At 44.2% G+C, this 144,179-nt stretch overlaps 1 protein-coding gene across 1 annotated transcript; it reads right to left on the bottom strand.

Annotated features, from left to right (window-relative positions):
- Positions 1-8,897: 8,897 nt before the first annotated feature.
- Positions 8,898-96,952, bottom strand: LOC120945468 (cytochrome P450 2D6). Its single transcript, XM_040359627.1, has 9 exons — positions 96,637-96,952; positions 74,406-74,577; positions 62,273-62,425; positions 45,170-45,330; positions 24,366-24,539; positions 16,973-17,111; positions 12,347-12,534; positions 9,720-9,861; positions 8,898-9,202 (listed from the first exon to the last, which is right to left on the bottom strand). The coding sequence occupies exons 1-9, from the start codon at positions 96,832-96,834 to the stop codon at positions 9,021-9,023; spliced, it is 1,509 nt and encodes a 502-aa protein (XP_040215561.1). The 5' UTR covers positions 96,835-96,952; the 3' UTR covers positions 8,898-9,020.
- Between the last annotated feature and the right edge of the window lie 47,227 nt (positions 96,953-144,179).

Below are 144,179 nucleotides of genomic sequence, written 5' to 3' on the forward strand. Positions count from 1 at the left end.
TGGCTGGAAGGACAAAGAGAGGCAGAGAGTCACGAGGGCAAGCAGGCTCTGCATCTAGAGGTAACGCTGGTGGTGGATGTGGTGCATCCTCTTCAGCACGTGGCCGTGGCCGCTCGTCCTTTTCGGGAGCTGGCCGCGTTGAGCCTCAACATGCAGAGAAATTAGTTGAGTGGATGACCAAGCCGTCCTCATCCTCCTCATCCTCTCTCACACAGACTGATCATAGTTTGTCTGGCAAAGCATCACACAATCCTTCCCTAGTCCCACCGTGTCCTCCTGAGGAGTCCCCCGAACTGTTTCAACACAGTGTTGGTTACATGCTACATGAAGATGCGCAGCGTTTTGAAGACTCCGATGACGGAACACAGATAGAGGAAGGGACAACAATCTGGAAGTGATGTTCCCCCAGCTGGAGCATACTGCCAGGTTTTCGACAGTGATGATGAGGAGGGAGGGGATGATGAGGTCATTGACTCTACCTGGGTGCCTGATAGGAGAGAGGAGGAGGAGGAGGAGGAGGACGAGGCACAGGCACATCTCCAAAGAGGCAGGATGCCCTCCAGGGGTCAGCTTAATGGCAGCACACCAACTGCATTACGTGGCGCTGCTGTGTCTCAACGGTACAGCAAAAGTTCTTTGGTGTGGGCCTTTTTTGAAACATGTCCATCAGATCGTACCTTTGCTGTTTGCAACATATGTCTCAAGCATATCTCGCGTGGCCAAAACATCACCCGCTTGGGCACCACATGTTTGTCCAGACATATGTCGAGCTGCCATGCAGCTCGTTGGCAAGCATACCAGAAAGACCCACACCAAAGACCAAAGCGGACCTCCCCTTGCCCTTCTGTGACCTCCAACCCCACTAGACCCCCAGTCCTCTCTGAAGCCTGCACCGAAGGTGTAGAAATAGGTGTGTCACAACGTAGTAGTGGTAGTACATGCGGGCAATCTACTGATAGTACCAGACAAATTTCCCTGCCCCAGCTGCTGCAGCGCCGGAAGAAGTACGCTCCCAGCCATCCACATGCCCAGCGGTTGAATGCTAGCTTAGCAAAATTGCTAGCACTTCAACTGCTACCTTTTCAGTTGGTAGATTCTGCCCCCTTCCGTGAGTTTGTGGAATGTGCAGTACCTCAGTGGCAAGTACCCAAACGCCACTTTTTCTCACGGAAGGCGATTCTGGCTCTCTACCGGCATGTGGAAGGCAATGTCCATGCCTCGCTGGACAGGGCGGTCAGTGGTAAGGTTCATCTTACCGCTGACTCATGGTCCAGCAGGCATGGACAGGGATGTTACCTGTCTTTTACGGCCCATTGGTTGACTCTGCTGGCAGCTGGGAAGGACGCAGGGCAAGGTACAGTAGTTTTGGAGGTTGTTCCGCCACCACGCCTCCAAAACACTACTATTGCTTGTGACACACCTCTCTCCTCCACCCCCTCCTCTTCTTCTTCCTCTGTGGCCTCTTCCTGTGGTGATGTTTGCTCAGAACCAGCCGTGCTTCGTAGGCGTACGAGGGGCTACGCAGTAATGCAGGCCAAGAGATCCCATGCGGTGCTAGAGCTGGTGTGCTTGGGAGACAGGAGCCACACTGGGGAAGAGGTTCCCTGGGGCAGGCTCAGAGGTGGTTGACGCCACGCCAGCTGAAGCCTGGAATGGTGGTCAGCGATAATGGCACCAACCTCTTCTCTGCCCTGCGACAGGGAAAACTCACCCATGTGCCCTGTTTTGCGCATGTTCTCAATTTGGTGGTGCAGCGGTTCTTGGGCAGGTACCCGGGCTTACAGGATGTCCTAAAGCAGGCCAGGAAAGTCTGTGTGCATTTCCGTAGGTCATATAATGCCACTGCTCGGCTGACAGACCTCCAGAGGGAATACAACCTGCCCAAGAACCGCCTAATCTGTGACATGCCCACCAGATGGAACTCTACGTTGGCCATGCTGCAGCGGCTGCACACACAGCAGAGGGCCAGCAATGAGTACCTGTGCCAATATGGCAGCAGAACTGGCTCAGGGGAGCTTGGGTTTTTTTCACCACGCCAGTGGGCCTTGATCAGGGATGCATGCACTGTCCTGTCACCATTTGAGGAGGCCACGAGGATGGTGAGCAGTGACAGTGCATGCATCAGTGAGACTGTCCCGCTTATTCACATGTTGGAGCACACCCTACGTGGAATAATGGACAGGGCCCTTGAGGCAGAACAGAGGGAGGAAGAGGAGGACTTCCTTACCTCTCAAGGCCCCCTTTATCCAGACACTGTTCCTGCTTGCCCACCTGGAACACAGGAAGAGGAGGAGGAGGAGGAGGAGGAGGAGGATTGTATCAGCAGCATGGAGGTGGAGCCTAGCACTCAGCATCAACAGCAGCAGTCTTCAAGGGATCATTTACAGTCCCAAGGAACACGTGGACTTTTACGTGGCTGGGATGAGGTGGCTACGGATCCTGTCGTCCTCAGTGACCCAGAGGACTGTGCCCCGAATGCCTCTGCAAACCTACGCTGCATGGCCTCCCTGATCCTGCAAAGCCTGCGTAAGGATCCTCGTGTACGTGCTATCAAGGAGAGGGATCATTACTGGCTGGCAACTCTCCTTGATCCACGTTACAAGAGTAAGGTAGCGGACCTTATGTTGCCATCGCAGAGGGAGCAGAAGATGAAACTTCTGCGGGAGGCCTTGCAGAAGGGTCTGTGCAATGCGTTTCCAAAACCGGGGGGATTACCAAAACCTGGCCCTGGACAATGTCTTGCTGAGGCTTCGGTGAGTCAGAGAAGGAGCGGTGGAGAAGGTGGCCGTCTGACCGATGCGTTCAAACAATTTTTTAGTCTGCAGCCCCAAGGTCTGACCGGTTCCAGCAACCATCGCCAGCGTCTGGTTTACATGGTCCGGAAATACCTAGCGGCAAGATCCGACTTAGACACCTTCCCCACCGAAAATCCTCTGGCTTACTGGGTCTTAAGGATGGATCACTGGGCAGAGCTTGCACAGTACGCAATTGAGCTACTGGCTTGCCCTGCATCCAGTGTTCTTTCAGAACGCACATTCAGTGCTGCTGGAGGCTTTGTGACCGATCACAGGGTGCGCCTCTCCACCGACTCTGTTGATCGACTGACCTTCATCAAAATGAATCAGGCTTGGATCAACACCAGCTACCAAGCACCTGATGCTGATGTTACTGAATAATATTTTTTTGTTGAAATGTCAGATCCCTTTAAGACTGCATATGCTGATGCTGAGTGACTGTCCTGTTATGATGCTGATGGAATATCCTTCTCCTCCTCACTTTTCTTGCTGATAGCTAGTAAGAAATGTTGTTTTTCTGGGCTCCGCCACCAGTGCCTAAGGCCTAATTTTTATGCCCCTGTTTAACAGGGGCACCTAATAAAAAATGTTGATGCAATACTTTGCACATGTCTCCTTGTTGCGCTCCAATTAAAGATATTGGGAGGGGTTGTAGTGTTGTGTTGTGCCTAAGGCCTAATTTTTCTGCCCCTGTGTAACAGGGGCGTCTGATACCATTTTTTGATGCAATACTTTGCACGTGGCGCCTTGTTGTGCTCCAATTACAGATATTGGGAGGGGTTGCAGTGTTGTGTTGTGCCTACGGACCAATTTTTGTGCCCCTGTGTAACTGGGGCGTCTAATAACTATTTTTGATGCAATACTTTGCATGTGGCTCTTTTCGGCGGTTCAATTACAGTATCTGTGAGGGGTTGCAGTGTTGCCACCGGTGCCTAAGGTCCAAATTTTATGCCCCTGTATTTTTCTTGGTTTGATTCTTTTATAATTTGAATTCATTCTAGCTTTCTCCTACGTTATCATAGTGTCATGTTTATTTTCCTTTACTAAATACTCATCATTGTCAATGTAAACACTGTTTGCATCAACACGCATCTCATTTAAAGTCCCAACCCTTTCTTTCTTTGAATTCTTTCTAAGGGAAGACATATTACTAAGCAAAAAGCAGAGGTACCACAACGCATATACTACTGTGCTTAGTTTAGCAATCTATATAAAGTATGCAACTTAAAAACACAGTTTCATGTATAGAGTAGGTGTCTCTCTTGGGAGTGCCCCACCAACCACAGAGCTTATGTGCCCCCTGTAATGCTGCTGTGTCCAAAGGAAAGAGCTGCTGGCCTTTGAGTCCCTTTATGGCTCCTGTATTGAGCACCATCTTTCAAATCAAGGTGCCTGCGCACGTGCACGCTCGTGACCCCGCTACTCCCCCGCGATAAAGAACGCCCCCTAGGGCTAATGGCAGCTGTCCTGGGGCGAGGGGAGCCTCCTCCTGCCTTATATCCCTGTCCATGTCTGTGGCGTCCTTACTAGTGTTGCTCACGAATATTCGCATTTCGAATATTCATTACGAATATGGCATATTCGAATATTCGCGAATAACTCGAATTTCGCAGCCAAAATTCGCTATTCCGAATATTCGTATTTTTTCAAATTTATTTTTAAAACAGATCACATCCTATCGACGTCTAAAAGCATTGCTGGTATGATTAGAGACCCTGGGCCGAGTAGCTATTCGGCGCCGGTGCGCAGGCGCCGAATAGAGCCGAGCCAACCCGAGCTTCCTTCGGGAAGTCGTGACACGCTGTGTGCGCCGTCGTTTAGCATGTCAATCAATTGGCATGTCAATTGGAACGCCCACTCCCGCGGGATTCCCTACCCGGAAGCCGCGGTGAATTCTAAGGCTAAACGTTATCTACGGCAAAAAAAAAAAAAGGTCAGTGTCATTTTATATGCAGAACTGGGCTGGATGTAGTGTTAGAAATGTTTTATAGGGTGAACCTCCCCTTTAAGATTACTCTTAGGATTCATTTCCCTGTTACCTTTATCCTCACCACAGGTTTTTCTGCTAAAATTCAGACAGCACCAATCTTCACCTATCACGGCGGGTTTCTTCAGGGATATGGGTTCCTTTTTAAAGGAAACCTCTCCCCTGGGCTTTGTAAAAGACTCTTACCAGGACTTTTAGCTTAAGTAGCGAAAGTGCTGGACCCTAGAGCCCAGTCCTCCGAAGAGAGACATTACAGGTGATGCCTCATTCATGAGGCCCGGATCCTATCAAGTTTTGGCGTAAAGGGTCTCTTTGGCAGAGCTTTCCTTTAGCACATCCTACTCGTGTCCAACACCTTAGACACTGTCGAAAAAACTTAGGGGTACTAACCTGATGGGAGGTGTTATATGGAGGGGAACTGTCTTCAATTGGTTGTGCCAGTGTCCAATCATCGCTGGTGACCCTTAACCCATTATGTAATGACTGGCTCTGTGTCCCGTGGTGTACGATAAAGAAAATACATTTTCTATTTCAACACTCGTTAATACATTTATCATGAAGTAGGTTTACAGTGTTAGCTTTAAGCATGGTCAACCTTCTGATAAGGCCATCAGGCCATCAAATTCAGCAACAAACAGGGTGAAAGATTGGTTCTTGGGATAACAATTCTGGCTGATTTAATAGAGACCACAGAGTGTCAGCTAATAGATAATAGGCCAATTTGGAACAATGAAAATTACTTGAATGCCTTAGCTTTCAATCCTTTGAAGTATATGAGGTAAAGGTTTCAGCAAAGGAAATGCATAGATCAGGGCATACTGATCCCATGCCACTACCAGGGCATCATCTGTATGTATCTGCTATTGGGTGTTGAGTCCTGGAGACAAATTCCTCCAGTTTCTTAATAAAATAATTTTTACTGGTGTAAGTCTCTCTTTCCTTCAGTTGTTAGTAGAACAACATTTGGCCTTCTGTTCATTTTCAACATCCTCTTTCTAATAATTATCATTCAAGGGACTGCACACAGAGCTTCCTCTGTTCAGCCCTCACTTGAGCCGAGAGATTTAAATCTAGTTTTGTCAGCATTACAAAGACCCATTGTAAGACTCTAGCTCTGAGGAAGGGGGTGCACCCCCAAAACGCGTTAGCTGTACCCCACATTCTGTGCATGCCCATATACTGTGTTTATGTCTTTTTGTCAGTTGCATTTTGTGATTACCTACTTTTATACAAAAATGTCTTATTATTAAATTATCTCTGGTAATGCACTAGGTGTGCACACCTTTCATTTCTCTTTTTCTTGTAGTTACAAATACCCTTGTTTGAAACAATTTGGGACATTTGATTGACTTTGTTTACCTGTAAGATATGCTTTACTGTGGCCATCACTTTTATTGACTTGATGTGATGATGGCTGTCAGGGTTTACCTTTTATTTACTGTTTTTTAAGTAGACTGATCAGTATGTTTGTTATTCCAGTATTCCAGAAGCTTCTAAAAGAGGTTCTCTGGCTTCCATATCCACTATTTCTAAGTGAATTTGACAGGTTTCTGTACAGTCCTATGATTTGCAAGGTGAAGTGCTTCCTTTTCCTCTTAAAGTCTATCTGTAAGACCGAGACTGTTCTTCTGTTTACAAATGCCCCTGATTACCTTTTGTTTTGAGTTATTTTGTTGGGCTGGTTCACCTGCGTTTTTAGATGTGTCACTGCCCACCCCTCAGTTTATATTACTTTTGTATGGTCTTTTCATCAAGGCTGTGTTCCTCAATGGATGATAGAGAAAATATAATTTTTGTAATCACTGTAAAAATCTCAGGGTCCCATCATATGTCAGTGCTTTCTCTTTGGACTGCTTACTATAACTGAGAAGATTTGAAATGGGAAGGGTTATAGTCTCAAGGCAGTTTTCTATGTGCCTAGTGTTGCTTTTCTCCTGTGGGTGAAAGTATAACCCTAACAAACAGTCACTTCCAGTCTTATGAGGTCCTTTGTAGTTGGATGAAGTGAACAACAGTAGACATGTGCACACTGAAATATTTTGTTTCGGAATTTCGTTTTCGTCCGAAAAATACATTTATTTAGTTACTGCTGAAATTCGTTTTTATTTATTTTGTTTCTTCGTTAAAAAAATGCATTCGTCAGAAAAACCAAATTAATAAAGGTCGAATCTGTCATTGGAGGCTTCTGGTGTCTGTCGAATGTTCTAAGAAGATTCAACGGAATCTTTAAAAAAAAAAAAAAAGATTTGACGGAATCTTAGAAAAAATAAAAAAAAATTGACGGAGCAACAAAACTGTACGATAACGCAATCGTACATTTCCAGTGGAATGTTCCGCCTACAAGCTATAGAAGAATTCTAATGTTGTATGACTAATAATAATTATATGTATTCATTATTATTACTAGTCAACCAACATTAGAATTCTTCTATAGCCTATGGGCAGAGCATTTCCCCATAAATGTCCGCTTGCTGGGATCGTATGTTTTTAGCTACTGTACTTCGTCAAATCTTCATGTCTCTCTATGTCGAATAATTTCTCTCTATGTCGAATCTTTTCTCTCTGTCGACTCTTCTTCATGTCTCTATAATGTGGAATCTTTTCTCTCATCGTCAAATCTTTTCTCTTTATGTAGAATAATATTGGACTAATAGAGTTAAGGTTAGGCACATTCGACCGCAACGAAAACTAAAATAAAGCATTTGTTTATGTCGGATCTTATGGTTTTCGTTTTCTGTGCGTTCGTTATCGTTTGTTAAAACAATAACGAAAATTCCTGAAATTCGAACGAAAATGTATTCGGACGAAAATGAATGCACATGTCTAAACAACAGCAAATCCAAATGCTTGGCGGATGCAGCCCTCCTCAGACGGGGTAATCCAATTTGAATGCTACAAAACAAATAGACAAGAAAGAAGGCACACGCACCTACTGCATTATCAAAAACATTTATAAGCGTTTAAATAAAACTGCTGTCAAGCTGATGTGTTTCAGGGGAGTAACCCCTTACTTAGAAATAGGTAACCTTGCTCTGAAGAAGGGGGTATGCCCCCAAAACGCATCAGCTTGATACCCCTACATGGTGTAATTGGAGTATGTGCATCTGCACTGTATGGTATCTTGTGTTTCATTGGCCTTTATCAGTTGCTACTTTGTGAGTATCCATTTGTAGTAGTTTTTTTTATATCGCTAATAAATGTTTTTGGTAATACACTAGGTGCATGCGACTTCTTGTCTGTTTGTTTTATAACAGGTTGCTTATTATCTAGGTTGCTTATTATCATCAAAGAAGTGACCCTCAATCTACTTTGGGAAAAGGAATTTACCGTGAGTACAAAAAATCTATTACACTAACCTGCAATTAATTCTTCTTACTGTCAGTGTCTAAGACCAATATAAAGATCTCTCCAAACATCCCATATAAACTTTAGGCGGCATTCACATCTGCACGTTCCGCATACGCAGAAACATGCGGTAAAAAATGTGTCGAGCTCTGCACCTGAAAAAGGTGCAATAGCTTCTTTAACACATGTGTTGAGCGTAGGGCAACTCTTTTAAATGAATTGGCTGTCTGATGCTGTTGTGTAAACAACGTGGAAAATTTGCCCAGGCCAGTAAAACAAATGGTTTAGCTAAAAAGCACAGCCTATCACAAGTGTAACTTGAGTTTAAATGAGTCATCAGTAAAAATAATGAAACGTTTTTTGAATATGATTGCTTGTTGAGCAGGAGTTAAAGGGGTTGTAAAGGAATTTTTTTTTTCATAATAAGCATCCTTTACCTGCAGACATTCCTCTTTTCACTTCCTCATTGTTCGTTTTTGCTCAGAAGTTGCTCTATTTCTTCTCTGTTCTGTTCACTTCCTGCTTGTCTGATTTTACTGACCACCGTGATGGGAGGCTTTACTGCGGTGGTCAGTAACATGCTCGCCCCCTCCTGGGAACTACATATGTGTGGCAGGACGCTCTCTACGTGTTAGACTTCAAGGAGGTGTGAATTACTGGGTGTGCCGCAATGCAAACCAGGAAGTGAATGAGAGAACAGAAACTAGAATGCCGGAGATGATATAGATGAAGGAATTTAATAGGTATTTACTCGTTTTTTGACAGAATCATTACATTATTCTGTCTGTCTACCTTGCATACATTAATTTTAGGCAACATTTTTTTTCCTCTAGTGACCCTTTAAGAGCTAAGGTACAATTATTGTAACTTGTTTTACTGTATATTACAGAGTTTTATACTCTTGATATAGCACAGATCGTGTAAGGGTGTGGAAACTGTATAAATGCATAGATAGGATCATCGCTTGGACGAGGCAGATTATTTGGTATCTCAAAAGTAAATTGCTGTAGGAGAGTTGTAAAGAAAAGGAAAAGTTCCATTCTGGCTAGCTGTTCTCCCAGACAAGCCCGTCGACCTACAAAAATAAATAAAATTATAACAGGGATAGTATTGCTGGTTATATCTTCTTTTACTTTTTACATAATAAGCTATAAAAGCTCACATGATCGTACAGACAATTTTATAAAACATTTTTGCAGAAAAGTGTAATTAGGAAGATGCTGCCTATTTTGCTAGATCCTTTTCTTTCTCAGAATGCCTTTTAAACACCTGCTTTAATAGGCAGGGTTAAAATACAGTAGTAGATCACTATGTACAAAGCACAATAGGCTGCTAACACCTGGATCTAAGCAGATTCCCCTGCCATTGCGCTTTTGATGTGCATACGTTTTTTGATGAAATATTGAGATTCAAATGCATTAACATTGCAGATAACATGACATGAAATACGCCATTATCTTTAGAGAATTTGGGAGCTTAAACTTTCTGGTTAATTATAGTATGATTCATTCATGACTTGCTGAAGTGCACATACGTTTACTGGTCTCCCATAAAGTAAAAAAAAAACTTGCCCTGTTTAATGTATACAGTACCTGCTGAAAATGGAATGAAGGCCTCTCGCTTTACAAACTTGCCATTTTCATCAAGGAAATGCTTTGGAGAAAACTGGTATGGCTTTTCCCAGACCTGCTTATCTTTCAGCACAGAGGATAAGTTGGTGAAGATAGTAGTTCCCTTAAAAAAATAAAACAATAAGCAGATTTGGAATAATTATTTCACCTAACCTGCTACAGGTGTATATATTAACACAATTCTGTAGTTTGAGGCTAGTGAATATGAATGTGTTCAGCTTTCGACCATTTGTGGTACTCATCAAGTCTGAAAATTGTAAACTTGGGGTGAATCTGGAAAAATAATTCTGCCCATATTTAATGCTAACAGGCAAGGGATTCACAAAGGAAACGGGATGTATGAATGCAAAATTACATTTTAAAAAATACCATTAAGCAGGGGGAAAGAGGGTAAACTGTATGGCATGTGGTGTTATTGAACAGTACAATTTTAACAGACAGTGTCAGTGACAATGCAATTCTAGCAGAAAATAAACCCTGCAGTTGACTAAGCTGAGATGCTAGCTGCGTTTATGTTGCCTGATCATGGGCGAATTTAAGCTTTGTGACTAAAGCTGGCCATAGATGGAGTGATTTTCTTTCCTTGAACCACAGTCAGTGTTAATGGAGGAAACCCTCCTGTGGAGCCATTGTGTTCTCCCTGCGAAACTGGTCAAAATTCAAACCATTTACGGCCTGCTTTAGTCCGAGAGCAACTGAGCCTTGGGCAAGTCCATAATTAGTAGGCAGTTGAACATTCTGTACTCTGAGAAATTCACTCCTCCCCTCAACATCTCTCCCTTGCTCTCCCTTTTCTCCCACATCTCTCTCTTTCCTCTCACTCCCCCTCTTTCCCTTCTCTCTCTTTACCCCTCCCTCCTCACTTCCCCCTCCACCCCCCCCCCCCCACCCTCAACTTCCCCCTCTCCCCACCTCTACTATTCCTGACTAAAGTGTTTATTGTTTAAACAGCTGCTGTTAAAGAAGATGTTCTTCTTTACCACTCGCCGACCAGCCCCAGTAATATTGTGGCAGTGTGGCTCTATTGCGGCTCTACTGCATACCAGTACAGCACTTTGTGTATTAGATACAGTGGGGGTGCACGCGGCGCCGGAGCCACCCGCAATCGCTCCACAGAGAGGCCAAACGGGATCTGCCTGTGTAAACAAAGCAGATCCCTGGTCTGACAGGGGTGTACAAGGAGATCATCTGTTCGTAGTGATTAGGAACAGCGAACCCTCTGTACTCCCAGTCAGTACACTCGCCTCACAGTTAGAAACACCTCCCTAGGACACACTTAACCCCTTTATCGGCCCCTAGTGTTCCCTGCCAGTGTCATTTATACAGTAATCAGTGCATTTTTATAGCACTGATCACTGTATAAATGTCAATGGTCTCAAAAAAGTCTCAAAAGTGTCGGATCTGTCCGCTGCTTGTTGAAGTCCTGCCAAAAATCACTGATCACCGCCATTACTAAAAAAAATTATAATAATTAAAATGCCATAAATCTATCCCCTATTTTGTACACAATATACATTTTGCGCAAACCAAACAATATACGCTTATTGCGATTTTTTTCTTTATACTGAAAATATGTAGCAGAATACATACAGGCCCAAACTGATAAAGAAATTTGTTGTTTTACATTTTTTGGGGATATTTATTATAGCAAAAAGTTTTTTTTTTTTCAAAATTATCAGTCTGTTTTTGTTTATAGCACAAAAAAACAAAAAACTGCAGAGGTAATCAAATACCACAAAAAGAAAGCTCTATTTGTGGGAAAAAAAGGCCATCAATTTTGTCTGAGTACAACGTCACACGACTGCGCAATTGTCAGTTAAATCAACGCAGTGTCGTATCGCAAAAAATGGCTTGGTCATTAAGGGGGTAAATCCTTCCGGGGCTCAAGTGGTTAAAGCGGGGCTACAGGCTTCTTTAGATAAAAAAATAAAAAATAAAAGTCAGCAGCTACAAATACTGTACCTGCTGACTCTTAATATTAGGACACTTACCTGTCCACTAATCCAGCGGTGTCTTCACCCAAGCCGAATTTTTAAGTTTGCAGTGGCGAGATCAGCCGGAAGTGGGAGCAGGTACTGTCAAAACAAGGTACCCGCTCCCCCCCCCAAAAAAAGATGTCAAATGTGGCAGCGGAGGGGGGGAGGAGGCAAACAAGTGGAGCTTCCCCTTTTGGGTGGAGCTCCACTTTAAAGTAGTCTCAGATAAAGTTAGACAAAGAAAAAGTTAGATGAAGTGAGACTGTCAGTTGTAGCAGAGTAATTAGGAGTATTTTGTGAGTATTATGATGGTGACATATGTGTGCATTGTTGGCCTGCATCCCACTAATGAATAGAAAAATGAATGAACATTCTTTTCCTAAGAATTCTCATTTGAATTTTTTTTCTATACCTCTGTCAGCTCCTCCCACTGTTAGTTTGAATTGGTTACACCCACTATTCACCATGACATGCTACACAAGACGCATTATTTTTTACCTTGGGCTGCTCAAGTGTGCATTGGTTCCTTCACAGTCCTAGTTACATACCTGTAGGACATGCTATAAAAAAATGTAAGTTGTAAAGCATTTATAATATACAATTTAAGATTACCTTTGGAATGAAATATCCATGAATTTCCATGTCTCTGTAGGTCATGTGTGGAAAGGCTAAAGGAACAATATCACTAAAGCGCTGTATTTCATGGATCACAGCATTGGTATATGGCATTTCCAGGATATCCGCCATTGTTGGTTTTCTATCCCTTCCAATTACTTGATCAATTTCTTCATGGACTTTTTCTAAACCAAAATGCACATCACTATATAAATACTAAGCCAGCCTCACAGATGGATTCCAGTCTCTGACCGATGTAGCTGTTACTTATGGATTACATAGCATTTATTATTGATTATAGCCTCCCCATTATATCTTTACTGAGAAGAATTTTAGGTTCACCTAGGTTTACACAGCAGACTTGTCTCTAGCCATGTCATTGTATCAACTCCAGGTAAACTTAAATATTCACCCTTGCAATGGGCGACCCCACCCCCACTGCAAGGGGTAAAAATGTGTTTTGTCTAGGAACAGGGGCATTGAGTGTAAATATTTCTCTCATTCTTCTTTCCAGCAGGCTCCCTCCAGCGCTTCAACCAATCCCTTGCAGCTGTCTCTGTAAGCTGCAGTCCAGCCTCCTTAGTGTATAACTCAGGGTGAAAAGGTCCTGTATCGTACATGATGATGCCAAGGCTCTGCCCACAGACCAGAGATCTGGGCAGAGGGGGAGAGGGCTGGAGCCAGTGTCCTTTTAGAATACTACCGCTACCCATCAGATAATGCAACTGAAGTGACGTTGCAAACAAAATTGCTTATTGCGCATGAACTATGCGTTCCAACATGGCCGCTATGCGTTTCAATAGGTTTCCTAATCTGACAGAACACAAAGGCAGCAGCGGGCAATTCTTGAATTTCACACTTATTTTAGCAGTAAGCTCATCTTATATACTGAAATAGACTATTTCACCACAACCTAGTGTGGATGTTGAAAAATGTCCCTCGGCGCCAAATGACTTTCAGTATGGCGCTGAGCAGTGTGGGGTGTACCAAGATGGCCGTCGCCACCTTCAAACTGCAGGCTTGTTGCTGCTTTTTAAATGCAACATAAAAACAGTGTCACAGATTTAAAACTACTATATTTCAGTATATAAGGCGAGTTTACTGCTAAAATAAGTGTAAAATTGAAAAAACTTGCCTGTGTATAACAAGATGTCCACTGCTGCCTTTGTGTTCTGTCAGATTAGGAAACCTAAGTATTGGAACACAAAGCGGCCATGTTGGAACACATGGCCTATGCGCAGTAAGCATTTTTTTGCTCAGAACGTCACTTCTGTTACATTTTTTGATAGGTAGCAGTATTATAATAGAACACTGGCCTCAATAGGGGTGCAAGGTAAACCCCTGCACATAATGAGCAATTCACCCTTGCATTGTAGGACTGCATGGGTGGATTTTTTTTATTTTCCCGGAGTAGGGGGCTTTAATACTTTTGTTTATACTGGTACTAGTTGTCAGCTGCAAAAACATATCAGCGTAATACAGTAGTGCTTTATCAACTCAAAGGATTATTCCATTATGTGGTTTGTTAGATTCCTCCGGTTGTATTGAACTGGCGGATGCTGAAAACTTGAAAACATTTTAGTTTTGTCTATTTTCTAAACGGCATGTTTTTTTTTTTACCGAAGTCCATATTTACTGTATATAGTTGTATACTATCTATTTTGTGAGATACACAATGAATAAACAAATATTTTTATAAAGCACCGAATTCACCAGGTTTTCATTTTGTGCTAGTTTTATAAATGTGTTGCAGAGGAGTGGACAAAGATAATCATGAAAACACTCATCCAGTGGGGTTGATTTACTAAAGGCAAATAGGCTGTTCATTTTGCAAGGGAATTTTCACCAAAGCTTAGTGAATGAGGTGAAACTCTACTGACATCAACCATACAATCATGTGCAAAAATAAAAAAAATTTAATTTCTCCTGGAAGTGATTTGGTTAGTAAATTGTCACCAAATTCACTAAGCTAAGGGAACATTTCCATGCAAATTGAACGGTCTGTTTGCTTTAGCAAATAAACTCCAGAATCCCTTTGGCCGGCCATGCACAGAGCAAATTTCTTTCCTGCCGCCACAGGTTACAGGAAAGAAATTTGCTTGATTCCCCCATCAACACAGACAGCGTTGATGCAGGAATCCCTCCTGCCGGGCCATGGTCTTCTCCCGTCGGGAGGGTGGGGGAAGCCGTTCCCACTGGGAGAATACAGTGACTATTGCTATCGGCTATAGTAGCTGCTAGCAAAAATCGCAGGTAAAACCTGGCAAGCTGGTTGTACCAAACTTGATAGATAGATCAACTTGGTACATTCAGCCTGCCCATTCCTACTGAACCAGCTGAGATTCTAACCGTGTATGGCCTACGTTAGAATCGTAGAATCTCCTACATAATGTAGTTAATTTGGTTGTAATTGAGAGACCATCTCTGCATGTATGTAGCGAGTATGATCCTGTTCGGGCTTTAGTATCATTGTCTGGGTATAGGGTACTTGGGTCTAAGGTCCCCGAACCAAAGAGCCAAAAAGGGGAAAAACTATTCTGACACTGACTATCCACTATTCTGACACTGACGCTTGACGCAACATGCGCATCCGTGCTGACGTCACTCTTCCCAGTGACGCTGCAGCATGGCTTCTGCCTGTTTGGATCAGCGTCACTGGGTATCTGGACACATAAATAGGACCTCCTACTTCCAGTGACTACCATCGCTGGACCCCGGGACTGCTGTGGCTCTACCCAGCCCAGTGTACAGTAAGTTTCCCCTTCTCTATGTACTTTATTTCCTCTCTAGCCAGCCTTACCTTTACCCCCCCTCCCCCCCTTTCTTTTACCCCATTCACACGTTTTTCAATCCCTTTACAGGCACTGCAGGTTAGCATTATTACCCTGATGCTCCGTCAGGACAAGGTTTGGTCCCTCTCAAGAACATACACACCCACCAATTTGGCACAGTTGTATCCCAATATGTGCCACTACTGGGTTCCTGCTCCCGGAACTCTCCTATTCACTATTATCTCTTTTGTCACCAAGGTATTTATATACCACAATTTTCATTTTGTGTTCACTCATCCACCCCGCTTACCCCTTTACCAATCTTTCCATTCATTCCCTTCCCCCTCCCCTTCCTTCCTCGTCTTCCTCTCCCTTCCTCCCTCCCTTGCCCTTCCTGTCCCCATCTGGGCCCCCCTCCCTTTTTGTCCCCCGTCTTATCGTTTTTCACTCACCCATTTCACATTCACACTTTACTCTCTACCTTTCCATCACCTTATTGCCATGTTCACGCGTGTTACCACCCCCCCCCCTGTTTGCCCTAGGTTCGGTTCTATTGATGACAAATTATTTGTTTACATTAGACAAGCAGGAACCCCCACACTTTTGTCCCTTTTGGCCACTGCGGGGGTTCTTGTCTGGTCCCGCCCGCTGTACCCCACCGGCGGACCTTTTTTAGGTGAGCAATCTAACCTGTGGTTTTCCCCTTGTTTGTTTATACTGTTGTTTTTTAACCTATCATTGATGTACTGTTTAATTATTCCTAGATCTTCTCCTGATGAAGCAGTATAATCCGCGAAACTAGTTGAGATACTGTTACAACCCTCAACTCATCGCAATGTCTTCCCCTTTTGGGGACCTCTGTTTTGGTGCCATTGGATGGTTGTCACACTTTTAATTCTGTAACTGTCTTGCCTGTGCTTTGAAATAAAAATGTATACATTTTTTATATATTCTTATTTTATTTTGCAATTCTGTACCGGTACCGCGATAGTCCTAACTGGCCCCTTTTTCCCCTTCTTGGCTCTTTGGTTCGGGGACCTTAGACCCAAGTACCCTATATCTTCATCTCAAGGATGATGGTACCTCCCACTATAATATTAACTTATTTTACCCCTGAGGCTCTTTTCAAATCATTGTCTGGGTGTTCGTGTTTTCACTGATCTAGCAGAGATAAGCTGGCTTTACATGATACGGTATAAACATTACTGTTTTGGCAATAATGGTGGATAAATTAACTGAAAAAGCTGAGCAAGTGCTCAATGGAATTGCTGGTTTGTCTTTCAGCTTCCTGTGTTTCTGCTTCAGTACCCTACTATCTTGTGATTACCTGTTGTGACCCGGATTGTTCTTGACCTACTCTGCCTGCTTCCTGTGTTTGACCCCCAGCTTGCCTAAGGACTTCTCTACTCTGCCTGCTTCCTGTGTTTGACCCTCGGCCTGCTTATAGGACTACCTTGCTTGCCATCTCATGTTTAAGGTCCCAGCCTAGCCTCTCACACCGGATTGGTACCCAGCTGACCCCGACACGGTGCTCCAGTTTCCTTCCAGCGGTCACCACTCAAGTCACCTAAACCTGCTGGCGACCCGTGCCTCTCCGTGCCCTCCACCTACTGTATCACCTCCAGGGGTGGAGTGCGCTCAGCTGCAAGGAGAGCTGCTCTCAGCATCTCGGCCTCGGTGAGCACTCCTGACACATGTGTGTTATATGAATTCACATATGAAGGACAACTACTATTTTATTAACCAAAAAAACAAAGCCATGATTGGTATAGTTTGCTTGTCATTATCACTCTGTATGAAACATGGTGTTTGACCCCTTGTTGTTCCTGTATTACTAAGCACTGTTACTTACCTTGGATGTTGGGGTACAGTAGCATGTATAATAGTGCCCATCTCAAGGTGGTACTTGAAGTCCCTGTCCCGGCAGCAAATAAATCATATGTTGAATACAAGAGATTCTTTTCAGTAAAACTAGAATCACTCTCCTTTTCCTAAAATAAGAGAATATTAGAGATAAAAACATGAGCTTGTTTGGATTGTACGCAGCATCCTCTTGTTTTATATTATGTTTAAAATTACCAATAGACTCAATGTAAATTGTTAGACATGTGCAATTCGTTTAGTCCTGAATTAGTTTAACGAATTTTGACAAATTTCTGAAATTTCACATTTCCAAGGGTTAGGGTTAGTGGGTTAGGGTTAGGGCTTGGGGTTAGGGTTTAGGGTTAGAGGGTTAGGGTTTTAGGGTTAGGGTTGGGGTTAGAGGGTTAAGGTTAGGGTTTGTGTTAGAGCAGGGGTGTCAAATTCAAATTCATTGTGGGCCGCATCAGCATTATGATTGCCCTCAAAAGGGCCTTGTAAGATTAAATGTCCAGCGCATCCCCTCCCCATATATTGGCTGTCAAGAGCCACCCCACCATCAGAAGTTGAGCCCCCCACCCTCCCTTACATCACAGTGAATCCCCTTTCCTTATGCTGCTGCTGGGAAGAAGCCAGTTGCATTGCTTGAAAGCAGAAAGTAAGGGTCTGGAGGAGGACCAGAGGAGGGCTGGAGGTGTGAGGGCTACATAAAATGGCCCGGAGGGCTGGATTCGGCCCACAGGCCTTGTGTTTGACACCTGTGTGTTAGAAGGTTTGGGGTTAGGGGTTAGTGGTTAATTCCAAATTCGGAAATTCTAACATTTTGAATTTCGGAAATTTGAAAATTTGAACATTCGGAAATTTCAGAATTCCTGAGATTTAGAATATTATAGGGTTAGAAGGTTACAGTTGGGGTTAGAGGGTTAGGGTTAGAGGGTTCGGGTGAGGGTTATGGGTTAGGGCTAGGGTTAGGGTTAGGGTTAGTGGTTATTGGTTAATTCCAAATTCGGAAATTTAAAAATTCGAAATTCGAAATTTCGGGAATTTGGAAATTCTAAATTTTCAAGCGTTATGCGGCGTACCCACGGTCGTTTTTCGGCATGAAAAAACCCCCGAAATTTTTCAGCATGTCCAAAAAACAAAGTTTTTCCAACTTCATCATTAAAAACGATGTTGCCCACACACCATTGTTTAAAAAAAATGATGAACAAAGCGCAGTGACGTACAACATGTACGACGGCACTCTGAAGGGGAAGTTCTATTCGCCTTTGGGCTGCTTTTAGCTGATTCCTTGTTAGTAAAAGACGATTCGCGCTTTTTTGTCTGTTACAGCGTGATGAATGTGCTTACTCCATTATGAATGGTAGTTTTACCTGAACGAGTCGTTTTAGCCCACACACGTCGTTTTAGCCCACACACGATTATTTTTTACAACCCGAAAAACTTGATTTTAAAAAACAACGTTAAAAAATTCGATTATTTTTTTTTTGGTCATTTTTCAGAAGCCGAAAAACGATGTGAAGCCCACACACGATGATTTTAAATGACGTTTTTAAAAACTTTGTTTTTTTTCATGACGAAAAACGACCGTGTGTACGCGGCATGAGGGTTAGAGGGTCAGAGGGTTAGGGTTAGAGGGTTAAGTCTAGGGTTAGGGTTAGTGTGTTAGGGTTAGAGGGTCAGGGGTTAAGGGTTAATTCCAAATTCGATAATTCAAAAATTTGGAATTTTGGAAATTTAGAAATTTGAAAATTCGGGAATTTGGAAATTTCGAATTTTCAAGGGTTAGGGTTAGAGGGTTAGGGCTTAGGGTTATGGTTAAGGTTATAAAGGGTTAGGATTATAGGGTTAGGGGGTTAGGGTTAGAGTTATAGGGTTATGGATTAGTGGAATTAAGGGTTTCCGAATTCTGAATTTTTTGAATTTCCGAATTTCCATATTTTCACCTTTCCCGAATTTCCAAAAAAAGCAAAAAACGAATGAAACGAAAACGAAAACAAACAAACTTTTTCGACAGTGCACGTGTCTACAAATTGTATTAACATTTAGATTTTGTCATTTTTGCAGTCATACATTTTTTGGAAAAGTAGGCTTTAACCACTTCCCTACCCGCACATAGTCATATGATGTCCACATATGAGATCTGCCATCCTGGGTGGAAGTAATATGACGTCCTGGGCTTCCCGGCCATCTAGGGGGTGCACGTGCGCCCAAGGCATTGCTGGGGACCCGGTGCGCGTGCAAACACACAAATTTATGTCCTGTCAGCGGTAAGGAGACTGATTTGTGTTCCCAGTACAGAGGAACACAGATCGGTCTTCTCCCCTTGTGAGTCCCCTCCCCATACAGTTAGAATCACTCACTTGGGAACATTCTTAACCCCTTCAGCGCCCCCTAGTGTTAACCCCTTCCCTGCCAGTCACAGTCATACAGTAATCAGTGCAGTTTTATAGCACTAATCGATGTATAAATGTGAATGGTCCCAAAAATGTGTCATAAGTGTCCGATATGTCTGTCGCAATGTCACGGTCACAATAAAAATCACAATAAAAATCGCAGATCGCCACCATTACTAGTAAAAAAATAAAAATGCAATAAATCTATCCCCTATTTTGTAGACGCTATAACTTTTTTTGCGCAAACCAATCAATATACACTTATTGCGATTTTTTTTTTTTTTTTTACCAAAAATATGTAGAAGAATACGTATTGGCCTAAACTGTGGAAAAAAAAATTTTTATAGATTTTTTGGGGATATTTATTATAGCAAAAAGTAAAAAATTTTGTTTTTTTTCAAAATTGTCGCTCTATTTTTGTTTATAGCGCAAAAAATAAAAACCGCAGAGGTGATAAAATACCACCAAAAGAAAGCTCTCGTTGTGGGAACAAAAGAGAGTCAATTTTGTTTGAAAGCCATGTTGCACGACTGCGCAATTGTCAGTTAACCACTTCCGGACCGCCTCCTGCACATATACGTCGGCAGAATGGCACGGCTGGGCACAAGCACGTATATATACGCTCGAGTGCGGCGATCGGTCCCCGGAGCTGAAGAACGGGGAGAGCCGTGTGTAAACACGGCTTCCCCCGTGCTTCACTGTGGCGGCGTATCGATCGCGTCATCCCCTTTATAGGGGAGACACGATCGATGACGTCACACCTACAGCCACACCCCCCTACAGTTGTAAACACTCACAAAGTGAACCCTAACTCCTACAGCGCCCCCTGTGGTTAACTCCCAAACTGCAACTGTCATTTTCACAATAAAGAATGCAATTTAAATGCATTCTGAAAATGACAATGGTCCCAAAAATGTGTCAAAATTGTCTGAAGTGTCCGCCATAATGTCGCAGTCACGAAAAAAATCGCTGATCGCCGCCATTAGTAGTGTTGCTCACGAATATTCGTATTGCGAATATTCGGCTCGAATATGGCATATTCGAGTATTCGCGATATATTTCGAATTTCGTGGTGAATATTCGCAATTCCGAATATTCGCATTTTTTCAATTTTATTTTTAAAACAGATCACATCCTATCGACGTCTAAAAGCATTGCTGGTATGATTAGAGACCCTGGGCCGAGTAGCTAAGCTGAGGCGATCCTTTTATGTTGCCGAATTGAAAAAAAAAAAATTGCGAATTTTCGCTAATGCAAATGCGAAAATGATTGCGAATTTTCGATAACTGTGGTAGGAGAACTCTGATTGTCTCTGATGCAAAAGGGGGGGGCTTTGTGTATGTTTCTGTTATGAATATTTGTATGTTTGATATTATTTTTTTTTGTAAGAAGGAAAAAATTGCGCATACCTTAAAAAAAGGGGAGAATACAGCAGCAACTCAAAAATGTTATACAACATAAATTAATACAAGACAGAAAATGGAGTCGCTCTACAAGAATAAAAAATATGTCTAGTGACAAGACATGTGGGCAAATTATAAAATAAGCAAGCGCAAATAACTTGTGAAATACACAGTGAAAAAAATATATAAAGAAATATAGTCCCAATAATAGAAAAATAATCTTTCATAAAAATGTCTTTGATATGTGAAGTGAAAAAAAATCCAAAGCATGTAGCATGAACGTGTTCAATCTTCAAGGTGTTTGATTGACGAACGGCTGTGACAGATGGATAGAGTAAAGAATCACCACCAATGCAAAACACTTTTTATTTTCTATTGTAAAATATCAAGAATATTCTGAGCCAATCAGAGTGCTCCTTCCGCATTTGCCGAATATTCGCAATTATTTTGTATTGTAAAATATCAAGAATATTCTGAGCCAATCAGAGTGCTCCTTCCGCATTTGCCGAATATTCGCAATTATTTTGTATTGTAAAATATCAAGAATATTCTGAGCCAATCAGAGTGCTCCTTCCACATTTGCCGAATATTCGCAATTATTTTGTATTGTAAAATATCAAGAATATTCTGAGCCAATCAGAGTGCTCCTTCCGCATTTGCCGAATATTCGCAATTATTTTGTATTGTAAAATATCACGAATATTCTGAGCCAATCAGAGTGCTCCTACAGCATTTGTCGAAATTGCGCAGTAAATATCGCATTCGCATTTTGCGAAATTTCGAAAAAATATCAAGAATATTCTGAGCCAATCAGAGTGCTCCTACCGCAGTTATCGAAAATTCGCAATTATTTTCGCATTCGCAATAGCGAAAATTCGCAATCATTTCATTTCGATAAAATATCACGAATATTCAAATTTAGCGAATATATCTCGAATATTCGACTATATATTCGAGATATATCGCGAAATCGAATATGGCGTATTCTGCTCAACACTAGCCATTAGTAGTAAAAAAAAAAAAAATATGCAATAAAACTATCCCCTATTTTGTAAACGCTATAAATTTTGCGCAAACCAACCGATAAACGATTATTGCGATTTTTTTTACCAAAAATAAGTAGAAGAATACGTATCGGCCTAAACTGAGGAAAAAAAATATATATATGTTTTTGGGGGATATTTATTATAGCAAAAAGTAAAAAATATTGCATTTTTTTCAAAATTGTCGCTCTATTTTTGTTTATAGCGCAAAAACTAAAAACCGCAGATGTGATCAAATACCACCAAAAGAAAGCTCTATTTGTGGGGAAAAAAGGACGCCAATTTTGTTTGGGAGCCACGTCGCACGACCGTGCAATTGTCTGTTAAAGCGACGCAGTCCCGAACTGTAAAAACACCTTGGGTCTTTAGCCAGCATATTGGTCCGGGGCTTCAGTGGTTAAAGCAACGCAGTGCCGAATCGCAAAAAGTGCTCTGGTAAGGAAGGGGGTAAATTCTTCCGGGGCTGAAGTGGTTAATGATTTAATAATTAAAATATACATATTACATACTTCAATAAATCTGTAAGGAAATAAGAAAAGGATCAATCTTTTCACATTGTAGACCTCTAAAAAAACGTAACAAAACTCATCTTTTTTATATCAAATGCACTTATATATTATACATGGTTCTGTTTTGTTTTTTTACTTTTTTTCTCTTGTTTTCAGACTTCTTTTTTATCTTGTATATGCTCCCTATCTTCTAATGGTGCACCTCACGGCTACTAGTGCAGATCGAGCAGTGCCATTTTTCTGGTCACATGCTCTGCTCTGTGTACTACAGTTCCCGTAAAGCTGAATTTGTCTGCAGGTAGATGTGTTGTCCATTTCGGGGGCAAGCAGAAAAGGACGGCTACATTCACATATACATAGGGGCATGAAGGACAATTGTAACAATCTTAGAACAGGAGGTCAGAAAACAGCAGAAAAAAGCTTGCATTAGAGAGAAACAAGAGAGAAGAGCGATAGAAGGTACAGGCGGTCCCCTACTTACAAACATCCGACTTACAAATGACTCCTAATTACAAACGAAGGGAGACAACAGGAAGTGAGAGGAAATCTACACCTAGGAAGGAAAATTCTATATTGTAATGCGGCGTACACACGATCAATGGATTTTTTCATCGGAAAGCTGTCTTGCATACACACTGTCAGACTAAATTCCGACCGTCCAAAACGCGGTGACGTAAAACACAACGACGAGCCGAGAAAAATTAAGTTCAATGCTTCCGAGCATGCGTCAACTTTATTCTGAGCATGCGTGGAATTTTCTCTGACGGAATTTCACACAGACGATCGAAATTTCCCATCGGATTTTTTTCCATCGGCAGAATTTAAAACATGTTCTCTTTTTTTACTCTGATGGAAAAAAGTCAGATAGGGCCCACACACGATCGGAATTTCCGATGAAACAAGTCCATCTGACTTTTTTCATCGGAAAATCCGATCGTACTAATATGGGAAAAGGGCGTCTTCTCTCCACTGATGCTTTATCGCCAATCCTTGTTTCCCTAATAACCCAACATTTTCTGCATACACACAATCGAAAATTCCGACAACAAAACCGTGGATTTTTTTCCGACGGAATGTTGGTTCAAACTTGTCAGACGGTCAGACAAATGTTGTCGGAAATTCCGACCGTCAAGAACGCGGTCACAAACAACACTACAACGAGCTGAGAAAAATTAAGTTCAATGATTCCGAGCATGCATAGGATTTTTGTGCGTAGGAATTGCATACAGACGACTGGACTTTCCGACAAGAACTTTTGCCATCGGAAAAAATTTGAGAACCAGCTCTCAAATTTTTGCTGTCGGAAATTCCGACAGAAAATGTCCAATGGGGCCTACAGACAGTCAGAATTTCCAACCAAAAGCTCACATCGAACATTTTTTTTTTAACAAGAGAACACATCGAACATTTCTTGTCAAAAATTCCGACCGTGTGTACGCGGCATAACTCTACCCCCCTCCCCTCTCCAACGAGAGAACATCCCTTATGGAAATGGTGGGATGGAGTGGTGTTATGCAGTTCAATTTAGGAGGGAGCAGTCAGTAATAACACACATGGAATGCCTGGGTATAGACAGCTACGGGGGGCACTGAGAATGGAAGCAACACTGGCGAATTGAGTTGATATCCCACTGGAAGTATTTTTGGCACTGAACAGGGCCAGTGGCGCTGGTGCAGCAGATGATGGAATTTTCTGTTTCTCACAGGTAAGCAATGCCACTGCATTTTACCACTGATCACCAATGTACCCTATGTCTGGAGGATCACTATGGCACCCTGTGAACAATTGTATCATGTGAATATGTCCTTAGTACAATGTGATAAAATGAGAAGAGAAAAGAAAATGCCTGGTAGTCCAAATATATAAAGAATTATTAGAAGATTCCCCACTGTAAAGGCTATAATGTGGTTAGCTGTGTCTTCCCTTCCCTCCTACCGGATTATGTATGGTAATACTTGCAGCATCCACTTCTCCTGGTTAATCTGCACTGTGCATGTACACTTTTTTTTCCTTATGTTGTACCAGTTATTTTACCTTTTCCATCTCTAGTAAATAAGCATCAATAAAATCGCGAATATAATTGGGGTTATAGCTTTTCTTGTGTTCTGAAATGATTTCCTTTAAGAATTCCATTGCATCATGATCTGGTTTAACAACATAGTCAGCAAGCCATGGAATGTTCAACAGCCAAGGAATTTCATTTATAACCTAAAAAATAAAATCAAGAAAATTATTCTACAAACCTGTTCTTGCTTAATATTTCACTCATTGAAGCAATCATAGCATTTGGGGTCTTTTGTTGGAGCATTTGGAAATCAGTCTCTTGTTTATTGTAATTATCTAGCAAGCTGACTTCTTCCAGGTTGGTGATTCACCAAGTTGAGAATAAAAATCAAATATAACACCCAAGGAGCTTAGAAAATAGGTAATGGCAGCTCTCCTATTTCTGACCTAATCGGGCAGAGGTAACATCAACTCCTGTAGGGAAGAAGGTGCTGTATGCATTGCATTCCACTTTTGAGGTTGGACCCACTAACCAAAGCATAAAGGTATTACTCTGTGTGGCGTGATAACATCTTGCACCATGAAGGCTATGTTGATAAAGGAACATCTTCCCTCTCCTTTCTGTACACACTATGCTACTGGATGCTAGCCCTGCTGCTACTAATGGCTGACGGAGAGTGAACACTTGAACCCTATTTGTAGAGTGCCAGTACCATCTTAGGAGGCAGTTGGGTGTTGTATTGTGAGAGCATAGAGATTGGGATCTAATCTTAACCTTTTAAAGGGGCTTCTATTTAAGGTGAACATGGCAAAACTCCTAATGTCCTTTTTCCTTTCTCCCTTTCCCAAACAATACTAACTACCCTGCTTGGGTGGAGGGGGATTATGGTGTGGGGTTGTTTTTCAAGGGTTGGGCTTGGCCCCTTTTTTCTAGTGAAGGGAACTTTTAAGGCGTCAGCATAACAGGGATTGCATCATACCCCCCCCCCCACTTTACACTGTAATCAGACTACATTTCCCATCATGCTTTGCAAATTATAATTAATGTGGGAGGTACACTAGGCCTCTACATGTAAATGTGAACAAGCCCACTTTAACATAAATCACAACCCTCATTCTGCAGCCAGCAAGCTATACATAACACACGGTATGATAGGTTATAGCCCCTTATAAATGTAAAGCATGTCTGTTCTCTCCCCTCCAGCCACAACAGGAGATAATCATATTGCCTTTACTTACTTCATGTAACCATTACTGAACTGTAGACCCATCCCATAACTATATATTATACACTGTACTCTGCTGTAATTCAGTATTCAAAATATTGCTCCTGCTGCAGCTTTGCAGCAATCAGTGGCCCCCAGTGCAGCTCATCAGTGGCCCCCCGCTGCAGCTCATCAGTGGCCCCCAGTGCAGCTCATCAGTGATCTACCAGTGCATAGTGGGATCGTTATCACAAAACACCAGATGACACAACACGGATCTCTGGCCGTGACAGGTATTGAATGCGAGAACACAGACGACTGTAATCTCCCGCCGGATTGGCATAGTGCGCTGTTAATCACAATTCCGGCAGGAGATTACAGTGATCGGTGTTCTCGCATACAATACCTGTCACAACCAGAGATCCATGCTGTGTCATTCGGTCATCTGATAATGATCAGGCTATGCATTAAGGTAGCATGCGGCAGGGGGGGGGGCGCAGAGTGGAGAGGTGGAAAATGGCAGGGAGCAGAGGAGGAGGAGGAAGGGAGGAGAGAGGAAGAGGAGAACATCACCTCCATGGGCGGCACAGACTGGGGGCTGTGAAACCCCTCCGCCCACTACAGGAAATAAAAATACCTGCTCGCTGTGGATTGAATTACAAGTGGGAGTGTCAGACCACTGGCTGAGCTTAGGAGAGGGATAGAAGCCAGCAGTCTTACAAACAGGATGTCAGCAGGCAATAACGGTTTTTCAGCAAGTTCAGCAGCCTATTACAGAGGAACTACAAAGCTCCGTACAAAATGGATGGCAAAGTTGGTGAAGGTAGGAGATCAGCAACAAGGACATGGAAAAAAGTTTTTGTCCAGAGTTTTGCTTTAAGTGCATGACATAAACTTCAATTGTTTTTTGAAAGTAATACAAAGTCTATACAATTTATTTGGGGTTAAAGTTTTATTTTGGTAAAAACATGTTACTGTACTTATACTCTTGTAGATACTGAATATAGCCTTCAGAAAAAGCTTAACCTCCTTAGCGGTAATCCCGAGTCTGGCTGGGGGTGAATTTTATATACCAAAAGCGGTATCCCCGAGCCAGACTCGGCATTGCATTGCAGGATACAGGGGGAAGTTACTTACCTTGTCCCTGTATCCTGCGATGTGTCCCCACTGTGTGTGCAGGTTCCTCCGCTGTGTCTCCTCGCTCGATTCACAGTGCCGCCGAGCTCCGTTCCCTGCGACGTTATGACGCACGGGGACGGAGCTCGGTGCCAAATTCAAAAAGTGAAACACACAATACACATACAGTATACTGTAATCTTGCATATTAAAGTACTGTATGAAATAAATACACACCCCCTTTGTCCCTAGTTTTCTGCCCAGTGTTCTGCATGCAGTTTTATATAATAAAAACTGTTCTTTCTGCCTGGAAACTGGAGATTGTCCATAGCCACCAAAAAGTGTCCCTTTACATCAAAAGTGGTTTTAGAAAACAGCGATAATAAATTAGAATCACTTGCAGAATTGAGCGATAGCGATTTGTGGGGAAATTCGTCATCAAACAATAAAAATAATGACAGCGATAATTCTGCAACTGAGCAAATTTCAGTGTTTTTGATTTGATTACATTATTGAATCATTTTTATTATGATTACATTATTATTTATTATAATTATTTATATTTATTTATTATATTATAATTTATGATTTTGTGTTTCAAACTTTATTATACCTGGGATGTCTACTAGACTCTTGTTTGGACAGATTTAAGTGAGTTATTCCTAAAAATTGCAGGCCTACAATATAAAACGCCAAATTTCCATGCAAAAAATTGTACTGCTTTTGGTACAAAATTCCAGACATAATCATACCGCCAGGGAGGTTAAAGTGGAAGTCCAGGCTCTAATTAACTAAGCTTTAAATGGCTCCCACCCCCTTCTAACTCCTATACTACATACCCTGTAGAAAGAAGATGCATATTCTTACCTATTCTCAGAGGGCTATGATCGGGTCACGTGATCTCCACAGCGGGCAACTTCATGGAAGAGGAGAGAGCGCTGGAAAGGCTGAAATGCCTGGGTGGTGACATCACCCATTGGCATACTATGTGGCATCCGTTGCCTACTCTCCCCTGAAGCCACCACTGGGCACCAATCACGTGACCAGACCAGAGTGCTTTAACAATAGTTCTGTATAAACATCTTTCATCTACAGGGTAGTTAGTATAGACATTAGAAGGAGGTAGGCAGAGGCGGCTCTCTAAATAGGCGGTCACCTTAGGCCTCGTCCCCACAGGGGCTTTGCGGCTGCCTAATTTGCCCATACTGCAACCTCGGCTCGATGATTCCCCGGGACCGTCATGCAATATCCATTCTCGTCCCGGCAAATCAGAGTCCCACGATGCCCACGGCATACGAGAACGGAGACACCCCGGGTGTGCACTGTGCATTGCAGCCCAGCATCTCTCCCCAGCTGCCTGGCACACACACAGCATGCACTGTGGAGTGGAGCAAACTGAACCCGCCCCTCGTCCTCCTCCTGTGCTGTGATGTTTTCCTGCGTACAGGGGTCAGAGGAGGAGGAGGGAAGGAGGCACACCACCAGTACCGAGAGCGCCCTGATCTGAGGTCTGTGTAATCTAAAAGTGAGTCTTGGAGAGGAGGGGGGACAAGCAAGAGTGGTGGAGTGATTTGGAGGAGAGGATATCAATCCACCCCCATCCCATCCCAGCTCCATCCACCCAACCCCATCCACCCCATCCCAGCTCCATCCACCCCCTGTCCCACCCCAATTCCATCTATTCCCCGATCCCATCCTGGCTCCATCCACCCCACCTCAATCCCATCCCAGGTCCATCCACCCCAACCCCCCAATACCATCCCGGGTCAATCCGTCCCCCCGATCCAATCCCAGCACCATCCCATACCACCTCCATCCACCCCCAACTCATCCCACCTCCATCCACCCCACCCCAATCCTATCCCGGCTCCAGCCACCCCCCGATCCAATCCCAGCTCCATCCATTCCCCCGATCCCATTCTGGCTCCATCCACCCCATTCCAATCCCATCCCAGCTCCATTCATTCCTTGGTCCCATCCCGCATCCATCCATCCTTCCGATCCAATTCCAGCTCCATCCATCCCCCATTCCTATCCCGGCTCCATCTATCACACCGATCCCATCCCAGCTCTATCCATCCCCGATCCCATTCTGGTTACATCCATTCCCCTGATCCCATTCCAGCTCTATTCCCCCCCCTCACTCCCATCCCAGCCACAAAGGGGGTGGCTCTAGGCACCCCACAAGAGATGTGGATAAATGCTCCCACAAATTAGTGCCCCCCCTACCAGGCAAGTTAGTGGAGCAAAGTGTGGGTTCAAAGACACAGGGCCGGTTCACACCATGAATCAATGAGGAACGCACTGTGCAATTCACATGTGACCCAAGTGCAGTGCAAATTCAGCCCATTCATGTCTGCAGTCTCTGACCATCTCTTGCAGTGGCAGCCCGTCTATTAGCCTAGGTTCACACTGATGTGATGAGGGAACCAGTGCGATTACAGCGCTGGTTTCCGCATCGCATCTCCCCGCAGGCAGTTCACACTGTCTTCTGCGAACTGCTGCGGGTATCAATACATTGTTAATGACACACACAGATCAGTTCACAGATTGCAGTGCGAACTGTGAACTCGCAAAAGAATCAGATCGCATAGGTGAGAACATCCATGAAAACCGATTCCAGTGCGAAGGGGAAAAAGTCCCTGCACTTTTTTTTCCTGTGAATCTAATGCGAGTTCAACCATACAACTGTATGGCTGAACTCGCATCTCACAGACATTGCATGTTTTTGCCACTGCGGGTGCGAGACCCATGCAATGTCTGCGATCACACTAGTGTGAACCTGGGCACACAGGCACCGCTCTCTCTATCACGCCACCCCCCTACATGTATAACGTAGAGAGTCATGCATAGCATGACTCTATCCACGGCCGCTGCCTTTGCCACCCCCTATTCAGGCACCAAGCACCTTTTAGGACGCCGGGTGCCTGAATTACAGCGGTGGGGGTGTTTTTTGAAGCACCCGATTAGAGTCATAGGCTCTAATAAATGTGTTAAAAATGCAGATAGATGCGCAACCAAATAATTATGCAACCAAAGTACAAATGAATAAATGCTATGTGTGTACACAAAAACCTAACAAAATAGGTATAAAAATATAATTTCAAATCAGCTACAAGAGTTTTGCTGTAATCAAAGAGGCAGAGATGCAAATCTTCATCCTATGCTTCCACACGGCAGATGAGAAATAATAGGTATACAAAAGGGCCGCTTATCGGATCTGTTGGATCTCTGTCACAGAGATCAAATGAGCTCAGCACATGTGGGATCACTCAGGTAACAGCAACAGCTGATCACACATTCCTCCAGATCCTCTCCTCCACTAGCCGTCTGGGGACTACAACCGATCTCCTTCAGAGTCTTAGTATGGATGGGATCGCTTATAGAGCATTATGGGGAAGCATTTTTAAAAGAGGAAAAGAATGCTTCATGGTGCAGTAAGTTCTTTAAAACCAATACCCTTTATTCCAAGTGCTGGGTAACTGAAATCATAAAGCTTTTGACAAAAATGTTTCAAACGCACAAGTAAAAATAGCCAGCCGTAACAGAGATTTAACAGATCCAGTAAGCGACCCTTTTGTATACCTACTATTTCTCATCTGCCATGTGGTAGCATAGGATGAAGATTTGCATCTCTGCCCCTTTGATTACAGCAAAACTCTTGTAGCTGATTTGAAATGGACACTGTTTTTGCTTTCTATTGAATTTGAAATTATATTTTTATACCTATTTTGTTAGGTTTTTGTGTACACACATAGGGCCAGATTCTCGTACAGCGGCGTATCTATAGGCGGACGTAACGTATCCGATTTACGTTACGCCTCCGCAACTTAGACGGGCAAGTGCAGTATTCTCAAAGCACTTGCTCCGTAAGTTGCGGCGGCGTAGCGTAAATCGTCTGGCGTAAGCCTGCCTAATTCAAATGTGGAACAGGGGGGCGTGTTTTATGTAAAATATCCATGACCCGGCGTGATTGATGTTTTCCACGAATGGCGCATGCGCCGTCCGTGGACATATCCCAGTGTGCGTTGCTCCAAATACGCCGCAAGGACGTATTGGTTTTGACGTGAACGTAAATGACATCCAGCCCCATTCACGGACGACTTCCGCAAACGACGTAAAATATTCAAAATTCGACGCGGGAACGACGTCCATACTTAACATTGGTACGCCGCATGTACGCCACCATATAGCAGGGGTAACTTTACGCCAGGAAAAGCCTAACGTAAACGGCGTATTTGTACTGCGTCGGCCAGGCGTACGTTCGTGAATTCGCGTATCTAGCTGATTTACATATTTCTAGGCGTAAATCAGCGTACACGCCCCTAGCGGCCAGCGTAAATATGCAGTTACGATCCGACTGCGTAAGAGACTTACACCGGTCGGATCTAATAGAAATCTATGCGTAACTCATTCTATGAATCAGGCGCATAGATACGACGGCACAACTCAGAGATACGACGGCGTATCTGGAGATACGTCGTCGTATCTCCTTTGTGAATCTGGGCCATAGCATTTATTAATTTGCACTTTGGTTGTATAATTATTTGCGCATCTATCTCCATTTTTAACACATTTATTTTAGATGATTATGCAAGCTACATAGTAGTTGCAGCACTGTCACTCACTTTATTCAGTTTCAGATACCAATTTCTCTTTAGGAAAAAGTACTAAAGGTTTTTTGCACAATTGCATTTTTTTGCACTTTGGCCACGTCACCTGCCACATGTTGCGGATTGTCACTTGCCACCTCACCTGCCACATGTTGTAGATTGTCACTTGTCACATGTTGCGGATTTTCACTTGCCACGTCACCTGCCACAAGTTGTGGAATGTTACTTGCCTGCCACCAGATGCAGATTGTTACTTGCCCCCTCATCTGCCACACCTTGCGGATTGTCACTTGCTATGGTGGTGTTTTGCTTGTCAGGCAGCAGAGAGATGATGTAATCACTCTGCTGCCTGCACAGTGAGGGCGGAAGTTACTGCAGGGATGCACGGCGGGCGCGGGGCGGTAAGAGATGATGCAGGGCGGCCGCCGGCTTGTTGATTGCCCAGCCGCCCGCTCACCCACAGAGCCGACCAGCTAAACCGCCCACTCTCTGACTCTCACTCGCAGCCTGCCCACATACCGAGGCACCCGGCAGCTCACGCTGCTCAGACTAATTTCTCGGGGTGGCAATTGCCCCGTTGCCTCCCCTGGATCCGCTCCTGATTGGAAATGGTCTGGAGGTGATGACATCATGCAAGCCACTTTCCAGCGGTCGTGTAAGAGCTGACAGCTGGCCGGTAGTCCTATTAATGTTATATTGTATCTGTGCTGAATACAAGCCATGCCATAATTTTTACAACGTTAAATACAAATTTGAATACTTGATGAGCTTCACTATGGTAGTCTATTCTTTTAAAGTTTACGAGTCACATATTGGGATCAGTTGCCGATTGACCATCGCTCCTCATTGGATGATTAGCTCTCCATGTTATTTATGGTCCTACATATTCAGTAAGAGGCGAATGCCAAGAGGGTGTTGCTGGATCCCCCTTTTTATTTGAATCACACAGTGCACTTTTTGGATGGTTGATTTAACCCACCTAAGGACTGTTAACCATTTATAAACTCTTGATGATTGATTTGTGGATTTAAGCTCTCTCGCAAGCTGTTATTAGGCACAATATATTCATGCATGTTTGTAAGTCATATAATTATTTATGCATTTTTTTAAGGATGTTATTTAAGGAGGCCTGGCCGGGATGTGAGCCAGAGAGGACGTGTGCCTGAAGAGCTCAGTGCAAATCCTGCAGTTTTGTCCTGATAAACCGCTCGTTTTCCGTTGTGGGGACCACTAGCGGCTTCTCCTTCCACCCTGGATCCCTCTGCAGCAGCAATTATGTCCGCAAAAGGCCGGGGAAAGGCACACATCGTCGCAAAGCCACAGAGACAGGGTAAGGGGCGGGCCGCATGCTCTCCGGGCGCCATCTTAGGCTCTGCTTCTGGAGCACAGCGTGGAGGGAGGAAGGAACAGAGCCCAGTGAGTCCTCCTGTGGCCATGGCGTCTCCAGCGGAGGAGATTGAGGCTCCTCTGTGCCCTACATTGTTAGAGGCAACTCTGGAGGCAATCACAAAGCCCATCCTGGCAGCAATTGAGGGATTTAAATCCATGCTCATAATAAGGGTGGAACAGCTAGCATCTGAATGCACCCTCATCCGCCATGACTTCAGAGGGAGACTCACCGAAGCTGAGGGTTGGATAAGCAATGTGGAGGATCAGTAGGGCACCCACTCCTCGCAGATCACTGAATTGCAGTACCTGGTGAACACGCTAGTCCATAAATTGGACAACGCTGAGAACAGACAGAGGCGTAATAATATACGCATGGTGGGACTACCTGATGGGGCAGAGGGCTCCTGCCCAGCAATCTTTGCTAAATCCCTGTTTAAAAATATACTGAACTTACCTGACATGCCACCCACCTATGTGGTTGAAAGAGCCCATAGGGTCCCTACAGACTGCCGCCCAAAGGGTGCCCCATTGCGGCAATTCTTAGTCCGGTTCCTAAATTACCAAGACAGGTATATGATCTTAGCCGAGGCTCAGAAGCATCCAGAATTACCATATGAAAATACTAAAGTAATGTTCTTTCTGGATTCCTCGGCTGAGATACAGAAACGATTCAGATGGTTTAATGAGGTGAGACGCCGGCTGAGTGAAAAAGACATCAAATACAGTATGCTATACCCCAGCAGACAAAGGCATCGTGCAATTCTTTGACACACCTATGGAAGCCAGTGATTGGATCAATGGACTGTGAGTAAAGGGCCGCAAGCCTGAGGATGAAGTTGTTTTGTTTCCTTTCATTTGTTTTAACTGTTCTGTATTTTCCGGTTCAAGGGGTGGGGCAGAGATGGGGGGACTGTGGACTGTGTCCTGCACCTGCAACTACAACATGAGCAGATGTCGTTATTGGACTTGGTATTTGTTTAAAGCCCTGCACATCTCCCCCAGTAGGTTTACCACAAATCCTGGAGGACGGAGGAGGGCGTGTTCCCCCCAAACGGGCTCCAATCCAGGTGCCCTGTTTCCCCCAGCCTCTCACCTCTGGCTGGCTTACAATTAAGCCTCTTATATAAACCCAATGGCAGCAGCTCCTCTATAGCAATGCGATTTTCACCACAGGCAGGTCCCTTTAAGTCCACAGCAGCAGCGTCTATGACCCCTTTCCCTTGGACCAGCAGAGTACATAGAGGAAGGAACATGCTCCAATAGTGTAAAAACATACAGCAACTTTATTTTAAAAGAACGTAAAAGAACTTACATTTAAAAAGATGACACAGGCATCAAACAGTAACGATACCCTATGATTAAGTGGCGTGTACAGCCACTTAACGCGTGAGAGAGTGGAGCCGGTGGTGACGTGACTGACGTTATCTCCGCTCTCAGCCGGGAGCGGAGAAGTTACTGTTTGATGCCTGTGTCATCTTTTTAAATGTGAGTGCTTTTACGTTCTTTTAAAATTAAGTTGCTGTATGTTTTTACACTATTAGAGCGTGTTCCTTCCTCTATGTACTCTGCTGGGAGCCATTGGTCCAAGGGAAAGGGGTCATAGACGCTGCTGCTGTGGACTTGAAGGGACCTGCCTGTGGTGAAAATCGCATTGCTATAGAGGAGCTGCTGCCAGCTAGAGGTGAGAGGCTGGGGGAAACAGGGCACCTGGATTGGAGCACCTTGTGATATTGTTTTGGAGCACCTTGGAAATAATTTTGGACATTATTTTTGGACTGCATCATATTGGAGTTTGGCCATATTGCTATTTGCATAGAGACTTTAATTTTCACATTGCATGAAGACTGCTTTATTTATAATTATTTATTAATTTTCACTTACTATATTTATATATGAGTTATTTTTACACTTATATATATTTTTTTCACGTATATTTTATTAATTTTTATTGATTGGAATTATTTGCACCATTTCCACAAAGCTTTTACAGCATTATTTTGCTGCCTATTGTGTGTTTACTACCACTGGATTATATGCACTATATTTATTATTTGTTATATTAATTATCGTGTTATTAGTAAGCGCCCCAACACCCTACCTTTTTACAGTTTTTGCATCAGTGTGTGAACACTATTTTAGTTGTGGCTGCTGCTATAGATTATTTATTCATATTTATTAATAGTGTGGTTTGCGCAGTAGTTCCCCCCTTTTTTATTATTTGGTTGGTAAAGCAGGACACCCCGCTAAGAACCACTTTGTCGCTGATAGAGGAGCTGATGGCAACCTGAAAAGATTGCCATATCCTCACTATCCATGACTAAGGACTAATGTCTGAAACGCGTAGGCTGTTTTACAGCTTTGTATATGGATTTAATAAAGAAATACCATTTTGGATGTCATCCTGTATGACCATCCCTTTCCAAATCCTCACTATTACCTGTGAAGAACTGATGTGAAGTGTTCAGCAGACAAAAAAAATTACATGGACAGCTGGGAAGATTGCTGCCTGTGTTCTTTGTTGTTCACAGACTAGGCCGGCCTAACACCCTTACCTGTCTTACATGGATGTTCCATTCCCAACTGAAGAACTTTGGGTGAGACCTAATGCTGTTGGCTAAATTTGTAAGGGCTCCTCCTACCAGAGACTCTTGAAAAAAAATGACTTTGATTGTCTCTGTCATGCAGGCTCATAACCCTCTGCTGACAGACTATACAGATTAGATAGCAAGGTAGAGATAGGAATGTGTTGTTTTTTTTCGTTGCTGTGTTTACAGGTAACGTTGTGGACGGCCGTTTACCCTGCTGTGTGATGGACTCAACATTTTCAAGCTTTCTGAGAGGGCTTTCATTTAGTGGGAGCAGGGTCAGATTAAGAACATCATGGGCCTGGTGCTGAGGATTTTGGTGGACCTTTTATAAATAATAAATATACAAAAAAAAATGTGTTATAACAAATTAAATTAAAGAGAGAGAGGGAGGATGAGAAAGAGAGAGAGAGGATGAGAGAGGGGTGAGGGGTAAGGGAGGGAGGATGAGATAGAAAGGGGGGATGAGAGAAAGAGGATGCGCATGAGCATGTATGGGAATGACATCAATGCAGCCCAGCCAAGGCAAGTGACCGAAGGCACAGAGCCCAGAAGGAAGACCGGGTGAAGATGGAAGCGCCCAGGACCTGCCGGACAGATCACAGATCGAAGCACTGGAAGGCTCAGTCTGACAATTTAAGTGTACCCTAATGTGCTAATATGCTGTGCATATTTGTACCCTATGGCATAACCTACCACAGGGCCTCTAAAAAGTAGTAATCTTAGCAAAGTTTACTACCGCTTTATTATCACAGGAACCCAGGAGCCTCTCATGGGGCCCCCTACTGACCCGGTGGCCCTTGGGCAGTGCCTAAGTGCATAGTTGCCAACATTTCAAAAATATTTTTAAGGGACACTTTTTTTTACAAGTGCTATATTTAGAGTAGCTGAGATCTCCTGTGTTCCTCTATACATCACAGTAGAAATCACAAAATTAAATGAGTACTAATAATGGGCAAAACAAATATGAGGACTGAGAAGATTTCCTTAAAGTGGAGGTTCCATCAAAAAAACAATTTTGCTTTAAACTGTAGCTTACGACTAAATTTTTTTTTTTTACTCATCTGGAAATGCCTGTTGCTATGCGGTCCCACAAAATCTGCCTTTGAAACCACCTAGGATTCTGACATCATCTCCCTCTAATGCTCCTGGGAAATGTGTGTCATCATTTCCCAGGATGCAATGCGCTGTCCAATTATCACTCCCCATCCAAGACTTCCAGGAAGTAAGTGCCTGTAGGCTTCACAATGCCCACAATCAAAATGACAACTGTGTAGACATAGTTTTATAAACTATCTTTTTTGAATATCTATGCGGATCGGCGGCAGATTGTAAAATAGTAAGTGACCAGATTTATATTATAAAAACACAGGATGAAAGGACATACATTTAAAAAATGCTAATTGTGGTTGGAACTCTGCTTTAAGTTGAACTAACAAAAGTGTGCCCATTCTAAAGCTGGTAATATTAAGGATATTCAGTATTATTTTAAAGAACTGTTTTTGTGGGTAAGAGGCGTAGGAGAGGAGTAGGGACGGTATAAAACTGGAAAGTATGTGCATGTGATGGAGAGGAATGTGGAGGGTCTAACAGTGGGCACTATGTACAGGAGAGGAGTGTGGAGGGTATGACAGTGGGCAGTATGTACAGAAGAGGAGTGTGGAGGGTATGACAGTGGGCAGTATGCACAGGAGAGGAGTGCGGGGGGTATGACAGTGGGCAGTATGCACAGCAGAGGAGTGTGGAGGGTATGACAGAGGTTGGTATGTACCATAGAGGAGTGTAGAGGGTATGGAAGTGGGCAGTATGTACAGGAGAGAAGTGTGGAGAGTATGACAGTGGGCTTTATGTACAGGAGAGGAGTGTGGAGGGTATGATGGGAGGCGGTATGTACAGGAGAGGAATGTGGAGAGAAAGATAGTTGGCAGTATGTGTGAAGGGTAAGGTTGTGTTACAGTATGTACAGGAGAGGAGTGTGGAGGGTATGACAGTGAGCAGTATGTACAGGAGAGGAGTGTGGAGGGTATCACAGTGGGCGGTATGTACAGGAGAGGAGTGTTGATGGTATGATAGTGGGCAGTATGTACAGGAGAGGAGTGTAGAGGGTATGATGGGGGCAGCATCTACAGGAGAGGAGTGTGTAGGGTATGATAGTGGGCAGTATGCACAGGAGAGGAGTGTGGAGGGTATGACAGTGAGCAGTATGTACAGGAGAGGAGTGTAGATGGTATGATACTGAGCAGTATGTACATTGAATGAGTGTGGAGGGTAAGACAGTGAACAGTATGTACAGGAGAAGAGTGCGGAGGATATGACAGTGGGCAGTATGTACAGGAGAGGAGTGTAGACAGGGATGGACTGGCCATTGGGACTACAGGGAGTTTCCCGGTGGGCCGATGGCTCAGTGGGCCGGCTTCAGTGACAGCGGACCGCCGCCCCCCTCTGCTCCTCTGTCTCTCCCTTCCCACAGCGCTCACCTCCTCTCCCTTCCCACAGCGCTCACCTGGGGGGAACAAAGGAGCAGGGGGAGGACCAGAGGAGCATGGGGGAAGGGGACAGACAGCTGACTCAACAGCTATGGCCTGGGAGTTTCTCACTTCTGCCTAATCTTGTCCCATAAGGGGGGGCACCAAACTGATTCTTTGCCCCGGGTGAAATAATGTCTAGCTTCCCCACTGGTACTGCCTATAAGAGTACCGGTACCAGCCGTTCTACTCTGATGAAGTAAAACAGCTAGCGGCTAGTGAAGGGGGGAGAGTGGCTTGGGTGGCCAGGGGGGGTGCGGGTGGCCAGGGGGGTGTCCAGCCACTGTGGGAGAGACCTGTCAAAGTGGGCCAGTCTGGATGAAGTCCAAGGCCAAATTTTTTTCCCAGTCCAGCCCTGAGTGTAGATGGTATGATACTGAGCAGTATGTACATTAAACGAGTGTGGAGGGTAAGACAGTGAGCAGTAGGTACAGGAGAAAAATGTGGAGGGTATGACAGTGGGCAGTATGTACAGGAGAGGAGTGTGGAGGGTATGACAATAAGCAGTATGCAGAGGAGAGGAATGTGGAGGGTATGAGAGCGAGCAGTATGTACAGGAGAGGAGTGTAGATGGTCTGATACTGAGCAGTATGTACATTAAAGGAGTTGTAAATAAATAAATAAAATTTGCTGAAATGACTGGCCCAGATTCACGTAGAATCGGGCAAATCTGCGCGGCGTAACGTATGACATTTACGTTACGCCGCCGCAAGTTTTACGGGCAAGTGCTTGATTCACAAAGCACTTGCCTGTAAAGTTGCGGTGGCGTAGCGTAAATCCCCCGGCGCAAGCCCGCCTAATTCAAATGATCTGGGTAGGGGCCGTCCCTAAAATTTCCCGACGTGCATTGTGCTAAATGACGTCGCAAGGACGTCATTGGTTTCGACGTGAACGTAAATGGCGTCCAGCCCCATTCACGGACGAGTTACGCAAACGACGTAAAATTTTCAAATTTCCACGCAGGAACGACGTCCATACTTAACACTCCTAAATAGCAGGAGCAACGTTACGACGAAAACGACTTACGCAAACGACGTAAAAAACTACCGCCGGGCGCACGTACGTTTGTGAATCGGCGTAAGTAGGTAATTTGCATACTCTACGCTGAAAACTACGGGAGCGCCACCTAGCGGCCAGCGTGAGAATGCACCCTAAGATACGACGGCGTAAGAGACTTATTATGCCAGTCGTATCTTAGGCTAATGTCGGCGTATCTAGTTTTCTGAATACAGAATGTAGATACGCCGGCGCAGCTTAGCAATTACGCGGCGTATCTATGGATACGCCGGTGTATTGTTCTCTGAATCTACCCCACTGTTTACAGGGTATAGAGACATAATAATTAACTGATTCCTTTTAAAAACGATTAAAAATAGATAAAAATCAATCCTATTGGATGAAACGTTGGGAGGAGGCGTGTTTGACGTCACCGCTTGTGAGGAGCAGTTCCGTACCGGTCGGAACTCTGTTTTTGCTGATATTCATCTACTAACCTGTAAGTGAGATATTATATTTATTAAATCTTTAAAACGATATCACACCATTGTGGCCCTTTTTTCTTTGATGGTTGGATCATTGCCCTGAGTGCTTCTCTGAGGATCGCTGGATGTGAAGTTTCCCTTCAGCAGCTGCACAGTCATCTTTCACAATTTCTTTGCTCTTTATTCACATGAATCTGGTAAGGACCAGTGTGTTCTGAGGTGGAGGTTTATGTCACACTGTCCGTTTGCCAGTCACTTGGGGTTGTTATTTACCTGTATACCATACAATATCACATTTTTTTGGTTCACTATTGCTGGATCATCGGGTGACTGTGTCTGGCTGTGGATCTGGTTTCCTGTCTAGCCCAGGTGTATGGCTATCTGCTCGTTTTGATCCTTTGGATCATTAACTCTGGTAAGGGTCTGCAACACCAGGCAGCCTGGACTATTTTGGTTTCTACATTTCTTTGCTGGAACACGTTCTCAAAAGCTGTCTCTACACTGAACTGTTTACCATATCACCTTTTTCACATTTTTATGCACATCTGAAGAAATCCTTTAGACTGTTCATTGGACTTCTTCTTTTGTTATTGTTATTTTTTCACTGGTGATCTGCATAAGACACAATTTTTTAGCGCAACTCCATCTTTTACCTATATTATTATTGTTTGTATAAACATTTTGAGTTTGCAGCTTTCACTTATTGTATTAGATAAGCGCACTTTTTTTCTTTTACCAATCATATAATGCACCTGTAGTTTCTAGTTTAGTTTTTGCATGTTGTTTCCTGCCTCTGCTGTACAGAGCCACAGAGCCAATACAGGGCAGTGATGGTTTGGAAAACTAAACTGATTGGTGCTGAGGGGTTTTAGACACACAGTAATCACACCTCCTTGATTAGTGACCACAGAGAGAAAGCTCCCAGTACCGTGGTTTTCAGGAAAAAGACAACCAGGAAGTGTGGAGGTCAGAGAAGAATTACAGCAACTTAAGAGCAAAAACTAACAATGAGGACATGAAAACAGCACTGCATTAAGGTAAAGGAAGCTATTAAGATAAAAAAAATGTGTGGAGGGTATGACAGTGGGTCCTATGTATAGAAGAGAAGTGTAGAGGGTATGACAGTGGGCACTATGTATAGGAGAGAAGTTTGGAGGGTATGATAGTGAACAGTATGTACAGGAGAAGAGTGTGGAGGGTATGATGGTGGGCACTATGTATAGGAGAGAAGTGTGGAGGGTATGACAGTGGGCACTATGTATAGGAGAGGAGTGTGGAGGGTATGACAGTGAACAGTATGCACAGGAGAGGAGTGTGGAGAGTATGACGTTGGGCACTATGTATAGGCCAATAGAAGGAGCAGTGGCTCCGAGCACGTAGCCCAGTCAGCCTTTGTTCTCCCTGTCTGACCCTCCTTCCGGGAGTGTACCTCGGAAGTAATTAATTGACCTGTCACGCTGGAACAGGCCTCATCCTGATGGCCACAGGACAAGCCTGAAGACTCCACACATTCAGCTATCTTCACATCTAAGCAGCCCATGGATCCGGGACGAGGACTACAGGATGTTACAGATGAGCCTTCATTCCTACCTTCTTGTAAGTGTGTTTTGTACAATGTGTCATTAAAAGAACCTCTTTAATACTGCACTTAGGTGGTGCTTCCTTTCTCTACACCTCTTTTGTTTACCACAGAGTCAGCTCTCTGAGGACAGCAGCTGCCATTGAACAGCCAAATCACCTGCATTTTTAACTATAACCCTACCTATACATGTACTTTGTATCTGCGCTGACAGTTACCTCTCCTAGAATTGGCCTGGGTGGCAAGGGGTTAATTACCATAAGTAATATACAAATAATTATTATAAGCCCTGTGATCTCATCCTCTCAGTCTGCTGCTGCAGAGAGTGTCAGCTTGTATTTAAACTGGTTGCTTTGTATGTAGCTTCTGACAGGCTGTGCAAGCAGCCCCTTATCTCCGGAACCATTAATGATATCAGCCAGGGGTCAAGTCCTGGGGAAAAAAGTGTGGGAACTCCCACCCAAGATCCTCTCCCCCACCAAAAATAAATAAATGATACGCTCATATGCATAATTACTAAACCGCATGTTTTTTTTTTTTTTCGATCCACTGTACCTTAGTAATCCTTTATGTTACTGGCCGCTTCCTGTATATGGATTCATCGGGTAGTGTGTGGGTATACTTGCGAAAGCAAGTTCTTTCTAAATCCCACGATAACTCGCGGCAGACCTCTGCAATGTCTCCTGGGAACAATGACAAAAGCTCCCAGGAGACATAGAATCAGTTACGCATAAATATCCATAAGATCCGAAAGGTGTAATTGTTTTACACTGTCGGATCTTAGGATGCAATACCGCGGCCACCGCTGGGGGGAGTTTGCGTCGTAAACCAGCGTCGGGTATGCAAATTAGGAGTTACGGCGATTCACGACGGATTTTCGCGTTCGCTACGTCGCCGCTAGTCTAGTTTCCCGTCTAGTTTCCCGTCGCAAAGTTAGTCGTCGTTTTAGCTGCCCTAACTTTAGTCAGCAAGTGTATTGCTGTCTAAAGTATGGCCGTCGTTCCCGCGTCGAAATTTAAAAATCAACGTCGTTTGCGTAAGCCGTCCGGGAATACGGAATTACGCTACGCATGTCGCCGTTCGAAAAAATGACATCACGGCGCGCAATGCACGACGGGAGTTCGGAAACGGAACATGCGCGGTAGGTCCGGCGCGGGAGCGCGCCTAATTTAAATGGCACACGCCCATTTAAATTGGCCCGCCTTGCGCCGGAGGCCGCCAGCGTAGGTTGGTGAATCAGGCACTTGCGATGAAAAATTGCGGCGGTGTAACGTATCTACGATACGTTACGCCGCCGCTCTCCTATGTGAATCTGGCCCTGAGTTCCTGCTGTGAAAATAGTGCAGGAACTCCGTTCCCACGCGTTCCCGCAGGACTTGAGCCCTGATATCAGCCCCATATTTTGAACAGTTGTGTTATGGGTCTTCAGGTACATACCCCCCAAATGTGTAGTCTCTGTGACCCCTGGTCGCCGAGCTACAATCCTCGAAGTCGATCTTTTTTTTTTTGGGCAAATGGGCCTATCTTGAAGAAGGGGCCTGGAGCTGCAGCTCCATCAGCCCCTATGTTAATCTGGCCCTGAGTGGGAGGTGCTCCAGCTAAATTTGATGTGCCTTATTACTGTGGTAGAGTTAACTGCAGAGACCTGTAGCTAGGGTATGTAAATACTGTTATTAATGATATGTAATGTACATATGTGTAGGGCTGGGACAAGGGGTGGGCAGGAGGGGTGGCTGCCCTGGGCACTGTGGTATCATGTAAGGTGGAAGGGCACCTGGAGGAGATTGGAGGGGATTTGTGTTGGAAGGGGGTATTTGGTGATTTACGGCATCTGTGTTGGGAGGGGGATGGGGAAAGAGGATTTGTGCTAGAAGGGGGGATTGAGAGGTTTTGTGCTATAAGAGGTGAAATGGTAGAGGGTGGGGGGTGGAGTGTAATTGTGCTCAGAGGGGATTTTTTTGGGGGGAGGGGGATTTGTGCTAGTAGGGATTATTGGGGGTGATTCATGCTGGGGGAAAATAATTTGGAATGGGGGAAGAGGATGTGTACTTGGAGGCAAAATACATTTGTAGGCATGGCATAGGAGTAAAAGAAAAACATGGCGAAGTGCGAAAATGGGCGTGGTTTAAGTGAACTATTGGGTGTGGCTCAAAGGGTGTGTGGTTAGACTCTGAGATAAACGAGGGATGGAGGGAGAAAGAGAGAGGGAGAGAGAGAGAAATGGAGGGACAGCAGGCCCGGATCCTACACCACAATAGAATACAGTGGAACCTCGGATTACGAGCATAATCTGTTCCAGGAGAATGCTTGTGATCCAAACTACTCGCATATCAAGGCGAGTTTCCCCATTGATGTGAATGAACGAAAATAATTTGTTCCGCATCGACTTCAATGGCATGCAATACCGCATGTGGCCAGAGGTGGGGAGGCGCCAGAGAGCCTCGGAAACACACAGAAAGGCCCAAGGACAGCTCGGCTGACCTCATCAAATCTCAGAAAGGCTCTGGAACGGAGTATTTCCTAGTCTTTCTAAGCATTTCCGAACGGCGCCGATCGGCTCCGGTCTGCGCCGTTCAGCTCCACTCAGCTCCGGTGCCCCCCACCACAGGCCAAACACGGTGCTGCACACCGCTGTGGCTTGAATCCTGCTCATTTTGCGAGAAAACACTGGCAAACCGAGTGAGGAATTTAAAAAATATAGTGCTCGTTTTGCGAAACGCTCATTAACCGCGTTACTCGCAATCCGAGGTTCCACTGTATGTGTAGTCCAGAAAGTTTAACAATCAGCAGATAAAGGTACTCCAAACACCTGGTGTTAGCGCTTCAAGCATCCCGACACCATGGTTGTTATGTTGTCAGGATTATTGAAGCGCTTTTTTTATATTATTACATTGTAATATAAAATGAAATCATTACATAATGCAGAATCAGTGGGAGCCCTGAGCGTGTCACCTGCCAAACATTAGTGTCCCCATTAGCGGATCCCCTCCTTACATCAGTGACCCCATTAGTTGAGCCCCTCCTTACATCAGTGCCCCATCAGCCGAGCCCTCCTTACATTTGGTGTCCCCGGCAGCGGAGCCCCTCCTTACATCTGTTTCCCCATTAGCGGAGCCCTCCTTACATGCGTCTGTCTCCATCAGCAACAGCTACAGTTCCTGACTTTCTCGTGTGTTCAGTGGAGAGGGGAGGGGCCTCTGAGCCGTGCAACCAATCGGCCTAAGTGTACAAGAGAATTATCTACTTGTACACTGAAGAGAGAAGCCGATTGGCTGCCCCTCCCCTCTCCACTGAACAGAGGGGGAAATAGTCCTCTCAGCGGCTGCCCCTTTTTTTTTTTTAGCCCACCGACCATTTTTGCCTAAAACATTCCCAATTTCCTGGGAAAAAGGCAAAATCCTGGGAATTTAATCGGGACATGCTCCGATTGGGATGTCCTGGAAAAATTGGGACTGTTGACAAGTATGGTTCCCCTGGGGCAGGACCCGGGTCCCCATAGACTTTTTAACTTGCTGGTGCAGAATCAAGCAGCCAGGCTTATCTACAATCTCCAAAAGCAAGATCACATCAGGACTGTGCTCAGAGAACTCCACAAGGCTCCCTGTTATAAAACGTGCCGACTTTAAAATCCTCTGCCTGATCTACAGGGGCTACCATCAGCTGGGCCCACAGTTCCTATCAGATCTGACTCCACACTATTTACCTAGACGCTGTCTCCGCTCAGCCGACAAAGCCCTAATCATGGGCAACACCGACAGGCTAATTTCTATAGGAGGAAAACGGATTGGCTCCGCGTGGGGCTACTCTCTGAAGCCTTTTATGTTTGGGAAGAAGCTGAAGACTTGGTTATTCTGCCAAGCATTTCAATCATAGGCCTATTTTTCTACGCTCATCCACTCACTGATCTCTGTCTCTTTCTCACTCCTCTTTTTCCTTTTTGCCACCTCTCTTTTCTCCTTTATCTCACCTCCTACTCCGCCGCAGTTTCTTTTATTTATACTACCCTCGCCAGAACATCCGGGCTATCTGTCACAAAGCGCTTTGGCACCACCGAATGGTGGTATATGTGCGCTTCACAAACAAATAGTAATAAATAATAAATAATAATAAAAGCCTTTAAAATTAGCACTTTTGATTTTTCATGTTCGTGTCCCGTAGGCTTTAACGGTGGTCGCTTGTTCGGACAAATTGTTTGCCTGTTCATGTTCTGCGAACTGAACCGGGGGGGTGTGTTTGGCTCATCCCTACCTTTAACTATCATTAGAATAAATATAAGGTAGCAGTATTAGGGACTTACTTAACCCCCTCTCGCCCAGCCCTGGCATCCCTTCAACATAGTACCTGAGCCAGAAATCCAGAATCAGACTCTAAGGCTGCATCCAGAAGATGTAGAAGTTTTTGAAATGTTGCATCATCATATTCAAATCGATCTCCAAAAGTTATGGAACAGATGACATTGCTAACTGCATTGTCAATGAGATAATGAGGATCAAATAGCTGATCTAAGAAACAAATAACATAGGGCCGTTAAATATGTTATAGTAAAGATATAGTATAAAGTCATATGCATCAAAATATACTGCCGTGAAAAGTACTATCATATGTGTACATATTCAGCAACATGGCGTGCACTGGGTCCAAGATCCAGAACAGTAGGAAAATTATCCACCCACTTCCTAGTCAGTTGACTAGAATATATCCAGTGGAAGGGATTTTCTGTTATGGCAGTCACCAGCCACAATTAGGATGGTTTGCACAGGTTGCAAATGCAGAGGCTTCAAAAAGTGAAAGAAAATTTTAGACATGACAGATTCTAATATTTCAAATATGACAGGTGTAAGGAATGTCAGACAGTGAGGTCAATATCAAATGTGCAAACGCTATAACAGAGGAATTAAACAGGATTTGGTTGTAGATAAACCTAAAGTCAAAGCCAGGAGGTACCAAAAGAGCACTGTGAGTCATGGTCAGAAGGAATACCAATTGTCAGATTTAGAGAATAGAGGTCAGGAGAAAATTAGCATATTAGGTCCAGGAAAGGACTAGTTACTTTTGGCATCTGGCTGTAAATACAACCAACTATCCATCTCATGGCTAAGACTGGTTTCTGTGAGCTAAATAAAGTGCACCACGAAAGGTGTACAGTGATGCCACATTGGTGGCCATGGATGGTAAAAGGTGGGTGTTGACTTATATATTATATACAGTATATGTCACAAAGGTAGATTTCAACCGATGAGTTTAACCAATGAATGTGGTATGTGAATTGCGCTCCCCTGGTTGTTCATCTTTCGCCACCTACTCCTGGGCAATAGTTTTAGTTATTAACCCCAATACATATCACCTCCATTTGACAATACACCAAATAAATATAAATGTGTATAAATATGTGCCAAGTGCTTATATACAGATATTCTTCTCAGAAAAAACACAAAAAAACACAAAAAAACATACATATATATGCTATACACTTATAAAATAGTGCTCTTATAAAGCATGTGTTCCCCTATGCCAGATTCAAAGGATCACTACCTCAAAAACAAACAAATATTATAGTAACCACCAAGAAATTTAAAATATATACAAGGAAAAAAATGAAAAAAAAAAAATGAAAAAATTATACATGAAAAAAAATAATAATATATATATATACTGTATATGTATATATATATGTGTGTGTGTGACAATTAGAGGATTTCTAAATTGGTCCTCTTCTCATTAAAGTCCCAATATGCTAGTCAAGTGCTTATATAAATACTTCTCCCGTGAGATGTTATAACACAACGAAATTTCACCACTTCAGTGATATTCCCGTCACCGCTAGAAATGGCCACTCACCAGATCTCATTCAATAAATGCCTTTGGTTCATTCCCAGGATAACCACTCCTCTTATAAGTATTTTCACCAACTGCCAGATGCCTTGGATGTACTAGTGGGGTCTCTTTCCCTCCTACAACGGTTTACAAAAACAGAGGAGTGCCCCTCATGGTGTAGTACGTAAAAAAATGTATTGGTTACTTAAAAACAGGTAAGTATTGCACTCACTTGGGAATGAACCAAAGGCATTTATTGAATGAGATCTGGTGAGTGGCCATTTCTAGCGGTGACGGGAATATCACTGAAGTGGTGAAATTTCGTTGTGTTATAACATCTCAAGGGAGAAGCATTCATATAAGCACTTGACTAACATATTGGGACTTTAATGAGAAGAGTAACAATTTAGAAATCCTCTATCTAATTGTCACATATATATATATATATATATATATATATATATATATATATATATATATATATATATATATTTTTTTTTTCCATATATATATTTTACATTTCTTGGTGGTTACTATAGTATTTATTTGTTTTTGAGGTAGTGATCCTTTGAATCTGGCATCTGGCATAGGGGAACACATGCTTTATAAGAGTACTATTTTATAAGTGTATAGCATATATATGTATGTTTTTTTGTGTTTTTTTGCATTTTTTCTGAGAAGAATATCTGTATATAAGCACTTGGCACTTGGCACATATTTATACACATTTATATTTATTCGGTGTATTGTCAAATGGAGGTGATATGTATTGGGGTTAGGGATGAGCTTCGCGTTCGACTCAAACCCATGTTCGACTCGAACATTGCCTGTTCGATTGTTCATCGAAATTCAAACAAAACGGGTCGTTCGCGCCAAATTCGAGTGACGCGTCACGGCCCATAATTCACTGCGGCATTGCGCGCTGATGATTGGCCAAGCATGCACTATGACCCGAATGCTTGGCCAATCACAGCGTGTTAAAAAACGGAGAGCCATAATTGGCCAAAGCCAGGGTGGCTTTGGGCAATTATGGCTCAGGGCTTTAGCACACGCCCCACACTATAAAAGGCAGCCTGCAAGGCGGCCTCGTGTAGTGTGTTGCGGCATTGTTAATGAGAAGATCAGTCCTATAGAGAGAGAGACAGTGTCTTTTTTACTAGATAGATAGAGCAGGCAGGCTAGTCGGTTTAGTTAAATTTACAGTGTGTAGAGGATATATATACATCTCAGGTGTTGTACATATATTTATACACTGTATAGTTTAGCTAGATGAGCTATTCCTATTTGTCAGGCAGTTGATTGTGCTAGCTGCAGTCTTCTAACGTGTTGTATTGCCCGTGTGCTGTATAGGTTGCACCTAAACGTACTTGGGCCCAGATTCTCAAAGGGCTTACGACGGCGCAACGCCATGTACGCCGTCGTAAGTCCTAATCTGGGCCGTCGTATCTATGCGACTGATTCTTAGAATCAGTTACGCATAGATATCCATTAGATCCGACAGGCGTAAGGCTCTTACGCTGTCGGATCTTAAATGCAATTTTTTTTTTGCCGCTAGGTGTCGCCTCCGTCGTTCGTTAAAAACGTCAATCACGTCGGGTCATGGTTTATTTACATAAAACACGCCCACCTCTTCACAATTTAAATTAGGCGCGCTTACGCTGGCCCATTTACGCTACGCCGCCGTAACTTAGGAGGCAAGTGCTTTGTGAATACAGCACTTGCCTCTCTGACTTACGGCGGCGTAGCATAAATACGATACGCTACGCCGGCTCAAAAATACGCCGCCCTACGTTAATCCAACAGTTTTTTTTTTCATTTAATTCGGGTTTTTTTGCTTTTTTCTGAAATTTAGAATTCGGAAATTCAAAAAATTCAGAATTTAAAAATTTGGAATTTCGGAAAATCAAAAATTCGGAAATTTTAAAACTCGGAAATCCAATTTTCCAAATTTCTCATTTTCGATTTTCGAATTTTTGAATTTTGAAAATCTGAAAAAAAAGAAAGAGAAAATCAGTAAAATTCAAAATAATAACTAACTAATAATAACTATTAAATTACAGTTATTGGAATGTCCTTTCAAATTTGGCTGTTAGTGAATGTAACGAATACACATTTATCTGAAGTTATTAATTATCTGAAATAACAAATGGAACATCTAAACAAATGGAATGGAACAAATTAATAATAAAACGTTTTTATTATTATTTATTATTAATTATTATTTATTATTATTAGATCGTTACGTTCCATTCGTCTAGATTCGGCATTAGTTATTTTGGATAATTCGTAACTTCGGATGAATCTGTATTCGTTACATTCACTAACAGCCAAATTTGAAAGGAAATTCCAATACCTAATCTCTAAACTTCCAAAATATAGAATTTAAAATGTTCTAGTTTTCGAAATATCCGAAATTTCGGTATTCCGACTTGTTCATTCCTGACTTAGTTGGGGTAGGCGGAACACTTTGGTGGGAGGTGGGTCAGCCATTCCTTGTGACCATTGACCTCTGAGAACCTGCCTTCTGACCTTTGACCTCTGGGGGAGGTCCCTTTTCCAATTCCTAGCCTTATTCTTCAAGAGGACACCCTAACACCCTCACACTAACCCTCTAAAGCTAACATCCTAACCCTAAACTCCTAACACTAAGGCCCCGTACACACGACCAAACATGTATGCTGAAACTGGTCCGCGGACCAGTTTCAGCATACATGTTCGGTCGTGTGTAGGCGCGAGCGGGCCGAATTCCAGCAAACATTTGCCCGCCGGGCCTTTTCCCAGCAGACAAATATTCCTGGACGTGTTTTAAAACCGTCCGCTGGAATCCTGCCCGCTCGGACATGTACGGTCGTCAGTACAGACCTACCGTACATGTCCGAGCGCCCGCCGTCCCTCGCATGCGTCGAATGACTTCGACGCATGTGTGGAAGCCTTTAAATGGCAGGCCCGCCCACGTCGCCGCGTCATCGTCGCGGCGACGACGCGGACACGCCCCGCGTATTGTTTACGCGCGGACTTCTGTACGATGGTTAGTACAGCCATCGTACAGAAGCCCTCTGGCAGACATGTACGGTGAAAACGGTCCGACGGACCGGTTTCATCGTACATGTTTGCTCGTTAGTACCTGGCCTAACCCTTAACCTCTAAACCTAACCCCTAGTTCTAACCCTTTACCCTAACACCCTAAACCCTAACACCCTAACCCTACGAATTTCCTAACTTTGAATTTTCCAATTTTCAAATTTCGATTTCTCAAATTTTCGAAATTCGATTTCTCAAATTTTCAAATTTAGATTTCTCAAATTTCCAAACTTCAAATTTCTCGAGTTTCTGAATTTGGAATGTTCAATTTTCGAATTTTGCAATTTCGAATTTTTGAATCTCTAATTTTCGAATTTCCGCTTCTTGAATTTTCACATTTTTGAATTTCCAAAATTTTCAATTTCCTAACTTCGAATTTCCGAAATCTGAAATTCCGAATTTTTGAAATTCGGAAATTGAAAAATTCGGAAATTTCAGAATTAACAAATTTGTCCAAATTCATTGAAAAACGAATTTGGCACATATCTACCCTGTACAAAATCAATCTCGACACTTTCCTCTTTTGACCTTGCTGCTACCAAAGAGGTTGCTAAAGTTTTCTCAGAAGCCCGCCTTGCCACCTGTCCCCTGGATCCTGTTCCCTCACAAATACTACGGTCACCCTCTTCTTAGACTTCTCTTCTATTAGAAAATTCGGAATCCGGAAATTCGGTAATTTGAAAATTCAGAGATTCAAAAATTTGGAAATTAGAAAATCCAATTTTCCAAATTTCAAATTTTTCTAATTTTGGAATTTCGAATTTTCGGAAATCTGAATAAAAAGAAAGAAAATCAGTAAGATTTCAAATAATAACTACCAGTAACTATTAAATTACAGTTATTAGAATTTCCTTTCAAATGTAGCTGTTAGTGAATGTAACGAATACAAATTTATCTGAATAATCTGAAATAACGAATGGAACATCTAAACAAATGGAATGGAACAAATTAATAATAATAATAAAACCTTTTTATTATTATTATTATTTATTATTATTAGATTGTTACGTTCCATTTGTCTAGATCCGGAATTCGTTATTTTGGATAATTCATAACTTCGGATGAATTTGTATTTGTTACGTTCACCGACAGCCAGATTTGAAAGGAAGTTCCAATACCTAATCTCCAAATTTCCAAAATATAGAATTAAACATTTCCGAATTTTTGGTATTCTGACTTGTTTATTCCTGAATCAGTTGGGGTAGGCGGTACACTTTGGGGGGTGGGTCAGCCATTCCTTGTGACCACTGACCTCTGAGAACCAGCCTTCTGACCTTTGACCTCTGGGGGAGTTCCCTTTTCCAATTCTTGAGTCCTAGCCTTATTCTTCAAGGGGAACCCTAACCCTAACTCTAACCCTCTAACCCTAACCTCCTACCCCATACCTCTAACCCCTAACCCTAACCATCTAAACCTAACACTCTAACCCTTAACCCTAACCGTAAACCCTCACACTAACCCCTAAACCTAACCCTCTAACTGTAACCCTTCGAATTTCCGAACTTCAAACTTCCGAATTTTGCAATTTTTTATTTTTGAATCTCAAATTTTAGATTTTTTTTTCTAATTTTCTAATTTCCACTTTTCGAATTTCAGCTTTTTAAATTTTCGAGTTTCCAAAATGTAGAATTTCTGACATTTCGAACTTTCGAATTACCGGAATTTCCAATTTTCGAATTCCCGAAATTTTGAATTTTCGATCTTCCGAAATACCGTATTTTCAAAATTCGAACATTTTGGAATTCAAAAATTCAGAAATCCGATATTTCGGAAATCCAAAAATTCAGAAATTGATAGATTCGGAAATTTCGGAATTAACAAATTTGTCCAAATTCGTTAAACGGATTCGGAACTAAACAAATTGCACATGTCTACCCTGTACAAAATCACTCTCAACACTTTCCTCTTTTGACCTTGCTGCTACCAAAGAGGTCGCTAAAGTTTTCTCAGAAGCCCGCCTTACCACCTGTCCCCTGGATCCTGTTCCCTCACAAATACTACGGTCACCCTCTTCTTCTATTCTATGCTCCCCACTCACATCTTCAATCTCTCCCACTTTACTGGCATCTTCCCTACCCCTCTAATACATGCACTGAATACCCCCATACTTAAAAAGACCTCACCGGACCCCACCAGTCTGAACAACTTAAGACCCATCTCCTTGCTCCCATTTGTACCAATACTTTTAGAACGCTTATGCCGCGTACAGACGGTCGTTTTTTGTGATGAAATAAAACAACGTTTTAAATCATGAAATAAAACGACATTTTTGAAACTTCATTTTCAAAAACGACGTTACCTACACACCATCGTTTTTTCAAAATGCTCTAGCAAAGCGCGTTTACGTTCAGCACTCTTTTCCATTGAAGCTAGCTTCATAACTTGCTTCTGAGCATGCGCGGGTTTAAAAACTTCGTTTTAAACGTCGTTTTGCCCACACACTATCATTTTAATTGACACAAAAAACGACGTTTTGAAAAACGACACAAAAAATTCAAGCATGTTCGAATTTTTTTTTGTCGTTTTTCAGAAGACATAAAACAACGTTTTGACCACACACGGTCATTTTAAATGACGTTTTTAAAAACGACGTTTTTTTTCATCACAAAAAACGACCGTCCGTACGCGGCATTAGTCTAACTCTGGATTGGGCTCCTACCTCACTAACAACCTTCTTGACCCCTTACAGTCTGGCTTTCGCTTACTACAGTCCACTGAAACTGTCCTACTGAAACTCACTAATGATCTACTAACTACTAAAACCAATCGCCAATACTCCATACTAGACCTCTCTGCAGTCTTTGCTACTGTTGACTAGAGTTGCACCGATACCAATACCAGATGGTATCGGTGCTGATACTAAGCATTTGCACGAGTATCAGTACTTGTGCAAATACTCATATACCTGAAACCAATAGTTTCTGGCTTGGTTTTTTCATCTGCAATTGTTAAGGAGCGGGGCCGCTGTATCCATAACAATCGATGACTCATTCAGCTGTCAGTGGGGTTCACCAGTTGACAGCTGAAGTGTAACGAAGTCCCGGAAGTTTCCCCGAAAATAAGACCTACCCCGATAATAAGACCTAGCAGGATTTTTGGGGAGGGCTGCAATATAAGACCTACCCCGAAAATATGCCCTAGTAACGTTCGTTAAAAAAATAATAATCCACCTTGCAGAACGATTACACCGCTATATGGTGTGTGTGTGCGTGTCTCCCTTTGTAACTGCATTGTGCAAATACTTTATTTACAGACTCGCCGGAGGTCTTCTCCTCTCCTCCTGGCTGATGTCTGCAGCGGGGATATCGGCTTTTCGCTCTTCTGCTCTCCTCACGGCTGACGTCTGCGGCCCCTCCCTCTTCAGTGCATGGGGCGGGCTGATGACAGCGGGGATCTTGGAGCAGAGAAGAGCTCAGGCAGATCATGTGTCACCCAGGGGAGCTGTAACAATAGGTATTTCCCATAAAACAATTACAAAGGGAGACGTGCTGCACCCCATGCCTACACAATTCCTACAACACGGATTACATAATTTTATAAGTATAAGTATGTCAAAATACTGACTCCTGACCTGACGGGAGAGGGAGGGGGAAGACAGGGGACACAGGACATGGATAAATAACACAGCACAAGCACTATGGAATCTTTCATGCTTTAGGAACAGGATTTTTTTCTTAGGGTGACAACCACTTTAAGATCACTGTACCGGAACATACCTTAAATAAATAAGACATCCACCGAAAAATAAGCCCTAGTGGGTTTTTGGTTGCCAAAATAAATATAAGACCCAGGATTATTTTAGGGGAAACGAAGTATCTTTTTGTTTATACATTCAATTTTTTTTATAAAAATTGTTCCTCTATTTAACCCCTTTTTAATTTACTCTAATCAGCCTTATTAACCACTTAAGGACCTTGCCTGTTTTTCAGACTTGGTGTTTACAAGATTAAAACGTTTTTTTGCTAGAAAATTACTTAAAACCCCAAAACATTATATAATTTTTTTCCAACACCCTAGAGAATAAAATGGCGGTCATTGCAATACTTTTTGTCACAACGTATTTGCGCAGCGGTCTTACAAGCACACTATTTTTGGAAAAAAATCACTTTTTTTTAATTAAAAAATAAGACAACAGTAAAGTTAGCCCAATTTTTTTTATATTGTGAAAGATAATGTTACGCCGAGTAAACTGATACCCAACATGTCACGCTTCAAAATTGCACCCGCTCGTGGAATGGCGTCAAACTTTTAAAAAATTCTATAGGTTGCATCTTTTGAGGTACAGAGGAGGTCTAGGGCTAGAATTATTGCTCACACACTAACGATCGCGGTGATACCTCCCTTGTGTAGTTTGAACACCGTTTTCATATGCGGGCACTACTCACATATGCGTTCGCTTCTGCACGCAAGCTCGTGGGGACGGGGCGCTTAAAAAAAAAATTGTTTTCTTATTTATTTTTATTTTTATTAATTTTTACACACAAAAAAAATGTGTCACTTTTATTCCTATTACAAGGAATGTAAACATCCCTTGTAATAGAAAAAAGCATGACAGGTCCTCTTAAATATGAGATCTGGGGTCAAAAAGACCTCAGATCTCATATTTAGACTAAAATGCAAAAAATAATTAAATACCTTCGGTGGTGGTGGAAAATCTAAAACATCTTCCCATTCTTTTTTTTCTTTCTGGATTGAATTCTTTAATTATTCCACATGGACTTTCCCACATTTATGTCCAACAATTTATGTGAGTTCTGGCACCCCTGTCACCAGAACTGGTGCCAGTAGGCCTATCTAAATGAAGCTGTAAGGCTGACTGATGGCTGCTTGGTCTACAGCGTTTACCTGAATCCTGATACTTGTGTGTGTGTGTGACTTCTGATACCGATCCGGCTTGCTCCTGACTACCTCTGCCTGCTTCCTGCCCTGACCTATGGCTTCCTATGGACTGTTTTTTGCCTCCTGTTCCCGTTACTCAGCACCTGTTGCCTAAACATGCCTGTGACCCGACTACGCTTCTGCCTGCTGCTTTTGCCTGATCTGACCGTCTGTTGCCAAAACTTGCCTGTGATCCGACTACATCTCTGCCTGCTGTTGTCTGTGCCTGATCTGCCTGTCTGTTGTCTATCCAGCTTGTCTAACCCTGTTTCAAGCCGTCCAGCCCCCTGCAGTTCCTGCTCCTTGCGGTGAACCTTTGCTGGTCTCCTGCCAAGTCTGCCAGTCTATCAACCACCTCGCTTGCCTGCCACCTGCTGAGTCCGGCTTCCTGCTTGTGGGTTCCTGGCTTCTACTTGCACAGACTTCTGAACTGATTATAGGCACTCTTACCCCACCGTGCTCCTGCTGTCTCACTATCAGTGGTCCATGAGCCACAGCTGTATGAGAGGCCTTCCTCTACATGTCAGGCTCACCCATCAGGTATGTTACAGTTTGTTTCACTACACTATTATTTAGAGTTTTTTTAGGCTCTAATCCTGTTTACACAAAAAAAATTCAATACAGAGTGATTGAAAAGAGAAGGGGGCTAAAAGAACACCAAGACATGATACACAAGGACACACGACACACATGTAACGATTAACATTGTCCGGATGCCAGGTAATGTGTGAATCCCATAAGGCACAAAGGTGCTGTATAGAGTGTAAGACCTGGCTCAGGTACATCAACGACATATTTATGATCTGGAAGGGGGATGAGGCATCCCTAGAGATGTTTTTGCGTGATTTGAATTACAATGATCGCAATATCAGACTCAGACTCGTGCCCTGAGACGACGTGGCCTATCACGAAACGCGTAGGGCGGAACGAGCGGCGTGCTGATGTCACCCCCCATCTGCTGAATCTCTATACAGGACAGGTTTGCCTGTTTGCGTCCGGCCGGCGCAACAGGCTTAAGGCTTATCTTACTGCATAGAAATGTGAGTTTTACTATTTTTGTTTAATAAATTACCGTTGGTTTTTCACTATGAGAGGCATCCTTTCCTTACATGTTAACAACGCTACACGGGTATGAGAGTTGTGGAGTCTGTTTGAGGTCTGCTACATCACGAGAGATCGTGGGCTGTGGTTCATCGGAATCTACCCTTATGCTGTCTGTATTAGGTCCCTTTGGACCAATGCTTCTGGTAAGCAGTATACCTATCTATGGTGGCAGATGTTCTTTGTTTGGCTAGACCTCTTCACAGAATCTAGATTTTGGATCTCACACAGGTGTTTCTGCACCACATCTTGGATGAACTTTATTCACATGAACTTTATTATGTTAATTATTTAATACCTATGCACATCTATGGACTTTTTGCAGATCTCATCATATGCATGGTTCATTGTTATATGCTACCCTTATATGTTTCACTTATGCACATGCTGATGCTCCTTCATTGGTAGCGTTCACAAATGTACTTGATTCAGCGCAGCTATTATTTTTTCTATGTTATTCACTGTTTGTTCGCAGGTTAGCTGCTGCTTCAACTATCAGCCGTAGGCTATCTATTATATCTTAGCGCAGTTGTTTTCCAATTTTCCACAGACTCACACATATGTTCGATCGTGAATGCATTGCCTTTTTGGATCTTTCTATTGGTGTGAAGGACCTAGCCCTGGTAATCAAAACATATCGTAAGGAGACGGCAGCCAAAACCCTCCTAAGAGCGGACAGCCATCATCCTAAGTGGCTGAAAGATGGGATACCTATAGGGCAGTTCCTATGTATCAAGAAAAATTGCTCCAATAAAAAGGACTTAAAAAATGAGAGCGATGCCCTATACCTCAGATTCAGAGAAAGGGGATATTCCCATAAACAGCTTAGGAGAGCCAAGAGCAAGGCAGCAACACGTGATCGCAGGGACCTTCTAACTAGCACTCTGAAAGAGGATACTCTAGCACCTGGGCCCATCAGGATCATCACACAGTTTGGCACACAATGGGAAACGGTCAGGAAGATCCTTGGTAAACATTGGGATGTGCTGACTAATACACCTGGTATAGCCAAAATAGTCAGACCCTCTCCCCTAATGGTGGCAAAGAGAGCAAAAAATCTGGGTGACATGTTGATACACTTCGAATTTACAAGAACTATAGAAACCACATGGTTGTCAGACTACCCGAGAAGTAAATGGATGTTCCCTTGTGGACATTGTCAGTTAATATATACCTGCCTTGTTCATTATCAGTGATCAGTGACTGCCCTGCCATCCCCTCACCAGTGTGAATGAATCACGTTGTGATTCGAAAGTTCTTTTTATATTCTTGAAGGACTTAAACAACTGTGTGTCTCACACATACTTGTTTTTTTCCTTTTTTTCTTAATAACTATACCAATAAAGGCAGACAGTGTCGAGGGAAGGATACTATAAAAGGAACCCTTGCATCCCGTCATCACGTCCAGACGAAGCTACGCAATCTCAATGCGAAACTAGTTGACATCATTCTGCCCGGCTGTCATGTTGTCACGTGATTACACGACGTCTATCTCCCCTTAGTGATGACGAGCCTCTAATGGAGGAAGTGGTATACCACAAACCTAACTACGGAGACGGATTCTCCTGTTCAGTTTGCCCTGCAGGATCTCTTTCTTTCTTTGGACTTCGGACCAGGATTGTCCATAGAGATGATGTGCTTCATCACCTCAGTTCCCACAATGGTCGGAGCCTCCCTGTAACATCTATACAGCCGTGGAGCACACCTCCCCAAGTATTATAGCTGAGAAAAAAAACAGCCAGCCCTGTTTTCTGTGAGCTCCACGATATCCATGGGAGTGGTAAAGTACCAGTGATGAGATCCTGTGATGATAGTACCCTCACTTACACCAACATTTGATGAACTATATTCATCCACATTGAGATTACCTGCCTTTAGAGGCTCATTTAAGATGGAGTTTTGAATAGATAAGTGGACTTAGCGGATCGTTGGATGAGTTTAATTGATGGACTGTGGTCCCCGTTACTCCCTGATCTTTGTCTGTTCTACCATCCATAGCCAATTCAATAGTGGGCCGTTTAGGTTTCTTTCCCTTCCTCCTTTCTTTGTGGCTCGAGCCTCCAGGGGATTTGTTTGTGGGTCTTACACTCTATACAGCACCTTTGTGCCTTATGGGATTCACCCACTGAAAGTGGACCCCCTTCCAAAATTACCTGGCTTCCGGACAATGTTAATCGTTACATGTGTGTCATGTGTGTCCGTGTTATATGTAAGTCATCATGTTCTGTGTAATCTTACAGCTCCGTTGATACTCTTTTTTTAGTCTCCCAGTATTTATCCACCGATCATGTATACAATTCTATTAAACTATTTTTGAATTTGTGATACATCATATCACGTCTTGGTGTTCTTTTAGCCCTCTTCTCTTTTCAATCACTCTGTATTGAAAAAATGTTGTGTATGCAGTTTGGGGTTGAACAACAATTGACCTCTATAGTATTACATGGTATGCATCTAGCCTAGGGGTGTTGAATATAATCGTCGAATCGGTGCATCGCGATTCGGGGGCCCCCGATGCGGCATCGATGCATGCAACCCCAAATAATCGATGTCCGTGACGTCATCCGACATGCCCCGCCCCTCCCGGGAGATCGTTCCGAGCGTGTCTTTTAAAATAGCCGTTTTGTAATAAATGCGCGTTAGAATCCATTAAGTGGCCGCGGCTGTATGTGCTTTTTTTAAATATCTGCAGATTCATACCTCATAGCTCCGTGTGTATATAACTGTACATGCGATCATGTGACTCCATGGTCCGGCCTTCCTCTCTCCTCCCTCCTCTCACATTCCTCGTCTCAAGTCTCTTCTGACATCAGCCCCGCCCGCCTCTCTTGTGATCTGATACTTGTTTAGCTACAGACGGTGGGCGGGGCTGAGAACAGACATCAGGAAAGATGTTAGACTTCAGAGGAGAGAGGCAGGCCGGACCATGTAGTCACATGAGGGGCATATACAGTTATATACACACGGAGCTATGAGGTATGAATCTGCATATGTTTTAAAAAGCACATTCCAGCAGTGGCCACTTAATGGATTATAACGGCATATATTACCACAGGTATTTTATCAGCAGTGTGTGACTGTACTCCTACACGTGCTCTGTCTGTGCCGGCATTTCTCTGGCACTTTGCACATTCCACTGTGTTAACTCCTAGTGTGCTGGAATGTGCAAAGCCCAGAGAAATGTCACACAGACAGTGCAGTGAAACTCACAGGGCTGTTTGTCAGTTGTGGATTCTAACCACTCCTGACCTCCCAGCAGCCACATGCCTGAATTGCTGTACCCTGTAGTGCACCTTTTAAAGGGGAGTTCCACCCTATTTTTAGTTTATTAAAAATCAGCAGCTACAAAAAGTGTATCTGCTGACTTTTATTAAACCAACACTCGCCTGGCCCACTGTCCATCGATGCGGCCGCACGGAGCCCCCCTCCTCTCCGCCGTCAAATCTACTGTGGGCACCCGGCCATGACAGTTACGGCTTCATGGCCGAGCATGCACTGCGTTCTGTCATTGGCCAGCCAATCTTCTGGGACCTGTGTTGTGTCCCAGAAGATCGCTGGCACAGAGGGGTCGCCTAGGGCAAGAGGAGTCGCCTTCTAGGTGGCCGGGACAGTGGGACAGGAAGTCCAACTATAAAAAGAGGCCCCCCCCTCTAAAAAATAACATGCCAAATGTGGCATGTGAGGGGGCAAGGAGTGCTTAAAGCTAAAGTTCCACTGGGTGGAACTCCGCTTTAAAAAAGTGAGGTTATTTTTAATTTAAAGCAGTTCCAGTAAATGTTTTGTTTATTAAAAGTCAGCAGCTACAAAAAAAGTGTATCTTATGACTTTTAATAAAAAGACACTCATCTGTCCCACAATCCAGCGACGTGGCCACCCGAACACTCCATGCTCTCCCCTGCCTGCCCACGGCGCTGGCAATGCTACTGTGGGCATCCGGCTGTGACAGCTTGCACCTTCACAGCCGGGTGCGCATGTCTCACTAAGCTGTCCTGCATAGCCGGGCAATCTTCTGGGGCCTGTGATGTGTCCCAGAAGATTGCTTTGAGGAAGGGCGGCCCAAGCGGAAGCGCATCAGCAATCGTGATGCATCGCGGAATCGAATCGAATCGTGGACTTGATAATCGTAATTGCATCGAATCGTGAGACTGGTGAAGATGCGCAGCCCTAATTTAGCCTCTACTGTTTTTTTGTTTTCATCTAATCCTGTTTAGTAGCGCGACCATTTCCCATTATAAATAAGGGCATTAGCCAGTGCATCCCATTGGTAAATAAATTTAAAAGAGCAAATAAAAGTCCTGGGGGGTTTAACTCCAATGTAAAAATGCATTATGCAATGTAAAAGCAAAGGAGAAGGCCTTCAAAGAATGCAATGCTGAGGGATCATCAGCATTCAAACTTTACAAAGAATGCAACAAGAAGTAATGTAAGGGTGCAATTAGGGCGGCTAAGATAGAACACAAAGGACACATAGCAGAGGAGAGAAAAAAAACCAAGAAATTATTTAAGTATATAAACAGTAAAAGAGGGAGGACAGACAATATTGGCCCCATAAAGAATGAGGAAGGGAACTTAACTTAACAAGTCACAGGGACCAGACGGCTTGTACCCGAGGGTCCTTAGGAAACTCAGTCAAGTAATTGCCAGACCATTGTTCCTAATTTTTACTGACAGTCTACTGACTGGAATAGTACCAGCTGATTGGAGAAAATTGGGAATTACAGACCAGTTAGCCTAACATCAATAGTATGCAAGCTCGTGGAGGGGATGATAAGGTGACTATATACAAGATTTTAGTAATGAAAACTGTATCATTAGTAGTAATCAGCATGGATTCATGAAAAATCATTCTTGCCAAACCAATCTATTAACCTTCTATGAGGAGGTGAGCTGCCATCTAGATAAAGGAAGGCCCGTAGAGATGCTGTATCTGGATTTTGCAAAAGTTCCCCATAAACTTTTACTGTACAAGGTAAGGTCCGTTGCCATGGACCATAGGGTGAGTACATGGATTAAAAACTGGCTACAAGGGCGAGTTCAGAGGGTAGTGATAAATAGGGAGTACTCTGAATGGTCAGGGGTGGGTAGTGGGGTCCCCCAGTGTTCTGTTCTGGGACCAATCCTATTTAATTTGTTCATAAATGACCTGGAGGATGGGGTAAACAGTTTAATCTCTGTATTTGCAGACGATACTAAGCTATACAGGGCAATAACTTCTCTGCAGGATGTGCAAACCTTGCAAGTAGATCTGAACAAATTAATGGGGTGCACATCTACATGGAAAATTAGGTTTAATGTGGTAAAATAATGCCTCTGGGTGGCAAAAATATGAATAATACACACTGGGGGAGAACCTTTGGGGGAATCAAGGATGGATAAGGGCCTGGGGGTCCTAGTAGATGATAGGCTCAGTAATAACATGCAATGCAAAGCAGCTGCAAACAAAGCAAACAGAATATTGGCATGCATTAACCACTTCACTTCAATACAGGGCATTTTCACCCCCTTCCTGCCCAGGCCAATTTTGGGGGGGCTGGGGGGCCAATGACAGTGAGGTGCTTTTTCACCTTAATGCATAGGATGCATTAAAGTGAAAAAAAAAAAACCTTTACAACCCCTTTTAACCTCTCCAGAATGTGCACCTTTGAAACCACTAAACAACCAATTCACTTCCTTGTTATGTCTCACCTTGACTACTTTAACTCCCTCCTCATTGGCCTACCTCTCCGCAAGCTATCCCCTTTTCAGTCTATTATGAATGCTGCTGCTAGAATTATCCACCTTACCAACCGTTTAGTGTCTTCCGCCCCTCTCTGCCAATCCCTTCACTGGTTACCTAGTGCCCAACTAATAAAATTCAAAACACTATCAATAACATACAAAGCCATTTACAACTCTGGCCCAAGCTACATTACCAAACTTATCCCCAAATATCACCCAAACCGTGCTCTCCACTCCTCCCAAGACCTTCTGCTCTCTAGCTCCCTTGTCTTCTCCTCCCATGCTCATTTCCATTTTTCCAGAGCCTCTCCCATCCTCTGGAACTCATTACCCCAATCTGTCTGGTTATCTCCTACTCTGTCCACTTTTAGGCGATCCCTGAAAACTCATCTCTTCAGAGAGGCCTATTTTGCCTTTAGCCAACAACCAAATCTTCTACTTCCCTCATCAGTTCACCTCCCTACTACCTTTTGTTTCATCAGCCTCTCCCTATTTTATTGTATTCTATTAGGTCCTCCTAACCCTCTTGTATTGAATTGTATTGTTGCTGTTTTGCCTCCCTTTATATTGTAAACCACTGTGCAAACTGTTGGCCCTATATAAAATCCTGTATAATAATAATAATAATAATAATAATAATAATAATAATAATAATAGTAGATTTCCCCTCTGCTACACAAAAGTGTTAACAAGCTGGAGCTGATCATTGCTATTTTGCGGGTTTGTTATCTTATTTTTCATTGTATCCATTTTTCCTGGGATAATAAACTAGGTCTTTGCACACATTTTTTGCATCTTTTGTTGTCCCTATGCAGTTTATTTACGGTATTCAGACCATCATTTAATACACACCATTATAGGATTTAAATGCAGTGCATAAACACCGAGCTTCTTCTGCCACTCTCTCCTCCAGAGACTTTTTTCCCATTCCAAAGTTTCTTAATGTAGACAATGTAAACCTTCTTTGCTCTCTCCAGGATTTCCCATATCCAATAATTACCAATCCTAAGGAATCACAGCATAGAACATTTTTATTTTGAGTTAGAACATCATGGTAATTAAAGCTGTACTCCAGGCAGATATAAACAATATAAAAATGCATCTTTGTATTCAGCAATACATTGTAAATGTAATGCAATGTAGGTGCCTGAATTTGACTTGGTTACAGCCTTTTTTGCACCCCCACCCCCCACCCCAAGGAGCTAACAAGTTATGTTGCACTGCATAGAGCATACTGCAAGGGGGAGAGAGCAATTGATGGGAGCATGAGATCATCAGACTGCTGAATCTCATTTTACTGTCCAGTCACAGGCTTGGTGAGGAACAAGACCTGTAAGTGTTACTGAACTGTCGCAGATAAAAATAAGTAGCTAGATTCAGAAAGAGTTAAGCCGGCATATCAGTAGATACGCCGTCGTAACTCTGAATCTAAGCCGTCGTACCTTTAAGTGTATTCTCAAATTGAGATACACTTAAATGTAGCTAAGATACGACTGCCTGCGCCGTCGTATCTTACCTGTCTAGTTCCGCCGGCCTCTAGGGCCGTGAACGCTGATTTACGCCTAGAATGCGTAAATCAGCGAGATACGCCTATTCACGAACGTACGCTTGCCCGTCGCAGTAAAGATACGCCGTTTACGTAAGGCGTTTTCAGGCGTAAAGTTAGTCAAACAAAAAGCTGGTCTAGCCAATGTTAAAGGGGTGGTTCCCCCTAAAACACATTTCTAACAATAGATTCGTAAGACCCGTTACACTGCGGGTAGGCTGGCTTTTTTTTTTTTTTTTTAGTACATACCTCGATCTCGGCGTTTCGTCCCTTGTCAGTGGGCGTTCCTAGTTGATTGACGTTCCTCGGACGGGCGCATACGTGACGTCACGACTTTCCGAAAGAAGCCGAACGTCGCTGCGCAGGCGCCGTATAGAGCCGACTCTATACGGCGCCTGCGCAATGACGTTCGGCTTCTGTCGGAAAGTCGTGACGTCACGTATGCGCCCGTCCGAGGAACGTCAATCAACTAGGAACGCCCACCGCCAAGGGACGAGACGGCGAGATCTCGGTATGTACGAAAAAAAAAAAAAAAAAGCCAGCCTACCCGCAGTGTAACGGGTCTTACGAATCTATTGTTAGAAATTTGTTTTAGGGGCAACCACCGCTTTAAGTATGGACGTCGTTCCCGCGTCGAATTTTGAAAATGTTATGTCGTTTGCATAAGTCGTCCGTGAATGGGGCTGGACGTAATTTACGTTACGTCGAAACCAATAAGTCCATGCGGCGTACTTTGGAGCAATGCACACTGGGATATGTCCACGGACGGCGCATGCGCCGTTCGTTAAAAACGTCAATCACGTCGGGTCACGATTCATTAACATAAAACACACCCCCCTGTTCCTCATTTGAATTAGGCGCGCTTAGGCCGGCACATTTACGCTACGCCGCCGTAACTTAGGACGCAAGTGCTTTGTAAATACAGCACTTGCCTCTCTAACTTACGGCGGCGTAGCGTAAATACGATACGCTACGCCGGCTGAAACATACGCCGCCCTACGTGAATCCAGCTAAAGGTCTTCTGCCTAACCAGAGAGGGAAATGCTGTGTGTAAGAACTGTGCAAATCTGTAAATCTCATAGTGGACGGACAAATATGGATCCTTTAGCATTTACAACAGTTCTCTTATAAGTTTTTTATATGTTTATAGGGGGGTTGCCTGGAGTTCCGCTTTAACAGACAGTATAATTTACCAAATATATGCACAACTGGTGTAACTGTGTATTTTTGTTAAAATTGTATTGCATTTTGTTGTATTTAGAGGAATGTAATTGACAATGTTTACCATTACTACTAATCCTTGTAGATTCATGAAGAAACTTTTTAACAACAAAACTGTTTGAGCTTTGAATACTGTAATGGAAAATTTTGTTTATGAATATTTTACCTTTAACCACTTGCTTACTGGGAACTTAAACCCCCCTCCTGCCCAGACCAATTTTCAGCTTTCAGTGCTCTCACACTTTAAATGACAATTACTCAGTCATGCAACACTATACCCAAATCATTTTTTTGTCCTTTTTTTCATACAAATAGAGCTTTCTTTTGGTGGTATTTGATCACCTCTGTGTTTTGAATTTTTTGCGCCATAAATTAAAAAAAGACTGAAAATTTTGAAAAAATAAACACATTTTTCTTAATTTCTGTAATAAAGTTTTGCAAATTAGTAATTTTTCCTCATACATTTTGGCCACAATTTATACTGCTACATATCTTTGGTAAAAATATCCCAAAATTTGTGGAAATTATTTGGTCTGTGTGAACGTTTTAGAGTCTACAAGCTATGGTGCAAATAATAAAAAAAATGTATCACATCTGATGTACTGGCGGCCTATATCAATTCTTGAGACCCTAACAAGCCAGGAAAGTACAAATCCCCCCCAAATAACCCCTTTTTGGAACGTAGACATTCCAAGGTATTTAGTAAGAGGCATGGTGACTTAAAGTTGTCATTTTTCCCACAATTCTTTGCAAAATTAAGATATTTTAAATTTTACTTTTTTCACAAAATTGTCATTGTAATAGCTTATTTCTCTCACATGTCATGTGCATACCACAAATGACACCCCAGAATACATTCTGCTACTCCTCCTGAGTATTACAATACCACATGTGTAAGACTTTTGCACTGCCTGGCCACATACAGAGGCCCAGCATTGAAGTAGCACCTTCAGGCGTTCTAGGAGCATAAATTACACTACATCTCATTTCTCAACCACCTATTACACTTTTGAAGCCCTGGAGCATCAGGACAATAGAAAAAAATCACAAAATTACACCATTTTGAAAAGCTAACACCCCAATTTATAATCTATGAGGCATAATGAGTCTTTTGAACGGTTCATTTATTTCCAGAAGTTTTTGGAATATGTGAAAAAAATATGAAAACGCTTTTTTTTTTTTTACACAAAGTTGTCCGTTTATAAGATATATTCAACACATAGCATTTACATAGCAAAAATGACACCCCAAAATACATTCTGCCACTCCTTCTGAGTATGGCGATACCACATGTGTGAGATTTCTACACAGCCTGGCCACATACAGAGATCCAACATGCAAGGAACACCGTCAGGTGTTCCAGAGATACATGGCATGCACATACCAAGAATTACACCCCAAAATACATTATGCTGAGCAAAGCGTAAACAAAAGATTACCTGTGGTTGTAGTAGTGCAGTTGTACACAGGAGGATAGCACTGGTCCAGGCAGCAGGCAGGGACTTGATCAGCAACAGCATACACAATTGTTCAGGCAGCAGGGATACTGTCCATATACAGTCAAGGGTCAGTGCAGGCAGAGATATTGTCAGTAGTGCCAAAAATATTGGTCCTAGTAGTAGGCAGGGACATGTGGTGTGGTCAGTGTGACAGGCAGAAACATAATGGCAGTAAGTCCTACAGTCAGTAGGCAGAAGTAGGGGTTCGTTCAGAACAGAATGGGGACAGGGGTAGAGGCTTTTCCCATCCAAATCTCTTTTAAAGCCTCAGAGTTGCCAGACCCTAATCTAGGAATGAGAAAAACAAAAAAATTGTTTTCTTCATCCAGAAAAACAATTCTGGAGCCCCTCGCATATGTGAGACCCCTGTGTTAAATCCCATTAGTCCAGTAGCAGGGTACAAGATCAGTCCATGAGGCAGGCAAAAAACATGGTCAAACAGTCCATGGTCAGTTCCAGATAAGGCAGAGGTATGTACAGAATCGGCAGACAGAAGTGTGGTCGAATAACAAGCCAGGGTCAGTTACAGAGCCGGCAGAGGCATAAGGGGTGTGAAGGTGTGTGAAGGCAGGAACTGAGGATTACGTTTACCATTAGGCATGTGCATTTTGTTTCGTTCCGAATCGAAATTCGGACTAATTTTTCATTATTCGGACATTCGGATGCATACGAATTCCCGAATTGCAATATTAATGAATTTACCGAATCCGAACGAACGTTTTCGATTCCGAATCGAAAACACGCGGACGAAATTCGATCGGAATTCGAATTTTTTTTTTTTTTTTCGAATTTCGATCGAATTTCGTCCGCGGGTTTTCGATTTGGAATTCGAAAAAAAAAATATTATTTTTTTTTTTTAATTCCGATCGAATTTCGTCCGCGTGTTTTCGATTTGGAATTCAAATTTTTTTTTTTTTTTCGAATTCCGATCGAATTTCGTCCGCGGGTTTTCGATTTGGAATTCAAATTTTTTTTTTTTTTTTCGAATTCCGATCGAATTTCGAAATTATATTCGAAGAGAGAATTTTCGAATTCGACTGGATTATTCGAAATTCGGTCGAAAACGAACGAGTTCCGAAAAGGAATTTAACACATGTAACGAACCTAACTTAACGAAATTAATTAAATAACGAATTAAAACGAAACAAAACGAAACGAAATTTTCCCTTTTGCACATGCCTATTTACCATACTTCACTAATAATTTACTGAACTATGTTAACGGTGAAAACAGTCACCTATGTAGAGACCTGGTTGGGAAGGACATTGGGCACAATAATAAGATGTGTGTCTTCTGACTCCTCTACTGCTACACACCTTACATTTTTTTTTACGTCGTTGGCCTGTTGGTCTGGGAGGGATATTATCGGGAAAGTGGCGTTCGGAGAGTCGACTAATGCCCCGTACACACAGTCGGAATTTCCGACAAGAAAAAAGTCAGATATGAGCTTTTGGTCGAAAATTCTGACCATGTGTAGGCTCCATCGGACTTTTCCTGACGGAATTTCCGCCAACAAAAATTTGAGAGCTGGTTCTCAAATTTTCCAGCGGAAAAAATCCCAATTGGAAATTCCGATCGTCTGTAGTAATTCCGATGCGCAAAATTCTGACACATGCTCGGAAACAATTCGATGCATGCTCGGAAGCATTGAACTTAATTTTCTCAGCTCATCATAGTATTGTACGTCACCGCATTCTTGACGTTCGAAAGTTCAGAGAACTTTTGTGTGACTATGTGTATGCAAGCCAAGCTTAAGCGGAATTCCGTCGGAAAAACCATCCAAGGTTTATCCGACGGAAAATCCGATCGTGCATTAGAACATCTGATCGGATGTTTTCTGGAGGGCCGTTCGGGAACATAAGGGCAGTGAAAATGTCCTCCTGGTAGCCAAGTGGAGTTGCAGTAAATGATATAGGAGTTGTATATGGCCAATTGAAAAAATAAAATTACGGCTTTTTTATACCAATGGTATGTCCGTCTTGTGGCAGGGTAGGATTCAAGCATTTGGTCATTGAAGTCGACTCCAACCATGAACAAATTATATTCATAGATGCATTTTGGCTTTTGGATGAGGCCATTTCTTCTGGGGATTTCCACAAATGTATTATTGTGGATTGAAGACAACATGTAGACATCCCTTCTGTCCCTCCACTTCACTGCCAAAATCTCCTTGTTTCACATACTTGCCGATTCTCCTCTTCTCAACTTCTTATTGACAAGACTTTGAGGAAAGCCCTTTTCGGTTATTTTTTATGGTGCCACATGCTGGCATCTTCTTCTGATGAAGGTTGTGGAACAGGGGCAGAGATGTGTTGAAGTTGTCTACATACAAGTGGTAGCCTTTATTCAGTAGGGGGTATATGAGGTCCCAAACAACTTTCACGCTTGATCCCAAGTAGTCTGGGCAATTAGGGGGATGCAGCTGGGTGTCCTGCCCTTCGTACACTATGAAGGCACATGTGTACCCTGTGACTCGGTCACATAATTTTTATACCTTCACCACGTGCCCTTTTGCTGGGAATAAAATGTTTGATTTTAAGCCTGCCGCTAAATTTAACAAGGGACTCATCCACACATATGTGTTGGTCCGGGGTAAACAGCTGGGGGAATATTTCTGAAAAATTATTTAGTAGTGGCTGAATTTTGAAAAGCCTGTCATGATTTGGGTCATCTAGGGGAGGGCATTGGGTATTATCATTGAAATGTAGGAACCTCATTATCATGAGGTATCTGGTTCGGGGCATTACCTTGGAGAAGATTGGCATGGGGTGGGTTGACCAAAAGCAACGCAAAGTGTTTTTTTGGTGAGTTCCATACAAAATGTGATGCCCAAAAAACTTCAACTCCTCCACCGTTAGGTCTCTCCACTCGAAGGGACGGGCATAATAGGCTGTTGGCTTATTCAAAATAAATTGCTGTGCATACAATTGGGCCACAATTGTTGATAGCATGTCCTCTGTAAAAATTAAATAAAAAAAATTGGGGGAACAATTCTCCGTGTCCACCTGGACTCCTGGCTGGGCAGTGAAAAGGGGAATGTTGGCTTCTCCTGAATTAGGAGGAAGCCACAAGGGGTTCTGAAGGGCATAGGGAAGCTGGCATGGGTCCTTGTCCTTTCTTGCTGAGGTACTGTGGTGGTGGTGGTGGTGGATGGCATTGCGGTGCTGGTGGATGGCACTGCCTCCTCACCAGAACGCCTTTGTTTGGTAGCCAGAATATCTTCCTCCTCTGAGTCTGTCAGTGTTCCACTACTGAGGACTGGCTCATAATTTGATGTGACTACACAGGTGTGTGCTAAGCCTGCACTGATGGGCACTGATGAGCCTGCACAGATGTGTGCTAATAAGACTGCACTAATGAGGTGGCACAGATGTGTGCTAAGCCTAAACTGATGGGCACTGATGAGGTGGCACCGTTGTTCACTGATGAGGTGGAACAGATGTGCACTGATGAGGTGGAACAGATGTGCACTGATGAGGCGGAACAGATGTGCACTGATGAGGCGGAACAGATGTGCACTGATCAGGCGGCACAGATGTGCACTGATCAGGCGGCACTGATAAAGGTGCACAAATGGGCACTGATTGATTGCACATATGGGCATTGAGGCAGTACAGATGGGCACTGATTTATGGCACAGATATGCACTGATGAGGTGGCACAGATGGGTACTGATGAGGCGGAACAGATTTGCACTGATTGATTGCACATATGTGCACTGATGAGGTGGCACAGGTGGGCACTGATTGCCAAGATGTGCACAGATGGACACTGATCACTGTTGGCACAGGTGGGCACAGATTGACACAGGTTGGCACAGATGGGCACGGATACCAAATAGGCACTGTGGTACCGATGGGGCACTGGTATACCTTGGTTAGGTTCACTGTAATAACTCATATAGCACAGATCGCTCTCCCTCCTCACACGTGGTATCTGTGTGAGGAGGGAGAGCCGGCAATAAGAGATGATCTCATATGTTTACATTTGAGATCATCTCTCATTGGCCATGCCAATCGCGTAGTAAATCGCCACTGTGATTGGCCATTTACAGCGATCTGTGATTGGCTGTGTCCAAGGGACACGGCCAGCACAGAATTTCCCAGATGTGCGCTCGTGAGCATGCGGGGAACGAGGAAAGGGGAGGACGTCTAATGACGGCCTCCCGGCATTTCAGGTCCGTGCTGTAGCCATCATTTGGCTATAGTGTAGACGCCTAGTGGTTAAACAAAAGATGTCTTAATTTTTCAGTATTATTAATAATTAATAATTTACCACAAAAACTCCACAATGAATTAATATGGGCTCAACCCTTGCCTTCTTTTATCTTAATCTACATTTTGTGTCATATTCCAGATGTCTTTCCCTGACACACATCCAACAATTACTGGATCAACCTATTGACAATTAGTCGGCATACCAGATCCACCACTTTTTTAAATGAACCATTACTAAATATAGTAACGTGCCTAACCCTACACCATTTGAAAACTTGTACATGGATATATCTTTTTTTGCCTCACCACTTATCTCACCTGTATAAATCACTGATAGCCCCCCCAGAATTTGTCCCACAGTACATACATAAGTGCAAGTGGGAAGAGAATCTGCAGTTGACTTTACCCCCTGCTCAAGTCGAATTGGACTACTGTTTATTGTTTGCAAACAAGTTTTCTATTGCTAACAAATTTCAGGAGCAGGGCTACAATATTTTATGTTGTTGGTACAGGGTCCTGACTGCACTACATAAAATCTGTCTGCACACATCTAACCTATGTTAGTGATGTGGCAGGGAAGAGGGGTCCTATCTGCACATCTTTTGAACTGCTGGAAAACCAGTCCATTTTGGGAACAAGTACAACAGTTGTTATTCAAGCTTATGATAGAACTGGGCAGCCATCCTATAAGCTACTTGCTCCATCTCAACAGTGTCCCTCTTTCACATTATAATTCTTCACTCACGGTAGATCTTCTGAATGCAGCCCGGGCCTGTAGCCTAGGCCTGTATTCTGGCCCTTTGGAAAGAACCCACTATACCTCCAATCTCTTTATGGCTGACTAAAATCAATAATATTGAACGCCTAGAATATTTTTCAGCCTCCTTCCACTATAGGGAGGTAAACATTTGTAACATGTGGTATCCATGGTCAGTCCTGTTTCCACATACCAGGAATTAACCAGCGGGTCCCAACTTAGAACACCCCAGGGGCATCCTACAGGCGTACACCCTCCCTCCATCTTAACCCATATCTTTTGTAAAATAAAAACTTAAAAAAAATGGTTCTGATATGGAGACCATGGGGGGAGATTTACTAATACTGGTACACACAGGTAAACTGGTACACACGCGATGACATAACTCCTGCGCATGCACGCGGGAGACGCCAGTATTGACACGCAGACTGATGCAGCGGCACATATGTACCCACAGTTTCACAAGAGCTTGGTATGCAACAGCCCTGGCATACAGCAGCACTAAAATATTGAGGGCTTTTACTATTGATGTATTTGAATAAAATGTAGGGATTTGTTTTACTTGCTGTAGCAATGCATTTCTTGTATTGTATTTTAGTCACCTTGATCGCTACCTTGCATTTCTTGTTGTATTCCGTATCTATCCGGAATGCAGAAGGTGTCCCTTCTACTTTGTACCTTTTTACAAGGTCTGTTTTTTACTGATGTATCTGTTTTTTTTTTTATACTGGACTTTAGCCAAATAGGTTTTAACCACTTGAGACCCGCGCTGTAGAGGAAAGACGTCCACAGCGCGGCTCTCAAGTGCTGGGTGGACGTCCCTGGACGTCCTGTTGTTTACATTCCCCGCTGGGAAACACTGTGCCCGGTGCATCGCTGGGAAGCCGATGCGCGTGCCTAGCGGCCGCGATGTACGCCAGGTGCCCGCGATCGGCAGGGACAGCAGGGACGTGGAGCTCTGTGTGTAAACACAGAGCTCCACGTCCTGTCAGGGAGAGGGGAGATCGATGCTGTGTCCCTTGTACATAGGGACACAGCATCGGTCACCTCCCCCAGTCAGTCCCCCTCCACACACAGTTAGAACACACCCAGGGAATACATTTAACCCCTTCCTCACCCCCTTCCCTGCCAGTCCCATTTATACAGTAATTAGTGCATTTTTATAGCACTGATCGCTGTATAAATGTGAATGGTCCCAAAATTGTGTCAAAAGTGTCCGATATGTCCGCCGCAATATTGCAGGCCTGACAAAAAAAAAAATCGCAGATCGCCGCCATTACTAGTAAAAAATAAAAAAAAATCATAAATCTATCCCCTATTTTGTAGGCGCTATAACTTTTGCACAAAAATATGTAGAAGAATAAGTTTTGGCCTAAACCAAGAAAAAAAAAAAAATTGGGATATTATTATAACAAAAAGTAAAAAATTGTGTTTTTTTTTTCTAAATTTTCTGTCTTTTTTTGTATATAGTGCAAAAAATAAAAACCGCAGAGGTGATCAAATACCACCAAAAGAAAGTTCTATTTGTGGGAAAAAAAACTATAAAAATATAATTTGGGTACAGCATTGTATGACCGCGCAATTGTCATTCAAAATGCGTCAGGGCTGAAAGCTGAAAATTGGTCTGGGCACGAAGGGGGTTTAAGTGCCCAGTAATGAAGTGGTTAAGATCATTAATTTAAGAAAAAACAAACAGAGCACCTGCATTAGTGGAGTGATGTGGAAAATGGTGTAGGGCTATGCATTTTCCCTTGTTTACAATCCTAAATAAATTCACTCAACCAGGTAAACTAAGGGGCGTATTTATAAAGAAATGTATCTCAACATTTACTCTCTGTAACTGGCTATTGTCAGATTTTATGTACATTCACTGGAGAATTTCAGATGTAAAAATATAAAAGTAAAATGTAAAACCATGCACATCCAAAAGCCCAGAACACCAGGCATATGGGAAGGTATTCCTCTGGCAAAGGGACAACACATTTGCAGCCCAGTGTCATGCTGACTGCTGATAACAACCTGTACTACCTTCAACATTGGAAAGGGCTTTTGGAGGGGTCCCCAAAAAGTGGTTTCTCATCCCAGAGTACTTGTGCCTGAAGCTATTCAGGAGGAGAGTCGGAATGGAGTTGTAGACATGTAATGTACTTGTCCTTAAACAGTCTCCAGGGCATGCTAGTCTATGAGAAGTTAAAAAAACAACACAGATGCTCCACAGTCTTCTCTAAACCATGGACCTTCTTACACATGCCCCTAGGGTGTAAACTATGTCTTAAGCCTCATACACACGATCGAACTTCCAACAGACTTTTCTGTGGATTTTATCTCCGAAGGGCATTGTCTGTGAACTTGGTATGCATACACACGGCAGGACTTTTTCAGCCAACAAACACAAACGTAGTGACGTAATAGACGTACTACGTGTTTTTTTTGCTGTTTACCGCCACCCTTTGGGCAACCTCTGCTATTGTTGTCTGATCTTTAGCATTGGTTCTAAGCATACGTGTTTGTACTTTGGACTTTAGTCTGATGGACTTGTGTACAGATGATCGGATTAGTCGACGTAGGACATTTGTTGCCGGAAAGTTTGTCTGCTCTCACAGCAAACATTTGTCCAATGAAAACGTTTGTGGAGCGTACACACGGTTTGTTGTCAAGAAGTCAGATCGAGTGTACGGGCCTTTAGAGTTTAATAAACTAAACATACTGGAAAATCATTACGACGCATGCGAGGGATGGGAGCGGACGGACTGATCCGGTGAGTCTGTACAGACGACCGGATCAGTCCGCTGGACTGGATTCCAGCGGATAGATTTCTTAGCATGCTAAGAAATTTTTATCCGCTGGGAATCCGTCGGCTGGATTTTTATCCGCCTGAAAATGTCCGCTCGGACGTACACACGACCGGATCTATCTGCTGGAACTGATCCGCGGATCAATCCCAGCGGATAGATCCGGTCATGTGTACGGGGCCTTAGAGGAAAAATCAAAGGGAACCTCTGATTAAAATTGAATTCTGGGCTCAGCCCCTATCCTCCACGGCTCCCGTTCCCCCACCTCTACCACCTTTTTTTGATACTTACCTTTTTCAAGTCGTCAGGCTGGTCACATGACATTGAGAATCTTCGTCCATTTTGGATTTTCTCCTGCCAGTAAAAATTTTCTGAAATATTTTCAAATTTGATTACCACATAAATGATGTGGTAAAGAAAGAAAATCGCACAATGTTTAAAGTACCATAAAAAAAAGCACAGGTCTCCTGATAATCATAGATCCACTGAAGATATCACACTCTAGTGCTACAGTCACAGGCAAGGTCTATTCTTTATGTATATTCCAGCTTACCAGTCTTTAGTTGTGATGGCAGCATTAATTTTATTTTTTCTTACATTTTTCTTTACATAGTGGCCATGCCAGTAACACACTTCCTGTCCTAGCATGACATGACATAGGACAGGAAGTGTGTTATGACTACAGAACATCCCCCCCTTTAATTTTCTCCAGCTTGGAACAATGCAAACTGATAACAGTCACGCATAGGAAAATATGCACAAACAAAGTTTCTGGCAGCATTAGCATATATTTTGTGTACTTAATAATAATCTGCAAAAAGAAGAGTAGATTAGAAATCTACCTTTCTAATTTTAGCTAATGGTCCAATTGACCTCATGGCCAAATATCAGTAAATTCTCTCTCTAACTAAAATACTGCTGATAATTATTTTAAATCATTTTATTTCAGTTACCTTTTGTGTTGTCTGTGAATCCTAACTTCTCAAAGAGAGGAAACCGAGGGCGATCTGCTATATCCTCAGATCTGTTGATTAAAGCTTCCTTCATTGCTTCAAATCCATTAAGCACCACTATCTTGTGCCAGAAGAACTGCACGCTAAAAATGTCTCCAAACTTTTGCCTCACCTGTTGAAAACATATTGCATGAATTTTATTAATAACAATTTGTGTATAAAACTAAGATCTAACTATTTAAAGTGTATTTAAACCCTCAGCTTGTAAAACATCCCATTTATTTTAAAATAGAAATGAACGGCAAAAATATTTGTGTGTACAGTGCATTCGGAAAGTATTCACAGCACTTTTCCACATTTTGTTACATTACAGCCCTATTCCAAAATTGATTAAATTAATTATTTCCCTCAAAATTCTACAAACAATACCCCATAATGACAATGTGAAAGAAGTTTGTTTGAAACTTTGCAAATTTATAAAAAAAAAAAAAAGAAACGAAAAAAAAAAAATATGTACATAAGTATTCACAGCCTTTGCCCAGTACTTTGTTGAAGCACCTTTGGCACCAATTACAGCCCCAAGTCTTTTTGAGTATGATGCTACAAGCTTGGCACACCTATTTTTGAGCAGTTTTTCCCATTCTTCTTTGCTGGACCTCTCAAGCTCCATCGGGTTAGATGGGAAGCGTCAGTGCACAGCCACTTTTAGATCTCTCCAGAGGTCTGAGCTCTGGCTGGGCCACTCAAGGACATTCACAGAGTTGTCCTGTAGCCAATACTTTGTTATCTTGGCTGTGTGCTTAGGGTCATTGTCCTGTTGGAAGATGAACCTTCGCCCTAGTCTGAGGTCCAGAACGCTCTGGAGCAGGTTTTCATCAAGGAGGTCTCTGTACGTTGCTGCATTCCTCTTACCATCGATCCTAACTATTCGCCCAGCCACTGAAAAACATCACCACAGCATGGTGCTGCCTCTGTTTATTGGCTTTTTTTTCCCTCGCGATCAGCTTGAGGAGAATAGAAGAAAGCCAGTAATTGGCTTCTGTTACAGGGACATCGGAATCTGTGCTTGCCAGTGCTGCTAATCAGTGCCCACCAATGCCACTTGGTGCCAATCGGTGTCCACTAGTTCCACCTATCAGTGCCCACCAGTGCTGGCAATCAGTGCCCACCAGTGCCACCTATAAGTTCCCATTAATGTTGTCAATCAGTGCCCATCAGTGCCTCAGCATCAGTGTCACCTATCAGTGCTGCCTTTCAGTGTCACCTACCAGTGCCCATTGATGCCACTTCTCAGTGTCCTTCAGTGCTGCCTATTTGAGCCCAGTGCCCTATCAGTGCAGCCTCATCAGTGCCTCCTTACCAGAGCCCACCAGTGCCACCTCATGAGTGCCCATCAGTTCAGCTTCATCAATGCCCATCAGTACAGCTTCATCAGTGCCACCTATCAGTGCCCATCAATGAAGGAGAAATATTACCCATTTGCAAAATTTTATAACAAACTATGATTTTTTTTTTGTTTCTTTAGCAAAAAATAAAAAACCCCATTGGCGATAGAATATCACCAAATGAAAGTTCTGTGCGAATTAAAAAAAAAATTGGGTACAGTGTTGTATTACTGCATTCAAAGTGTGACAGCGTTGAAAGCTGAAGGTTGGCTTGGGCAGGAAGGGGGTGAAAGTGCCCTGTAAGCAAGTGGTTAAAGATGCATATAAAACAGCAAAGCAAAATCCAATGTTCATAGCCCCCTATACCCTGGATTACCACTATATTCTTTATCTTAATTTTCAAAGTTAAAGTGGAGGTTCCCCCTAAAAAAAAATTCTAACAATACATTCGGAAGACTGCTTACACTGCGGGTAAGCTGGCTTTTTTTTTTTTTTCCTACATACTTCGATATCGCCGTTTCATCCCTCGGCTTCCGGGTATGATTCTTACTGGACCTAGTTGATTGACGTTCCTCCGACCGGCGCATACTGCGCGTCACGACTTTCCGACAAAAGCCGAACGTCATTGCGCAGGCGCCGTATAGAGTCGGCTCTATACGGCGCCTGCACAGCGATGTTCGGCTTCTTTCGGAAAGTCGTGACGTCAAGTATGCGTCGGTCAGAGGAACGTCAATCAACTAGGAACACCCAGCCCCACAAGACTCATACCCGGAAGTCGAGGGATGAAACGGCGATATCGAGGTATGTACGAAAAAAGAAAAAAAAAAGCCAGCCTACCCGCAGTGTAAGCAGTCTTCCGAATGTATTGTTAGAAATTTTTTTTAGGGAAAACCTCCACTTTAACCACTTAGGCTGCATTCACATCTAGACGGACGAAATCGCGGCGTTTTGTCGCCGCAAATCGCGGTAAAAATAGCGGCGTTTTGTACCGCGATTTGCGGCGACAAAACGCGGGTATTGTCCGCCTAGATGTGTCCCAGATTGACCCCCTCTATGGAGATGATTGCCATCTCCTAGCCGAACGCTCGAAGACGCCTGAAAAAAAGGTCCGGGACCTTTTTTCACGCAGCAGGCGACAGGCGTCCGGCGTTCGGCGTGGAGATGTGAACCATCTCCATAGAGGGACATGTATTTCCAGCCCTCTGGCGGCAGAGGCGTAGCGCTACAGGCGTAAAAACGCCTAGATGTGAATGGGGTCTTAAGCTCCGGACCAATACGCTGTCTAAAGACCAGAGGTGTTTTTACAATTTGGCAATGCGCTGCTTTAACTGGTAATTGCGCGGTCATGCAATGTTGTACCGAAACGAAACTTGCGTCCTTTTCTTCCCACAAATAGAGCTTTATTTTGATGGTATTTGATCGCCTCTGCGATTTTTATTTTTTGCGATATAAACGCAAAAAGACCGTAAATTTTGAAAAAAAATGATTTTTCTTATAACAAAAAGTAAAAAAAATCGAATAAACTAAATTTTAGTCAAACATTTAGGCCAAAATGTATTCAGCCACATGTCTTTAGTAAAAAAAATCGCAATAAGCGTATATTTATTGGTTTTCGCAAAAGTTATAGCGTCTACAAACTAGGGTACATTTTCTGGAATTTACACAGCTTTTATTTTATGACTGCCTATCTCATTTCTTGAGGTGCTAAAATGGCAAGGCAGTACAAAACCCCCCCAAATGACCCCATTTTGGAAAGTAGACACCCCAAGGAAACTGCTGAGAGGCATGTTGAGTCCATTGAATATTTAATTTTTTTGTCCCAAGTGATTGAATAATGACGAAAAAAAAAAAAAAAAAAAAATGTTTACAAAAAGTTGTCACTAAATGATATATTTCTCACACATGCCATGGTTATATGTGGAATTGCACCCCAAAATACATTCTGCTGCTTCTCCTGAGTACGGGGATACCACATGTGTGGGACTTTTTGGGAGCCTAGCCGCATACGGGGCCCCAAAACCCAAGCACCGCCTTCAGCATTTCTAAGGGCACAAATTTTTGATTTCACTCCTCACTACCTATCAAGGTTTCGAAGGCCATAAAATGCCAAAATAGCAAAAAAAAAAACCAAATGACCCCATTTTGGAAAGTAGACACCCTAAGCTATTTGCTGAGAGGCATGTCGAGTCCATGGAATATTTTATATTTTGACACAAGTTGCGGGAATATGACAAACTGATTTTTTTTTGCACAAAGTTGTCACTAAATGATATATTGCTCACACATGCCATAGTTATATGTGGAATTGCACCCCAAAAGACATTCTGCTGCTTCTCCCGAGTACGGGGATACCACATATGTGGGACTTTTTGTGAGCCTAGCCACGTACGGGGCCCCGAAAACAAAGCACCGCCTTCAAGATTTCTAAGGGCATACATTTTTGATTTCACTCCTCACTACCTATCACTACCTATCACAGTTTTGAAGGCCATAAAATGCCAAGATGTCACACAACCCCCCCAAATGACCCCATTTTGGAAAGAAGACACCCCAAGCTATTTGCTGAGAGGCATGTTGAGTCCATGGAATATTTAATTTTATGGCCCCAAGTGATTGAATAATGACCAAAAAAAAAAAAAAAAAATTTTTTACAAAACGTTGTCACTAAATGATATATTTCTCACATATGCCATGGGCATATGTGGAATTGCACCCCAAAATACATTCTGCTGCTTCTCCTGAGTACGGGGATACCACATGTGTGGGACTTTTTGGGAGCCTAGCCGCGTACGGGACCCCGAAAACCAATCACCGCCTTCAGGATTTCTAAGGGCATAAATTTTTGATTTCACTCCTCACTACCTATCACAGTTTCGAAGGCAATAAAATGCCAAAACAGCACAAAACCCCCCCAAATGACCCCATTTTGGAAAGTAGACACCCCAAGCTATTTGCTGAGAGGCATGTTGAGTCCATGGAATATTTAATTTTTTTGCCCCAAGTCACTGAATAATGACCAAAAAAAAAAAAATACAAAACGTTGTCACTAAATGATATATTTCTCACACATGCCACGGTTATATGTGGAATTGCACCCCAAAATACATTCTGCTGCTTCTCCTGAGTACGGGGATACCACATGTGTGGGACTTTTTGGGAGCCTAGCCGCGTACGGGACCCCGAAAACCAATCACCGCCTTCAGGATTTCTAAGGGCATAAATTTTTGATTTCACTCCTCACTACCTATCACAGTTTCGAAGGCAATAAAATGCCAAAACAGCACAAAACCCCCCCAAATGACCCCATTTTGGAAAGTAGACACCCCAAGCTATTTGCTGAGAGGCATGTTGAGTCCATGGAATATTTAATTTTTTTGCCCCAAGTCACTGAATAATGACCAAAAAAAAAAAAATACAAAACGTTGTCACTAAATGATATATTTCTCACACATGCCACGGTTATATGTGGAATTGCACCCCAAAATACATTCTGCTGCTTCTCCTGAGTACGGGGATACCACATGTGTGGGACTTTTTGGGAGCCTAGCCGCGTACGGGGCCCCGAAAACCAAGCACTGCCTTCAAGATTTGTGTGAGTGAAATCAAAAATTTATGTCCTTAGAAATCTTGAAGGCGGTGCTTGGTTTTCGGGGTCTCATACGCGGCTAGGCTCCCAAAAAGTCCCACACATGTGGTATCCCCGTACTCAGGAGAAGTAGCAGAATGTATTTTGGGGTGCAATTCCACATATAACCATGGCATGTGTGAGAAATATATCATTTAGTGACAATGTTTTGTACATTTTTTTATTTTAATTTTTTTTGGTCATGATTCAATCACTTGGGGCAAAAAAATTAAATATTCCATGGACTCAACATGCCTCTCAGCAAATAGCTTGGGGTGTCTACTTTCCAAAATGGGGTCATTTGGGGGTTTTTTGTGCTATTTTGGCATTTTATGGCCTTCGAAACTGTGATAGGTAGTGAGGAGTGAAATCAAAAATTTGCGCCCTTAGAAATGCTGAAGGCGGTGCTTGGTTTTCGGGGTCCCGTACGCGGCTAGGCTCCCAAAAAGTCCCAAACATGTGGTATCCCCGTACTCAGGAGAAGCAGCAGAATGTATTTTAGGGTGCAACTCCACATATAACCATGGCATGTGTGAGCAATATATCATTTAGTGACACATTTTTTTTTTTTTTTTTTTCTCATTATTCAATCACTTTGGACAAAAAAAAAAAAAATCAATGGACTCAACATGCCTCTCAGCAGTTTCCTTGGGGTGTCTTCTTTCCAAAATGGGGTCATTTGGGTTTTTTTTGTGCTATTTTGGCATTTTATGGCCTTCGAAACTGTGATAGGTAGTGAGGAGTGAAATCAAAAATTTACACCCTTAGAAAGCCTGAAGGCGGTGATTGGTTTTTGGGGTCCCGTACGCGGCTAGGCTCCCAAAAAGTCTCACACATGTGGTATCCCCGTACTCAGGAGAAGCAGCAGAATGCATTTTGGGGTGTAATTCCACATATGCCCATGGCATGTTTGAGCAATATATCATTTAGTGACAACTTTGCGCAAAAAAAAATATATATATATATATATATTTATATTTCCCGCAACTTGGGTCAAAATCTAAAATATTCCATGGACTTAAGATGCCTCTCAGCAAATAGCTTGGGGTGTCTACTTTCCAAAATGGGGTCATTTGGGGGGGTTTTCAATTGTCCTGGCATTTTATGCACAACAATTAGAAGCTTATGTCACACATCACCCACTCTTCTAACCACTTGAAGAAAAAGCCCTTTCTGACACTGTTTGTTTACATAAAAACATATTATTTTTTTGCAAGAAAGTAAAGTTGAACCCCCAAACATTATATATTTTTTTAAAGCAAAGGCCCTACAGATTAAAATGGTAGGTGTTGCAAAAAAAATTTCCACACAGTATTTGCGCAGCGTTTTTTCAAACGCATTTTTTGGGGAAAAAATACACTTTTTTTTATTTTAAAGCACTAAAACACACTATATTGCCCAAATTATTGATGAAATAAAAATTATGATCTTAGGCCGAGTACATGGATACCAAACACGACATACTTTAAAATTGCGCACAAACGCGCAGTGGCGACAAACTACATACATTTTTAAAAGCCTTTAAAAGCCTTTACAGGTTACCACATTAGATTTACAGAGTAGGTCTACTGCTAAAATGACTGCCCTCGATCTGCCCTTCGCGGTGATACCTCACATGCATGGTGCAATTGCTGTTTACATATGACTCCAGACCGACGCTTGCGTTCGTCTTTGCGCAAGAGCAGGGGGGGACAGGGATGCTTTTTTTTATTTTTTTATTTTTTTATATATTTATTTCGCTTTTTTTATTTTATTTGTTAACTGTTCCTTCCATTTATTTATTTTTTTACCATTTTTATTGTTATCTCAGGGAATGTAAATATCCCTTATGATAGCAATAGTTAGTGACAGGTACTCTTTTTTTTTTTTAAATGGGGTCTATTAGACCCTAGATCTTTCCTCTGCCCTCAAAGCATCTGACCACACCAAGATCGGTGTGATAAAATGCTTTCCCATATTCTCAATGGCGCCGTTTATATCTGGGGGGGGGGACATTCCCTCCCACTGAATGTAAAAGCAGTCTAGAGGCTAATTAGCCGCTAGGACTGCTTTTACATGAAAGCCGACCGCTGGCTGAAAAGAATGATACCAAGATGATGCCTAAACCCGCAGGCATCATTCTGGTATAACCATTCAAAGTCCTGCAACATACCAGTACGTTGATGGTTCTTGTTGGACATGTATTGTAATCTTTTTTTTTTTCATGCAGTCTGTTGGCTGAACAAAAAAAAGATTGATCGGTGGGTATGCCCACCATTAGAATACCTCCCTTCATCCACCCACTTCTAATGATGGGCATACATGCACCATTTATATATGCCGAAGCATGGGGGCATCCTCCCGCAAAAAAGTTATGCCGCGTACGGTCGGACTTTTCTATGCCGCGTACACACGGTCGGACTTTTCTATGCCGTGTACACATGGTCAGACTTTTCCACAGGAAAGCCTCCGTAGGAATGTCAACCGTATGTACGCGGCATTAGGAGCAAAATCGCTCCTCCGCCCCTAATGCCCCCATGCTCCGGCATATATGCTCTTTTTTGAACTGTAGTGGTGAAATCACCTCCTACAGCATTGGAGTCGCGGCTTTATATATCGTGGGAGCAAACGCTGTTGCTGTCACGCTAAATAAATCCGCACTGCAACTGAATGGCGTACCTGCTAAGCAAATGATGGTTAACATTAAAACAAAGTAACATTCCAGTATAACAGTAAGATCATACCATACCTGCAAAGCAAATACCTATAAAAAAACATAGTAAAAAATAAAACATTTTTTAACGCAACCTGTGCCTAAAATATATATATATGCCAAAGCATGGGGGCATCCTCCCGCAAAAAAGTTATGCCGCGTACGGTCGGACTTTTCTATGCCGCGTACACACGGTCGGACTTTTCTATGCCGTGTACACATGGTCAGACTTTTCCACGGGAAAGCCTCCGTAGGAATGTCAACCGTATGTACGCGGCATTAGGAGCAAAATCGCTCCTCCGCCCCTGCTGCCCGCATGCTTCGGCATATATGCTCTTTTTTTTAACTGTGGTGGTGAAATCACCTCCTACAGCACTGGAGTCGCGGCTTTATATATCGTGGGAGCAAACGCTGTTGCTGTCAAGATAAATAAGTCCGCGCAACAGCTGAATGGCGTACCTGAAAACAGTAAAATAAATTACATACCTGAAAAGCAAGCATGAAAAAACATAACAACAATAAAACTTTGCAGAATAGAATACAGTAAAAAAGAGCAGAACAATAGAGAGAGAATAGAGAGGGAGAGAACAATAAAACGACAACTATTTTTGGTTTTTTTATTTTATATTTTTTTGTGTGTTTTTATTTTTTACTTTTTTTTTTTTTTTTTTTAACACTTTTTTTTGTAACTGTGAACTGTAACTTCAACTTTTCGGTTCCAGGTTTGGGTCTCTCAAAATGCGATGGCATCTTGGGAGACCCTGTGTGAGTGTGCCTAGCCTGTGAAATGTTTCACCCTACACTAATAATTAACGTGTGTGTGGAAGCGTTCAAAACATTCACCAATACAAAGACCAGGATTGCCAGGACATTTGGGACAAAAATAACGGGTGTCACGCCTAAATCCGCGCTTGGTACAGACACGACATTTTCTTTGGGGGGCTCGTTGGGTAGGGGTACTCGGGAGGACATAAGAAAAATGCCTCTCATGCAGTCGGCTTACTGCATTTGGTAGGAGATGGTGAGGTACAATACCGCCTGGATACAGGAGTTCTGTGATGATATCCCTCTGGAATTGAAGGAAGGATTCATTCCGTCCTGAAGCTCTGTATACGACATGAGCATTCAGTAGAGCCAATTGAAATAAATGTAGAGACACTTTTTTGTACCAGCGTCTCGTCTTACGGGCAATATGATACGGCGCCATCAACTGGTCGTTGAGGTCCACCCCTCCCATATTAAGGTTATATTCGTGGACACAGAGGGGTTTCTCCACAACACCAGTCGCCGTACGAATTTGGACTGTCGTGTCTGCGTGAAGGGTGGTAAGAACGAAAACATTCCTATTGTCCCGCCACTTCACAGCGAGCAAATTTTTACATCTGCAGCAGGCTCTCGCCCCCGGCCTAACACGGGCATCTACAAGCCGCTGGGGGAAGCCCCGGCGATTAGGTCGCACGGTGCCACATGCTCCAATCTGTTGATCAAATAAGTGGCTAAAAAGTGGCACGCTGCTGTAAAAATTGTCCACATACAAATGGTACCCCTTTCCGAATAAGGGTGACACCAAGTCCCAAACAATCTTGCCAGCGCTCCCCATGTAATCTGGGCATCCTTCCGGCTCTACCTGACTATCTTTTCCCTCGTAAACCCTAAAGCTCCATGTGTAGCCTGTGGCCCTGTCACAGAGCTTATAGAGCTTGACCCCGTATCTGGCACGCTTGCTGGGAAGGTACTGTTTGAAAGACAAGCGGCCAGCAAATTTAATCAGGGACTCATCAACGCATACAACCTGCTGGGGATTAAACAAGGCTGCAAAACGTTCGTTGAAATGGTTTACGAGGGGCCGAATTTTGTAGAGCCGGTCAAATTCAGGGTCTCCACGTGGACGACAAAGTGCATTGTCACTGAAATGCAGGAACCGCAGGATCGCCTCGTATCGTCTCCTGGCCATGTGAGCAGAGAAAATGTACATATGGTCAATGGGATGTGTGGACCAATACATCCGCAATGACGGAAATTTGTGTATGCCCATGTTGAGGGTAAGGCCCAGAAAGGTCTTAAATTCGGAAACCTCGAGAGGTTTCCATTCTTTGGCAAGGCGAGACTGGGGGTTAGCGGCGATGTAAGTACCAGCATATAAATTGGTCTGGTCCACAATAGATCTATAGAGATCTTCCGTGAAATACAGCGAATAAAAATCAAGTGACATAAAGTTCGCTGTATCCACCTGAATACCGGGTTGGCCAGTGAATGGGGGAAGTACAGGTGCTGTAGAAGTGGTGGGGACCCAATCAGGATAGGCAAATTCTACAGGAAGGGCACTATGGGCACGACGGGCCTGTCTCTGTCTTTTTCTTGGTGGCAGCGGGACACTACTTGTGCTTGCCACATCGCCAGCTTCAACTGCACTTATGGGACTCGCCACGTCACCAAGTGTTACTGCAGTGCTGGATAAACGACCAGGGTGTACTAGGCCGCTGGTGCTTGCCAATTCACCAGAAGGAATAGCGGCGCTAGTACTGGATCTCTGCTCCATACGAGGGTCCTGCGGTTCTTGCTGCTCAACAACATCAGAATGGGATCGGGTACGCCTGGCCTTAGCAGGGACCTCAACTTCGTCGTGCGAGCTATCTGACATGGAGCCGCTGTCGTAAATGGGTTCATATTCTGAGCCAGAATCTGTCAGATGCGTGACCTCCTCCTCTTCACTATCTGACATGCACATGAACTCAAAGGCCTGCTTATCATTGTACCTTCGGTTTGCCATTTTGGACTCTAAATTTAGTGGTACAATGGTAAGGATTCACAGGTAAAAAAAGCACCTGACTATAGAAAAGCAAATGTAGAAAACGCTTCAAAAAAAACTGTAAGCGATCGCAGGGATCAGGCCTGTCTCTGCGAACGCTGCAGTTATGTGTCTTGTGTTTTGTAAGTGACAGTGATCGATCGATACTGCACTTGGGTGGGTTGGGCTGGGCAGAGGGGGAAAACGCAGGTGCTAGCGGGTATCTGGGCTGATTCCGCTAACAATGCGTTTTTGGGTACCCTAAACTGCTGGGTACGCTAGTATAGATCTGATCAGATCAGGTATCGATCCGTTCAGATCCTATACCACTAAGGGGGGTGTATGCTTAGCGAGTGGGTGTAAGCGGTACTGGCTCTAACCTAACGCTGCCTGGGGTGACGCAGACCCTGACTGGCGCTAAAATTAAATTTATATCACCCGCCGGGTGATCAGGGGGTTAAACCTATTGGGTTATATACGGCGGGTGCTCTGATGCTATAAACAGCAAACTAACCAACCAGCGTCAACCGTAACACTTATACGGTGATCACTGGTGAAAGGGTTAACTAGGGGGCAATCAGGGGGTTAAAACCTTTATTCGGTAATATATGGGGGTACCTAACGCTTTCTAAAAACCTGGTGGCGAACCTAAAATAACTAAATAACTAACTGGCTAACCACGTCACCAGTGACACTTATACAGTGATCAGTGGTGAAAGGGTTAACTCTAGGGGCAATCAGGGGTTAAAACCTTTATTTATGGGGGTACCTAACGCTATATAAACCTGGCGGCGAACCTCAAAAAAAACTAACTGCCTAGCGGCAACAGTGACACTAATACAGCGATCAGAAACCGATCGCTTAGTGACACTGGCAATAGGGGTGAAAGGGTTAACTCTAGGGGCAATCAGGGGTTAAAACCTTTATTTATGGGGGTACCTAACGCTATATAAACCTGGCGGCGAACCTCAAAAAAAACTAACTGCCTAGCGGCAACAGTGACACTAATACAGCGATCAGAAACCGATCGCTTAGTGACACTGGCAATAGGGGTGAAAGGGTTAACTCTAGGGGCAATCAGGGGTTAAAACCTTTATTTATGGGGGTACCTAACGCTATATAAACCTGGCGGCGAACCTCAAAAAAAACTAACTGCCTAGCGGCAACAGTGACACTAATGCAGCGATCAGAAACCGATCGCTTAGTGACACTGGCAATAGGGGTGAAAGGGTTAACTTTAGGGGCAATCAGGGGTTAAACCTTTATTGGGGGGGGGGTAGGGGGCTACCCTGGACCTAAAGGGGCCTAAACCTAACTGCCCTGACACTTTTTTCTGTCACACTGACACTAAAAGCAGTGATCAGAAAATAAATGATCACTGCAATCAGTGACACTGTGACAGGGGGTGATCTGGGGGTGCTGGGGGGGTGATCGGGGGGGGTTATGTGCCTATGTGTGCTGTGTCAGTGTGCTGTTGGTGCAACTCACAGTACTGACGTCTTCTCTCCTCTGGAATCAAACGAAAAGACCGCCAGAGGGGAGAAAACGTCACTTCCTCCCTGCCTGTGTTTACAGTTACACAGGCAGGGAGGGCTCTGCTGCATTCTCATTCGCTGAGGGAGATCGAGAGGGGACGGCTGGAAACCAATAGCCGCCCCCTCCTCCCGGACCTCCCGTACACCGTTCCCGGCCGCCGCATGTACCGGAGGGGGTCCCGATCGGACCCCCGAACCGAGGTAAGGCGGGGACGTACCTATACGCCCATGTGCCTGTACGTGCCATATTGTGGACGTATATGTACATGCGGTGGTCGGGAACTGGTTAATCATAATACTTCTATATTACACAGGCCAGTAATATGACACATGCAGAAATAAAAATAAAATAAAAACTGTTTGCATAAATTGTTAGCATACATTTCTTTCTGATTGATGAGGGCACAAATTATCATTTTTTGGGAATCAAATAAAATTGCAGTCACTTATGTGAGTCTTTGATGCATGCATAGTGAATGTAAATGTCAACCAGTATACATACACACACAAGAGCTGGTTCTGTCCAGCTCAGTAGATGCTTTAACCACTTCAATACAGGGCACTTAAACCCCATTCTTACCAATTTTCATCTTTCGGTGCTCTCACACTTTGAATGATAATTACTCATGCAACACTGTACCCAGATTAAATTTGCATAATTTTTCTTTGTTTCTGTCATAAAACTTAGCAAATTTGTAATTTTTCATCATAAATTTTAGCCAAAATTTATACTGCTACATATGTTTGGTAAAAATAACCCAAATTAGTGTATATTATTTGGTCTTTGTGAAAGTTATAGAGTCTACAAACTATGGTGCCAATCCCTGAAAATTGATCAATCCGATCACACCTGAAGTACTGACTAATTTCTTGAGATACTAACAAGTCAGAAAAGTACAAATACCCCCCAAATGACCCCTTTTAAGAAAGTAGACATTCCAAGGTATTAAGTAAGTAGCATGGTGAGTTTTTTTAAGTAGTAATTTTTCCCACAATTCTTGGAAAAATTAAGATTTTTTTTAGATTAAATTTTTTTTTACAAAATTGTCATATCTGGTTATTTCTCTCACAGAGCATATGCATACAACAAATTACACCCTAAAATACATTCTGCTACTCCTCCTGAGTATGGGGATACCACATGTGTGGGACTTTTACACAGCCTGGCCACATATAAAGGCCCAGTAGCACCATCAGACATTCTAGAAGCATACGTTACATATATAATTTCCTGGTAACCTATTATTTTTGAAGGCCCTTCATATTTCTAACACATAGCATGTACATACTAAGAATTACAATCCAAAATAAATTCTATTGCAGGCAGGGTAAATAAAAGTATTACCTGTGCTTTTAGTAGTGTCCACAGAGAGCACTGGTCCAGGCAGCAGTCAGGGGTGTGCTTAGCGGCAGCAATAGTAATTATCCAGGCAGCAGGCAGGAATATTGTCTATGGTCAGCACAAGGATATTGTGAACACAGCTAAAGAATTTTTTTAATAGAAATTGTCCAGGCAGAGACAGCCAGCACAGCCATAATATTGGTCCTTGTACACCTTACACCTGCACTCAGTATTGTACTGCTCTCCAGCACTTCATAAACATACTGCCTCTTGCTACAGCTAATTATTTGCATAGTCCAGGTAGCAGCGAGTGGCGTGGTCCGTTCATGCGGCAGGCAAGGGCATGATGGCAGTAAGTCAGCAGCAGGCTGAGGGCCGCAATCGGGTAAGACCTGTGCACAGGGGTAGAGGATTCAACCCACCCAAATCTCTATGAAGCCTCCGGACTCCAGACCCTAATCCGGAAATTACGAAACCCGGAGAAAACAAAAAAAAATGTTTTCTCCATCCGGAAAAACTATTCTGGAGCCCCTTACATATGTGAGACCCCTGTGTACTACAGTAGCAGGGAAACAGATCAGTCCAAGTGGTAGGCAAAAGCATAGTCACAAAACAGGCCAGGGTCAGTTTATGTGGAAACAGTCTAAACAGTAGGCAGAGGCATAGTCAAAAAGCAGGCCAGGGTCAGTTCACGTGGAAGGCAGTGGCATGGTTATTTGGGGAAGCATGGAAAATGGTCAGCACAGATGATAAAAATGGGAGGGAAATGGTTAAAAATATGGGCTAATATTTTAGGGATGTATGATAATGTTCGAAGCATTCACCAATGCAAAGGCCAGGTTGGGAGGGACAATGGGGACAATGGTAGCTGGTATCTTTTCTAAATCCTCCTTTGCTGCACACGCAACATCTTTTTTGTTGTCTTCGGGCTGCTTCGGATGGTAGGATGTTGTACGGGAAGTGGCGTTCATAAAGTCGGCTAACAGCATTAGAGCGAAGGTTTTTCTGTGGGGGGTCTTTGTTGATAGATGAGAGACGTGACTAATTCTTCTGAGAATTTTAGGAAGGGGGCGGGGCTTTCTGTAGATTTGGTGTAGACTATGTAGGAATTATAAATGGATGAGATAAATTGCTACTTTCTTGTACCAAAAATCCAAAAAAATGCAGCGCTAGAAATGAATAGTGAAAAGACAGTGATGTCTATGTTCAACATACACAAATATGAATGTAAGTGAGTGAATCCATAAATAAATTAGTCATAAAATTGAAAATGATACCAAATATTGTAGTGGAGACACTATAGACCTTATTAAAAAAGTCAATATCTGTGAATATATAAGTCCATAAAAATAAACGTGGAAATGTGAGTCCATAAAAATAAACGTGGAAAGGGTTGAAATCATCAATCAGAAATTGTAGTGACAAAACACCCACGGTGATTCTAGTTGGAATGTAATAATGGTGATAACGCCCGCCACCATAAGGGGAGGCTTACCGGATGCGATGGACCCAAGTGAGCTTATACCCAAAGGGTCAGATAGGCTTGTAAATGGTACAGATGAGATGGTACAGGAACACACCAACACAAACGGACAGCAAACAACGATAAGGTCTTCGCTTAGTATCAGGTGGAAGGGATAACCCCAGCTGGGAGATGGCTCATAAGGTTGGAAGAGCTTGCCCAAGTTATGTGGAGGAAAACGAAAGGCACATAGCGTGATACCGTAAAAACAGGAACGTTTATTATCGGTTAAAAACACTTACAGTTTGGTAGATAAAAAAGGACATCAATGTTGTAAAGTGCATGGCAGCAGTAGAGTCCCGACGCGTTTCGCTACAACTAGCATCGTCTGGGGTCATTTGTCTCCCCGTAGAATGCCTAGCTGGACAGATTCTTCTCTCCGATGCTGCATCCACAAGCCGAGGCAGTGGATGCCCTGTCATGCCCCTGGAGGTTCACCACTGCATATGCCTTTCCTCCCAGGCCATTAATATTCAAATTCCTCCTGAGGCTCCTCAGGGAGTCAGTTCAGGTGGTGGCAGTACTTCCGTATTGGCTGAAGAGACCCTGGTTCCCTCTAGCCAAGCGCCTCAGTGTGAGCTCTCCAATCAGGATCCCTCCTTTCCCTCAACTTCTGTCGCAGGGCAGTCTAGTTCATCCAAACCCTCAGAAGTTGAATCTTCGAATCTGGAGGTTGAGAGGCAAGGTTCGAGTCCCTAGGGTGTTCCCCAGGAGTTATAACAACCCTTCTAAAAGCCAGAAAGCCTGCAACTAATGCCATTTATTCCAAAATCTGGGACAAGTTCTTGTCATTTGCTACCGGAAATGGATTTGATACAATCCTTCCCTCTACGTCCAATATTCTAGGTTTCCTTCAGACAGGACTTGATCTGGGGCTTGGTCTGAGCTCCCTCAAAGTGCAGGTATCAGCAATCTCTGCTGCAACAAATAAGAGATGGGCGGAAGATCCTTTGGTATTCACTATCCTCAGAGGAGTATTGAAGATTTGTCCACCTCTCAGACGATCATTTCCTAAGTGGGATCTGTCCCTGGTCCTTGAAGTTCTATCTGACCATCCCTTTGCTCCAGTGGAACAAGTAGCAATATGGAACCTAAAACTAAAGACAGCTTTCCTGCTAGCCATTACATCTGGCAGAAGAATCTCGGAACTTCACTCCTTAGGGATAGGTGACGGCCACATCTTTCTTCCCCAACAGGGTGGAACTTCGCCCTCTTCGAGGGTTCACACCTAAGGTCGCTACTCCAAGCCACCTGTTTGAACCCTGGGCACTACCAGTGTTTACAGACACAGGTTCAGAGTCTTGTCGTGAGCTGGATGTATCCAAAGTGCTCAGGGCCTACCTACAAGCCACGACCCCTTCAGAAACTCTGAGAGACTTTTTATTGTACCGTTCAGTAAATACAGGGGCAAAGAAGCTTCCATCAGAACTCTGGCATCTTGGGTTGTAAAGTTAACCCAGAAGACCTACAGGGTGAAGAATATCCTCCATCCTGAGTGAATGCTCATTCTACAAGGGCAGTCTCAGCTTCCTGGGCAGTAAGGGCTAATGTTTTGTTGAAGACGGTGTGCAGGGCCGCCACCTGGTCTTCTCACCATACGTTACTCAGACACTACCATATTGGTACAGGAGCTCTCACGACTGTTGAGTTCGGAAGAAGGGCAGTTCAGGCTGCTATGTCTTCTTCTAATTAAACATTTACTGTTAAGCATTATCCCACCCATGTCAGCTAGTTATTTATCACAGGTATGCTGCCATGGAGGCACCAGGAAAATGAAAAATTGTATCATACTTACCAGTAATTTTCCTTTCCTGGTGCCTATCCATGGCAGCATACGCTCCCACCCTCGGTATTCTATATTACGGAGAATGTTGGGGGAAGGACTATGCCTTTAATTTATGCTATTCACTAGTCCTGAAGGAGGAGTCGAGGCGGAGCTCTATCACAATGAAATTGACAGGCTCTCGTGCTATCAGTGCTCTAAACCTAGGGGGCACTGCTGCAGTTGCCTGAAACCGGTCCTAGCCAGAAAAAGGGTGAAATGAAATGAATAATGGTGACTGCGCTGTGTGGGGAGGGGGAAGGGGTGCAAAGCAGAATCAAAATCACACCAATCGGGAGGGATAATAATTAGGTATAACCAACTTAAGGCAATATAGGTAAGTGACCTGTAAAAAGGTAATAGTATGCAAAAAATAACGTGAAATACAATACTATAGGTACATAATAAACATGTATAAGTCCAGAAACTTAGTACCATAAGACCAAAATATATATGGTACCGTGAGTAATAGTGAAAAATCCAATGGAATGAAGTTCAAGTAAAGTCTCATATACAGAAAAAATTGGTTCTAAGGAATAAGGTCTTTGGTGCGCTGTGAGCGATAGTATAATGAGAACCCAAAAAGGATATCCAGTGTTTTGAAGAAAAGACAAACTTCGGTGCACACACCTCTAGTGGTATAGAATGCTCACCTCAAGGCCATAGCACGGACAGCCTAGATACCACTTAAACACTGTGTGTTCGATGGCTCAGCAGAATGGGTGCTTAGATGTAGTCTCCATGTTAGATGGTCATATTAGAAAATAAAGGACAAAAGGCAAACATGGCATAATAATGTAACAATGGTTTGGGAGATAATAAATCACATGCGCATGCACTCACATGGAGGCCGTGAGCAGTGGGCCTATCTCCAACGAACGGCGAGTTTGTGCGATCCAGTCAGTGATCTTGATTGGTATGATATTCCTCTATCTCTAATTACCGCCTGGTCATCCACTGGATATTGGCATAGGGGGTGCTCAGGGGGTATATGGATAAAACAAGAGGAAGGCAAATAGTACAGCTCCGCATAAAAAGTATTTAATGTTAAAAGTAGATGGGTAAAAACTCACATTTCCAATGTCAGGATATTTCCAAACAAAAACTAGCGACGCGCTCGTGTTCCTCCCGTCAGGGTGTGTGAGGTGTGTGCACCGAAGTTTGTCTTTTCTTCAAAACACTGGATATCCTTTTTGGGTCCTCATTATACTATGGCTCACAATGCACCAAAGACCTTATTCTTTAGAACCAATTTTTTATGTATAGGAGCTCTATCACAGGTATGCTGCCATGGATAGGCATCAGGAAAGGAAAATTACTGGTAAGTATGATACAATTTTCCGTTTTTTGCATCGATACATGTCCCCTGGGGCAGGACCCAAGTCCCCAAACACTTTTTAGTACAATAACTTCCATATTAACCTTTAAAATTAGCACTTTAGAATTCTCCCATAGACTTTTACAGGGTGTTCCGTGGCTTTTCGAATTTGCCGCGAACACCCCAAATTGTTCGCTGTTCGCCGAACAGGCAAACAGCCAATGTTCGAGTTAAACTCATGTTCGACTTGAACTCGAAGCTCATCCCTACTACCCATGAACTAAATGGACTTGTGTCTTTTTTCAACTAGACTAACTATATACCTTAACTATATACACTCTGTGGGGGAGATTTACAAAAACTGGTCAACACAGATTTTGCAGCAGCTCTGCACAGAAACTAGGTTTTGTTGTCGATGCCTAATTAAACAAGCCGAAGTTAGAAGCGGATTGGTTATTATGCAAAGCTGCACCAAATTCAGTGTGCTCCAATTGTAGTAAATCTCCCCCTCTGAATTTTCTTGTTTTGTAGCACTTTTCTGCTTTTAATATACTGTATTTGAAGTTTTTTATTGATGTTTTGATGTTTAATCTACCCTTCTTCGCAAACCTATCATTGCTTTGAATTATAGCAGCCTTGATTCCACTTTTAGATATTTGTTTTTAACCACTTAAGACCCGGACCAATATGCAGGTTAAGGACCTTGTCCCTTTTTGCGATTCGGCACTGCGTCGCCTTAACTGACAATTGCGACGTGGCTCCCAAACAAAATTGGCGTCCTTTTTTTCCCCACAAATAGAGCTTTCTTTTGGTGGTATTTGATCACCTTTGCGGTTTTTATTTTTTGCGCTATAAACAAAAATAGAGCGACAATTTTGAAAAAAATGCAATATTTTTTACTTTTTGCTATAATAAATATCCCCAAAAAAGGTATACTTTTTTTTTCCCCCTCAGTTTAGGCCGATACATATTCTACCTATTTTTGGTAAAAAAAATTGCAATAAGCGTTTAACGATTGGTTTGCGCAAAATATGTATGTGCCTGTGCCCAGCCGTGCCATTCTGCCGACGTATATGTGCAGGAGGCGGTCCTTAAGTGGTTAAAGTAGTTCACTCTAACACCCTGCATCTACAGACATTCACAATCTAACACTAACCTATCTAGCCCTGGAAAGATACAATATACAATATACATACTGTGAAGCACATGCTTCAGTGTAATTCTCCCTGCTTGTTTAATGTGTGTGTGTGTTAGAGGGAGGGTGATTTCAGGTGTGACTCACTCCTCTGCTAACAGGCTGATTGAAATGTTAATGACCCTTCCTCAGCCAGTCCTATTTCAAAGGGTAATTGATCTAGTGTGTTGTGTGAAGGAGACCTGTGTTTACTGTTTACTGTGATTAGAAGTGGCTCATGTTAATTATTCTGATTGCTTCACTGTGGTAATTATCTCTCCTATATGCGGGGCCAGGCTGTCTAGATAATGTATTCTGTACAACTAGTAATTACCTTCACTGATGTCATTATCTAAAGAAAATGTGTTTTCAGGGTCGGCTCCGAAGTGTCTGCCTATCATCTGTATGGGAGCCCCCACTGTGTGAGGGGGCGGGTTTGTCATTGTAACAGTTTTGTAAAATTACATATAAGCTGTGTGTTGTACCATTAAAGTCTGTCTTGTTCCAGCAGTAAGCTCTGACTCATGTGTGGCTTATTATGGCGATTCCAGGTTGGGATGTTCTTTTATGGGAAGAAGGGAAACGCTTGACGGGGATATCATTCTAATACCGTCACACATACGTTTTGTGCAGCCCATCCGACCCGGTCCCTCGAATAGCTGTCAGCTACGGCTTCGCTGTGTAGGTGGGTGCAGAGGACACGTCTGACAACGGAAGCCCCATAGTAACTCTATGTGTGACATCACTCCCCATTAATTTTACAGCTGTTGTCGACTGTGTCCTATGCAAAGCTTCTGCTGCTGGAGACCGGATCGGCTTAAAAAAAAAAAGGTAAGTATACTGATGTCTTCTTTACAGGGCTAGATAGGTTAGTGTTAGATCGTGGCTGTCTGTAGATGCAGGGATTTTAGTGTTAGGGTGGACTTACAATTTAAATTCTTAGTAACTCTGTCATTTTTTTATTTTTTAAATGCCCTTCTTTATGGCTTTTTTAACTTTGAACATTTTTTTTATTATTTATTACATTTTTTTAGCACCAGCAATTTATGCAGCACTTTACTTACATATTGTACACTCACATAATAAGTCCCTGCTCTAATACGAGATGGAGAGGCCGAGTGGTGATGCCACTTTGTCCAATCAGATAACACCTTGCATTGCTTGAGAAAATTAAAGTATTCTCAGAATGGCACCCATCCTGAGCAAGTACATTCCTGTGTTCACTAAGCAGCAGGGCAGCCACTTAGCAGGGGACACTGAATCCACCAGCAATTACTGTAATAGTGATGCTTACTTTAGCGATTTGCAGCTTGTGTGGGGATCTTTCAGGTATGACACATGCATTATTACATTGATCCAAGCTAAACCAATATAACTATGCAAAAATTTGCAAATCTGAACTTCAGCTTTAAGCTACCATTGTGTATTTCCCATTTCTCTATTGGATTGAATATTTTTATTGTTTTTTTTTTTGTGTTAGCATTGTATTTATAATTCTCACGCATTTAGTATGTCATACATCCTAGGAGGCTACCGAAACAAAACTCACAGCATTCTGCCATCTTGTGCATGTGCAGTGAGGAGCTGGCTGTGACTGATCGGGAAGTCAGAGCCTGCTCCCAAATAAAAGATGATGGTGTGGTAATTAAAGGCCCATACATGCAATCGGATTTTCCAACGGGAATTGGGTGATCGCATTTTTTTGTCAGAAAATCTGACCGTTTGTATGCTACATCGGACAATTACATAGTTACATAGTTAGTCAGGTTGAAAAAAGACTCAAGTTCATCCACAAAAAAAATAAACAAACAAAATAAAAAATACAATACAATCCCATACACCCAACTCCATACCCACAGTTGATCCAGAGGAAGGCAAAAAAAAACAGCAGAGCATGATCCAATTTGCTACAGCAGGGGAAAAAATTCCTTCCTGATCCCCCGAGAGGCAATCGGATTTACCCTGGATCAACTTTACCTACAAATCTTAGTACTCAGTTATATTATGTACATTTAGATAAAAAATCCAGGCCTTTCTTAAAGCAATCTACTGAGCTGGCCAGAACCACATCTGGAGGGAGTCTGTTCCACATTTTCACAGCTCTTACTGTGAAGAAATCTTTCCGTATTTGGAGATGAAATCTCTGTTCCTCTAGAAGTAAAGAGTGCCCCCTTGTCCTCAGTGTTGACCGTAAAGTGAATAACTCAACACCAAGTTCACTATATGGACCCCTTTTATATTTGTACATGTTGATCATATCCCCCCTTATTCTCCTCTTCTCAAGAGTGAATACATTTAGTTCTTCTAGTCTTTCCTCATTGCTACGCTCCTCCATGCTTCTGAATTGTCAGATTTTTCGACAACAAATATTGGATAGCATGCTTTAAAGTTTTCCGACAACAAATGTGTGATGTCCATAGGTGTGTGCAGCCTATTGCATTAGGGTGTGCACCCCAAAACTCAAACACGTGTGTCTATATACTGTATATATAGCCCTGGCACATTCACCTCCCTGCCAGCACAGTGAAAGAGAACTGCGTAAGCACATCTCTTATGTCAGAGCCGGTAAAAAGGAGATCTTTCCCATTTACCCACTGCTACACAGAGCGATAATGATAATGTGCACATGGGGATTAGGGTGTGCAGAGTACAAACATGCATGCTCAGAAGCAATGCTAACCATAAGACAACATTAGCAGAAGTTGCCCAAAGGGTGGCGCTAAAGAGCAGAAAAAGCACATTGTTTTGTTAGCAGACAAAGTTTTGCCTTTTGTATGCAGAACAAGTTCACGGGCAATGCCCTTCGGACAAAATTACACAGCTTTCTCCAATGGAAATCCGATTGTGTGTACGAGGCTTAAGAGATGAAGACTTTGGGATGTAGGAAGACAGTATTGGACTTTTTGGACTGGTTTGCTTTTTTTTCTCCTATATTTTCTTATACTACTATTTATACTTATACCTATATATTTTCTTATACTTTCTTTTCTTATATACTTATGAAGCTAGTATACAGTATATAGCTTACCTGGTTGAAAAATGCCATTGGATGTCTGAAGTCAATCTGTAAAATGTTACCTAGAAACGGCACTGCCCTGGGACCAGGAGGAAACCTTGGATCCTTTTTTCTCTTCACAAAATCCAACAGGAAAAGACAAATAAGGACAGTGAATACTAGTAAAAATACATTAGAATACAAAAAGGGGATAAGCTCTAACTTTGACATAATTGGTATGAATTCAGAGATGATCTTCTAGCTTCAATTATTTGCTTCAGGATCTTGAATCCGTTGTAATGTGCACTTTGCCTAATGATTCTTCTGTACAAAGTACAATGGCACTGCTGCTAGCATTACTCAACAAGGTAAAAACAACTCCATGTAACGCCTCTCACTGAGGTCATCTGCTGAATTTAAAGTGGCAATAGGATGCAGTGATATATGTAGTAAGCAATGGACCCTTGTGCACAGCAGTACAACCATTTATGAGTGTGTATTCAGTAAATGTAGAAAACGGTACATGTAATAAACAATAGAAGGTTTATTAAATGATCTTTGCAAATGCATGTGAAACCATACATACTGCTGCATTACAGTATAGTACTTCTGTAAATCATGGTCCCTAATTCAAACGTTTCTGGGTTCCCAACAAAGCAACCTATATAGCAATGCATAAACTAAATGCAGGCTTACTTATAAACAGCAACCCCTAACTATAGAGGGAGATTAAAAATGTCCAAACTAATTATTAAATAGTAAAAGTTTATTTAATGGTGCCAGCAAGGCAAAAGGGAATTTTTTATTGAGAAAAAAAAAATGTTATTGCATTTTTGTGTAAATATGAGATCTGAGGTCTTTTTGTTCACTGATCTCACATTTAAGAGGTCATGTCATGCTTTTCTATTACAAGGGATGTTTACATTCCTTGTAATAGGAATAAAAGTGAACCAAAAATGTTTTTTTTTTTTTTTTAAAAGGACAGTGTAAAAAACAAAAAAAATATATATATATTTAAAGCTCCCCGTCCCGCCGAGCTCGCACGCAGAAGCGAACGCATATGTAAGTCGCGCCGGCTTATGAAAATGGTGTTCAAACCACACACATGAGGTGTCGTCGCGATTGTTAGAGCGAGAGCAATAATTCTAGCCCTAAACTTCCTCTGTAATTCAAAAATGGTAACCTGTAGGAATTTTTAAATGCCGCCTATGGAGATTTTTTAAGGGAAAAAGTTTGTCGCCATTACACGAGCAGGCGCAATATTAAAGCATGACATGTTAGTATCAAATTACTCAGTATAACATAATCTTTCACAATATAAAAAAAAATTGGGCTAGCTTTACTGTTGTCTTATTTCCTAATACGAAAAGTGTACTTTTTCCCAAAAAGAAGGGTGTCTGAAAAAAAAATTATGTTTGGGGGTTCCAAGTAATTTTTATTAGCAAAAAAAACAAACAGATTTTAACTTGTAAACACGGGGCCAGATTCTCATACATTCGCGCTGCTCCTGGGCAGCGTAATATATGAGATCTACGTTACACCGCCGCAGGTCTACAGGTTTACATCCTGATTCTCAGAACACTTACCTGTAAACTTGCGGCGGTGTAGCGTTAGATTGCTCGTCGCAAGCCCGCCCAATTCAAATGGGGCGGGCACCATTTAAATTAGGCGCGCTCCCGCGCCGAGCGTACTGCGCATGCTCCGTCGGGTAAATTACCCGACGTGCATTGCGCTAAATAACGTTGCCCCGACGTCATTTGCCTAGATGTATACGTAAATGGCGTCCAGCGCCATTCACGGACGTCTTACGCAAACGACGTAATTTTTATTGAATTTGACGCGGGAACGACGGCCATCGTTAACATTGGTTGCGCCTGCTAATTAGCAGGGGCAACCTTACGCGTCGGGTACGCTACGCAAACGACGTTAATTCGCTGCGTCGACCTCGCGTATGTTCGGGAATCGCCGTACTTACCTCATTTGCATAGACGACGGGGAAAAGCGACGATGCGACACCTAGCGGCGGGAAAAAAAAATACTTTTAAGATCTGACAGCGTAACAGCCTTACGCTTGTCAGATCTAATGGGTACCTATGCGCAACTGATTCTGAGAATCAGTTGCATAGATACCCGGGGCCAGATGAGGTGTTACGACGGCGCTAATGGTGTTGCGCCGTCGTAACGCCTTTGAGAATCTGGCCCACGGAGTCTGAAAAATAGGCCCAGTCCTTAAGTGCTTAGGGTGATAAATCTTGAGGGTTTACAACCCCTTTGCTGCAACCTTCTTGGTCCAGCAGGCCAGTAGAAGGAGCTGTATGCTCCGAGTGTGTAGCCAGAGACGTGTACGTGTATATAACACGCGCCGGTGTATAACACGCACCCTCATTTTTAAAAGGAAGTTTCAGGAAAAAACATTTTTAAAATAAACAATATCTGCAGTATCTCCATTTGGGTGGTCTCAGCATACAGTGGATTTTTGGAGGAGATTGTTTGATGGACTCTGTTCCCCGCTACTCCCCGGCTTCCTTAGCTTTGAGCACCCCCAGTCAGCCACCCCATCCGTCTCCCTAACCCTGTCCCCTCTTCTTTCCTTCTTCATTTTTGTCTCGAGCCTCCAGGGGGATTTGGGTGTGGGTCTTACTCTCCATACAGCTTTGCTGTTTTCATGGGATTTCCCGTTATGAGCTGACCCTCCCCAAATTACCTGGCATCCGGACTTGTTTATTGTTACATGTTTTGTGTCTTGTATGTCCTTGTCATGTGTGTGTAACTGTGGATCTGCTTGGTTTTTCCATCCAGATCATATAACACTCTTTTTTAATCTCCCCATATTAGTCCACTTACCATGTAAATTATTAATAATAAAATTGTTTATACTTTTTTGATACATTACATATTTATCGTTGTTCCTTTAGCCCCCTTCTTTTTTCAATCATCTTGGATTGGAAGACTTTGTTTAGCCTGATCAATGCAGCCTGATTAATGTCTTCTTTAACCACTTCCTTACTAGGCACTTAAACCCCCTTTCTGCCCAGACCAATTTTCAGCGCTGACGCACTTTAAATGACAATTGCGCGGTCATACAACACTGTACCCAAAATACATTTTTATAATTCTTTTCCCACAAATATAGCTTTCTTTTGGTGGTATTTGATCACCTCTGCAATGTTTATTTTTTGGGTTATAAGAAAAAATAGAACGACAATTTTGAAAAAAACACAATGGGCCATATTCTCAAACAAGTTACACCGGCGTATATGGAGATGCGCGGCGTAAGTGTAAAGATGCGCCGTCCTATCTATGCGCCGTAGTCACAGAACCAGATCCGCCAGAAATCAGGCTACTCCTGTCCGTCTTAACTAGTTTAAGTTTACGCAGCGTAGGCGTATATTTCAGCTGATGGCATCCTAGGCTGCCATAGAATTAGTATTCAAATATGCAAATGATGTAGATGCACTGATTCCCGAACCTACGCGCGATCGGCTTAGGCTACGCGCTGTGCGCGTAAGACGATTGTCCGGCTGAAAGTTACCCCTTATAAAGCTCGGTTAACTTTGCTCCAGACCTGAGTAAGTTAGCTTGAAAAAAGCAAATACAGCAGCACCATCCCGGACGAGCTGAGCAAACAAATTTTGCGGACAAGACATTCGTATGCCAACATGCCAGGGGCAGGCGTGGTCTTAGCACTGCTAGTGTGTGAGGAGGAAGAGGCACTTAGAAGGAGGAGGGCACGGAGGAGGGCACGTGAGAGGATCTACCCACAGCGCATTAGCCTCTTTGGCATGGCTGATGTGGATGTGTTTCACCGTTATAGATTCAGCCCTGATGCCATACTTGAAATTACCAGAGCCCTGAAGAATGACATCAGCAGCCCAACACAACGATCCCATGCAGTGCAGCCACTGGTGAAGGTCCTGGCAACATTGCATTTTCTTGCCACAGGCTCTTTTCAAAGAACCAGTGGAGACGTGGTTGGGATATCCCAAACCAGCATGAGTAGATGCGTGCACCAAGTTGTCCCCGCAATACTCCGACGCATGTCGCACCACATAATCAGACCCACCCAGGAGGACATGCGGCTGAAGGCAATGACAGATTTCTGCCTAATTGATGGTTTCCCACGCACTGTGGGTGCAATTGATTGTACCCATGTGGCAATACAGCCCCCCCACGAGACCGAGCACATATACCGCAACAGAAAACATTGGCATTCTATCAATGTCCAAGTGATCGTGGATGCACATGGCCTCATATGGCACGTCCGTGCAAAACACCCCGGATCCAGCCATGACAGCTTTATATTCAGGCAAAGTGACATCCCAAGACAATTTGAGCAGAATGTGTATGGGGACAGTTGGCTGGTTGGTGAGTGACATGGGTGTCAGGTATGACTGTCCCCCCCCATGATGCAGACATCACGAGGGGCACATGCATTACTAACATCCTCCTGTCTTTTCCCTTCCAGGTGACTCTGCATATGCCCTGGGACCTCATCTCATGACTCCATTCCGCAATCCGCAAACACCAGGAGAGAGAAGATATAACGAAGCACACGCACGCACCCGTGCAGTGGTTGAGCGAACATTTGGCCTCCTTAAGTCACGATTTCGATGCCTGGATAAGACTGGGGGTACCCTGCTGTATTCCCCCAACTTCGTGTGCCAAATCATCGCTGCATGTTGCGTGCTGCACAACTTCGCAGTGAGAAAGGGCCTGCAGATTGACCTACGTGATGACCTGACCCCCCAACCACCATGTCCCCCCCTAACCGAGGCTACCCCGTCTGCTGATGGTACAGCAGTCAGGAGATGTCTCGTGGAGCGAATCTTTGAACGTTAAACACAAACATTAAACATGGCACACAGAAAATGCACGCATGCACACCACTGTGGTCCCTAACACACACCCCACATGCACAGAACATTGGATTAGACCGAAGTACACCGCACGGTACTAAGGAGCAGCAACGCCGCGTCAAGGCCCCAATGATGTTGCTGTCCATTCATACGTCATTCATACGGACCTGGGGAGAACTTATCACCAGCGCCCGAGGGTGACACCCCTTACTGGCAGGAATGTCACCACCCCACATTCACACACCATTCACACTGTACTCTGCAACACTGCCTGTGTTCAGCACCCAAACTAAAAAAAAAAGCTCTTAACCAGAGCAAATAATAAAATAAGCTCTTAACCAGAGCAAATAATAAAATAAGCTCTTAACCAGAGCAAATGAACACTAAATAATCACTTGCCCCGGCGCGGGCTACGCCTGGTGCCCAGGTTCCTGGCCCTCACTTGCCTGGGGGGAGCTGGGGCATCAGGTGGAGGAACATCTCCAGGTGGAGGAACATTCCCAGGTGCCTCCCTGCCTGCCTGTCTGCCCTCCAAAGCTAGTGCTATGCGGGTGAGCAATGACTCCTGGGTAGCTGTCTGGGCCTGAACAGCCCTTCGCAGGCACCTGACCTCCCCCACAAGTTCGGCAGTTGTAGTCTGCAGCTCACCCAGGCTGGTGATTGTGGCTGCGCAGTTTCCAGCCACATCTTGCAGAGCATCTGGTACTGCTCCCGAGGAGGCCAAGCTGTCGGACAGGCGCCTCAACTCCACCAAGATTTCACCCATATGACGGGTTTGCTGGTCCTGCTGCCTGGCCAGATTCTCATGAAGCATTTCTGCCGCACCCCTTGTCCTGTGGGTAGCCCTCCTGGGGACAGGAGTGGCTGGGCCCCTTGCATAGAGTGAGGACCTGGAGGGGCTGGAGATGAGAGGGATGGGACGGGAGGGACTGGAGAGGGTGTTGGAGGACCCTGAGGGGCTGGATATGCGGGGGCTTTGTGATGGTCCTGCCACCACATGCGACTCCTCCAAAAAAAGGAAGACCTCCTGCTCGCTGTGGACCACCTCTTCCTGGACCACCTCTTCCTGGACCTCCTCTTCCTGGACCTCCTCTTCCTGGACCTCCTCTTCATGGACCTCCTCCTCAACAACCTCCTGCGCGGAGGACTGACCACTCCCCTCCACCAAGGCCTGTTGGCTTCCCAGGAGGTCAGTCACAGAAGCAGACTGCTCAGTGGATGACGGTCTGTGACGGCCACTGGCAGCATTGGATGGCCCCGCTTCATCCTGCTCACCTGTGGATGACACAAAACAGTCACATGTTGGTGGACCAACACACTTGTCACATAACCCACCACCCCCACCACACATGCAACACACCAGAAGATAAAACACACTTACCTGTCCTCATGGGTGGCTCACTTGAGTCATGGCCCTCCAGGCCCTCCACCTGCTCCCTCCGAAGGCAGCGGGCAATCACTTCCTCCTCTTGAGTGAGCCGGGTAGAACAGGGTGGCCCCCCTCCTGTGCCCCTGGCATGCTTTGCAATGATGGCCATCTTGTTCCTGACCACACCACGCAGGTCATTCATTTTTTTCTGAATTTCCTGGGGGGTCCTTGCCTCATGGCCTAAGGCATTGACCTGGGCAGTCACTTTCCTAAGGATCTCCTCCTTTTTGGTTTTACTTGTGCTGCCACTGTCAGCACCATGGAGTCTTGAATCGTATCTCTCCATGGCAGAGACTACGATGGCCCTCTCATCTTGGCTGAAATTCTTTTTTCTCCTTTCCTTCCTGGGTCCAGGCATTGCAAAGCTAAAGAGAAAAATCTCCACCAACAGAATCAATGGAGTCACTTTGCACTCGTTGGGCGCATGTGGTGACGCATTTATACACTGGGCCGGCCCAACTCAGCAGGGATTTACGCCTACTGTTGTTTTGCGCATGCGCAGAGGGCGGGGCACGTCCGGCGCATGCTCCGTTCGGTCTGGACATCATTTGCATGGGGTCACGGTTCATTAGCATTCTTCACGCCTACATCCCTCCTACCGTCACTTGCGCCTACTTACGCCGACACATTTCAGCTCCGCGAGCGCAACGTAGGACGCATGTGGTACGGGAATATGGGAGAGCTCTCTCCAAGTTAAGCCGGCGTAGCGCAACTATGATGCGCTACACCTGAGTAAATATGCGCCGATCTACGAGAATATGGCCCAATATTTTTAACTTTTTGCTATAATCAATTTTCCAATTTTTTATTTAAAAAAATTGTTCCATAGGGTGTCTGCTAAAACAATATATATAATGTTTGGGGTTCTAAATCATTTTCTAGCAACAAAAAATATGATTTTTTTATGTAGGAGAGAAGTGTCAGAATTGGCCTGGGTGACAAGGGGTTAATTACTATAAGTAGTTACAAATAATTATTATAAGCACTGTGAGCACGGACAGCTAAGTCAGGAGTTCTGTTATACAACTGACCTTCTTATATGCGATCATATTGCGGGGCATGTGTGAGTGCAACTGTGGTTTTATTACACATATGTCATTCCCAGTCTGCGCAATGAGTTATGTTACTCTTCTTTTTAAGCAACACGGTCTATGAAAGATTGCAAGCAATCCATCATTGGAGACTTTAAACCTGATCATCTGTGTATCGTTGTCCTCATTTCAATCTCACCTAGGAGTGGTGTCTGACTTTTTCTCTACATTACTAGAAATCTGGAATAGCACTTTATTTACATTTATATATTTTTGGAAGCACTTTATATATTATTATTTAGTGCGGGTTCACTGGATATTAATTGATTATGTAGTATATATTAGATCACTATGCAATAATATAAGGTCAAAAATTTACACCCTTAGAAAGCCTGAAGGTGGTGCTTGGTTTTTGGGGTCCTGTACGTGGTTAGGGTCTCACACATGTGGTATTCCCGTACTCAGGAGAAGCAGCAGAATGCATTTTGGGGTGTAATTCCACATATGCCCATGGCATGTGTGAGCAATATATAATTTAGTGATAACTTTGTGCAAAAATAAATAAAAAAACTGTCTTTGTTCCGCAACATGTGTCAAAATTTAAAATATTCCATGGACTCAACATGCCTCACAGCAAATAGCTTGGGGTGTCTACTTTCCAAAATGGGGTCATTTGGGGGGGGGTTTGAACTGTCCAGGCATTTTATGCACAACATTTAGAAGCTTATGTCACACATCACCCACTCTTATAACCACTTAAAGACAAAGCCCTTTCTGACGCTTTTTGTTTACATGACAAAATATATTTTTTTTTTTGCAAGAAAATTACGTTGAACCCCCAAACATTATATATATTTTTAAAGCAAAGGCCCTACAGATTAAAATGGTGGGTGTTGCATTTTTTTTCCACACAGCATTTGCGCAGTGATTTTTCAAATGCATTTTTAGGGAAAAAACACACTTTTTAAAATTTGAATGCACTAAAACACACTATATTGCCCAAATGTTTGATGAAATAAAAAGATGATCTTAGGCCGAGTACATAAATACCAAAAACGACATGCTTTAAAATTGTGCACAAACGCGCAGTGGTGACAAACTGCAGAGGGGACAGGGGTGGATTTTTTTTTTTTATTATTATTATTATTTATTTTGCTTTTTTTTTTTAAACTGTTTCCATTTTTTTTATTTTTTTTTATTGTTATATCAGGAAATGTAAATATCCCCTATGATAGCAATAGGTAGTGACAGGTACTCTTTTTAAAAAAATTTGGGGTCTATTAGACCCTAGATCTCTCCTCTGCCCTCAAACCATCTGACCACGCCAAGATCGGTGTGAGAAATAGGATTTTAAATTCACCGTAAAAAAATCAATTTCTCTGAGTTTATGGACGGACACAGCCTTAATCTTGACAACGTGGGAAATAGCCTTCCTTTAGGAGTGACTAGGCAGAAAGTGTTAACAACTTCAAAGCTGAACAGCCCTGCCCAGGGTGCGGTCCTACTGACTATATCCCCTTAGCCTGCACCAAGCAGTTCAGTTCGTAGCAAGTAGGGATGAGCCGAACACCCCCCTGTTCGGTCCGCACCAGAACTTGCGAACACACAAAATGTTTGTGTGAACTTTAGAACCCTGTTAAAGTCTATGGGACTCGTTTTAGTTGTCCGTGAAGACTGGGGACGTGACCGGATGGAGATCGAGGAGAGTGAGGAGTGAGGATGTGAGACGCAAGGATGTGTGTCTCCCTTAGCCCTGCGGCTGGCTCTGCATCCATCTAAGTGCTGTACTAATGTCTACGCTCATGCTGTGAGCACAGTTCCAGTCCCGCTCTGACGCTGTCTGCTGATTCACCTCTGACTCTGCTTGCTGCACTTTGTTGTGCCTCAATACCGGACGCGAGACCCCCTTCCCCCCTCCATCTGCAGCTTGTCTTTGACTGTTTACGGGGGCTCTGTGCGGTTCCCAGCGGTGGCCCGATTCGGTCCCGCCTACGATAGCCTTGATTGGCCGCCTGCCTCTCTGCTGGTGGCTAATTGGAGGGGGTGCTCAATAGAGGCTGGAGCTCACTAAGGCTTTTTTTTTTTTTTTTTTTTTATAGAAAACCTGTTGGGGACTTCATACGGTGCTCCTAATTGGAGTTGCAGCTTAGCGTCCTAACATACAGGGCTGCTGATAGGCTGCTTGCTGATGCCTGTAAATATGTATTATCCCCTGCCTGCTATATTCGTTTATTAACTCCTTATGGAGTTTTACTGTCTCTTGGTGTCAGCTGCCACCTGCTGCTCTGGCTGAAGACTGCTGCTGCTGTTGACAAGGGAGGAAAGAAAAAAAAGGGAAAAAAATAAAATAATTTTGTATCTGCTGACTGACCGATCGTATTTTGCTGCTAATTGCTGCTTGCTGCCTGTGATCTGCTTTTTTGCTATTGCTGCTGCTGCTGTCTGCTGTCTGCTACAATTACTACAGTCACCTGCTAAACCCCCCCATGCTATTGGATTGGATTGGAATAAATACTTATAGAGCGCCAAATGCGAGTTGTGAAACTCGCGTCTAAGCGCTTACCAACAAGCTGGGGGTATCCAGTTCCCAAGAGCAAAAAGAAGAAACTAGGACATCTAAGTAAAAGAGGGGAACAGACAAGAAATAAACAGAAATATAAAAAGGAGGGGGGGGGGGGTGTCAGGGCACAAAAAGCCTATCCCTACTCCCTGACCATGGACCGCAGCCTGGGATTAAGGCAGCGTCCTGCTAAGGGCTTGGAAGGCCAAGTCTCTATCTGTAGGCTTGTGAAAAAAGAAGTATTTTCAAGCCCTTACGGAAGGCCATCAATGAGGAGGATGCTCAGAGCTGATGAGGGAGCTGGTTCCAAAGAGAGTTCCCCAGTGTTTGGAGCCGGCGGCCACCTTTTGAAGCTGATCGACTAGATTGAATAATTGCTAACAGGGCGTCAGTCGAGCGAAGCTCTCTGGGTGGACAGTAGTGTTGTGTCATATTCCATAAGTACATCGGACCTAGTTGCCAATAGGCCCGAAACACCAGACAGAGTGCCTTGAACTCAACCCGTTTTGCTATCGGGAGCCAGTGTAGATTCTTAAGCACCGGGGAGATGTGATTCCGCCTTGGGCAGTTTGTGACTAGTCTTGCAGCATGATTCTGTGTAATCTGCAATCGTTTTATCCACTTCTGTGGGAGCCCTAGAAAGAAAACATTAGAAAAATCTAACCTAGAGTGGATAAGTCCATGAACTAAGATCATACGGTTATGCTGAGTGAAGAGATTCTTAATTTTCCGTAATAATTGCAGATGATAGTTGGCTGATTTTATGCAATATTTTGCGTGAGGTACGAAGCTTAGTTCAGCATCAAAAATTATACCCAGATTTTTTACCTGCTTAGCTGGAGTTGGGGCAGGGCCAAACGAGGATGGCCAGGCAGGTAAAAAGGTAGAGTTGGACTGTGGGCCGATCAGCAAAAGCTCAGTTTTGTCGGCGTTAAGGCCTAGCCTGTTTGAGTCCATCCATTGTTGGATGTTAGATAATCCCTTATTCAGCTGCTCAGGCATATTAGGTCCACTTGCAAGGTCTGCCAAGATCTGTGTGTCATCCGCATAGATCTGGCAGCCTAGACCATAGCTGGTAATGAGGTCGGCAAGTGGGCGCATGTAGCAGTTAAAGAATAAGGGAGAAAGGGCAGAGCCCTGAGGTACCCCGCAGGTCAATGACTGGGTATTTGAGCGGTACAACTCCATTTTTATGGAGTGTGTTCTTTCGGACAGGAAGGATCTAATCCAATTTAACACTGCGTCCTCACAACCAAATAAGGATTGCATTCTAGAGAGAAGGATAGAATGGTCAATGGTGTCAAACGCCGCAGAGAGGTCCAGCAGCACCAAGGCTGCGGACCCCCCCGCATCGCGGACACCCAGCAGACGTTCCCTCTATATGCTACCTTGGATGTTCTGGACTGCAAAAGACCTGGAAGAGGGGCATAAGAGGTGTATGGATGTGCAAAATTATATCTCCAAAATAAACAGTGACCCAAGAGCATAAGGAGAACTTAAAGGTCAAAGGTCACGTGAGTAACTAATTAAGGAAGATCTACACAATGTGGTTGTATATTGCATAAATACACACCGTATATTACTGCGTACTGTGCACAGAACTATATATGGGTAATCCAGCAACGCTATAACTGACTGATTAATTTACAAAAGAACAGGCACAAAAGCACTAATTGGCATAAAAGTTGCATACCAACACAAAATCTGCGCTTCGCACTTTATTCCTGTATCCCGTCCCCTTACAGTGCAGGGAAGTGAGAGAAAAGGAGCCGCATTCCCCTGAGAAGGAGAGAGGTGCTGATTGGTTAACCACTTGCCGCCCGCCAATGACAGATTGACGGTGGCAAAGTGGTTGTAGAATCCTGACTGAACGTCATATGACGTCCTCAGGATTCTGAGCCGCTGCGCGCCCCCGGGGGCGCTCATCGCGGCGATCGTTGTTGCAGGGTGTCAGTCTGACACCCCGCAACACCGATCAAGGTAAAGAGTCTCTCACGGAGACTCTTTACCACGTGATCAGCCGTGTCCAACCACGGCTGATCACGATGTAAACAGGAAGAGCCGTTGATGGCTCTTCCTCACTCGCGTCTGACAGACGCGAGTAGAGGAGAGCCGATCGGCGACTCTCCTGACAGGGGGGGTTCGCGCTGATTGTTTATCAGCGCAGCCCCCCCTCGGATCGCCACACTGGACCACCAGGGAAGCCCACCCTGGACCAGGGAAGGGCAAAAAAAAAAAAAAAGGGCAAAAAAAAAATGGGCACTGATTGGCACAAATGGGTAAATCAGTGCCGCCACACAGTGTCCATCAGTGCCACCCCACAGTGTCCATCAGTGCCACCCCACAGTGCCCATCCATGCCCAGTGCCCACCTATCAGTGCCCATCTGTGCCACCCATAAGTATCCATCAGTGCCGCCCATGAGTGCCCATCAGTGCCGCCCATGAGTGCCCATCAGTGCCGCCCATCAGTGCCGCCTATGTGTGCCCATCAGTGCCGCCTATGTGTGCCCATCAGTGCCGCCTATGTGTGCCCATCAGTGCCGCATACCAGCGCCGCCAATCAGTGCCACTTCATCTGTGCCTGTCAGTGCCATCTCATCGGTGCCCATCAGTGCCGCCATATCAGTGCCCATAATTGAAAGAGAAAACTTACTTATTTACAAAAAAATTTACAGAAAAAAATAAAAACGTAATTTTTTTTCTAAATTTTCAGTCTTTTTTTAGTTGTTGCGCAAAAAAAAAAATCGCAGAGGTGATCAAATACCACCAAAAGAAAGCTCTATTTGTGGGGAAAAAAGGACGCCAATTTTGTTTGGGTACAGTGTAGCATGACCGCGCAATTGCCATTCAAAGTGCGACAGTGCTGAAAGCTGAAAATTGGCTTGGGCGGGAAGGTGCGTAAGTGCCCTGTATGGAAATGGTTAAGAAGTCTTCTTTTTTTTTTTTATTATTAATGCTACCACATTGCTATTTACACTGAAGATTGTACATAAATAACATCTTGAGTGTTCAGTAAGTGCTACTTCCCCACGCTTGTGTAAACCCCCTGCTATTGCCAAGAAAGAAGAAACAATCATGTCAGGCCCACAATTAGTGTTGCTCACGAATATTCGCATTGCGAATATTCGACTCGAATATAGCATATTCGAGAAATCGCGCTATATTTCGAAATTCGCGGTGAATATTCGCAATTCCGAATATTCGATTTTTTACAATTTTTTTTTTAAAACAGATCACATCCTAGATATCTCCATCGACGTCTAAAAGCATTGCTGGTATCATTAGAGACCCTGGGCCGAGTAGCTGAAGCGTTCATTGAATTTTCCAGAAAGATCGCAATGCGATTATTCGGCAAACGCAATATCGCGCGATTATTTTCCTCGCCCCGATCTTCCGCATCAGAGCGATTTTTACAGTTTCATTTTTAAAACAGATCACATCCTAGTGATCTCCATAGACGTCTAAAAGCATTGCTGGTATGATTAGAGACCTTGGGCCGAGTAGCTGAAGCGATCATTTTATATTGCCGAATATTCGCAATGCGAATATTCGGCAATAGGAATATTGCGCGATTATTTGCTCCGCCCTTTTGCATCAGAGCCAATCAGAGTTCTCCTTCCACACTCGTCAGAGGTTAGCAACCAATAGGAACCTGCCTGCATGGACATTATATAAGCTCACTCCCAGCACCATTTCATTGCAGATTCAGAAGCTGGCTATAGAGTGTGGAGGCTGTTTCTGTGTTCCTGTTTTCCTGTGTCTTTGTTCCTGATTGATTTAGATCATCACCAGCATTGCTATTTAGTGATTCCAGTGGATCTTTTCCAGTATATCAACTGCTTTTTTCAAAGCAATAGACCCAAGAGCTTTTTTCAAAGCTACGTTTTGTGCTGTTTTGTGCTGTTTTGTTCATTTGTGTTACTGTTTGATCCTGCAATCCTCGCTGTTCAGTGATATTTGCTAGAGATTTCAGAACACATTTTGCTGAGCTTTCTAAAAGAGCTTTTCTAAAAGCTAAGTTTTGTTCATCTTGTGTTACTGTTAGATCTTGCAGGTTCGCTGTTCAGTGATATTTGCTAGGCATCTCAGTTCACATTTTGGTTAGTTTTTCCTAAAGAGCTTTTCTAAAAGCTAAGTTTTGTGTTCAGTTTAGTTAAATTTTGTGTAGTAAGTGTACACACTGTTAGTGTACATTTATTTCATCTAGCTTAGCTTAGTGTGTGTTTAGTGTCTGTGTTTTGTGTTTAAAAAAAAAAAAAAAAAAAGTTAGTGTTTGTTTAGTGCTTTTTTTTTTTCTTTAATTTTGTAGTCCTTGTCTGGTGTACTACTTTTCTTATAGTTTAGTAGCTGTCTGTGTACGTCTTTGTCTGCGTGCCTGTCTTGTAAAAAATACACAAAAACACATTTTGTTCACATTTCCCCCCCCCCAATAAAGTTTACCCCCCCCACACACATATCAGCAATAATGAGCGGCATCCGTGGCCGTGGCAGCAGGGGTAGGGGAGTTACTCCCAGTGCTGGATCGCTGCCAGCACGGGGTACCTCTCGTGCCCCTACTAGTGGTAGAGGATCGGGTGCAAGGGGAGTACGCCTGATCCGGGAGTTCTTCCCATCGGGCAGCCGCCCGATATTGCCATCTCAGGCTCAAGTAGTGGTGGACTACATGGGGCACAGCAGTGCCACTGAGTCGTCGGTCCCGACTCACAGTAGTACCACCATTACACCGGTGCCTGTAGTACCCCCCCCCAGCCCCCAAGAGTCCAGCATCTTACTGTTCGACAGCGACAGTGAGAGGGATCTCTTGGGGGAGGCCATGCATCAGGCAGACCTCCAGCTCTGTCCTGATGGTCAGGACCTTTTTGAAGGGATGGATGAGGAGGATGGGATACCTGCTGGCAGTATCCCAGAGACATCCCTTCAAACTGGTGCTGCTGTTTTGGTGCAGGAAACAGCAGCACCTAGTCAGACCCAGGCGTGGGTGAGGGGACAGCGGAGCCAGGCTAGAGGCTCCATGTCAGGTGGTTCCCTCAGACCAACACATTTCAGCCCTTGGTCTGACATCTCTGGGGGCGAAGAGGGTGACCCATCATGGTTGCCATCTGACGCGTCGGCTCACTACGTCAGTGACGACGGGGAAGGTAGGCACCCTGGTGAAACGGTGCGCCAGGTCACCACCAGGGAGACCATCGTCAGGGTCTCCACTGGTGATGGCAGCAGGAGGTGTCAGGAGGAGGAGCAGCAGCAGCAGCAGCAGCAGCAGCAGGCAGCTCCACCTGTGCGCACCGAGTCCCAGCAGGTGCAAGTAAGCGTCACCCCATCTGACAGGAGGGCGGTGCTGAAGTCACCTGTCTGGAATTACTTTACCCTGGTGGCAGACAACCCTACCGTGGCCATCTGCCGGATTTGTAAAGTGAGGGTGAAGAGAGGGAAGTGTTTGGCTCGGGTGGGTACCACAGCCCTGAACCAGCACCTGAGGATAAACCACTGGGCGGTGTATGACGAGATGAAGCGTGGTGGTGGTAGCAGCGCCACCACCACAAGTGAGCAGGGTACAGCAGCCCCTGCCACATCTTCATCTCTTTCCAGCAGGTCATGCCCCCCCGCTCCCTCTAGTAGAGGTACTGGTACCGGCAGCCAGACCTCTACTTCCACAGCACCCTCCACGTCTGTGTCCCGCACTGCCGTCCGGCGCCAGGCGTCGATTTCAGACGCCTTTGACCGCACCACTCCCTTCCCCCCTGGAGACCGACGTGTGCGTTCCCTCAATGGGCTCCTGGCAAGGGTTATTGCCCAACATCTGCTGCCCTTCAACATAGTTGACAGCAACCCCTTCAGGCAGATGTTGGAGCAGGCCCAACCCCAATGGCGTGTCCCCAGCCGCCATTTCTTTGCCAGGACTGGTGTCCCTGCCCTACACCAGCACATTGTGCAGAATGTAACCCTGTCGCTGGATCACGCTGTCAGCGACAGGGTTCATCTGACAATGGATGGCTGGACCAGCAGGCATGGGCAGGGGCGCTACATCAGCTTCACGGCCCATTGGGTTTCCCTCCGAGGCGTCGGTGAGGGATCGGCGGCAACCGATCTTGTGGTGCCGCCCCGGGGTGTCCAGGGGAGAACTGCTGGTCTCCCTCAAGCCACTGTCTCCGCAGCTGCTGAGCCTCCCAGCAAGCGCCCCCGTAGCTACTCAAGTGTGGGGCACGTGCGCTGTCAGGCCGTGCTCCAGCTTGTTAGTTTAGGGGACCGGAGACACACTGGAGAAGAAGTGCTGAAAGCACTTCAGGCTCAGGTCCAGAAGTGGCTGACACCCCGAAGGCTCCAGGCAGGTATGGTTGTCTGCGATAACGGCAGCAACCTACTCGCCGCCCTTAGTGCTGGCAGTCTGACCCACGTGCCCTGTCTGGCACATGTCCTCAACCTGGTGGTGCAGAAGTTCCTGCGCACTTATCCAGGGTTGAGTGACATTGTGGCAAAGGCGCGTAGGATTGCCAGCCACTTCAGGCGCTCCCCAACCGCTACCGCGTCCCTGTCCAAGTTGCAGCGGGAGTACAATCTGCCCCTTCACAGGCTGATTGTGGACAGTGTGACGCGGTGGAACTCCACCCTCCACATGCTGAAGAGGTTGTGGGAGCAGAAAAGGGCGGTGAGGGAGTACCTGATGGAACTAGGCACTGAGAGGACTTCACCACAACTCCCTTTCATCGCCTGTGCGGAGTGGGGGCAGATAAACCAGGTCTGCCAAGTGTTGTCCTCCTTCGAGCAGGCGACCAAGATGGTCAGCAGTGAGCAAATCGGCCTCAATAGCGTGCTGCCAATAGTGTTCATGCTGGAGAGGACACTAGATCGCCTGCTCGAGGCTGGGGAGAGTGCCTTGGTGGAGCAGGAGGAGTCAGCAATGCTCCACCGAGACCAGGGCCAGGACGAGGAGGAGGAGGATGATGATGAAGAGGAGGAGGAGGTGGTTGCTGGTGTCGTCCCGGAGTCAGGGCCTGGTCAGGAGGGAGAGCCGGTGTTGGGGGCACCAATAGTCCGGGGGTTGGGCATGTCTGAGTTTGACCAGCAGCGCCTCAGGGATGAAGAGTCGCACCTCATTCACCTGGCCAGCATTGAGGAGTCACAGCGGGCTGTGCTCTTCCCCATGGCTGCCCACATGCTGAGATGCCTCAGGAGGGACCCCCGGGTTAAGACCATCAAGACGAGGGATGATTTCTGGATGGCCACCCTTTTGGATCCCAGGTGCAAGGGGAAACTGGAGCAGTTCATCCCAGCCAGCCGGAGGCAGCACCGGATGGAGGAACTGCAGGCAGGCATTGTCAGACGGTTGGAGCAGGCAACTCCCCGGCCTCCAGTTGTCCCCCCTCATCTCACCCAGCAGGTGGCTGCACCCAGCTGCAGCCGAGCAGGGGACCTAATGGAAGAGATGAGGATGTTCTTCCAAACCGAGCGACCCAGTACCAGCACCAGCAGCAGCAGCAGTCACCACCAGCGGCTGGCCCACATGGTGGCAGACTACATGGCGTCCGTCGGTGCTTCTGACAGTATGAGCACCGACGACCCCATGGAGTACTGGGTTGCCAGATTGGACACCTGCCGCGAGCTCGCTCAGTATGCGCTGGAGTTATTGTCTTGCCCCCCCTCCAGCGTACTATCTGAGCGGACATTCAGCGCGGCAGGTGGGGTGGTCACGGACAAGAGGACCCGTCTGTCCACAGACTCCGTGGACAGACTCACATTCATAAAGATGAATGAGTCCTGGATCGGCGGTGACTTTCTGGCACCCGTCGTCGGTTCAGGGCGCTGAAGGGTCCCTTGTCATGCATTCCCTGATAAAGCCCCGGACCTGATGTATTTACAGTGCTGAATATAACTATTTTAACATCAGAGAAAATCAATGTTAATATTTGGTACAGTAGGCTTTCTTTGCAATTACAGCGGTCAAACCTTTCTTGTAGTTTTACACCAGCTTTGCACACACTGGAGGAGGGATTTTGGCCCACTCCTCCACACAGATCTTCTCTACATCAGTCATGTTTCTGGGCTCTCGCTGAGAAACACGGAGTTTGAGCTCCCTCCAAAGATTCTCTATTGGGTTTAGGTCTGGAGACTGGCTAGGCCACGCCAGAACCTTGATATGCTCCTTACAGAGCCAATCCTTGGTTATCCTGGCTGTGTGCTTTGGGTCATTGTCATGTTGGAAGACCCAGCCTCGACCCATCTTCAAAGCTCTAACTCAGGGAAGGAGGTTGTTGCCCAAAATCTCGCAATACATGGCCACGGTCATCCTCTCCTTAATACAGTGCAGTCACCCTGTCCCATGTGCAGAAAAACACCACCAAAGCATGATGCTACCACTCCCATGCTTCACATTAGGGATGGCGTTCTTGGCATGGTACTCATCATTATTCTTCCTCCGAACACGGTTAGTGAAATTATGATCAAAAAGTTATATTATAGTCTCATCTGACCACATGATTTTCTCCCATGACTCCTCTGGATCAGTCAAGACAATTATGTCAGCAGTTATTTCACACCCTATATACTCTTATTAATACTGCTGTTCATCATGGCACCTCCTGCCCATGTGATATGACTCTGTATCAACTACTACTGTTAATACTACTACTGCTGCTTCTGCTGCTGCTGCCGCCCAGTCAATACACCTATGTCAGCAGTTGTTTCACACAATATATACTCTTATTCCTACTGCTGTTCATCATGGCACCTCCTGCCCATGTGATATGACTCTGTATCAACTACTACTGTTAATACTACTACTGCTGCTTCTGCTGCTGCTGCTGCCGCCCAGTCAATACACCTATGTCAGCAGTTGTTTCACACTCTATATACTCTTATTCCTACTGCTGTTCATCATGGCACCTCCTGCCCATGTGATATGACTCTGTATCAACTACTACTGTTAATACTACTACTGCTGCTTCTGCTGCTGCTGCCGCCCAGTCAATACACCTATGTCAGCAGTTATTTCACACTCTATATACTCTTATTAAGACTGCTGTACATCATGGCAACTCCTGCCCATGTGATATGACTCTGTATCAACTACTACTGTTAATACTACTACTGCTGCTTCTGCTGCTGCTGCTGCCCAGTCAAGACACCTATGTCAGCAGTTATTTGACACTCTATATACTCCTATTCCTACTGCTGTTCATGATGGCACCTCCTGCCCATGTGATATGACTCTGTATCAACTACTACTGTTAATACTACTACTGCTGCTTCTGCTACTGCTGCTGCCCAGTCAAGACACCTATGTCAGCAGTTATTTGACACTCTATATACTCCTATTCCTACTGCTGTTCATCATGGCACCTCCTGCCCATGTGATATGACTCTGTATCAACTACTACTGTTAATACTACTGCTGCTTCTGCTGCTGCTGCCCAGTCAAGACACCTATGTCAGCAGTTATTTGACACTCTATATACTCCTATTCCTACTGCTGTTCATCATGGCACCTCCTGCCCATGTGATATGACTCTGTATCAACTACTACTGTTAATACTACTGCTGCTTCTGCTGCTGCTGCCCAGTCAAGACACCTATGTCAGCAGTTATTTGACACTCTATATACTCCTATTCCTACTGCTGTTCATCATGGCACCTCCTGCCCATGTGATATGACTCTGTATCAACTACTACTGTTAATACTACTGCTGCTTCTGCTGCTGCTGCCCAGTCAAGACACCTATGTCAGCAGTTATTTGACACTCTATATACTCCTATTCCTACTGCTGTTCATCATGGCACCTCCTGCCCATGTGATATGACTCTGTATCAACTACTACTGTTAATACTACTACTGCTGCTTCTGCTGCTGCTGCTGCCCAGTCAAGACACCTATGTCAGCAGTTATTTGACACTCTATATACTCCTATTCCTACTGCTGTTCATGATGGCACCTCCTGCCCATGTGATATGACTCTGTATCAACTACTACTGTTAATACTACTACTGCTGCTTCTGCTGCTGCTGCTGCCCAGTCAAGACACCTATGTCAGCAGTTATTTGACACTCTATATACTCCTATTCCTACTGCTGTTCATCATGGCACCTCCTGCCCATGTGATATGACTCTGTATCAACTACTACTGTTAATACTACTACTGCTGCTTCTGCTGCTGCTGCCCAGTCAAGACACCTATGTCAGCAGTTATTTGACACTCTATATACTCCTATTCCTACTGCTGTTCATCATGGCACCTCCTGCCCATGTGATATGACTCTGTATCAACTACTACTGTTAATACTACTACTGCTGCTTCTGCTGCTGCTGCTGCCGCCCAGTCAATACACCTATGTCAGCAGTTGTTTCACACTCTATATACTCTTATTCCTACTGCTGTTCATCATGGCACCTCCTGCCCATGTGATATGACTCTGTATCAACTACTACTGTTAATACTACTACTGCTGCTTCTGCTGCTGCTGCCACCCAGTCAATACACCTATGTCAGCAGTTATTTCACACTCTATATACTCTTATTAAGACTGCTGTACATCATGGCAACTCCTGCCCATGTGATATGACTCTGTATCAACTACTACTGTTAATACTACTACTGCTGCTTCTGCTGCTGCTGCTGCCCAGTCAAGACACCTATGTCAGCAGTTATTTGACACTCTATATACTCCTATTCCTACTGCTGTTCATGATGGCACCTCCTGCCCATGTGATATGACTCTGTATCAACTACTACTGTTAATACTACTACTGCTGCTTCTGCTGCTGCTGCTGCCCAGTCAAGACACCTATGTCAGCAGTTATTTGACACTCTATATACTCCTATTCCTACTGCTGTTCATCATGGCACCTCCTGCCCATGTGATATGACTCTGTATCAACTACTACTGTTAATACTACTACTGCTGCTTCTGCTGCTGCTGCCCAGTCAAGACACCTATGTCAGCAGTTATTTGACACTCTATATACTCCTATTCCTACTGCTGTTCATCATGGCACCTCCTGCCCATGTGATATGACTCTGTATCAACTACTACTGTTAATACTACTGCTGCTTCTGCTGCTGCTGCCCAGTCAAGACACCTATGTCAGCAGTTATTTGACACTCTATATACTCCTATTCCTACTGCTGTTCATCATGGCACCTCCTGCCCATGTGATATGACTCTGTATCAACTACTACTGTTAATACTATTGCTGCTTCTGCTGCTGCTGCCCAGTCAAGACACCTATGTCAGCAGTTATTTGACACTCTATATACTCCTATTCCTACTGCTGTTCATCATGGCACCTCCTGCCCATGTGATATGACTCTGTATCAACTACTACTGTTAATACTACTACTGCTGCTTCTGCTGCTGCTGCTGCCCAGTCAAGACACCTATGTCAGCAGTTATTTGACACTCTATATACTCCTATTCCTACTGCTGTTCATGATGGCACCTCCTGCCCATGTGATATGACTCTGTATCAACTACTACTGTTAATACTACTACTGCTGCTTCTGCTGCTGCTGCCCAGTCAAGACACCTATGTCAGCAGTTATTTGACACTCTATATACTCCTATTCCTACTGCTGTTCATGATGGCACCTCCTGCCCATGTGATATGACTCTGTATCAACTACTACTGTTAATACTACTACTGCTGCTTCTGCTGCTGCTGCTGCCCAGTCAAGACACCTATGTCAGCAGTTATTTGACACTCTATATACTCCTATTCCTACTTCTGTTCATCATGGCACCTCCTGCCCATGTGATATGACTCTGTATCAACTACTACTGTTAATACTACTACTGCTGCTTCTGCTGCTGCTGCCCAGTCAAGACACCTATGTCAGCAGTTATTTGACACTCTATATACTCCTATTCCTACTGCTGTTCATCATGGCACCTCCTGCCCATGTGATATGACTCTGTATCAACTACTACTGTTAATACTACTGCTGCTTCTGCTGCTGCTGCCCAGTCAAGACACCTATGTCAGCAGTTATTTGACACTCTATATACTCCTATTCCTACTGCTGTTCATGATGGCACCTCCTGCCCATGTGATATGACTCTGTATCAACTACTACTGTTAATACTACTACTGCTGCTTCTGCTGCTGCTGCTGCCCAGTCAAGACACCTATGTCAGCAGTTATTTGACACTCTATATACTCCTATTCCTACTGCTGTTCATCATGGCACCTCCTGCCCATGTGATATGACTCTGTATCAACTACTACTGTTAATACTACTACTGCTGCTTCTGCTGCTGCTGCCCAGTCAAGACACCTATGTCAGCAGTTATTTGACACTCTATATACTCCTATTCCTACTGCTGTTCATCATGGCACCTCCTGCCCATGTGATATGACTCTGTATCAACTACTACTGTTAATACTACTACTGCTGCTTCTGCTGCTGCTGCTGCCGCCCAGTCAATACACCTATGTCAGCAGTTGTTTCACACTCTATATACTCTTATTCCTACTGCTGTTCATCATGGCACCTCCTGCCCATGTGATATGACTCTGTATCAACTACTACTGTTAATACTACTACTGCTGCTTCTGCTGCTGCTGCCACCCAGTCAATACACCTATGTCAGCAGTTATTTCACACTCTATATACTCTTATTAAGACTGCTGTACATCATGGCAACTCCTGCCCATGTGATATGACTCTGTATCAACTACTACTGTTAATACTACTACTGCTGCTTCTGCTGCTGCTGCTGCCCAGTCAAGACACCTATGTCAGCAGTTATTTGACACTCTATATACTCCTATTCCTACTGCTGTTCATGATGGCACCTCCTGCCCATGTGATATGACTCTGTATCAACTACTACTGTTAATACTACTACTGCTGCTTCTGCTGCTGCTGCTGCCCAGTCAAGACACCTATGTCAGCAGTTATTTGACACTCTATATACTCCTATTCCTACTGCTGTTCATCATGGCACCTCCTGCCCATGTGATATGACTCTGTATCAACTACTACTGTTAATACTACTACTGCTGCTTCTGCTGCTGCTGCCCAGTCAAGACACCTATGTCAGCAGTTATTTGACACTCTATATACTCCTATTCCTACTGCTGTTCATCATGGCACCTCCTGCCCATGTGATATGACTCTGTATCAACTACTACTGTTAATACTACTGCTGCTTCTGCTGCTGCTGCCCAGTCAAGACACCTATGTCAGCAGTTATTTGACACTCTATATACTCCTATTCCTACTGCTGTTCATCATGGCACCTCCTGCCCATGTGATATGACTCTGTATCAACTACTACTGTTAATACTATTGCTGCTTCTGCTGCTGCTGCCCAGTCAAGACACCTATGTCAGCAGTTATTTGACACTCTATATACTCCTATTCCTACTGCTGTTCATCATGGCACCTCCTGCCCATGTGATATGACTCTGTATCAACTACTACTGTTAATACTACTACTGCTGCTTCTGCTGCTGCTGCTGCCCAGTCAAGACACCTATGTCAGCAGTTATTTGACACTCTATATACTCCTATTCCTACTGCTGTTCATGATGGCACCTCCTGCCCATGTGATATGACTCTGTATCAACTACTACTGTTAATACTACTACTGCTGCTTCTGCTGCTGCTGCCCAGTCAAGACACCTATGTCAGCAGTTATTTGACACTCTATATACTCCTATTCCTACTGCTGTTCATGATGGCACCTCCTGCCCATGTGATATGACTCTGTATCAACTACTACTGTTAATACTACTACTGCTGCTTCTGCTGCTGCTGCTGCCCAGTCAAGACACCTATGTCAGCAGTTATTTGACACTCTATATACTCCTATTCCTACTTCTGTTCATCATGGCACCTCCTGCCCATGTGATATGACTCTGTATCAACTACTACTGTTAATACTACTACTGCTGCTTCTGCTGCTGCTGCCCAGTCAAGACACCTATGTCAGCAGTTATTTGACACTCTATATACTCCTATTCCTACTGCTGTTCATCATGGCACCTCCTGCCCATGTGATATGACTCTGTATCAACTACTACTGTTAATACTACTGCTGCTTCTGCTGCTGCTGCCCAGTCAAGACACCTATGTCAGCAGTTATTTGACACTCTATATACTCCTATTCCTACTGCTGTTCATCATGGCACCTCCTGCCCATGTGATATGACTCTGTATCAACTACTACTGTTAATACTACTACTGCTGCTTCTGCTGCTGCTGCTGCCCAGTCAAGACACCTATGTCAGCAGTTATTTGACACTCTATATACTCCTATTCCTACTGCTGTTCATCATGGCACCTCCTGCCCATGTGATATGACTCTGTATCAACTACTACTGTTAATACTACTACTGCTGCTTCTGCTGCCCAGTCAAGACACCTATGTCAGCAGTTATTTCACACCCTATATACTCTTATTAAGACTGCTGTTCATCATGGCACCTCTTGCCCGAGTGATTTGACACTGTATTGTCAATGTCTACTACTACTATTACAGCTCAGTCAAGACACCTGTGTCCCAATTTTTTGGTACACTATTGACTACTATGACCACTACTGATGCTGTAAAGTATTCCCCAAGTGTTTTTATGCTATGTATTACTATTACCACTACTGCTTGTAAATCATGCCCGTGTGATACTTAGTGGGAATGCTTTAATAAGCATTCCTAGTATGGATACCCGTAAATGTATTAATCTTAATTAGTGTGAATGCTTTAATAAACATTTCCAGTATTGATATCCGTAAATTTAGTAATCTTATTATTCCTTACGTTTTTTGGTTCTGCGTAACTTCGGCATACTTTCAGCTATTGAGACCATTCAACTGTAAAAATGTTCGTCTCGTTCAGCTAATGATGGGACTTCTTCAAGTTTTTTTCTACTTTTTACACTTTTATAAATTTTAAGCTTTTAGACCCTTTTTTTTAACATTGAAGTCAATGAGAACATCCTTTTCCCCTTTGAATTCACATGCCATGCCAAAAGTTTCAGCTACTTCATACTTTCACTTACAGACACTGAAAAAACTTTAAAGCGGTCACAAAATATTTAGCTATCCGGCTATGACTTTTCAGATCGTTATCGTTTACAATTTTTTGGTGAAAACACAATTTACGTTTTGCAAATTTTTCACAAAAATGCAATAGGTTATAATGTAATCCTATGGAGGGGATTTAGAGTCTGTCATGTGACCTTAACATTGGAGATCTTTGTAATTAAAAATATCTTTACAAAAAGGGGAAACAAATTGGTCTCACGCCCACAAGATCTACTTTTCATACACAATTTTTATATCAAAACGTAGCTATGCTTGTCTGGTTTATGGCAATGTGACCAATTCTGCGATACGTATTTTAGTTTTAGTTATTGGAGCAACAGCCAGAAATTATGTCTCATAGACTCTCATGTGAAATTATCTAAAAAATGTTGCTGCAGAACTCACAAAGACGCTCTTTTCTAAATCGCAGACATGGCCACATTTTTAAGTTTATCTACATAAATTTCATATCGATGCGTTTACAAGGGCCGTGTATTTCAAACGGTGTAGTCGTTGTATCAATTGCATGTACGTTTGAGGATTTATTAAGCTTTGTTTGGAGGCTTAAATCATGTATTAGATCTGTGAATTAAAAGCGTTTGTAATGTTATTTCTTTCCATAAATAACTTTCCTGACCTCAGTGCAATATTCCTCCTCACTGACCTGGGGGGGAGGGGAAACCTATTGAGGGGGGAGGGGCGACCAGGAAGTCAGCATACTCTATACTTTGCAGATAGAGAAAGAAGCTGTGTGTCCTAAAGATAGTGTAGTGGTTATGGTGAATGTCTTTGGCAAGGGGCTCACCAATTAAGCTATTCAGCATTCCCACTCGCATTTTCCTCAGGAAATGCATTGTCTAGTTATATTATATTTTAATACTCCTGCTGCTGCCTCCATGCTGAGTAAAGCTTCATGACCTCTCTGGCACAGCGGATCCACCAACAGCCTCCGCTACAAGCTACCAGACCGGACTACCAGACCGGATCTAAACAGCAAGTGTAACTATAACAATGAACCTTATGTTAAACCCTGTTTTGCGGCATTTATACTGCAACCATTGGGCTGTCTGCAAGAGCTCATCTGCATTCTCTCTCTTTCTTGCTCTCCCTCTCTCTCTCTTTGTATATATATATATATTGTTGCTTTTGTTATGTTCATTTTTCAACAGTTTATTTTGTGTTCGTCGTGTCTGTGTCGTGTGCTTTAGTTTGTCCTAGGTTAATGTTAAATAAAATAATAGTATAAAATGTTTTTGCTTATTATGAAGTTAAATGTGTTGATGTTGATTTGTTTGATGTGAAGTTAGATGTGTTGAAAAACCTACAACTCTATCTCAAAAAGAAATGAAACATTTCCAAAAAATAAGTTTTTTTAATACAAAAATAAATTTAAATATAGCTCTCAATGCGTTTCTGAATGCGGTGCATTTCCGCAATCTGACCCGATAGCTGCTGCTCTAGCAGAGCATTTTGTTGGGTGAGGTAGCTCATCTTCCGCTGGTTTTGCAGGATCCTCTGGTGGGTCTTTTCGATGAGTCTGTTCTGCCTCCTCATATCTCTTGATGCTTTTAGGATATAATAAAAAAACATTTGGATTTCAAATAACGTTACCAAATAAATAAATATTTTTTTTTGCTTATTAATCAATCATTATCATGTGTATACACTTGTTATGTGTCTAACACATCCCGGGAGTGCAGAATTATTAGGCAAATGAGTATTTGGACCACATCATCCTCTTTATGCATGTTGTCTTACTCCAAGCTGTATAGGCTCGAAAGCCTACTACAGATTAGGCATATTAGGTAATGTACATCTCTGTAATGAGAAGGTGTGTGGTCTAATGACATCAACACTCTATATCAGGTGTGCATAATTATTAGTCAATTTCCTTTTCTTTGGCAAAATGGGCCAAAAGAAGGATTTGACAGACTCTGAAAAGTCCAAAATAGAGAGATATCTAGCAGAGGGATGCAGCACTCTTAAAGCTGCAAAGCTTCTGAAGCGTGATCATCAAACAAAAGAAGCGTGTGGAAAAACAAAGGTGCAAAATAACTGCCCATGAACTGAGAAAAGTTAAGCGTGCAGCTGCCAAGATGCCACTTGCCACAAGATTGGCCATATTTCAGAGCTGCAACATCACTGGGGTGCCCAAAAGCACAAGGTGTGCAATACCCAGAGACATGGCCAAGGTAAGAAAGGCTGAAAGACGATGACCACTGAACAAGACACACAAGCTGCAACGTCAAGACTGTGCCAATAAATATCTCAAGAAAGATTTTTCTAAGGTTTTATGGACTGCTGAAATGAGAGTGAGTCTTGATGGGCCAGATGGAAGAGCCCGTGGCTGGATTGGTAAAGGGCAGGGAGCTCCAGTCCAACTCAGACGCCAGCAAGGTGGTGGTGGAGTACTGGTTTGGGCTGGTATCATCAAAGATGAGCTTGTGGGGCCTTTTCGGATTGAGGATGGAGTCAAGCTCAACTCCCAGTCCTACTGCCAGATTATGGAAGAGACCTTCTTCAAGCAGTGGTACATGAAAAAGTCACCATCCTTCAAGAAAAACATGATTTTCATGCAGGACAATGCTCCATCACACGTGTCAAAGTACTCCACAGCGTGGCTGGCAAGAAAGGGTATTAAATAAAAAAAAGTAATGACATGGCCTCCTTGTTCACCTGATCTGAACCCCATTGAGAACCTGTGGTCCATCATCAAATGTGGGATTTACAAGGAGGGAAAACAGTACACCTCTCTGAACAGTGTCTGGGAGGCTGTGGTTACTGCTGCACGCAATGTTGATGGTGAACAGATCAAAACACTGACAGAATCCATGGATGTCAGGCTTTTGAGTGTCCTTGCAAAGAAAGGTGGCTATATTGGTCACTGATTTGTTTTTGTTTTGTTTTTAAATGTCAGAAATGTGTATTTGTGAATGTTGAGATGTTATATTGGTTTCACTGTTAAAAATAAATCATTGAAATGGCTATCTATTTATTTTTTGGTTAAGTTGCCTAATAATTCTGCACAGTAATAGTAGTCACCTGCACACACAGATATCCCCCGAAAATAACTAACACTAAAAACAAACTAAAAACTACTTCCAAAAAAATTCAGCTTTGATATTAATGAGTTTTTGGGGTTCATTGAGAACATGGTTGTTGTTCAATAATAAAATGAATCCTCAAAAAATACAACTTGCCTAATAATTATGCACTACCTGTATACTTCTAGCATCAATACCATATTATGGTTCTACAATCTGACAGGTGCGCTTTATATGTTGTCCATTTTTATATCTACATTTTGTTGTTGAAATGTTATTAATCATTGTGCACATATTTACCTTCCTGAATGAGGCTCACAGGACCGCTCTCTTCCTCCTGCTCTTCTGCTTGAGAAGTTGGGGTGGTGGGGGGGGGAAGCTCCTCAGCTTGCTCCTCAACAGGAGCTGGGGTTGGGGAGTGGGAGGGTCCTGGCTGCTCCTCCTCATGCATCTCCTCCTCTGCCGCATCCTCCTCTGCCGCATCCTCCTCCTCCTCCTCATCGGCCTGGCGCCTTCTGCGCTTGGCGCGGACAACTGGCATTGGAGCTCCTATAATAACACAATGTTCATATATTATAAAAATGTTTTCTAATGACGTATGCAAATTCTGTGTACTCTGCTGTATTGTATATGAATACAAATTGATTTATATAGACAGTTAACCAATGGGACAATGTTATATTAAAGGGTCTTGTGGGCACTACAGGGGACTGAGCGTGAGCTGGGATGCAACCATGTTAAAATGAGCTGTTTTTGTCTCCTTTGTTTTGTTCAGACCATCTCATGTTAAAAAAAGGGCCTGATGGAGCACACGGGATTACTATAACAACCCCACTCCTAACACAGGAATTTAGTGGTAATCTATATATATAAAACTCAACGTGTGTGTGTGCATAAATGTATGTATGTATGTATGTATGTATGTATGTATGTTCCAGCATCACGTACAAACGGCTAAAGATATTTATATGAAACTTGGCACACAGGTTACTTATATGTCAGCCACAAACATAGGATAGGTGGTTTAAACCTTACCCACCCCCACTTGCCATGGTCGGGGTTTTTCTTTAAAGTCCCATGCAAAGCAATGGGAAAATTATGTTCCCACATAACTTCTGTGTTCCTGTCTGCTGTCCCATGTCTTTTTTCAACAGTACTATGAATACCTTGGCTGGTGGTGATATATGTTAGCACAACATGGCATCTTGGTTAACAACATCTGACCTTACATGAATTACATATGACCTTACATAACTGTCACCAAAGGAGCTGCGGTGGCTCCACGCGATTGTCACTGCACTGACAAGTGATTCACCTCTGCAGCTAGGGGTTCGGATCCCGCTCTCGGCTACCTGTGAATTGAGTTTGGTGGTCTCAGCCCCGCCCCTGGTGGGTGTGCTATGCGAGGTTGGGTTGGGAGGACCCCCTCACACCCGCCATTGCCAACCGGGGCATGGAGAAAGGTGGCAGATTGCCTCTGGGGGAGGCCTCCCAACTCCTGCAGGCCGGCTCCTCTCTCTTTCGAGTTCACGCACAAAATACACTTTTTAAAAAAAAAACATAACTGTCAACAATAACTTACCTGGATGATATTTAGCCCGAAGACATCTGACCTGATCCATTTGGCGCCTCTTCAGGTCAGACCACTTCTTCACAATTGCATTGTGGTCGTGTTGGCCGCCAAAGTCAGCGATTAGGGCGCTGACCACAGCCCTTTTCTCTGGCTGCCTCCGCAGCTTATCGTATCCTGTTTCCAGGAACTTCTGCAAGATGAAGAACAAAGTATATTGTAATACTTCTGTTGACAGCCTTATGGATATATGACGTAAATGTATGCTATTCAACAATTGGAAGCATTCTCGCCTTATTAATCAATGACAGGGGTAACATGACAGATTTTATATCCTGCCATTTCGGTCGCCACCTTTTTTGCATAAATATAGCAGCCATTATCATTTGCATAATTATGAATATATTATTAACAACACAGGATACACGTATAGGGGAGATATGCGTTGCTAACTCTTTTCCCTGTCAGGAGCCTAACGCCCCGGGGGTCAGAGACGGGACCTTTTCGGAGGGCCACTGACGTATGTACCCGTCGCAGTTTTTTGTGATGTCACTCTTTAGGTGTGTGCACATTTTTCACTGCATCCGGGTGGAGTTTTTGGGTTGTGTTTTGCACGCCACAGGCTTTTCAACAGGAAAAAAACAGCTGGAGGCAGAATGGTTGCAAAACACTACGGGTTTGTTACCTAACTCTGGGTTTCAAGACCAGTCCACCTCCAGCTGTTGCAAAACTACTACTCCCATCAGCCACGGTCTGTCAGTGCATGCTAAGAATTTTACTTTTGCTGCATCTAGGGTGCCACAGTTTAGAGACCCGTGCATAAAGGCCTGAAAATGGGGGCCTGCAGAACTTACAATACTAGAAGTGCCAGCATTCCCAGGCATGCTGGAAGTTGTAGTTCTGCAACATCTAAAGGGCAATATGTATTCGAACGTCCTTGGGCCTTGAGGACACTGAAGTCAGGACGTTCGCATACGTCCTATGTCCAAAAAAATTTTAAATTCATTATGCTAAATAACAAGGAAAAGTGCCTAAATACACATTTGCCAACCAGGGTGTCTGCAGCTGTCCAGGCATGCTGGGACTTGTAGTTTTGGAAAAGCAGGAGACACATTTTTTGTGAAATACTAATATCTGATCATATATACTAACTTTTAAACTAGACTAAAATGCAGTTGAAGATAATGAAATAACAGTGGTCGAAATACTTACACAAATCAGCAAATTTTCCTCAGATACAGTGAAATTACTTCCAACCATCTTGCTCTGCGATTGCGTTGCGATCAAAAAGTTGGAAACTGGCAAGGGTCCAGGAAATGGTCGCGTGTTGTTCGCGTGTTGATTGCGCTGCTTGGACCGAGATGGGTCCATATGGCTTCGGCTGTATGGACCACAGTAACTCTTTTCCCTGTCAGGAGCCTAACGCCCCGGGGGGTCAGAGACGGGACCTTTTCGGAGGACCACTGACGTATGCAACCGCCGCAGTTTTTTGTGATGTCAGTCTTTAGGTGTGTGCAAATTTTTCCTTGCACCGGGTGGAGTTTTTGGGTTGTGTTTTGCACGCCACAGGCTTTTCAACAGGAAAAAAACAGCTGGAGGCAGGATGGTTGCAAAACACTACGGGTTTGTTACCTAACTCTGGGTTTCAAGACCAGTCCACCTCCAGCTGTTGCAAAACTACTACTCCCATCAGCCACGGTCTGTCAGTGCATGCTAAGAATTTTACTTTTGCTGCATCTAGGGTGCCACAGTTTAGAGACCCGTGCATAAAGGCCTGAAAAACGGGGGCCTGCAGAACTTACAATACTAGAAGTGCCAGCATTCCCAGGCATGCTGGAAGTTGTAGTTCTGCAACATCTAAAGGGCAATATGTATTCGAACGTCCTTGGGCCTTGAGGACACTGAAGTCAGGACGTTCGCATACGTCCTATGTCCAAAAAAATGTTAAATTCATTATGCTAAATAACAAGGAAAAGTGCCTAAATACACATTTGCCAACCAGGGTGTCTGCAGCTGTCCAGGCATGCTGGGACTTGTAGTTTTGTAAAAGCAGGAGACACATTTTTTGTGAAATACTAATATCTGATCATATATACTAACTTTTAAACTAGACTAAAATGCAGTTGAAGATGATGAAATAACAGTGGTCAAAATACTTACACAAATCAGCAACTTTTCCTCAGACTTAGTGAAATTGCTTCCAACCATGTTGCTGTGTGATTGCGCTGCGATCATAAGTTGGAAACTGGCAAGGCTCCAGGAAATGGTCGCGTGTTGTTCGCGCAATTGCGCATGCGCGATCGAAAAATCGCAATCGCAATATGTATTTTGGTTAAAATATCATACATATTCGATTTCAGAGTGCTGCTACAGCAGTTTTCGAAATATCTGCAATCAATTTCGCATTCGCATGTTGCGATATTTCGATAAAATATCAGGAATATTCTGAGCCAATCAGAGCGCTCCTCCAGCATATCTCGAAATTGCGCAATAAATATCGCATTCGCATGTTGCGATATTTCGATAAAATATCAGGAATATTCTGAGCCAATCAGAGCGCTCCTCCAGCATATCTCGAAATTGCGCAATAAATATCGCATTCGCATGTTGCGATATTTCGATAAAATATCACGAATATTCTGAGCCAATCAGAGCGCTCCTCCAGCATATCTCGAAATTCCGCAATAAATATCGCGTTCGCATGTTGCGATATTTCGATAAAATATCACGAATATTCTGAGCCAATCAGAGCGCTCCTCCAGCATATCTCGAAATTCCGCAATAAATATCGCATTCGCATGTTGCGATATTTCGATAAAATATCACGAATATTCTAAGCCAATCAGAGCGCTCCTACCGCAGTTATTAAAAAATCGCAATTATTTTCGCATTCGCAATAGCGAAAAATCGCAATCAATTAATTTCGATAAAATATCACGAATATTCGAATTTAGCGAATATATCTCGAATATTCGAATATATATTCGAGATATATCGCGAAATCGAATATGGCATATTCTGCTCAACACTACCCACAATCACTACGTTCTGCTAAGGACAAGGAAAAAGATAAAAGTGGGCCAGCTAGTGCAGCAGCTAAATTAGAGAAGTATGGGCATACAACAGATCATACCCCAGATAAAGGAGGGTTATTAATAGAGACTAAAATAACGGACAGGAAAAGCCAAGGACCACCGGTAGGGCCTGGTAAAAGTGTTATTAACAAGAATATACCCACAGTTGATAAAGGAACTGAGATAGATCTAGTATTAGTCCCCACGGTGGAAGGGGACCCTACATTAAAAGATATATTTTCGGTGGTCAATGGCCCGGATTCAGGTAGATTTGCCCCTTATTTACGGAGGCGCAGGGCAGCGTTTTTGCCCTGCGCCCACTCAAATTTACTGCGCTACCCGCGATTCACGGAGCAGTAGCTCCGTAAATTGCGTGTGCGCTGTGTTAACTTGCCCTGCGTAAGGGCGCCTAATGTAAATGATCCCGTAGGGGGCGGGAATCATTTAAATTAGGCGCGCTCCCGCGCTGAGCGTAGAGCGCATGCTTCGTCGGGAAACTTTTCCGACGTGCATTGCGGCAAATGACGTTGCAAGGACGTCATTTGCTTCAAAGTGAACGTGAATGGCGTCCAGCGCCATTCACAAATCACTTACGCAAATTACGTAAAATTCGAACGTCGCGACGTGGGAACGACGGGTATACTTTAGCATTGGCTGCCCCTGCTATTAGAAGGGGCAGCCTTACGCTAAACACGCCGTACGGAAACAACGTAAATTGCGTACGCAGGGCTCGCGCAACATTGTGAATCGGTGTTAGTATGCAATTTGCATACTATACGCTGACCACAATGGGAACGCCCCCTAGCGGTCATCGCAAGAATGCAGCCTAGATATGCGTGGCATAAGAGCCTTATGCCACGCAGATTTTAGGCTGCAGTCGGCGTTACGATGTTCCTGAATCAGGAGCATTCGTAACGCCGGGGCAAGTAAGCAATTGCGCTGTGTAACCTATGGTTACACAGGCGCAATTGCTACTTGAATCTGGGCCAATGTATGCAAACAGACTTTGGGGGAGCTGTGCGATCAGATGAAGGGTGTTAAAGAAGAGCTGGCTCTTGTGCGACAGGAGCTTCAGAAGACAAATGAACGGATAACTGAGGCAGAGGGAAGAATATCTCAAATAGAAGATGATCTGTATCCAGTAAAACAAGAGGTTAAAACAATGAAAGAACGGGGCGTGGCTTGCGCGTGCACGTGAATGGACGCTTAAGCGGTGAGCTCCGCTATCCAGACCGGGCATCCAGCGACTACCGGGTGAATCCGCCGTGATTTCAGGCACCACGACACCGGACCTACCTCCCCTGAGTCCCGCCAGCACGATGACCCGCAAACGGTCGCAAGAACGCGGCCCTCGGAAGCTGGATTCGTTCTCCTTCCAGCCCCGCCGGAAAGCCCAAGATGGCGCCGACGGACCCTCAGCACGTCAGATGCTGGCCTACACAGATCTCCCTGCAGCCCATCCACAGGATCGGACCCTCCTGCTACAGCATCCCTTCCCTCCTGACACCTCGCCTGCTACGCCGGGGACACAGAGCCCAGCCAAGTCGAAGATGCGGATGGATCACTCCTCACAGGCCTCAGTCACAGTGAGTACGGGCCTACACAATGACACAGCCATCTCCTCCCTGCAGTCCTCCATTGCTCAGTTCCCAACCACGGGGCAACCGGTGCTAGACACCACAATGAAGGGCATGCTTATGACACTGCAATCCTCCCTAATGTCTAACCTATCATCACTGATTAACACATTTTCCCTAGAAATGAAGCACATGGACAACAGGGTGCAATTCATAGAACACAAGATGGCGGACTGTACTGAAACAGTCAATGAGCTAGTAGACGCATATTCTGAGCAAAAAGATGACAATCTATGGATCAAAGCGAAGCTCGCGGACCTCGAGGACCGCTCTAGACGCAATAACCTTAAAATGCGCGGGGTTCCAGAGTCTGTCCAACCCAAAGAGCTGCACGCTTTTGCCAGTACTATGTTCTCCAGCATGCTCCCTGACCTCACACCTATTGAACTCACTATTGACTGTATCCATAGGCTCCCTAAGCCCCGCCATCTTGAAGCAGACGTGCCCCGGGATGTCCTATTAAGAGTACACTTCTTTCAAGCTAAGGAACAAATCCTAATGAAAGCGAGGGAGCTCTCCCCACTTCCCGCACCGTACTCAGACATCCAGCTGTATGCAGACTTGTCCCAGTACACGCTCCAAATGAGGAGGCAGCTCAAGACCGTCACTAAGGCCCTGCACAACCACAAGATCATTTACAAATGGCGACACCCGGCGACCATACTGGTTACTCATAACGGCATACCTCATACCATTTCTACCCTGGAAGGGGGCATGAAACTCCTACACGCCTGGGGAATCCTGCCGGAACCCCCCCACGGTCCACCTGAACAAAACAGGCTCCCAAATTCGTTTACCTTCGGATCTGACAAGGGGAAAACCCAGCTCCACAACCCGAGACAGCATCGCTGAGCAACTTTTCTGTCCGGTCTGGACATGCGATTTACCAACCGCTCACTGAACTTTCCCCAGAACTTAGTCAGCTGCTCGAATAGAGCTGCCTCTTGCTGACTTTTTTTGGTTGAATCTTCCCGGAGGGTTCATATTGTTCTCTCGCTCTACTGTTTTACCAGCATTTTTGTTTTTAATTTTTTTTTTTTCTTTTTTTTTTTTTCATTTGTGTCTACTGCTGTCTCTGTTCTCCCTAGCTCAGACAACGGTGCATTGATCACCCTTCGTTAATACCTACGACCACCTCGCTTACTCCGAAAGCACGGACTGCCTTACTTGAATCGCTACAGGTAATCACCTCTTGCCTTTGTCTCCTGACTTTTAGCTACTCAGCACTGCTCTGGACTATGACCTGCTTGAACACTATCCTCTCGGCCATCACCATCCACTTCCCTCGGATCTGAACTGACCCCGTCCGCAACTGTAAGTTCTTTTTATTGTACACACTCTCTCACCACAAGAAATGGGGATCAAAATTCTATCCCTGAACGCCAAGGGTCTGAATCACCCCGCGAAAAGGGCATCTTTATGGAAGTCAGCACTTGCCCACAACTGTGACATTCTATGCGTCCAAGAGACCCACTTCGCCCTGAATGCTTCCCCCAAATGTACCCACAAACAGTTCCCTCATGTGTTCCACGCCAAGTTCTCTAAAAAGCAACGGGGAGTGATGATCGCTATTAGAGACTCTGTCCAGTTTCAATTACATCAAAGTACCACTGACCCAGATGGTCGCTACGTTTTTTTGAACTGTGAGATCAACAACGTCCCTTACACTCTGGTTTCCCTGTATGTTCCGAATCAGGGTCAAATGACCTTTATCAGGAAAACATGGAAGGCAGTTCGGAAGTTCCAAACAGGACACCTGCTTGTATGTGGGGACTTTAATAAGGTCCCTAATAACGCCATAGACTCCACTGCCGGACCCCAGAGGCGCCCCTCCACTTTGGATGCATTTATCTCATCTAACGATATGTATGACATGTGGAGGTGTTGTCATGCGAGCGAGAGGGACTTCACATTCCTGTCGCCCCGTCACAACACCTACTCGCAAATTGACCTTTTTTTGGCTGATCACTGGCTGTTGCAAAGAATTTCGGGCTCTGATATCCACACCACCACCTGGTCAGACCATGCCCCCATTAGCCTTACTATTTCTGATAATTCCTCCCACCCCACCTCCTACATTTGGAGAGCCAACAATTATCTCCTAAATACTCCTCGTTACTCCAATCCCATCAAACAAAGCTTAGAAGAGTACTTCTCACTTAACCAATCATCCGTATCTGACCCGCTGGTGGTGTGGTCTGCACATAAAGCTGTGGTAAGGGGGGTCTTTCTCCAAATGGGGGCTAGAGCAAAACGCCACAGGACTCAACAGATAGACGACCTCACCACCAACCTGACCGCAGCAGAGGCCCTTAACAAGACTAACCCCTCCCCGACCCTGCAGTCCAAAATATTTACATTAAGACATGACCTACGAGCCATCCTTCTCGAAAAACATGAGAAATCATACAAGTTGCTCAAAGCCACTTCATACTCCACGGGGAACAAGGCTAACAAAGCCATGTCCCTCCGAATCAAAGGACATAGGAAAAAAACTAAGATCCCATACATACTCCACCCCCATTCCAATGAAAAACTCATTAAGCCCCAACTTATAGCGAATGCCTTTAGCACGTACTACGAGGACCTGTACAACCTCAAAAAAGACCCCTCCACTGCCCAGCCCTCCCCTGCCATGATCCAAACATTTCTGGACAAGGTTAACCTCCCGTTGGTTACGCCCGCGCAACTCTCCACATTGAACGACCCCTTCACTACGACTGAAATACTCAAAGCAATCAATAACCTCCCCTCCTTCAAATCCCCGGGACCAGACGGGTTCACAGGGGAGTACTACAAACACTTTCAAAACATACTAGCTCCCGCTATGAGTCACTCATTTAATCTGGCTGCTAGCGCAGCATCCTTCCCTGCTGAAATGCTTGCTGCCATGGTGGTAACTCTACCCAAGCCAGGCAAAGACCCCACCTCCCCGAAAAACTTTCGCCCTATCTCCCTCTTAAATGTGGACCTCAAAATATATGCCAAACTTATAGCAAACAGGCTAGAAAACATTCTCCCCTCTCTTATCTCCCTGGACCAATCTGGCTTCACCAAGGGGCGCCAAGCGTCAGACGCCACTCGCAGGATGATCAATATCATACACCACGTGGAGGTCTCTGGAACGCCTTCTCTGCTTCTATCCCTGGACGCAGAGAAGGCGTTTGATAGGGTCCACTGGGGGTACGTCTCGGCAGTATTGACCAAATTTGGTCTCGTCGGTAGCATCCACGACGCCATAATGGCCCTGTATTCCAACCCCTCGGCTCGAGTGTTCTCGGCGGAAGCCCTGTCCGCACCCTTTCAGATCTCGAACGGAACGAGACAAGGATGTCCTTTGTCACCTCTAATTTTCAACCTTGTGATGGAACCCCTAGCGGAGACTATTAGATCTAACAAATGCATCTCCGGTATACATATTGCGGAAGAGGAGCACAAAATCAGCTTATTTGTGGATGATGTGATCCTCATGGTCACCGACCCTGAACGTTCCCTGCCCGAGATCCAGAAGACGCTCGCCTGGTTCAGTAATGTCTCTTTCTATAAAGCAAACGAGACAAAATCCTACATCCTCGGCATAGGAGTGGACGACGCCACTAGAACTCGAATTAAACTTAATTTCCCCTACATATGGGCGGAAAATAGCATAACTTACCTTGGGATCCAACTCACTCCCTCTACTAAAGCACTGTTCGCCTCTAACTATTTGCCGATACGCTCTAAATTACAAGCTGATCTCACCAGGTTGGCGTCCTTTGAATTCTCGTGGCTGGGCCGTCTAGCGGCATTTAAGATGCTCCACCTCCCCCAAATACTATATCTCTTTCGGACGATTCCCATACCTATCCCCCTTAAATACTTTGCGTCACTACAATCGATACTATCGCGTTATGTCTGGAAGGATAAGAAGGCTAGGTGCAGTCACACCCGACTGGTGAAAAACTGTCGGGCTGGAGGGGTGGGTTATATCAACTTCCGAGAATATTACATGGCCTCTATACTAACGCAAACTAAGGAATGGCTCTCACCCAGCCCTCCCCTCACGACATGGGGTAGAATAGAACAATCCTCGGTCCCACATCACAACCTCTCCGCATGGCTCTTCGCAACAATGCTGGGAGCTAAACCACCTTCTCATAGGTCCCCGACAATTCTTGCGACACTTAAGGTTTGGGCCCAATTCGCACAGATGCCCGTGAATCACGATATCCGCGCCACACTGCCTGTCCCTATAGACACTCTGCAGATTTTGATGGTTACCACAAGTTTCACCCGATGGAAATCCAAGGGGCTGACCCACATTTCCAACCTAACTACAGGGGACACCCTTAAACCCTTCTCGGATCTCCAAACACAACACCACCTCCCAACCTCTGACTTGTACCTTTATCTATGCACCAGACACTGTCTCCTATCACTCGCAACTTGGTCGTGTACACTTCCCCAAAAGGCATGGATCTATTACAGATCTCCCGCGTCCCAAAAGAAGGGAATATCAATATTCTACAATATGCTCAGCTCCAAAACTACCTTCTCCAGTTGTACTGCACTAGTTAGATGGGAAAGGGACCTGGGACAGGAATTCACACTAGAACAGTGGGAAAAGGCCTGCCGCTCCACATATACAGCCACATGCTGCTCCACCTTGTGGGAACTTGCTTTTAAGATAACCTACCGCTGGTATATGACACCTGTCAGGATATCCAACTTTGCCACCTCACACGACAATACATGCTGGCGGAACTGCGGCATGAAGGGGGACTTGCTACACATACTCTGGGGCTGCCCGAAACTCACCACATACTGGGGTTTAGTGTTTCAACTCCTCCGCGACGTCACAAAGTTGAATATTGACAAACAACCGTCCTTGGCACTACTATCACTGGATGTTACTCACTTCCCGAACCCAGAGAGGATGATTATCATCCATACACTCTTAGCTGCTCGCCTCAGCATCACTAGGAAGTGGAAGGACCCCGACTCTCCCACGCTTCGTGAGGTTGTCCATACCACACATACCCATTTCACATATGAAACAACATTAGCACTACGCCACGACAATAAGTCGCAAAACCTCAGAAAGTGGCGGTTGTGGACTGACTGGATAGGATCATCGGACCTAGAAAACACGATTACTTCTCTTTGACTGACACCTTTAAATGACTCACGACACGGCACCAGGTACTACACTTAGCTCTATCTGAGCCCCCTATGGGCTTCGGAGACAAAGGGAGAGGGGAGGGGGGTTACTTACCCTGAGCACAGTATAGTCCCCGGAGGGGTGCTTAGGGAGAGAGGCCTTCGCCTCATCCTCAAATGCAGAGCATACGACACTGTTTCATCTTTTGAGTTAATTGTTTTACTAAGCTGTTGATTTGCATCTCAGGACCGGCGCTCTGGCCACCATTCTATTATAAGTACCATATACTCCCTTACGGATATATGGCTAGGCGCTGCACAGAATTATCTAGGATGTTGAATTGTTCTTATTAGTTAAGTCCTTACTCGGCTGATATAAGGAAAATGTTAAATGCTTGTATTATCGAATATGTATGCAATAATACTTTCAATAAAAATCTATTGAGTAAAAAAAAAACAATGAAAGAACAAATGAGCAAGTTTGAGGAAAAGCTGGATGAAATGGAGAACAGGAACCATAGGGACAATGTGAGACTGGTGGGATTACCGGAAAAGTGCGAAGGGACTAATCCAACAGAGTTCTTGGAAAGCTGGTTTTCAAAGTTATTTGGAAGAGAATCTTTTTCACCACAGTTCTCAATAGAAAGAGCGCATAGAGTCCCTGCTAAACCTCCTCCATCAGGGGGACGCCCACGATCAATATTAATGAAATTTTTGAATTTGAAGGACAAAGTAATGTTACTTAGAAGAAGCAGAGAGATGGGGAACATTCTGTGGGAAGGATCGAAGGTTTCACTGTACCCGGATTTTTCACCCCTCTTGCAGAAGCGGAGGGCTAGCTTCATCGAAGTCAAGCGTAAAATGCAAAAATTCAAATTAACATATGCTTTATTATATCCAGCGTGCTTGCGAGTGGTAGCACCGGATGGGACTTTCTTTTTTGAATCCGCAGAAGATGCGATGACATGGTTGGAGGACAAAAAAGATCAGCTTGTATTAAAATGACGGAACACTTAGCCTAAAGAAATAGATATGGGGAATTTAAGAAATAATAAGTATTTTTAAAGGGAGTAGATAATGGGAGACACACATAGTTTAGGAGACACAGTATGAGAATGGAGGGTATCACATTGAGAGTTAGAGTGGGGGTAGCATTGGGGGGGGGGGAGGGAAGGATGAGGTGGGAGAAGGGGAGAGTATGCAGGAACCGATCACAATAAAAGCCCACAGGGATTACCTAGGAGGGTGTGGGGAGGGAAGGGGAGCGGGGAAGGGGGGGGAGTATTTAAGGGGGGTACATGGGTTGAAACAGATGGGTTTGACTACACTTAGAGGAAAATATGCACATACACAAATGATACAAATAATGGTAAAAGGTAAATTAACATAGATAATAGATCTAACAGGAACATATATAGAGGTTACACAATATAATGATAGAGCACACAGATAATTAAAATAGTAAATAGGGAAAAGTTAATAGTGTATTTATGGAAAGACTTGGGGCACTAAGTGGTGTAAGAGGAAATAACCCCTTTTTTTCTAAAGGCTATTAGTTGTGTATATATATTATGGTTTATTATGGTTTATAGAATGTCCAAAGATACAAACTAATGTAGAAAACAATGCAGAAAAGATCTAGGATGTCATGTATAATTAACTGTCCTCTTTTATGGGAAAGCAGGTAGATACAATCCTATCCTGGAATGTTAGGGGCTTGCATGATTCCAGAAAAAGAACTGCTTTATTTACGTTTTTTTGCAACAAAATCCCACAATCATATGTCTGCAGGGAACTCACCTTACGGGTGATACTACTCAATTGCTACGTATGACTAAATAACCGGTACAATACCACTCGGTCCATACCAGGTATTCTAGGGGGGTTAGTATATTATTCTCTAGAAATACGGCATTTACTAAACAAGATGTACTTGTAGACCCAGAAGGCAAGTTTATTTTTTTAATGGGGAAATGGGAATCTTGTTTATGTGTTATTGCTAATATATATGTACCGCCACCTTTTACGTTGACAGTAGTGTTGCTCAAGAATATTCGTATTGCGAATATTCGGCTCGAATATTGCATATTCGAGTATTCGCGAATAACTCGAATTTCGCGGTCAATATTCGCTATTCCGAATATTCGTATTTTTTCAATTTTATTTTTAAAACAGATCACATCCTAGTGATCTCCATCGACGTCTAAAAGCATTGCTGGTATGATTAGAGACCCTGGGCCGAGTAGCTGAAGTGATCATTTTATATTGCCGAATATTCGCAATGCGAATATTTGGCAAAAGGAATATTGCGTGATTATTTTCTCCGCCCTTCTTTTGCATCACAGCCAATCAGAGTTCTCCTACCACAGTTGTCAGAGGTTAGCAACCTCCATAGCAACCAATAGGAACCTGCCTGCACGACCATTATATAAGATCACTCCCAGCAGTATTTCAGTGCAGATTCACAAGGTGGCTAGAGAGTGGAGTGTTTCTGTGTGATCTTACAGCTTACAGCATCAGCATTGTGCTTCCTTGCTATAGTGATTTCAGTTCAGATTTTCCAGCTTCTAAACTGCTTTTTTCAAAGCAAAAGACCCAACAGCTTTTTTAAAAGCTCAGATTTGTGTTGTTTTGTCCAGGTTAGTGTAGCTTAGTGTTAGATAGATTTCTGTGTAGTTAGTGTAAGTGTACATAGTGTAAGTGTACATTTCTTTACGGTAGCTTAGTTTAGTGTGTGTTTAGTGTCTGTGTTTTGTGTAAAAAAAATGTTAGCTTTAGTTTATAGTCATATAACTTTGTGTAAGTAGTTAGTGTTTGTTTAGTGCATTTTTTATTTTATTTTTTGTAGTCCTCGTCGTTGTCCTTGTCAGTCAGTGTAAAAAAATAAAATAAAAAAAAAACTTTTAGGTGTACTAGTTTTATTATAGTTTAGTAGCTGTCTACGTCTTTGTCTGCGTCTTTGTCTGCGTGCCTGTCTTGTTAAAAAAAAAAAAACACTCCTTCCTCACATTTCCCCCCCCCCAATAAAGTTTACCCCCCCCCCACATCAGCAAGTATGAGCAGCATACGTGGCCGTGGCAGCAGGGGTAGGGGAGTTACTCCCAGTGCTGGGTCGCTGCCAGCACGGGGTACCTCTCGCGCCCCTACTAGTGGTAGAGGATCAGGTGGAAGGGGAGTCCGCCTCATCCGTGAGTTTTTTCCATCGGGCAGCCGCCCGATATTGCCTTCTCAGGCTCCAGTAGTGGTGGAGTATATGGGGCACAGCAGTGCCACTGAGTCGTCAGTCCCAACTCCCAGTAGCACCACCAGTACACTGGTGCCTTTAGTACCCACCCCCAGCCCCCAAGAGTCCAGCCTCTTACTGTTTGACAGCGACAGTGAGAGGGATATCTTGGGGGAGGCCATGCATCAGGCAGACATCCAGTTCTGTCCTGATGGTCAGGACCTTTTTGAAGGGATGATGGAGGAGGAGGATGGGGTACCTGCTATCAGTATCCCAGAGACATCCCTTCAAAGTGGTGCTGCTGTTTTTGTGCAGGAAACAACCGCACCTAGTCAGACCCAAGCGTCGGTGAGGGGACAGCGGAGCCAGGCTAGCGGCTCCATGTCAGCTGGTTCCCTCAGACCACCACATTTCAGCCCTGGGTCTGACATATCTGGGGGCGAAGACGATGGTGACACAATATGGGTGCCATCTGCCAGTGCCTTGTCGGTTCACAGCAGCAGTGACGATGAGGAAGGTAGGCACCCTGGGGAAACGGTGCGCCAGGTCACCAGGGAGATCAGCGTCAGGGTCTCCACTGGTGATGGCAGCAGGAGGTGTCAGCAGCAGCAGCAGCAGGCAGCTCCACCTGTGCGCACCGAGTCCCAGCAGGTGCAAGTCAGCGTCACCCCATCTGACAGGAGGGTGGCGCTGAAGTCACCTGTCTGGGCCTACTTCACCCTGGTAGCAGATAACCAGACCATAGCCATCTGCCATATCTGTCGTGCCAGGGTGAAGAGAGGGAAGTGCTTGGCTCGGGTGGGTACCACAGCCCTGAACCAGCACCTGAGAATTAATCACTGGCGGGAGTATGACCAGATGAAGCGTGGTTGTGGTAGCAGCGCCACCACCACAAGTGAGCAGGAAACTGCAGCCCTTGCCACAGCTTCATCTGTTCCCAGCAGGTCATGCCCCCCCGCTCCCTCTAGTAGAGGTACTGGTACCGGCAGCCAGACCTCTACTTCCACAGCACCCTCCTTGTCTGTGTCCTGCACTGCCGTCTGGCACCAGGCGTCGCTTTCCGACACCTTCGAACGCACCACTCCCTTCCCCCCTGGAGACCGACCTGTGCGTTCCCTCAATGGGCTCCTGGCAAGGGTTATTGCCCAACATCTGCTTCCCTTCAACATCGTTGACTGCAACCCCTTCAGGCAGATGTTGGAGCAGGCCCAACCCCAATGGCATGTCCCCAGCCGCCATTTCTTTGCCAGGACTGGTGTCCCTGCCCTACACCAGCACATTGTGCAGAATGTAACCCTGTCGCTGGATCACGCTGTCAGCGACAGGGTGCATCTCACAATGGATGGCTGGACCAGCAGGCATGGGCAGGGCCGGTACATCAGTTTCACGGCCCATTGGGTTTCCCTCCGAGGCGCCGGGGAGGGATCGGCGGCATCAGATTTTGTGGTGCCGCCCCGGGGTGTCCAGGGGAGAACTGCTGGTCTCCGTCAAGCCACTGTCTCCGCAGCTGCTGAGCCTCCCAGCAAGCGCCCCCGTAGCTACTCAAGTGTGGGGCACGTGCGCTGTCAGGCCGTGCTCCAGCTTGTTAGTTTAGGGGACCGGAGACACACTGGACAAGAAGTGCTGACCGCACTTCAGGCTCAGGTCCAGAAGTGGCTGACACCCCAAAGGCTCCAGGCAGGTATGGTTGTCTGTGACAATGGCAGCAACCTACTCTCCGCCCTCCAGGCTGGCAGTCTGACCCACGTGCCCTGTCTGGCACATGTCCTCAACCTTGTGGTGCAGAAGTTCCTGCGCACCTATCCCGGGTTGAGTGACATTGTGCTAAGGGTGCGTAGGATTGCCAGCCACTTCAGGCGCTCCCCAACCGCTACCGCGTCCCTGTCCAAGTTGCAGCGGGACAAGAGCCTGCCCCTTCACAGGCTGATTGTGGACAGTGTGACGCGGTGGAACTCCACCCTCCACATGCTGGAGAGGTTGTGGGAGCAGCGAAGGGCGGTGAAGGAATACCTGCTGGAGCAAGGCACTGCCGGGCCATCACAAACACTCCCGTACATCACCAGTGCGGAGTGGGGGCAGATACACCAGGTGTGCCATGTGTTGGCCCCTTTCGAGCAGGCGACCAAGATAGTGAGCAGGGAGCATGTCGGCCTCAATGATGTGCTCCCTATAGTGTTCCTGCTGGACAGGGCACTAGATCGCCTGCTCGAAGCTGGGGAGAGTGCCTTGGTGGAGCAGGAGGAGGCAAGACTGCTCCACCAAGACCAGGCCCAGGACGAGGAGGAGGAGGATGATGATGATGAGGAGGTTACTGGTGTCGTCCTGGAGTCAGGGCCTGGTCAGGAGGGAGAGCCGGTGTTGGGGGCACCGATAGTCCGGGGGTTGGGCATCTCTGAGCGCGAGCAGCAGCGCCTCCAGCTTGAAGAGTCGGACGTCATGGACCCGGGCAGCCATGAGGAGTCACAGCGGGCTGTGCTCTTCCCCATGGCTGCCCACATGCTGAGATGCCTCAGGAGAGACCCCCGGGTTCAGACTATCAAGGAGAGGGATGAATTTTGGATGGCCACCCTTTTAGATCCAAGGTGCAAGGGGAAACTGGAGCAGTTCCTCCCAGCCAGCCGGAGGCAGCGCCGGATGGAGGAACTGCAGGCACGCATAGTCAGCCGGTTGGAGCAGGCAACTCCTCGGCCTCCAGTTGTCCCCCCTCATCTCACCCAGCAGGTGGCTGCACCCAGCAGCAGCAGCCGAGCAGGGGACCTAATGGGTGAGATGAGGATGTTCTTCCAATCTGAGCGACCCAGTACCAGCAGCAGCAGCAGTCACCACCAGCGGCTGGCCCACATGGTGGCAGACTACATGGCGTCCGTCGGTGCTTCTGACAGTATGAGCACCGACGACCCCATGGAGTACTGGGTTGCCAGATTGGACACCTGCCGCGAGCTCGCTCAGTATGCGCTGGAGTTATTGTCTTGCCCCCCCTCCAGCATACTATCTGATCGGACATTCAGCGCGGCAGGTGGGGTGGTCACGGACAAGAGGACCCGTCTGTCCACAGACTCCGTGGACAGACTCACATTCATCAAGATGAATGAGTCCTGGATCGGTGGTGACTTTCTGGCACCCGCCGTCGGTTCAGGGCGCTGAAGGGTCCCTTGTCATTCATTCCCTGATGTATTTACTGTATACCTTTGAAACTCATAGTGGGCAGGTAGTGTTAAGGGCATAAATATTTCCATGCTGTGTCATTAAGCCACTATAAGGAGTCCTGATGCTGCTGCCACATTATTTTGAAAAGTAATTGCTCATCATGAATTTAAACAGTCACGTATAGCATAGAAATAACGTTAATCAAACTTTTAAATTATGAGGCACTATGGTATAGTCAGGCTACAGCTACTTAAGGCCTGTGTCATTCTGCTTTTCAAATTTAATCACCATGCTACTGCAACTTCAAGCTTTTGTAATTTTGCCACCATATGGGCTCCTACTGCTAATGCCAAAAGGCTGAGTGATTATGTACCGATATATTAATCATACTGCTGCTGTCACCTTTTGTCCGAGAGATTTGCCACTTTCTATTACTACTGCTGCTGCTTGCCCGAGCTATTTGCCATTTTTATTACTCTTACCGCTGCTGCTGCTGCTGATGATGGCACCTCTTGCCCGAGTGATTTGACACTATATTGTCTACTATTACTACTACTGCTGCTGCTCACGACACCTATGTCACAAGTTATTTGCCACTCTATACTACTATTACCACTGCTGCTGCTGCTGCTGTTCATCATGGCACCTCTTGCCCGAGTGATTTGACACTATATTGTCTACTACTACTACTGCTCAGTCACGACACCTATGTCACAAGTTATTTGCCACTCGATACTACTATTACCACTGCTGCTGCTGCTACTGTTCATCATGGTACCTCTTGCCCGAGTGATTTGACACTATATTGTCTAATATTAATACTACTGCTGCTGCTCACGACACCTATGTCACGAGTTATTTGCCACTCTATACTACTATTACCACTGCTGCTGCTGCTGTTCATCATGGCACCTCTTGCCCGAGTGATTTGACACTATATTGTCTACTATTACTACTACTGCTGCTGCTCACGACACCTATGTCACGAGTTATTTGCCACTATATACTACTATTACCACTACTGCTGCTGTAAAGTCTTGCCCAAGTGTTTAGATGCTATCTAGTACTATTACCACTACTGCTTGTAAATGTTGCCTGTGTGATAATTACATTATATTTTAATACTACTGCTGCTGCCTTCATGCTGAGTAATGCTTCATGACCTCTCTGGCACAGCGGATCCACCAACAGCCTCCGTTACAAGCTACCAGACCGGATCGTAACAGCAAGTGTGACTAAAACACTGAACTTTATGTTAAACCCTGGTTTGCGGCCTTTATACTGCAACCATTAGCCTGTCTGCAAGAGCAAATCTGCACTCTCTCTCTCTTTCTCTCTCTCTCTCTCTCTCTATATATATATATATATATATATTGTTGCTTTTGTTATATTCATTTTTCAACAGTTTAGTTTGTGTTAGTCGTGTCTGTGTCCGTGTTTTTTAGTTTGTCTTAGGTTTGTGTTAAATAAAATAATATTATAAAATGTTTTTGGTTATTATGAAGTTAGATGTGTTGATGTTGATGTTGATGTTGATGTGTTAGATGTGAAGTTAGATGTGTTGAAAAAACTAACAATCTCAATAAGAAAGGAAACATTTTTAAAAAATAACATTTTTTATTAAAAGAAAACAAAATCAAATGTAATTATGCATGAGCTTCTGAAGCTCTGCCATCTCAGCAAAATTCTTTCTCTGCTGTTGCGCCAGCTGTTGATTTTGGAGGTCTAGAAACCGAATTTTCCGCTGATTTGAGAGGATTTTGTCATTGATCCTCTGCATGACAGTTTGTTTTTTTTCCATCTTTTTTAAAACTGTTAGGATATAAGAAAAAAAAATGTGGATTTCAA

The sequence above is a fragment of the Rana temporaria genome, chromosome 7 (genome assembly GCF_905171775.1).
Source record: "Rana temporaria chromosome 7, aRanTem1.1, whole genome shotgun sequence".
NCBI classification, from domain to species: domain Eukaryota; kingdom Metazoa; phylum Chordata; class Amphibia; order Anura; family Ranidae; genus Rana; species Rana temporaria.

Coding starts and splice junctions, on each gene's coding strand:
- LOC120945468 (XM_040359627.1), bottom strand. CDS start 96,834: ATGTCAAAGTTAGAGCTTATCCCCTTTTTGTATTCTAATGTATTTTTA. Junction 12,535..16,972: donor ACTGTACCCCAACATCCAAG/GTAAGTAACAGT, acceptor ATTTTGGTTTAG/AAAAAGTCCATGAAGAAATT. Junction 9,203..9,719: donor CTTCATTCCATTTTCAGCAG/GTACTGTATACA, acceptor TTATTTTTGTAG/GTCGACGGGCTTGTCTGGGA.